Source organism: Leucopleurus acutus (assembly GCF_964270905.1).
Source record: "Leucopleurus acutus genome assembly, chromosome: 7".
Taxonomy (NCBI): Eukaryota; Metazoa; Chordata; class Mammalia; order Artiodactyla; family Delphinidae; genus Leucopleurus; species Leucopleurus acutus.
The window spans coordinates 652009-784271 of record NC_139150.1 but is presented as its reverse complement, the minus strand read 5'-3'; the positions used below and the strand labels follow the sequence as shown (position 1 = coordinate 784271).

The 132263-nt window shown below is 63.3% G+C and overlaps 17 protein-coding genes across 31 annotated transcripts; 10 read left to right on the top strand and 7 right to left on the bottom strand.

The window, feature by feature from the left end:
- Window positions 1-11543: 11543 nt before the first annotated feature.
- GRIN1 (glutamate ionotropic receptor NMDA type subunit 1) lies at window positions 11544-33643 on the top strand (the record flags this gene model as incomplete). 8 transcript variants are annotated; one of them, XM_082842898.1, is made up of 21 exons in its annotated part: window positions 11544-11801; window positions 13924-14058; window positions 16580-16756; window positions 18826-18888; window positions 19652-19752; window positions 22701-22822; window positions 22893-23067; window positions 24142-24286; window positions 24384-24467; window positions 27121-27262; window positions 27351-27478; window positions 27721-27885; window positions 27961-28079; window positions 28214-28326; window positions 28410-28558; window positions 28665-28822; window positions 29174-29335; window positions 29492-29601; window positions 29706-29851; window positions 31063-31173; window positions 33575-33643. In XM_082842898.1, the coding sequence occupies 21 exons, from the start codon at window positions 11544-11546 to the stop codon at window positions 33641-33643; spliced, it is 2832 nt and encodes a 943-aa protein (XP_082699024.1). The 8 variants fall into 8 exon arrangements, with proteins under 8 accessions (XP_082699024.1, XP_082699022.1, XP_082699026.1 ...); XM_082842896.1 differs by lacking the exon at window positions 33575-33643 and adding an exon at window positions 33208-33324; XM_082842900.1 differs by lacking the exon at window positions 18826-18888.
- Window positions 33644-34551: 908 nt separating this feature from the next.
- On the bottom strand, window positions 34552-35608 carry LRRC26 (leucine rich repeat containing 26; the record flags this gene model as incomplete). Its single annotated transcript, XM_082843716.1, has 2 exons — window positions 34552-34853; window positions 34936-35608. 2 exons carry the CDS (start codon window positions 35606-35608, stop codon window positions 34552-34554), a joined length of 975 nt encoding a protein of 324 aa, XP_082699842.1.
- Window positions 35609-36593: 985 nt separating this feature from the next.
- On the bottom strand, window positions 36594-37584 carry TMEM210 (transmembrane protein 210; the record flags this gene model as incomplete). Its single annotated transcript, XM_082843715.1, has 4 exons — window positions 36594-36780; window positions 36952-36981; window positions 37199-37334; window positions 37497-37584. 4 exons carry the CDS (start codon window positions 37582-37584, stop codon window positions 36594-36596), a joined length of 441 nt encoding a protein of 146 aa, XP_082699841.1.
- Window positions 37585-40446: 2862 nt separating this feature from the next.
- ANAPC2 (anaphase promoting complex subunit 2) lies at window positions 40447-50804 on the bottom strand. Of its 2 annotated transcripts, none has more exons than XM_082842895.1 (13): window positions 50676-50804; window positions 49764-50386; window positions 48675-48807; window positions 47508-47682; window positions 47245-47364; window positions 46795-46912; window positions 45958-46139; window positions 45464-45605; window positions 45047-45122; window positions 44760-44963; window positions 41170-41299; window positions 40788-41023; window positions 40447-40700 (listed from the first exon to the last, which is right to left on the bottom strand). In XM_082842895.1, the coding sequence occupies exons 1-13, from the start codon at window positions 50787-50789 to the stop codon at window positions 40488-40490; spliced, it is 2466 nt and encodes an 821-aa protein (XP_082699021.1). In that variant the 5' UTR covers window positions 50790-50804; the 3' UTR covers window positions 40447-40487. The 2 variants fall into 2 exon arrangements, with proteins under 2 accessions (XP_082699021.1, XP_082699020.1); XM_082842894.1 differs by having other exon boundaries at window positions 49764-50401; window positions 50676-50801.
- A 97-nt stretch (window positions 50805-50901) lies between these two features.
- Window positions 50902-52564, top strand: SSNA1 (SS nuclear autoantigen 1). Its single transcript, XM_082842953.1, has 3 exons — window positions 50902-51009; window positions 51486-51685; window positions 52025-52564. The coding sequence occupies exons 1-3, from the start codon at window positions 50958-50960 to the stop codon at window positions 52130-52132; spliced, it is 360 nt and encodes a 119-aa protein (XP_082699079.1). The 5' UTR covers window positions 50902-50957; the 3' UTR covers window positions 52133-52564.
- A 1330-nt stretch (window positions 52565-53894) lies between these two features.
- On the bottom strand, window positions 53895-62243 carry TPRN (taperin). The gene is made up of 4 exons (XM_082842907.1): window positions 60402-62243; window positions 54640-54907; window positions 54437-54543; window positions 53895-54318 (listed from the first exon to the last, which is right to left on the bottom strand). The coding sequence occupies exons 1-4, from the start codon at window positions 62214-62216 to the stop codon at window positions 54256-54258; spliced, it is 2253 nt and encodes a 750-aa protein (XP_082699033.1). The 5' UTR covers window positions 62217-62243; the 3' UTR covers window positions 53895-54255.
- Window positions 62244-64570: 2327 nt separating this feature from the next.
- On the bottom strand, window positions 64571-66063 carry TMEM203 (transmembrane protein 203). The gene has a single exon (XM_082842950.1). The coding sequence runs from the start codon at window positions 65852-65854 to the stop codon at window positions 65444-65446; it is 411 nt and encodes a 136-aa protein (XP_082699076.1). The 5' UTR covers window positions 65855-66063; the 3' UTR covers window positions 64571-65443.
- Window positions 66064-66155: 92 nt separating this feature from the next.
- On the top strand, window positions 66156-74406 carry NDOR1 (NADPH dependent diflavin oxidoreductase 1). 2 transcript variants are annotated; one of them, XM_082842912.1, is made up of 14 exons: window positions 66156-66362; window positions 66700-66777; window positions 70359-70456; window positions 71498-71596; window positions 71677-71778; window positions 71870-72079; window positions 72293-72414; window positions 72531-72751; window positions 72833-72940; window positions 73109-73223; window positions 73349-73495; window positions 73581-73699; window positions 73767-73861; window positions 74001-74406. In XM_082842912.1, the coding sequence occupies exons 1-14, from the start codon at window positions 66201-66203 to the stop codon at window positions 74122-74124; spliced, it is 1800 nt and encodes a 599-aa protein (XP_082699038.1). In that variant the 5' UTR covers window positions 66156-66200; the 3' UTR covers window positions 74125-74406. The 2 variants fall into 2 exon arrangements, with proteins under 2 accessions (XP_082699038.1, XP_082699037.1); XM_082842911.1 differs by having other exon boundaries at window positions 73946-74406.
- Window positions 74268-75781, top strand: LOC309964606 (ring finger protein-like; the record flags this gene model as incomplete). Its single annotated transcript, XM_082843714.1, has 3 exons — window positions 74268-74327; window positions 74686-74870; window positions 75040-75781. 3 exons carry the CDS (start codon window positions 74268-74270, stop codon window positions 75779-75781), a joined length of 987 nt encoding a protein of 328 aa, XP_082699840.1.
- Window positions 75782-77623: 1842 nt separating this feature from the next.
- RNF208 (ring finger protein 208) lies at window positions 77624-78421 on the bottom strand (the record flags this gene model as incomplete). The annotated part of the gene is made up of 1 exon (XM_082842947.1): window positions 77624-78421. The coding sequence occupies one exon, from the start codon at window positions 78419-78421 to the stop codon at window positions 77624-77626; it is 798 nt and encodes a 265-aa protein (XP_082699073.1).
- Window positions 78422-85387: 6966 nt separating this feature from the next.
- RNF224 (ring finger protein 224) lies at window positions 85388-85858 on the top strand (the record flags this gene model as incomplete). Its single annotated transcript, XM_082842949.1, has 1 exon — window positions 85388-85858. One exon carries the CDS (start codon window positions 85388-85390, stop codon window positions 85856-85858), a length of 471 nt encoding a protein of 156 aa, XP_082699075.1.
- A 2378-nt stretch (window positions 85859-88236) lies between these two features.
- SLC34A3 (solute carrier family 34 member 3) lies at window positions 88237-92818 on the top strand (the record flags this gene model as incomplete). Of its 2 annotated transcripts, XM_082842910.1 has the most annotated exons (12): window positions 88237-88321; window positions 88598-88687; window positions 89073-89201; window positions 89282-89425; window positions 89502-89613; window positions 89685-89880; window positions 90083-90172; window positions 90269-90356; window positions 90476-90643; window positions 90716-90832; window positions 90906-91030; window positions 92308-92818. In XM_082842910.1, 12 exons carry the CDS (start codon window positions 88237-88239, stop codon window positions 92770-92772), a joined length of 1809 nt encoding a protein of 602 aa, XP_082699036.1. In that variant the 3' UTR covers window positions 92773-92818. The 2 variants fall into 2 exon arrangements, with proteins under 2 accessions (XP_082699036.1, XP_082699035.1); XM_082842909.1 differs by having other exon boundaries at window positions 90476-90832.
- A 4243-nt stretch (window positions 92819-97061) lies between these two features.
- On the top strand, window positions 97062-99465 carry TUBB4B (tubulin beta 4B class IVb). The gene is made up of 4 exons (XM_082842928.1): window positions 97062-97138; window positions 97425-97533; window positions 97610-97720; window positions 98250-99465. The coding sequence occupies exons 1-4, from the start codon at window positions 97082-97084 to the stop codon at window positions 99308-99310; spliced, it is 1338 nt and encodes a 445-aa protein (XP_082699054.1). The 5' UTR covers window positions 97062-97081; the 3' UTR covers window positions 99311-99465.
- Window positions 99456-102959, bottom strand: CIMIP2A (ciliary microtubule inner protein 2A; the record flags this gene model as incomplete). 2 transcript variants are annotated; one of them, XM_082842945.1, is made up of 7 exons in its annotated part: window positions 99456-99544; window positions 99966-100083; window positions 100376-100470; window positions 100723-100849; window positions 100946-101208; window positions 101294-101508; window positions 102904-102959. In XM_082842945.1, the coding sequence occupies 7 exons, from the start codon at window positions 102957-102959 to the stop codon at window positions 99456-99458; spliced, it is 963 nt and encodes a 320-aa protein (XP_082699071.1). The 2 variants fall into 2 exon arrangements, with proteins under 2 accessions (XP_082699071.1, XP_082699072.1); XM_082842946.1 differs by having other exon boundaries at window positions 100723-100804.
- A 2032-nt stretch (window positions 102960-104991) lies between these two features.
- Window positions 104992-107285, top strand: STPG3 (sperm-tail PG-rich repeat containing 3; the record flags this gene model as incomplete). Its single annotated transcript, XM_082843713.1, is given in 6 exon segments — window positions 104992-105098; window positions 105319-105513; window positions 105606-106048; window positions 106137-106201; window positions 106203-106277; window positions 107199-107285. Coding segments are annotated over 6 exon segments (972 nt in total).
- Window positions 107286-108978: 1693 nt separating this feature from the next.
- Window positions 108979-118213, top strand: NELFB (negative elongation factor complex member B). 4 transcript variants are annotated; one of them, XM_082842913.1, is made up of 13 exons: window positions 109067-109277; window positions 109611-109774; window positions 109957-110056; window positions 110407-110637; window positions 112552-112737; window positions 113465-113577; window positions 114164-114266; window positions 114433-114528; window positions 114691-114833; window positions 114907-115013; window positions 117153-117294; window positions 117403-117511; window positions 117691-118213. In XM_082842913.1, exons 1-13 carry the CDS (start codon window positions 109176-109178, stop codon window positions 117835-117837), a joined length of 1743 nt encoding a protein of 580 aa, XP_082699039.1. In that variant the 5' UTR covers window positions 109067-109175; the 3' UTR covers window positions 117838-118213. The 4 variants fall into 4 exon arrangements, with proteins under 4 accessions (XP_082699042.1, XP_082699039.1, XP_082699041.1 ...); XM_082842915.1 differs by having other exon boundaries at window positions 114433-114536; window positions 117691-117806; XM_082842916.1 differs by having other exon boundaries at window positions 108979-109277; window positions 117153-117511.
- Window positions 118214-122323: 4110 nt separating this feature from the next.
- On the top strand, window positions 122324-123568 carry TOR4A (torsin family 4 member A; the record flags this gene model as incomplete). Its single annotated transcript, XM_082842936.1, has 1 exon — window positions 122324-123568. One exon carries the CDS (start codon window positions 122324-122326, stop codon window positions 123566-123568), a length of 1245 nt encoding a protein of 414 aa, XP_082699062.1.
- Window positions 123569-132263: the final 8695 nt, after the last annotated feature.

Sequence of the window (132263 nt, the reverse complement as noted above, 5' to 3'; positions counted from 1 at the left end):
CCAGAGTTCAGCGTGAACTTACTTCCCATTCAAGGACAGGTGGCTCCTCGGACAGACAGGCACAGGGGCCTCAGATGGGCCCACCGTTACCGAGCCCAGGGTCCCAGTCCAGGGTCCTTGTGCCAAAGCCCACCACAGACAACTGGTTAACAAGGTGGGGTCACTACTCCAGGCACCGCGGGGACTTGGGGGCGGGGCGTCTCGGGAGGAGGATGCCGGGAAGAAACCGTTCGGGGAGCGGAGCTCGGGTCGGGGGTCTGGGGAGGGGCTTGCTCTAGACCAGACGCCGGCGGAGGGTGGCGGCGAGCCCGACTGGGGTCCTGCGCTCAGCGGGAGTGGGAGCGCCCCGCCTCGTCTCACGGTCTCAGATGCCCGTGTCCGAGGCTGGGTCCCGGGCGTCCCGTCCCGGGGAGGCTGTCGCGGCCCGGCTGTCCCACGCCAAGACTCGGGCCCGGCGCCGCCGGACGCTCACCCGCCAGCACAAGCAGTGCCGCCAGCAGCCGCCGTCCGGGCTCCGGCCCGGGCTCAGAGTCAGCGCCCAGGCGCCCCCGGCGGGGCGGGCCGCGGACCCGTGAAAGCGAGCGGGCGCTGGCGGCGTCAGGAGGCCGGGCTCCCGGAGATGCAGAGCGCTCGGCGGGCCTGACGCCCCCACGCGTCTTCCGCGCGGCCGTCAACGACCAGCCTTCGCGGCGCAGCGCGCGGGCGCACAAACGGGACCTGCGGCGGTTGGCGGCGGCGCCATTCTGCGCATGCGCCGACCGCTTCCTAGCTGGGCGGTGGCCAAGGCAACAGGAGGAGCTGGCTTCCGGTCGAGCAGGTCTCGCCGGGATCCGCGGCTTTGCGTCCAGTTGCGCCCCGGTCCGGCTCCCCCAAGGCCTGTGAGCCAGCAGTGGGGATCGGCCAGGCCTTCTCGGTTGGCTCTAACCCTGAGCAGGTGTCCCACCGTTCCGCCACGTCGGCGGGGAGCTCCTGTGCCCCGAACCCCAGGTCTCGACCCAGGGGCCTGCCCGGGGGCCTGGAGGGGCTGGGGCCTGGGAGGCCCGCCGTAGGGTCAGCGGCAGGCGGGCTCTTGGGGTCTTCATCCATTGGACCGGTGAAAAGTAATAAAGGGAACCCTCACTAAACTGCAGCCAGGAGGCCAGAAGGGGGAGCTCTCACACCCTACCGCGCAGCCTTAATTGCAGGCCCGACAGGAAGGTTACTGCTTACTACCCAGCAGGAGGAAGGAAGATTCTGCTCCCAGCAACAGCCCAGCCAATGAGACACCATCACAGTGCAGCCAATGAAAAGCCACCACACTTCCAACTCCCAGTTTCTTCCAATGGATTCTTTGATTAGAACAGCCCCTCGCAACTCCCACTTCTCCTCTATAAAAGAGTCTCCTCTCCTTTGTTCTCTGCACTCCTTTGTTCTCTGCCCTTCACCTTAGATTGCTTGTTCTGTTTTCCAATTCTTTACTGTTCCTGAATAAACCCATGTTGCTGCTAAAATAATTGGCTGTTATCTTGCTTCAGGTCAACAGTCAATTACGAACTACAGCAGAAGAATCGTAACAGGGAAGAATCTTCTATCACAGGCCCCAACAGGAAAAGATGTACATTGCATCTTGTACAAGAAATCAACTACCTCAGCAACTTAGCCAATGAGAAACCATCCTCACCCTGAACTCTCACTTTTTTCCGAAGGGCTTTCATAAAAAACAAACAAACCAAAAAACAACAACAGCAACAAAAAGGAAACCCACACAAACCTCTCAACTTCCTCATTTTTCTCTGTAAAATAACCATTCCTCTCCTTTGTTTGTTGGACTTACCTATGGCTTTTGCTATAGCTTGCTTGTCCCAAATCGCAATTTCTCTGATGTTCCCAAATAAATCCACTTTTGCTCATTCTTAAGGTCAACAGACTCGATAGTCTTCAGGATGTACTAGAGATCACTGCACTGGGACTTCCCTGGGGGTCCAGTGGTTAAGACTCCTCGCTCCCAACGCAGGGCACCGGGTTCAATCCCTGGTCAGGGAACTAGATCCTCCATGCATGCTGCAACTAACAGCCTGCATGCCACAACTAAAAGATCCTGCAAGCTGCTAAGAGGATCCCACGTGCAGCAACTAAGAGCTGGCGCAGCCAAATAAATAAATAAGAAGAAAAGACTTAAAAAAAATAAAGATCACTGCACTTTGCTGCGAGCATATTTCCCCTCAATAAACAAGGCAAAGCAGTTCTGTACTGCCCAGGATTGCTCAGCTCACGGCCCTACCCAGTGTTCTCTGCTGGTGAACCTCAAACTTGGCCCCTCTCTAGGGCTTTCCAGGCCCCAACTGCCCACTCCCTCCGTGGGGAGCCCACTGCTTCCTGCCTTCTCAGCTCTGACATTTCTGGGCCTCAGGAGGGCTCCCCAGCACGTGCACCTACTGCTCAGCAGCTAGGCTTGTCTGAACCCGTTCCAGAAAGATCTTCCTCCCCTCCTGCCCCTTCCCTTCTAGGGGTCGTCCCTGGGGTCTCCTCAGGTCTTCTCCCACACACAGCTCTGCTGGCAGTTCCAGCGATGTCCTCACGCACCCCTCCCTGCAGTGAGTTACCAGGGAAACGCTGGCATCTGGAGGATGCATGTGCAGGAGGGCGAGTCACAGGCTGTCAAACCTGAGGGCGCAGGAGCCCCCGCCCCCCCCGAGACCTGGTTCAAAGGGCATGTTCTGGGCCCGCCCCCAGGGTGCCAGCCCCACTAGGTCACCTCGGGCTCCCCTGAGACCCTGGGAAAGAGCTAGACGGAGCATGGGGCAGATCCCTGGGTGGTCCAGAGCGGGATCAGCACAGCCTGTGGGCTCTTGTCCCCTCAGGGCCCAGCCGGCTGCAGCCCCTGGATGGACGCGGCCCTGGGAACAGTCGGTGTTGCTCCCACACGTGTTGGTCAGAAACTGCAGTCAGCAGGCCGGGCGGCATCACAGCGCCTCGTGTTTATTGGGAATCCCCACATTCTGTGGAAAATCGAGGGTCTGCCGTCTTTCAACTCAATTGCTTCACTAGCGGCCGTCTGGGTTAGAGATGGTGGGGGCGTGTGGCCCTCAAGGGAGCAGGAGGGAGGCCCTTGTGGCGAAGGGACCCACCGACCGTGCTGCCCCCGAGTGCAAGGTGGGCACAGGGGAGCCTCACCTGTGAGAAAGGGCTCAGCACAAGCAGGGTCTCCTGGTCACAGCGTCCTAGCATCACGGAAGATGCAAACATTGCAGGAAACCCAGCGCAGGGTAGCCCGGACCCCTCTGTGCTACGTGTGAAACTTCACGTGGAAATAGAAAGCGTTTTCAAAAGCGAGCTGCTTCAACAGTTTACCCCACTAACTGTACTTGTGTAGGAAAAAGGTCGCCGGGTGCCCCGGTGCGGCAGTCAGGAGCCCCTGGGCCGCGGTGGGAGCCTCAACCTCGACCTCCCCCTTGGCGACGCTCCGCTGCCCCAGGCCCTCTGCTCGCCTGTGGAGCAGCGGGGAGAAGGAAACTAAGGCACAAGGTTCGATTCTGAGGCTTGAAAAACGTGGCAGCGCCTGGAGGGATGCAAGTCGTCCTGTGGGCCTTGGGCGTGGCCCTGACCCCGCCGGCGCACCCAGGTCGGGAGGCGTGGACGCAGCCACCGTCCACTCCAAGTCGCTAGAGGGATCACCGCCTCTGAACCCACCGCCGGACAGCATCCTTCCCGGGGGAAAGCACTGCTGCGCGTGGACTGTGGAGCGGCGAGGGGGCGGGCGGCCTCGGCTGGGCAGGCTGCGTTTTATGATGCGCTTCACGTCTGCAGGAAGAGGCCGGTGCCGCCTGCTGCTCTCCAGATGGGACATCGGGCACTGGCACCCAGAGCAGCCACGCCAGGGGCAAGAGACCAGAGCCAGCTGGTTTCTCCCTGCCTCGGCCAGGCTGCCGGGGTGCAGCAAGGGGGCCACGGCCCCAGAGAGCAGGGGCGGAGTGTGAGCCCCGGGATCCGTCAGCAGCTGCCGGCAGGCTGGGCGGGGACGGCGCTCCCCTCCTGGTGAAACTCCAGACTAATCAGCCACCACGGGAGCCCCCGGCACCGGCATCAGTCCCACTGGTTCCTGGGGGCTGAGGCCTCGGGCGGAACTCGAGAGAACTCAGCGCCAGGCGTGCAGGCCAAGCTTCCGGAGAGCCATCCCGACCTGCTGTCGGTCTCAGCCGGGCGGGGAAGGGGGCTGGGCCGCAGCCCCCAGGTTCAGCTGCCAGGGAGGGAGGGGCAGCCGCTTCCAACTTGTCGCCCTGTGAGGGGAGGACACTGTCCTCATCTCTGCAGAGAAGCGCGGGGCAGTTGCTGCTTCTCACCGTGCGGCTTCGCCTGGGGCCGGGGAGCCACCATGCCGTCCTGCCCCGTCCTGTCCCGTCAGGCCTCAGCTCAGGCCGGAGCGGCTACACTCCCTCGGGCCCCATCGGCCTCCTCTGAGCCCCACTGCGCAAGGTCCTGAGTCCCTCTGCCTGCGGCCTGGACCCCACAGCAGAAGCAAAGCCAGAGAGGCCGAGTGGGCCCACAGCGGGCCTGGGGTCACTTGGGCCCAGGGGAGCGGGTGGCGGGACAGTTCCCACCCTCTGTGGTCCATGTTCTCAGTCAGAAACTCAGAGCAGCCTGCTTTCCTCCTTGGAGCCCAGGCCGGGGCTGCTTCCTCAGCCTTGGGGACCCCGGGGCCGCAGGTCTAGGAGCGAGTCAGGCCTGCAGTGTCCTGGCCGTGTCCACGTCCAGGATGAGCGGGGACCTGAACCCTTGCCGTCTGGTGGCAGCCACACCAGTGTCCATGGAGTAGTGTGACCTGGTGGACAGTCATTGTTACTATGCGGCTTGCCGCAGTGACAGTCCTGGGACAGTGTGAGGGCCTCCGGAAGGCTTCCCAAATGGTTAGCCTTCCCCACTCCACCCTAGCCTGGCCTGGGACCTTGGGTTTCCGGTCTGCAGCCAGAGTCCTGGATGCCCGCCCAGCCTGGCCATCCCGGCACCAGACATGCCAGGCCTGGGCAGACCCTGGGGGTCTTGCTCACAAGGGACAGTCTTTTTCTTTTTTTAAAGCCAGGACTAGGTTTTGTTTTTTTGTTTTTTTTAAATAAATTTGTTTATTTATTTTTTTTCTGTGTTGGGTCGTCGTTACTGTGTGCAGGCTTTCTCTAGGTGCAGAGCGGGGGCTACTCTTCACTGCGGTGCGCAGGCTTCTCATTGCGGTGGCTTCTCTTGTTGTAGAGCACGGGCTCTAGGTGCGCGGGCTCATTAGCTGTGGCTCGTGGGCTCAGTAGTTGTGGCGCACGGGCTTAGTTGCTCTGCGGCATGTGGGATCTCCCCAGACCAGAGATCAAACCTGCGTCCCCTGTGTTGAAAGGCGGATTCTTAGCCACTGCACCACCAGGACAGTCCCAAGACTGCAGTTGTCTTAATAATTGATCTATGAATTCATTGCAATCTCTATCAAATCTTAGCAGAAATTGACAAGTTGATCCTAAAATGTATATGTAATTACAAAGGACCCAGAAGAGCCAAAACAATACTGAAAAAGGACGAAGTTGGAGGAGTCACACTAGTTGATTTCAAAACTTAATGCAAAGCTACAGTAACCAGGACAGTGTGGTCCTGGCATAACAACAGACATACAGATCAATGGAACAGAATCCAGATTCTATAAACAAACCCTTACGCTTCTGGTCAACTGATGTTCTACAAAGGTAGCAAGAAAATTCAATGGGAAAGGAAAGCTCTTTTTCAACAAATGGTGCTGGGTCAATTGGATACCTAGATACAAACGAATGAATTTACACCTTGCCTCATACCATATAAAAAATTAACTCAAAATGGATCATAGACCTAAATGCAAGAACCAAAACTACAAAACTCTTGGAAGAAAACATAAAATAAAATCTTTGCGGCTTTGGGTCAGGCAAAGATGTTTTAGATATACCAGAGCACGATCAACAACAAAAAATCTGATAATTGGACTTCATCAAAATTTAAAACTCTTGCACTTTAAAGACAACATTAAGAAAATGAAAAAACATGTCACAGACTTGGAGAAAATATTTACAAAACATATATCTGATAATATGGTTACAGATTTGAATAGACATTTCTCCAAAGAAAGTATACAAAAGGCCAATAAGCACATGAAAGGATGTTAAACCTAATCAGTCGTTCAGGGAAATGCTCATTAAAACCACAATGAGAGGGGCTTCTCTGGTGGCTCAGTGGTTAAGTATCTGCAGGGGACACAGTTTCCAGCCCTGGTCCGGGAAGATCCCACATACCGCGAAGCAACTAAGCCTGTGCGCCGCAACTACTGAGCCTGCGCTCTAGAGCCCACGAGTCACAACTACCGAAGCCTACACACCTAGAGCCCGTGCTTGGCAACAAGAGAAGCCACAGCAATGAGAAGCCCGTGCACCACAACGAAGAGTAGCCCCCGCTCGCCACAACTAGAGAAAGCCCGCGCGCAGCAACGAAGACCCAACACAGCCAAAAATATATAAAATAATTAATTAATTTTAAAAAACCACAATGAGAAACATTTACATTTATTAAAACACTACATCCAAAACAGAAAAATACACAATTTCCTCTAGTGCTCATAGAATATTCACCAAGAAAAACCATATTATGGACCATAAAATAAGTCTCAGTGTATTTAAGATCATACAACATATGTTCTCTGGCCATATTGAAGATAAAGTAAAAATCGATAGCAGAAATACGTGCAGAAAATCTCCAAATATTTGAAAATTAAACAACAGGCTTCTAAATAACCCATAAATCAGAGAAGAAATTACAGGAAAATTAGAAAAAATATGTAACTGAACAAAAACAAAAACACAACGTATCAAAATTTGCAGGATTAAAAGCTTAGTGGGAACTTTATAAGATAATAAAAGTTTTGATTCCTTGACTCCTCCTGGACCCCACCTTTCCATCCTCAGTGGTAGTACTGCCATTCTCTCAGTTGCTCTGGGTTATTCGTGACCCCTCACTTTCTCGTCCCAAGTCTTGTCACCTCTACACCTCCTGCCTGGCACACGAATTATCCCAGTAACCTCCTGGCTGCTCACACCGCTCCTCCCTTGTTACCCACATAGCAGTTGGGTGGTCCTTCCTAAAAGGTCAATTGAACAGTGTCACTCTCCTGGTCTCATCCCTCCAATCTGATTAGAATAAAGCTGGGGCCCTCTACCAGCCAGCCCCGTCCCACAGGACCTGGCCCACGGCCCGCTGGCCTCCTTCCTGTCTCCCCCTCCCTCCCTCTGCTCCATGCCCCTGCGCCCCCCTCCCTGGAACACCCTTTCCTCAGATATGTGCAGGGCTTGCTCTCTCATTTCATTCAGAAAGAAAGCAACCTGAATTGATTACTTAGTCATCTACTGATTCCCACAGCCGTAAACATTCATTATCTCCCACAGCCTGACAGAGTGGCTCCGGCTTGGGTCTCTCATGAGGTGACAGTCAGGACATCGGCCAGGGCTGTCATCCCTTGAAGGCTCGAAGGGGGCCGGAGGGCCCCTGGAGTCTCCAAGGCGGTTCACTCCCATAGCTGGCAAGTTGAGGCTGGCCACCGGCAGGGGGCCATCGACAGAGAGTTCCTGTCCACACTGGCCTCTCCCAGAGCAGGTGACTCAGGAAGGACAGTGCCAGAGGGACGCCGTTCCTTCTAGACCTCACCTCAGAAGTCACACACTGCCACTTCCACCACGTTCCATTCAGTAGGAGAGTCATTCGGTCCATCCACATTCGAGGAGAGAGGAACTGGGCTCCCGTTTGAAGGGATGCGCGTCAAAGAGCGTGCAGACGGGTTGAAGCTACCACACGGCCCCATCGAGCTCTATCCCTGTATTCTGCTTTCCTTTCCCTTGGGGTACATAACACGGCATGGAACGGTCTAAGGTGCTTATCTGTCTTCCACATGTTCAGTCGGCGATCTAACTTTTCCACTGCTGTACCCCAATAATTTAGAGGAGTGCCTGCCACACAGTGGGAGCTCAGTAAATGTCTATGAGTGAATTAAATGTCAAAGTCCAGCCTTGCATATGGTGGGATCTGTGGGGAGTTTGTGATGTTGCGAAGATGGGCTTCCAGGAAAGGTGGGATTTGGAAAGCCAGAGAACGTGGGGACAGGGAGAGGAGGGATCGTGTGGAGAGGCAGGTAGTAGAACCATGTGGATGAAGGTGTGCGAGTGCAAATCAACCTGAGGGCAAGCCAGACGGCACCACAGGTGTCCGCAGCTGTGGTCTGTGAGGGTCCTTGGGCTCCCCCAGATCAAGGATAGAGTCCTGGTGGCCAGGCCTGCTGACAGCCAGCCCCATCTCCCCAGTCCTGGTCTGGAGGTGGGCCCTTGCAGTGGGTGGACACCAGGCCAAGGCCCATCCTCTGCCCACTTGGCCGGCCACAGGCAAGATGTCTGCACAGAGAGCTTGCATAATGGCTCCACCCTGCCTGTCAGCTTCCTCCTGAGAGAAATGTGTCCACAGGTGGTTCAGTTCTCAGAGATTCACCTCCAGAGAAGATGCAGAGATGGGTTCTTGTCACAGTTTCTGATCTAGCCAAAATCTTAGGGAAAAACCCTGAGTGGTCTGCTTGGGTCATGTGACTACCTCTCGGCCAATAGACCAAGGCCAAGGAGGGACTGTATCTATGATTGACAGCCCTTGCTAGAGCCCCTGGGTTGGAGTCGGGGAGGAGGTGAAGCCGTTCGCTCCACATGGGGCTGCAGTTCCCAGAGGAAGGAGCGGGTTGGGAAGAACGAGTGAGCACTGAAGCAGCCCCCTCCCCCTGGGGCAGGCAGGGCCTCGCTCCCACCGAGGCCAGACGCAGCAACCCAGGTCTCCTTGGTCCTCACCACAGAGTGTGATGCACCAGGATTCAGAGGGGTCCAAGTCCCGGTGATATCTTTGTGTGTGTGTGTGTGTCTCACAGGTACGTTTATTCATGCATGCATTTATTCACTGCTGCAGGTCAACACGATGTCCCACGTTCCCACAACACAGCCAGACGGACGTCCCATCTGGTTAATGAAAACCATGAGAAGGTGCAGGACTGGAAGCTTTCAAGGCTTTACTTCTTTGATCGGCACTCCTGATTTTATAAACGATGAAGCCCATCACCCCCGTTCCTACCCAAATCTCCTGGTATTCTCGGCTTAGGCCTCCACGGGGATCCAAACGTTCTTAACAAGGTTTCAAGAATCTCAGCGCAGGACCGGAGCCTCAGGCAGCCGCGACCCACAGCAAGACAAAGCAAGGTCGAGGCCTTCTGCAACCGCACCCCCCTTGCTGGGGGCGTGGAGGAAGCCTACAAGGTGAAAGGGAGTGCAGGGCCCAGGAGAGATTCAAGCACGGGAGGGGCTGAGGCCTGGGACACGCAAGGGCCTCAGGACAGAAGCTTGAGCACCTCCAGCCTGGGGGAGGCGGTGGTGTGCTGGTAAACAGGCCTCTAAAGGGAGAAAAGAGGCCTGATTCGCAGGGCTTCGCAATTTCCGCGGCCTAAGTACCCCGACCGTGACCGAGTTCAAGCTCCCAGCTGTGGAACAGCCAGCCCTCAGGTTTCTGGCTATTTCGAAGTTCTTTTTCCAGGACCAGTAGGAGCTTCTCCAGCACCCCCGACTGGGGGATTGGGGTGGGTGGAAGGGGCCTGAACCTCTGGCGGCAGCCCCCTGCTGAATCCCTCCCTCCCCGCAATGTGCTGGAGCTGTCTGGGCCACACCAGAGCCAGCAGCTGGCGGCTGCCCATTCCCAGGCACGCAGGCAGACTCCAAGCTCTGAGCTACCAGAGGCCGCAGACCCTGTGGAGATAGGGCCCACTCTGGGCCGCTGAGCACACCCCACATGCTCTCCTGAGACTCCACAGGAGGAGTTGTGTCCCCAGGGCTGGTGTTGCTTCCACTATAGACCTCAATCCCACAACAGAGAGAGTTGTGGGGCTGCAGCCGGATGCAGGGAGACTCGCCTCCAAGCAATGATGTTCTTGCACCGGGAGAGAAGGGGACAAGAAAGGGAGCAGGCCAAGCACTGCAGCCCCTGCCTCAGAGCCAGGGAGTCCCGCGGGGTCTGCTTTGGGCTGGGTGTGGGGAGGTAAGCCTAGTGGTGAGAGCTGCAGGGGGTGTGACCCTGTTGGGAGGGACATGGCTCCTCCCCTCTCCACTGCTTCGGACATCACTTAGGTGTGGAGGCGACCCTGCTTTGTCCCCATTGGGGGCTTTTGCTGTTGGGTCTGCAGAATCCTCAGTTGCTATTGGAAACGGTGATGTCACTGGCAGCAGGCGGAGCTTCAGCCATCCTTCGAATTAGGGAGAAGGAAGCACACTGGGTGGGGGGGACGGTGAGGACAAAGAATTGGGATCACAAGCACCAGAGGACAGGGAGCTTCTGGAAAGGGGCAAGAGGGGGTGCTGGGAGTGAGTTAGGAGAGGGGCTGCCAAGGGGAGGAGCGTGGAAACGGGGGATATGTATGGGATGTCTATCCCGGCATCAGCAAGTGCTTCCTGATGTCTAACCTTAGTCCCATCTGCTGCAGAGACGACTCCCTCTGGCCGTGGTCTCTCCACAGCTGGTTTGGTTCAGACCCTCAGACTCTCCTGGAAGATCCAGCTCAACAAGGGGCGGCCACTGTCACCCCTTCTATTCTTTTTAACCCCCTGGGGGGAGTCCAAGTCACATGGCCAGGCAGATGAGGTCTCTCCCCCATTTTTGAGCCTTCTGGAGAAGAGGTCGCCGCCGTCCCTCTCCCAGAGGCACGGTTTAGGGCCTCTCCACACGCCTTGGTTTCCAGCCAGCAGAGTCAGGCCCCGAAGTATCACTGACTGTGGGTGAGGACTCGTGCACGCGCGTGTGCGCACACACACAAACTGGCACGACACATTCAGTCATGTTAAAGGACACGCAAGGCTGCACGCAGTGACGCGAACCCCTCTAACCTCTCCAGACTCGGTTCCTTGCAGGTTCGAGACAGCCCAGGTCACTGTCTCAGCGACCCCTGCACACACGCACGCACACACGCCCGCACACACGCGCACACAGGCGTCCCCCGCTCGCGCGCGCTCTGAAAAATGCTGGCACGAACGCAGGCGCACACTCTGGCGCGGGAGGCGCCCCCGCTCCGGCTCCGTGTTGGGAAGCGGGGGCGGCGGGAGGGGTAGGAGACGTTGGTCCCGCTCTGCGCTCCGCAGTCGCCGCAGCCGCCAGCCGCCGCAGCGTCGGGACCGGGACAAGCGAAGCCCGCAGAGGAGCTGCCGCCGCCGGGTCCTTTCGGCGCGGGGCACCCGGAGCGGCGCCGAGACCCGCTTCAGCACCGCGGACAGCGCCAGCCGCCTGGAACAGAGCGCCCGGAACCCACGCGCACCCGGGTCCGCGCGGCCGGCCGAAGGCTCGGTGCCACCTGCTCGGTGCAGACGTCCCAGGACTAAGGCTCCCGGGGAGGACGTGGCGCCCTCAGCCCGCGGGATCGGGCGCGCGCAGGACGGCCGGGGCGTCCCTCTGGGGATGCGCCGAGGGCCCCGCGTTCGCGCTGCCCAGAGCCAGGGCGCCGCCCGGAGCCCATGAGCACCATGCGCCTGCTGACACTCGCCCTGCTTTTCTCCTGCTCCTTCGCCCGTGCCGCCTGCGACCCCAAGATCGTCAACATCGGCGCGGTACTGAGCACGCGGAAGCACGAGCAGATGTTCCGCGAGGCTGTGAACCAGGCCAACAAGCGGCACGGCTCCTGGAAGATCCAGCTCAACGCCACCTCCGTCACCCACAAGCCCAACGCCATCCAGATGGCCTTGTCGGTGTGCGAAGACCTCATCTCCAGCCAGGTGCCAGCACCCCCAGGGCTCACGCTGTGCCAGCTCCTGCCCCTCCCCCACCGCCTCGCCACCCGTCCTCCCTCCTTCACCCGCCGTCCCTCCCCCGTCCCAGTTTCATTCCATCCTTTCCTAGCCCTCTCCCTCCCCTTGAGAGAGGACCCAGGGGGCTGGTCTCACTAGCAGCTAAACACCAGTGTTGGCCGGTTCCCCATCTTAGCCCCAGATCAGTCACCGGCCAGCGGGGCTTGTCCTCACAGGGTTTCCAGGTGTCGAGGTCCAGACTGGTGTGTGCAGACATGTGGCCGTTTGCTTGGTCACTGTGTGTCAGGGTCGGGGCGGGCATTCCGGGCCTGCCTGAGAGGTGCCTGTCCCAGCCACATGCGGGACTGCAGGGCTTTAAACTGGATGGGGTCTGGGGCCATCTTTGTTCCTGCTTGGAGCTCTCCTTCCCTTCCTCCCTCCCCTTCCCCCATCCACAGGTCTGCCTGAGATGGGAAATGGCCCAGGTGTTGAAGCCGGGTGTTCTCCAGGGTGGGAACGGGGAGAGGTATCAGGGCAGAGCGTGGCAGCCACTGGCAGCCAGCGCTGCGGGGGAGGACACGACTCAAGGATTTTGCCTGTCAGAGCTGTCCGCCCCCGGGCTGCGCTGCCTGCTGAATCCCAATGAGGCCTCGGGATCACTGCAATGCAGCCTTTTATGTAACAGGCGGGACCGACACCGGTCCAAGTGCTGCTTACACACTCACCGGACAGGCACGCCACATCCATGGACACACACGCTCACATGCGCGCACACATTCATCCATGTTTGTGCACAGAGATGCGTAGACTTAAACTAGCACCCCTTCGTGCACATCAGAATTGCACACGCTTATTCACACACAGACCGACCCCCCAGGCATATCCATGAGCACACACATTCCTGTGCCACACATGCAAACACGCGTGCTCACACAAGCTCAATCATACATACACATGCACATACACATATGTTGGAGCATGCGGTATACGCACACATACCCAGCACACACTTGTGAGCACCTGCGTGGTCACACGCATGCACACACACGCTCAGGCCAACACTGGCCAGGCCCCTCTGGGTGCAGACTGTGCGGGGCAAAGGAGGGAGAACAAGTGTGGCCCTTTCTGGGAATCCCTCCTCCAACTTAGCTTTGCTGTCTGTGGGCACTGTTCTCCCAGGGAATAGCCAGTGCTAGGAGCAAAGGTGACAGCAGCAGCTGTCACATGCTGTGAGCCAGGTGCCGGCTCGGCAGCCATCGCCCCCACCACGTGGGCCAGCGCACACCCCACCCCGTTTGCAAAAGCAGGTGGTCCTGTAGCTCAGAGATGGGAAGGCAGAACTGGGACTGACAGGTCCTTCTAATGTGAGGGCAGCACGGAACTGCCAAGCCATCTGCCCCATCTCCCTGCCTCGGGGGCTGAGCCACTGGTCCAGGCAGGAAGGCCAGGTTTCCTTGAGGATGTGGTCAGTGCCCAAGTCAGCACTGGGTCTTGTTCAAACCGAGCGGGTCTCAGCCTGCCCCTGGAAGACACCAGCAGGAGGGCTCGGGCCTCTAGGCGGCCCCTTGCCCAGCTTCTCCCGCTAATAGTCTGCGATGTTCGACGCACCTTCCGGAGCTGCCCTCCATCTCTGGAGTGCTGGCCTCCGTCCACCTCTGACCCAGGATGAGGGTCAGCGTGGGGCTTGGTGTGGTTCTCCCAGCCCACGCTGGGGCGGCATGTGCGGCCCCATGCCAAGGACTGGCCTTCGTCCTCCCGCTCAGGGTCTCACCACACAGCTCAGGGCAGCCCCCAGGGTGAGGGGCGAGAGGGGAGGCCCTGGACAGGGGTGGGGGAGGGGCCTGTCATCTCCCTGTGTGTCTTCTTGGTCCCAGGAGTCTTGTCTGCCTCTGCCTCACCCCTATGATTCACTTCCACGCAGAAGGTGGGACTGGGTCTGGTCCCCTGCTGGGTGGCCTGCACTCCTGGGGCTGTGTGAGCACAGGTGGTGTCCCCCCGCCACCACCCACCCCCCGCTTCTGTGTTCAGCCTCTGCTGTTGCTGGACAGCCAGCTCCAGGGCAGTGTCCCCCGCTCCCCACTAGAGCTGACCCTGTCCCCTGTGTCCACAGGTCTACGCCATCCTAGTTAGCCACCCACCTACCCCCAACGACCACTTCACTCCCACCCCCGTCTCCTACACAGCTGGCTTCTACCGCATCCCTGTCCTGGGGCTGACCACCCGCATGTCCATCTACTCAGACAAGGTGAGCCTGACCGCTGCACGGGGACCCAGCTCTGCTCCCGTGTTCAGACCCGGTGGCTCGCTCCTGCAGCCCGGAGCCGCCAGCAGCTGCTGGGGGAGGGGGGGGGCAGGTGCTTTGCCAGGATGGGGGGCACAGGCAGAGGGGCTCAAACCATGGGCTCTGGGCTCCAGGTGCAACAGGGTGATACACTGAGGCACGCTCACAACTCACACCGGTCCACACTCACGGTCTCACAGAGACACGCAAACTCACCCACACACAGGCACACCAGTACACACTCACAGCACACAAACTCACAGTCACACAGACTCACAGATACTAACAAATCCATACACTCACACCTGCACACACACAGTCACACACATTCACAGGGACACTCACGTGCTCTTACGCACACACTGACGTTCACACGCATACTCACACCATCACCCACTCAAACACTCACGCTCATGTGCACACTCCCATAACTAACGTGTTCACGCCCCCACACTCACGCTCCATCATACACTCAGGCCCACACTCACACGCTGACACACATGCCCACGCACACTCGGGCACACGGCCAACTGACAGGTGACAGGCGCCAATAGCAAGCCCTGGGAAGCAGCAGAGGCCGTCGTGGGCCAGAAGAAGGGACAGACAGGGCAGCTTCCTGGACAGCGGGACGGGGCACTTTGGAGGAAGGGGCGCCAGGAGGAGGAAAAGCCTAGAAGTGGCTGGGACACCAGGTGGCAGTGAGGGTGTAGTTACCGGCACCTCCCGCTAGAGGGCACAGCTGGAAGAGGATTCCAGGTGAACAGGGGAGGCAGCTCGTGGCTGGGGGCGCTGGCCTGGGGGTTTCGGGCCTCGGGGCTGTATCATGGCCCATGGGCTGGGGGTCTGGCTGGAGTCGCCCAGTCGTGGAGCAGCAGCTGGGAGAGTCTAGAGGTCACCAAGTCGGTTTGGCAGGAAACTCACCCCCATAGCAGCCGGCACCTTGCACTAGTTTGCCCAGCCCTCCCGCAGTGTCTGCCCACGGCTCTGGGAGGACTGGTCAGCTGGGGAGGCAAACTGGCCACTGAGAGGCTGGGGGGGGGGGCAGCCTCCTCCACATCTCCCTCCAGGCCTGGTGTCACCTGCAGACAGGCCCGGAGGGGCTGCTCGGCAGGGACTCCAGCTTGGTGGCTTAGCTGAGGGGCCAGAGGGCTGGGCTGCTGGGGGCTTCCCCGCTCTCCCCATCTTCTCCAAATCCATGCTGCCGGGAGCCCAGGGTCCTGGATAACGCTGCCTAAGGCACGGAGGTCATCTCAGCCGGGCCCAGGATGTCTGGGGAGGTCAGGGAGGGGTCCTCCTGGAGGCGATAGGAAAGCAAGGCCAGAGTGAGGGGTCCTCTGGGACAGCCCACAAGGGAGGAGGCCAGTGGAGGCCAGGACGACCACCCGTTCCTGAGGCTCTGGAAACCCCAGCACACAGCAGAGGCACCCAAGCTGCTCAGAGGCACTTAACCCTCAACTGTGAGAAGTGGGGGCTCCCCCTAGGCCTGCCAGCCTCCTTCACCTCTCTGGGCACCAGGCCCCTCACATGCAAATGGGAGAACAATGGCTCTACAGAGGAGAGCAGGTGGTGGGGCACAGGAGAGGCTGGGGTGGGGGGAGCACTGTCCCAGAACAGGACACCAGCCCACCACGTGCCCCCGCCCCAGATCCAGACTGAGGCCCAGCATGAGGGCAAACCTGCGACCAAATCTTAGAGCTCCACCTTGACCCCACTCCTGGTACAACCCACAGACCATCTGTGCCCAACACGTGGACCAGAAGGGCCTGGGTCAGAGCCAGTCCAGGACCCCACCCACAGCCCCCTTGCAGACATGTCACCTGCTGGATGACACACAGAAGCAAAAGGGCATTCTCGCACCCTGATTCCAAGGCACAAAGAGGGCGCAGGTGAAAGAAGGATCTGGAGGGCTCAGAGGGCCCCAGGATCAGTGTGGGTCCCCAGGAACACTGCTCCCTGGGCAGACTCAAAGGCCCTGTGCTGAGGCGGGAGGGTCCTGCTCCGTCCCCTCCCTGGCAGCCAGTGCACTCAGAGAAGCAAGGTGGGGTCAGCAGGCAGCAACCCCTGGGCTCGGTGAAGGGATGAAGTATTTCGCCCCAAGAGTGAAGACTTGCTCTAAATACCAGTTACGTGAATTTGGGAAGGACCCGGGGGGATCTTTGAGATGCTGCACGCCAGCAAGAAGTTTCTGATCTCAAGTAGCTCAGCAGCGGGTGACTGCAGGGGAGGAGGGGAACGACCCCAGGAACAATTCCACAGACCGCCCCCTCTACCCGTCTCAGTCAGGGTGCTGCTGGGCAAACTGAGCCTCCGGTTCTCAGATTAGATGATGTGGGGTGGGGAGAGAAGCCAGCGGTGGGAAGGGAGGAGTGAGGGAAGCGGGGGTCCCCGGGCTCCGGGGTCCGGAAGCAGCGAGGGGGAGCGTCTGGCCCGCGCGCGCACGCGTGCGCGCCCTGGCCCGCGTCCTCAGCCGCCCCGTGTCCCGCAGAGCATCCACCTTAGCTTCCTGCGCACCGTGCCGCCCTACTCCCACCAGTCGAGCGTCTGGTTCGAGATGATGCGCGTCTACAGCTGGAACCACATCATCCTCCTGGTCAGCGACGACCACGAGGGCCGGGCGGCGCAGAAGCGCCTGGAGACCCTGCTGGAGGAGCGCGAGTCCAAGGTGAGGCCCGGGCGGGTGTCCCGAGCAGGAGTCGGAGCCGGCGAGCCGCCGCTGTGTCTGTGGCCCGTGTGAACACCCTTCTCTTTCCATCGTGCATGGTCAGCACCACTGCGTCTGGCGAGCGCCCGCCCCAGCCTGTCCTCGGCTCATTTCACTCGCTTTTGCCATTAGTCGAAATCTCCTTCGTGTCAGTCCCTGCGGGGCGAGGGCAGGACCACCTGGAGCTCCGCAAACACCCCGCCCCGCCCCGCTCCCCGCCCCCGTCCCCTCCCCCACCTCCCCGCAGCGCGCTTCCCAGCCCACACAGGCCCTAGGCTCAAAATTCCCTAGGGGCGCCGCCTCTGCCCCCCACACCGCTCCCTCCCAGCGGCCTCCCCTCGGGAGCCCCCTCAGTGTGGTGGCACCGCTCACCGTGCCCCCTCCACAAAGGACCCGGTTCCTTCTCTGCTGTGCCCCGTGCCCTGTCCTCGCGCCGGCCTCACCTCCGCCGCAGCCCCTCACCTCACAGCTGCCCATCACCCTCCCCAAAGCCCCACTCACGGACATCTGCCACCCCCAAGCCCGGCCTGGGCCCTGCCCCACTTCGTCCCCCCCCCCGCTCTCCCCACGGAACCCCACGCCCTTCCTCTCCTCACCTCCCCACCGTGGGGACTGGGGCTCTGGACTCCTGGGAATCCGGTAGACACCTGGCTCCACCTGCCCGTTCTACCCCAGCCCGGCGCCCACGTGTGGGCTGTGGAGAGACCGGAGTGGCGTTTCTGGGGGTCCAGGCGACCCCCACCCCACCCATCCCCACTGCCAGACTGAGGAGAAGCTGGTGCTCACCAGAGGAGGCCCGGGGTCCCGCCTTCACCCAGCCTGGAGCCCTGGGCGCTCAGCACCTGGGCCAAGGTCCCCCGGGGTTGGGTGGAGGCCAAGCTGGGCAGAGAGGGAGGGACGCCCAGGCTGGGGAGGGCCCCGGGAGGCCAGACCAAGGGGCGGCGGGGAGCATGTGCTGTCTGCGAAGTCAGAGTTGGCTTCAGTAAGCTGAGTGCCAACCCGGGTCCCCCAGGGTGCCGTAGGCCCCGAAGGGAAGAGAGGGCACCAGCTGGGGGTGAACCAGAGGGCAGACCCAGAGGGTCCTGGGGTCCTGCTGGGGGGGACTGGCTGAGTCTGGGAGGGAGGGCTGGTTAACGGGACTGCAGGCCCCACCCCCCTGAGACAGCACCCAGCACCAGGCAAGCAGGTCAGCTCCTGGCGTGCCCACCTGTGGCTGCACGCAGGCCCAGTGCGCACTCACGCACCCCCGCACGCCCAGCCACACGTGTTCCCTCTCACAGGCACACGCGGCCTTTCCCAAGACAATCCACTCACACTCTACTACGCCTGCCACAGGCTCGCAGGCGCCCTCCACACCTCCACGGCCCGGGGGCTCGCACACGCACACGCGCACACACGTATGCTCAGACGGCACTGGCCCTCACTCCCACCCACCACAGACTAACGTAGGCTGATGCTGCCACGCAGACGCCCACAGACGCACACGTGCTCACGAACTCCTGTCACAGCTGCTCTCCAGCGCACACGTGGGCTGACAGGCACGCCCATCACACACCAGTCAGTGAGGGCAGAGCAGCTGGACCTCTAAGAGAGGCAGAAGGGGGTGCTGGGAGGGGTGGGGAATAGGGGCCGGGGCTGGGGGAGGGGACATCGCCCATTCAGGACTGACGGGGCTGGGGTGGGCGCTGCTGGCATCACATAGCAGGTGCCTGGCGGGGGGCGGGCGGATGGGACCCCAAAGGGAGGCGTTTGGCTTGGGCGCAGACAGGGCCTCCCTTTCTCCTGAACGTGAGCGTTTCCAAGAGCGCAGCTCCGTGGCAGGGAGCCTCGGTGGCCCCCACGCCCCCTCATCCCCCAGCACCTCCCTGGCCCCCAGCCCCACCCCGGGCCTAGGTGTTTGCGAGCTCCAGGTACGTGCCCCTCTGCAGACGTGCCGAGGAGGTGGTGTGATTGCTTTAGCGCCGTCATTTTCAACCGTTTATAATCTTCTTCTGTGTCTGCATATTTTCTCTGTGCACATTATTCATCAGAGTAAAAAAAGGAACTATGAAAACCTCGACCAACTGTCCTATGACAACAAGCGCGGACCCAAGGTATATATGCATGGACGTGCACGCCACCCACCGACTAGGGAGCCCCGGCCTCCGGCGCCTCGGCTGCTAGGGCTACCGTGGGCCCAGCCGCGCCGCAGGCCCGAGCAATGAGGAGAGAGCGAGGTCGAGAGCAGGCAGCGTAGGCAGGAGAGGGCAGGTGCTGGCCGCCCAGGGCCCCGCAGCCCGCCGGCCGGGCCAAGGGGCAGGCACGGCCGCAGGAGGAGCTGCTCTCTGGGAAGTGCATGCGAATCTCCAGGCACCCCAGGGTTTCCTCGTGGAGCCCAGGAGGGAGCCCGCCTGTCCGCCTGACCTGCCTGTGGTCCGGGCTGCTCCTGCGGGGCCTGTGGACCAGGCCCCAGACGACCTCCCGTGGTTTTGGAAAAGGCGGCCTAGCCTCCGCTCCCGATTGCACTCCAAAGCTCTTTTCTGTTTCCTGTCCGCTGCACGCCTCTTTCTGAGTCTCGGTCCACTTCAGCTTGCATGCTCAGTGCAAAAGTGAGGCCAGGAGTGACAGGTGGAGAGACGCGCAGAGCAGAGAGCGAGGACAGGAGAGCCAGCAGGCTGAAGAAAGGACGAGCGAGGCCAGCCCGGCCGGCCGGCCGAGGAGCCTGGAAGGCAGGTGGCAGTGCAGGTGGCCGGCGCAGGCCGAGGCGGCCCTAGCGGAGCTGCCTCGGGGTTCCTAGCGGCCGCGGCTCGACTCTGGCCCCTGAGGCGCTGCATCCCCCGCCCCGGCCACCTGCTAACGCACCCGCTCACACCGCAGGCTGAGAAGGTGCTGCAGTTCGACCCGGGGACCAAGAACGTGACGGCCCTGCTGATGGAGGCGCGGGAGCTGGAGGCTCGGGTCATCGTCCTCTCCGCCAGGTGCGGCCAGGCTGGACTCAGGCTTTGGCGTCCTTGCCAAGGACGGTCCCCTTGCACGTGTACCCTGGGCCTCGGGGATGGGGGTGGGATAAGGCCCTGCCCTTAGGAAGGCAAACGCGGCCCAGGTGATAGACGGGAGGACACGGGGCTCTGGGAGCTGGGTCAGGGAGGGGGCCTGGGGCAGTGACGTGGGGTCTGCATGTGAGCCTGCGGGGGGAGGCCCACAGCAGGGACAGGGCTGAAGGGGTGGGGCAGTCGGACTAGGCAGTGTGAGAGGGGAACCGCGTAGGGGGAACCCAAAGCCAGGCTCTGCCGGACGGGCCTGGTCCCCACCGTAACCTCGCGGCTGAGCCCCCCGTAAAAATCTCCCTTTTTGCAAATGGCTGTGTCCTCCTGGGGAGGGAAAGGCAAGGCCACCAGGAATAGGAAAAGGAAGAGCCCTGCCTCATGGGACATACGTGGGAGAGCCTGGGGAGACCCGGCCCACTGTCTGCCTGTCCCAGAAGCTCTGCAGCCTCCAGCAGAGTGGGGAAAAACAGCAGGGGTCGCCCTGCAGGCAGCCAGCGGGAGCCTGCAGTGCCCTGAGTAGCAGGGCAGGTGTCCGTTTGCACGTTCAGGCCACAAACCTTTGGCACAGAGCCAGGTGCACCCCGTCCTTGGGCAGAGGGCAGGATGGGACCAGCAGGGGCCCCTCAGGCTGGAAGGCAGTTAGCGGGCACTAACGCCCACCGCCCTCCGCTCACGCACACCAGCACAGGCACTCACACGCATACACACGAACACGCATCACCCGCATACTGTCTACACGTGCACACGCCGTACACACACATGTGCACACAACATGCTTCCACGCCCTCCTGTACGCATGCCTGTGCCGTATACACACGTGCGCACAGGACATACCTATGCGCACACGGGCACGCTGCTACATGTAACACACGCAGGCATATTCTCACCTAGATACATGTGCAGACACACCACACACGTACACGCTCCGCACCGACACACACAGGGCACGGTGCTCTCGTGCATAGGTGCATACGCCACAGACACACCACGTGCTACGTACATGCACGAACCCCACACATGTGGCGATACTTGCTGTTCACAAAGGCACAGCACTTGGCAACCACATGCCCACCTCTTGAATCCACGCAAGGCCTGTGTATTGTCAGGCGGGAAGAGACCCCTCCCCTCACAGCCGGGGCTCCTCGGACAAGAGAGGCCAGAGTCCCACCACAGAGGGGGACCCGCCTGCCCAGCGCGCCCAGCTCCCAGAGCCTGGGGAAGCCGGTGGTCCCCTGGGCAGGGCAGACGCAGGTCTTCTTCGCCCTGGCGCCCCAGCCTGACACATTCTGGCTCCCCTCACGAGGGCTGTTGAGAGCGTTTTGCGGAGAGACCCCATTAAGCCAATCTTAACTTTTGACCAGTTTTCTACAGAGTGCTTCAGAGTTTCTAATTGATTTCCAAAACTTTTGTTTTTTAAATAATCCTCCTGAAGTTATCGTTACTGGGATCAGTTATTTCCATAAAACAGTTTGGTGGGTCGATCAGGCTTTTGTCTGCTTTACTGAAGATATCAGTTTACATGGACACAAGCACAGGTGTGTGCTCACCCCACCAAGTCCAACGTCACAGGCCTGGATGGTGTCCAGCAGACAGGCCTCTCCGCCAGGCTTTGTGGGCGCCGCTGACAGGGGCACACCGTGCCCTGACATGCACGAATGGGTGCTGCCAGTGATTCGGGCTGGATGTTGCCTGGAGCGCCTCTATTTTGTGTTGCTTTCATCCAACAGTAGCGTTCTCATTTAGAGCAAACACTGAAGATTTGCATTTCTTCCTTGAGAAAATTGGGGGCAGACCCCTTAGGGAACCTAGGGCCATCTTAGCTTCCAGGCTCAGCCATTGGGAAAATAACCCAACACTTGGACAATCTCCCCAGCCTCTTTGTACCCCGATGCCCATGCATTGGAGAAGCAAAGTGCCTGTTGTGGTCCAGGCCCATCTGGGACCAAATTCGGCCCAATAGGGGACAGAAGGTGGGAGCCCCACCAGGCCCAGGGTCCTTGCCCTGACCAGAGAGAGCCCAGCCCTAGGAGACCAGGTCCACAGAGGCTCACTTGTAAGGACACGCCAAAAACTCAGGACCACGTGTGCCTGCAAGGCGAGGCCTGTGCTGTGTCCTACCAGTGGCCCCAGCCCTGGATGGCAGAGAGAACACAGCTGCTTGGGCAGACTCCAAAAGGGAGAGCAGGTACCCTCATCTCTCTCCGGTGGCTTCCGCTGTGATGCTCAGGGCAGCTCCCTGGCTCTCGGTCCCAGAAGCATCTGACCAACCAGAAAGCCCCCAGCCCCTCAGTTCACAAGTTGAGGCATGCAGCACCAGAGGGGTATGGCTTGTCCAGGAAGCTGCAGGAGCACGGGATCAGGGGTGGACAGTCCAGGCACAGACCCGACTCTGTCACTTACCACTTGTGTGCCCTGCGTGCCACAGTTTCCCCTCCTGACACAGGGGTAGTACTTCTGCCCGTCTCACAGGGAGGTTGTGAGAATTAAATAAGATGGTCCATGAAAAGCATTCAGAATACTGCTTGGTACCTGGTGAGCGAGTTATCAACCAGTAAGGAGCCATCGCCATCCCATGTCACCCAAACCCTGCCCACCGAGGGCAGCGGGCCAGCAAGAGATGTCTGGGAAGCTCAGGGGGTCTGGGCCCACCCGCTCGCTTCTGTGGGGGTCTCCTGGCCCAGGTGCGGTGTAGGCTTGGGGTGGCGGCCGCACCCCATCTCTGCAGTGTCTCCAGACCTCCCTTGTGGGGGGCAGGGCTGGGGAAGAGGCCACGTGGGTAGGCCACGCTGCGGAGGAGACCCTGGGAATGTGGAGCGGCCGCCCCCGGCCCCGGGTGGGAAGGGCTGGAATCCCGGCCCCTCACCCGCTCTGCCCCACAGCGAGGACGACGCTGCCACCGTGTACCGCGCAGCCGCGATGCTGAACATGACCGGCTCGGGGTACGTGTGGCTGGTGGGGGAGCGCGAGATCTCGGGGAACGCCCTGCGCTACGCCCCGGACGGTGAGTGCTGGGCTCCAGGGTCCCGGTGGGCAGGGGTCCCCCACGGGCTCTAAGCCAACGCTTGCCCCAGGCATCATCGGGCTGCAGCTCATCAACGGCAAGAACGAGTCGGCCCACATCAGCGATGCCGTGGGGGTGGTGGCCCAGGCCGTGCACGAGCTTCTCGAGAAGGAGAACATCACCGATCCGCCGCGGGGCTGCGTGGGCAACACCAACATCTGGAAGACCGGGCCGCTCTTCAAGAGGTGGGCGGGGCCGCTCGTCTGAGGTGGGCGGGGCCGCTCGTCTGAGGTGGGCGGGCTGATCTCCTAAAGTGGGCGGGCCACCGTTCCGGCGCTGGGAACAGTCGCTCTTCCCAGGGCGGTCCAGCCCAGCCTGCTGCATCCTATAGATACCGCCACCTTCCCCAGTTTTCTCCTCTATCCCCCCCCGCGCTCCACCCTCACCTCCATCTCCACCACGATAATCACCTGCCCCATTTCCAACACTCGGATGTCACTGAAATCACAGCTGCTTCCGTTTCTCCTGCCCCCACCTTTTCCCACTGCTGCCCACCCTGAGGACCCACCCCACTCCCCAGGGCGGCTAACAGCCCTGGGGAGGAGGGTCTTGCTTCCGGTCGGGACTGGGAGAGCCCACGGGCCCAGGAGGTCAGACAAGGAATCCAGGTATGGCATCCAAGCCTGTAGAGAGCCAGGGTTGGCCAGAGACCCAAGTGGATGGCCACAGCAGGGCAGGAGTTAACTCAGAGAACCCTGGACACCACGGCACTAGTGTGGGGAGGCCCAGCCCAACACCAACACCGCCAGCCCCAAGTGGCACGTGCAGAGCCATGGTCCATGGGGCCCACGACAGGAGCACACGCACAACTGCAGATACAGGCAGCATATGTGCACACATGCACATGCGTGTGTGCACAGACAGGCTCAGAGAGGCACATCACACATGTGCCACAAGTACATGCACAGGGCTGCACCCCACGCAAGGATCCTGTGTGCACACATATATGGCCCAGTAGACACACCGCCCCCCCCCCACACACACACACAGGCGTGCACACTCAGGAAGACGAGACCCCAGCCCTTCCTCCCCACTGGCTGGTGAACAGCCCGCTGCTCCTGCCTGGGCTTCCGCCTCCTCATCTGTGAAGCTAGGACAGCTGCCATGAGAATCGAATATCCCAACCCACAGAAAGCCCTCAAAACAGGGTCTAGAGGCCGGGAGTTGCCTGGCTGCCATAGCTGCGCTGTGCACCTGACTCACAGTGGGCGGGGCTCACTGCATCCCTGATCATTCTAACCCACACTGCCCCCCTCCAGAGTGCTCATGTCTTCCAAGTACGCAGACGGCGTGACCGGCCGCGTGGAATTCAACGAGGATGGGGACCGGAAGTTTGCCAACTACAGCATCATGAACCTGCAGAACCGCAAGCTGGTACAAGTGGGCATCTACAACGGCACCCATGTAGGTGGGGGTCATGAGGGGGTGGGGGCTGGGGCCTTAGGGTCCTGGGGCCAAGACCCCTGCGTGGCCACCCTCCATCTCATACTCCCACCCCCAGGTTATTCCCAACGACAGGAAAATCATCTGGCCAGGCGGAGAGACAGAGAAGCCCCGAGGTTACCAGATGTCCACCAGGCTGAAGGTGGGGGACACGCCACCCTGCCCTAGCCTCCACACCCAGTATACTCCATCCCGCCCCTCGGGTGCAGAGGAGGGGACAGTGAGGTCAACGAAAGTGACTAAAGGAAGTGGGGGCGGGGCCAGCGCCCGCTGCCATTGCACACACCTGGCACTGCAGAGGCAGCAGGGAGAGCGGGTGGAGGGAGGAGAGGAAGCCGCCGGCCCCCCGTTTCATGGGCTCTGACCCAACTCCACTTAAATCTGGGGAAGTCACGTGGGCCAAGACTCCCCTGGGGATGAGCCAATCGGGGACAGGGGAGCAGATGGGCGTACTTCAGCTTCAGTGCTCTCTGCCCTGAGTCCTGGAGATGATGCCCCCATGCTCTTCATCACACCTCCAAGTGGTCCTAGCTAACCCCCCACGTTTAGCCTTCCTGGCCTCCTGCCGTGACTCGGTCTCACTGCCCTCTGAGCCCGGTCTCCCTACAGCATTCCCTATGGCTGGCCATCCCCTCCATGATTCCCTGGGCCTCTGGGAGCTCCCTTCCCCGGTTGGCCTCATCCCTCACAGCTTCTCTTCCTTGGCCTGACTCTTCCATGCTCCTCTGGACTCATCCCAGGGTGCCCTCCCCAGCGTCCCTCCCACACTGACCCACACCAGCACCGGGCTGGTACCTGAGCTCACAAAAGGCAAGGACCCTCAAGCACTGTGCTTCTCCCAGTGTCCCCGCCCCCAGGTCCTCAAATTTCTCTCAGCCTTGTCTGCTTTCTGAGCTAGCTCCCCCTTGGCCTCTCACCTGGACCCCTTTGCCAGCACCTGCCCACAGGTCACCACCCCTCTCAAGGGGCAGAGTGGACTTTCCCAAAGCCAACGCTCAGGAAAGACACCTGGTATTGAAAAGTCCGAGTGTAAAACAGACGACAGTCAGCCCGATGGTCCCACGCAGGCTTCGAGAGCCAGATGGCTTTTTACAACTTTTTTTTGTCTCACTGACTTTTTTTTTTTTTTTTTCGGTACGCGGGCCTCTCACTGCTGTGGCCTCTCCCGTTGCGGAGCACAGGCTCCGGACGCGCAGGTTCAGCGGCCATGGCTCACCGGCCCAGCCGCTCCGCGGCATGTGGGATCTACCCGGACCGGGGCACGAACCTGCGTCCCCTGCATCGGCAGGCGGACTCCCAACCACTGCGCCACCAGGGAAGCCCTGTCTCACTGATTTTTTTGACACTAAATTGTTTACTTTTTAATTAATTTATATTGGAGGATAGTTGATTTACAATGTTGTGTTAGTTTCTTCTGTACAGCAAAGTGAATCAGTTATACATACACATATATCCACTCTTTTTTAGATTCTATTCCCATATACAGGTCACTACAGGTTATTGAGTAGATTTCCCTGTGCTATACAGTAGGTTCTTATTAGTTATCTATTTTATATAGAGTAGTGTGTATATGTCAATCCCAGTCTCCCGATTTATCCCTCCTATCTCACTGAATTTTAAAAAAATATTTATTTATTTATTTGGCTGCACTGGGTCTTAGTTGCGGCACGAGGGATCTTCACTGCAGCATGTGGGATCTTCTAGTTGCAGCATGCGGAATCTTTAGTTGCAGCATGTGGGATTTTTTTTTTTTTTAGTTGCAGCATGCAGGATCTTCGTTGTGGTGTGCGGGATCTTTAGTTGTGGCATGCGAACTCTTAGTTGCAGCATGTGGGATCTAGTTCCCTGACCAGGGATCAAACCCGGGCCCCCTGCATTGGGAGTGTGGACTCTTAGCCACTGGACCACCAGGGAAGTCCCCTCACTGATTTTTTAAAAGCACGAGCATGTTACTCGCACAATAGAAAACGATGAGGAAAGTTTTAAGGACAAATAAGCTCCTTCAGGGGCTCCCCATCTCCTGCCCTGCAGGCTGAGGCCGGGGGCTACCCGCCCTGGAGGAGAAGGGGCCTCTCACACCGACCCCACGTCCCCTGGGACCCCTCCTCACATGCCGTGCTCGGTTCAGCCCCCTTTGCCTGTATCTGTCCTCCGCACCCCCAGGCTTCAGGCCCCTGAAGGACAGGGAGGAGAGAGCTCTCCAGCGTGAGCCCCAAGGAGCCCCTGGATTGAAGAGGCCTCGGCAGAGAGGGCGGCATCAGCGGGGAAGAGGAAGGGAGGAAGGATAGATGATCAGACAAAGACCCGCTGCAGGGGAGGCTGAGGTCAGGAGAGGCCGGAGCACCAGACAAGGGCAATCCCTGCGGGTCCCCGGACCTGTGCAGGCTCTGAGTGCACATGCCTCTGTCCTCATGGCAGGGGTGGGGCAGGGGGCAGGCTCTGGGCTGGGACAGGTGGTTTCTCAGCCCTGAGACGTCAGAGAAGGGGCCCAGGGCCGACTTTAGTGATGTGCAAGCCAAGACCCAAAGGAAAGTGGCCAAGAGCAGGCGCGGTGTTTCAGGAGGCCGGGCGCCTTCTGAATGCTGAGGTGGTCTGGGCACGACGGGGGAGTCTGGGGCCCCTCCGGCAGGCAGCAGGCCGACCAACTTTCTGAAGCTCCAGAGGGGGAAGTGTGGGGCATTTGCAGGGGGCGGGGCGGGGGGGCGGTCCAGGGGAGTCTGCATGCTGAGAAGAGGACAGCACCCCAGGGCAGCCCAGGGCTGGTGGTCCAGGCTGGGTGTCCCCCTCCCCTCCAGATCGTGACGATCCACCAGGAGCCCTTCGTGTATGTCAAGCCCACGCTGAGCGACGGCACGTGCAAGGAGGAGTTCACCGTGAACGGGGATCCGGTGAAGAAGGTGATCTGCACCGGGCCCAACGACACGTCGCCGGGCAGCCGTGAGTGCGGGGCTGGGGCGTGGGCCGCGGAGCGGGCGGGACGGCGCACCTGCGAGCCCCTCACTTAGCGCCCCTCCCCTCCGCCCAGCACGCCACACCGTGCCTCAGTGCTGCTACGGCTTCTGCATCGACCTACTCATCAAACTGGCGCGGACCATGAACTTCACTTATGAGGTGCACCTAGTGGCGGACGGCAAGTTCGGCACGCAGGAGCGGGTACGCGTGGGTCTCTGGAAGCCGGCGCGGGACCCAGTCCAGGTGGACCCTGTCTGGCTAGGGTCAGGGTCTCGGGTGGGCGGGGTCTGCAGGCTGGGTGGAGCCTGGGTGGGCGGGGCCTTCGAGCCAGACGGGGTCTGGAGTGGGAGATCCCGAGATGGGTCAGGGAGGGAGACTGTCCGGTCCGGGGAGCAAGGCCCGCCCGCGATGGCCGTGTCACCACCGGCTGTGTCTCCCCACAGGTGAACAACAGCAATAAGAAGGAGTGGAACGGGATGATGGGCGAGCTGCTCAGCGGGCAGGCAGACATGATCGTGGCGCCGCTGACCATCAACAACGAGCGCGCACAGTACATCGAGTTCTCCAAGCCCTTCAAGTACCAGGGCCTGACCATTCTGGTCAAGAAGGTGGGCAGGGGCCCAGCAGGGCGGGGTGGGGTCCTGGGAGGGCCTTGGCGGCGCTGACGGCCCGGCCTCCCACAGGAGATCCCCCGGAGCACGCTGGACTCGTTCATGCAGCCCTTCCAGAGTACGCTCTGGCTGCTGGTGGGGCTGTCAGTGCATGTGGTGGCCGTGATGCTGTACCTGCTGGACCGCTTCAGGTGAGCGCGGCCCGGGGGCCGGACTCCTCCCCCTGCGGGGCGGGCGGGGCGGGCGCGGCGGGACGGGGCGGGCGAGGGGGCGGGGCAGGGCTGCCTCTCCCGCCCTCTCCCGCCCGCCCTCTGCGCCCCCGCAGCCCCTTTGGCCGGTTCAAAGTGAACAGCGAGGAGGAGGAGGAGGATGCGCTGACCCTGTCCTCGGCCATGTGGTTCTCCTGGGGCGTCCTGCTCAACTCGGGCATCGGGGAAGGTGAGGCCACGCCCGGCCCGGGCCCCACGCTGCTCCGCAACCCTCACGCCCCACGCCGGGAGCTGACCGTCCTCTGCCCGCAGGCGCCCCCAGAAGCTTCTCGGCGCGCATCCTGGGCATGGTGTGGGCCGGCTTCGCCATGATCATCGTGGCCTCCTACACTGCCAACCTGGCGGCCTTCCTGGTGCTGGACCGGCCCGAGGAGCGCATCACCGGCATCAACGATCCCCGGGTGAGGCCTGGCCCGGCGGGGGGAGCGGGGCGTGAGGTCAGCGGCTGCCTGGGGTGGGGCCGGAGAGCAGCCGCGAGCCGGGCCCTCCGACCCTCTGACCCTGCAGCTGAGGAATCCTTCGGACAAGTTCATCTACGCGACGGTGAAGCAGAGCTCCGTGGACATCTACTTCCGGCGGCAGGTGGAGCTGAGCACCATGTACCGGCACATGGAGAAGCACAACTACGAGAGCGCGGCCGAGGCCATCCAGGCCGTGCGGGACAAGTGAGGGGGCGGGGCGGGGCGCTGGCCTGGGCGGGAGCAGTGGGGGCGTCCATCTTTCCAGTCAAAGTCAGAGTGTCCAGGCTGGATGCGAACCACGGGAAGGGGATAGACAGGGGGTTTCCAGGCTGGCGGGCGGGACTGCAAGGGCGCCAGGGCGGCCCGAACGTGTGGGCCCTGTGACCCTGCCCCAGTGACCCTGCCCCTGTGACCCCGCCCCTGTGACCCCGCCCCTGTGACCCTGCCCCATGACCCTGCCCCTGTGCCCCTGCCCCTGTGCCCCTGCCCCTGTGACCCTGCCCCTGTGCCCCTGCCCCTGTGACCCCGCCCCTGTGACCCTGCCCCTGCTCACAGCAAGCTGCATGCCTTCATCTGGGACTCGGCGGTGCTGGAGTTCGAGGCCTCGCAGAAGTGCGACCTGGTGACCACCGGCGAGCTGTTCTTCCGCTCAGGCTTTGGCATCGGCATGCGCAAAGACAGTCCTTGGAAGCAGAACGTCTCCCTGTCCATCCTCAAGTGAGTCGGCCCCACCCCGCCCCCCTCCAAGAGCCCCACCCAAGGCACACCGCCTCCCCCACCAACTGTAGCCCCCAGATGCACGCCATCTGCCCCGCCCCGCCCCGCCAGTGCCGGCCCAGCCTCCTCCTCAGCTCACATGCCCCGCCTGCCCAGGTCCCACGAGAACGGCTTCATGGAAGACCTGGACAAGACGTGGGTGCGGTACCAGGAGTGTGATTCGCGTAGCAACGCCCCTGCTACCCTCACGTTCGAGAACATGGCAGGTGGGCCCCCCACGCCCCCGACACCAGTGCTGACGCCGGGTGGACTCCCCGGGGGCTGGCTGCCTGGCCCGCCCGCAGCTGAGGCGCTGGGTCTTGGCCCGCAGGGGTCTTCATGCTGGTGGCCGGGGGCATCGTGGCCGGGATCTTCCTGATCTTCATCGAGATTGCCTACAAGCGGCACAAGGATGCTCGCCGGAAGCAGATGCAGCTGGCCTTTGCAGCAGTGAACGTGTGGAGAAAGAACCTGCAGGTAGGGCAGGCCACCCTCCGAGGCCTGGTGCCCACGGCTCGGCCTGGCCCCGGCCCTCCTCCATCCCCGCAGGCCGAAGCGTGGCTCTGGCTCCCAGGAGCCCCTGTGGCGAGGACTGGAGCTGGGAGCCACGGCCAAGGCCGCGCTGCTGGGGGCCGCCCGCAGGTGGCCGCCTCCGCAAAGCCGGGCTTCAAGCGTCCGCCTGGCCCCTCTGTCTCCAGAGTCGCCCACCGGCACCCATTCCATAGGAAGGCAAACTGAGGCAGGGTAAGACAGGGACCCACCTGGGTGTAGCATGTGAGTCCAAGACGCACTCTGCCCTCGCCGCCCCGCGCCCCTCCTTGGCACCCTCTGGGGACCCCCTTCCCCGCGGCCCTGGTGTGTCCTGTGCTCCATATAACTCCAGTCTTAACTGGCCGGCCGCTCCTGCCTGCAACCCCAGGCTGTGTCTGTGGGAAGTTGCCGCCAGCAGAGGACAGGCTGCACGTGGGGTGGCCACAGCCCACCTGGGACGGGCTCGTGCCCCATAGTCCAGCCCCAGTCTGCCCCATCTCTTCTCTTTCTCTGGGTACCTCCCCGGAGCCTGTGCCCTGGGAGGAAGCTGGTGCTGCAGGGAGGGAGGGCCGGGGCGACGGGGCTGCTGGAAGCCCACGCCTCTCATCTGCCCTCTCTTGCTCTTGGGACCTGGCCGCTGCTCTCACTGGCAGGCACAGGGCCCGTCCTGACCATCAGACCCGAGGCCAGGGTCCCAGGAGCTGCCTCCGTCTCTCTGTCACTCCAGCGCATCTCGCCACCTGCCTTCGGCCCCTCAGCCCCTTCCTGAATCTTGGTGCGCCTCCTCGGGGGTCAGAGTGGCCGGTGGGGCCGGTGGGGCAACTCCTCCCGTGCTCGGAGGGCTCCTCCTCCTCGGGACGCCCCTAAACCAGGGGCACCTCGGAGCCAGGGAGCCAGGCGGACCTCCCAGGAAGAGAGCCAGATGGGACCCCCCCGAGCCCAGCCCCAGCATGAGCGAGGTCAGGCCCGAGAGCCGGGCAGGAGCAGAGGCCGCCTGCAAGTGTCCGACCATCGGTCGGTCCATCCAGCACAGGGAGGCAGGCCGGAGTGAGGGCCCGAGTGGCCAGCCAGGCCGGGCAGCAGCCCCCAAGGAGCAGGCGAGGGCAGGTGTGGCCGCCACCCTTAGCCGTCTAATCACTTATACATATTCATTTTAGGATAGAAAGAGTGGTAGAGCAGAGCCTGACCCTAAAAAGAAAGCCACATTTAGGGCTATCACCTCCACCCTGGCTTCCAGCTTCAAGAGACGTAGGTCCTCCAAAGACACGGTAAGGGGAAGAGCGCCCAGTTCCACGTCTCCGACTCTGATCTCGCCCCTCCGTGTCTGTGTCCCGTGCATCAGGCCCCTCCCTCGCCATCCCACCCGCTCCCACCTCTGACTGCCGTGGCCTTTCTGCCCTCACCTCTACTCGCCCAGCACACTAGGTCTTCTCTCTCTGACTCTCTAGATCTTTCTCTCGTGGTCCTTTCTCCCGCTGGCCCTCACCGGGTCCTCTTCCCCGTGTGTCTCTGCGTTAGTCTGCCCCCCACCCATGCCATGACGCCATGCGCCATCTTGAAGCCGTGTCATGTTGTTGGTCAGCCAGCCGGCCTCACCGCGTCGGGGCTGTGCCCGGGGCCCCGGGAGCCTGGACCACCCTGTCCCAGGCTCCTCACCTGTCAGGAGGCCGCACCACCTCTCTGTTACGTCCGCTTCTCCAGCCTCTCCCAGAGAGGCCCACCGCCCTCCCTCCCTCCCTGCGACGTCCACGGAGGGATGGCTGTGATGTCCCATCTGCCCATCTGTCTGGCCGCCAGCCCTGCCACCCAGACACCTGTCTCACGTGTCTCACCAGAGCCATGCCTGTTGCATTCCCTCCATGTGGTCTCTGTGTGGGCCGGGGCTGGGGGCCGGGCCTGGCTCCATCTGGGTGGACGGCTGGGGCCTGGAGTTGGTACAGGCCCCTGGCCACAGGGGACGTCAGGTGGGGAATGGGTGGGACCAAAGGAGGCGGCTCCCACCCCAGGCCGAGCAGGGGCCCTGCAGGAGGCGTGCCGGCAGCACCCAGGGATCTGAGAACGGATGGAGGTGGGCCTGAAAGCCGTGGCCTCCAAGCCGTGGGCGCTGAGGCTCCTAGACAGAGGCTCGGGAAGGGGAGGCCTCTACGGAGATCAGTGCCTCAGCGCCTGGCCCCCCGCCCCTCCAGAGCCAGGCCTTCCACCTGAGCCAAGAATTCCCTGCCTCTCTGCCTTGGGCAGCCTGTCACTGGCCCAGATGTGCGCGCTCGAACCAAAGGCCCCCCAGACTGACCCAGCCTTGCTAGGAGCATCCCCAGGTGGGGAGGGGGCCGCCCAGAGCCAGCACAGCCCTCAGTCCAGCGGCCTCCCTGCAGTCAGGGGTGGTCTGGCCTCCAGTCCGCAGGAAGCCCCAAATTCGTGGGCAGCATCACCCATCTGCTCCAAGGTGGAAGGAAGCAGGATTTGCAGCCACCACCCCCAGTGCATGGGAAGAGGGGCAGACACAGGACACAGACAGGGCTCAGCACAGAGCCATCTGAGTCCCAGGGGAAGCCACCAGCGCGCCCCATGAGGGGCCTGTAAGGCCTGGGGGCTCCACTTCCCAGAGCTCAGCACAGACAGGGTGGGGGGACAGGGAGGATCTGTGGGGCTGGGAGCACAGGCCTGGGGCTGTCCAGGCCCGGGAAGTGGGTGGAGCCTGAGCCAGGGGACCCAGCAGGGGGTGCAGGAAGAGGAGGATCCGACAGGAGCAGGGGTGGGGCAGTCGGGGGGAGGGGCGAGAAGGTACCCAGCAGACAGCGCTTTGGGGGCCCGCAGAGTCTCGCAGGCAGTAGGCCATTTTCTGAGGGCATCACTGAGTCCTTACCCCGCATTCCGCCCTGGAGCAGAAATGCAGGCCCCTTAGCTGGGCCAGGTGCAGCTCAGAGACCCTCATGGTGCCTTTCCAGGGACACGCTCCCAGCAGACTCCTTGCCCGAGCCTCCCCAGGGGCCATCCTCCAGGCCAGCTTTGGTGCCACGTGGCATCTGGGGCTGGCCTGCCCTGCAGGGGTGACTGGGGACACTGCAAGCTGGGGGCTGGGCGGGGGAGGGCAGCCTAGCTCCCACCATTTCAGGCTGGGCGCCTGCTCGGAGGGAGGCCTGGGTGGGGGGCTCTGTCGGGAGGGGTGGGGTCAGTCCGGCTGCTGAGATCCTCTGCCCCTGTCCCGTGGCTGGTCTGGGCCAGGGCGGCACTGGGCGCTCAGGGCTGGGGTCCCTGGCGGCCGGCGGGGCCAGCGGGTATTGATTGTTGGTTCTTATTTATAGAGCACCGGGGGTGGACGCGGCGCTTTGCAAAACCAAAAAGACACAGTGCTGCCGCGACGCGCTATTGAGAGGGAGGAGGGCCAGCTGCAGATGTGTGCCCGTCATAGGGAGAGCTGAGACGCCCTGCCCGCCCTCCTCTGCCCCCCTCCCCCGCAGACAGACAGACAGACGGACGGGACAGCGGCCCGGCCCACGCAGAGTCCCGGAGCACGACGGGGTCAGGGGGAGGAGCACCCCCCAGCCTCCCCCAGGCCGCGCCCGCCTGCCTGCCGGTCGGCCGGCTGGCCGGTCCACCCGTCCCGGCCCCGCGCATGCCCCCTGAGCGTCGGGCTAACGGGCGCCTTGTCTGTGTATTTCTATTTTGCAGCAGTACCATCCCACTGATATCACGGGCCCGCTCAACCTCTCAGATCCCTCGGTCAGCACCGTGGTGTGAGGCCCCCGGAGGCGCCCACCTGCCCAGTTAGCCCTGCTGCTCGGGAAGGCCTGAGGGAAGCCCACCTGCCAGAGACTGCCCACCCTGGGCCTCCCGTCCGTCCGTCTGCCCTGCTGCCTGGCGGGCAGCCCCTGCTGGACTGAGGCTCGGGCCAGAGCTGCTGAGGACGGGTCAGAGCTGAGCTGGCTGGGCAGGGCCGCAGGGCGCTCCGGCAGAGGCAGGGCCCTGGGGTCTCTGAGCAGTGGGGAGAGGGGCTGACTTGGCCCCGGGCAGAGGGCCTTGGAGCAGAGACTGAAGCCCCATCCTTCCCCAGCCACCACCAGAGCCATCATGGGGGCCCTTGGCCCCGGCTGGCTGGGTCCCCCGCTCCCGCAGCGCCGGCACCCCACAGCCTTGTCCCCACCTCTCCCTTCTTGCCCACACCCCTTCTCCGCTTGACCCCATCCTCTGAGCTGGCCCTGCCCTTCCCGGACTGCAGACCCTGACCCCCCAGCTGGCAGCCGCCTCCCAGGGGCGCGCTCGGGCTCCCCACTGCCTCCCCCTTCTCCGGACTCCGTGAGGGCTGAGCCTTCTCTTCGCCTCCTCTGGCCCGCAGCCCAGGATGCGCTTCCCCGGACGCCGGCTCGGGACTGTCTTCAGCCCCGCGCGCCACCTTGTACAGGCCCAGCCCTTCCCGCGTCCAGGCGTGTGCCTTCCCCCGTTGCGGTCCGAGCGCCGCCGCGCACTGCCCCTCCGCCCCAGGGGCCCGGCGTGCACCGCCTTCCACCCCCCCCCCCACCCGGTGTGTGTAGTGGTGATGCCGAAAGGAATGTCAAGAAAACTTCTATCTGTGTCGCTTGTTGACGCCTGCAGGGAGTGCGAAGGAGGGCAGGGGATAGGGCGAAGGTTCGAGGGCGGCCGCGGCCCGCTCAGGCTTCGGCGGCGGCGACTGCCGTAGGCGAGGCCATGCCGGCACCGGGATCCGGCAGACTCCTCGGCGGGCGGCGGGCGGCGGCGCGGCGGCGGCGCGCGCGGCAGGCGGTAAGCATGGAGCCCAGCGCCAGGCAGGCGGCCAGGCTAGCGAGGAAGGAGACGGGCCCGAGCGCGTAGACCACGGCCAGTTCCCGCGCGGCAAGGGGCCGCGCGCAGTGGTTGAAGGCGGCGTCGGGGAAGGCGGTCAAGGGGCTGAGCGTCAGGCGTCCCGGCGACACGCAGATCAGCGTCTCGGCCTCTGCGGGACAAGGGAGCGGCGTCAGGCGACGGCGGCGGCGGCAGTGGCCCGCCCCGCCCCGCCCGCGCCCCCGAGGGCTCACCTGGCGCGGGCAGCGGGTGCCTGCGCAGCCAGGTGCAGAGTGGGCGCAGCGCGCAGCCGCAGGCCCAGGGGTTGCCGCGCAGTCGCAGCGTGCTGAGAGCGGGCAGGCCCGCCAGGAGCGCGGGCGCGAGGGCAGGCAGCTCGTTGTCCTGCAGGCTGAGCGTGCTCAGCAGCGGGAGCGTGCCCAGCGCCGCGGGCTCTAGACGCGCCAGCCGGTTCCCGGCCAGAGAGAGGACGCAAAGCGCGCGCAGCGGAGCGAAGGTGCCGGGCACCAGCGCCTCCAGCTGGTTGGCGCTGAGGTCGAGCTGCTTCAGCGCGCCCAAGCCCCAGAAGGCTCGCGCGTGCACCCAGCGCAGTCCGTTCTCGCGCAGATCCAGGTGTAGCAGCGCGCCAGCGCCCACGAAGGCGCCGGGCGGCAGCGCACGCACGCGGTTGTGGTCCAGCAGCAGCGCGCGCACGCGCTGGCTCAGGCCCCCTGGCACGGCGGGCAGCGCGCGCCCGGAGCAGTTGGCCTGGCCCTCTGGCGCGCACGCGCACGCCTCGGGGCAGTCCGGGGCGCCCGGGGTTGCCGCGGGGGCGGCTGCGGGGGGCGCCTGGATCCACACTGGCCACGGCGACAGCAGCAGTAGGAACAGCGGCGGCGGCCGTCGCGAGAGAAAGGAGGGGCTCCGCATGGGGGCAACGGTAGGAGGCCAGCTGCCCAGGCGTCCCGGGAGCCCGTCCGTCCCACGGCTGGTCCCGTGCCTAGGGCGGAGGCTGGGCACATAGCCAGCGCCCGGCACTGCCAGCCACCTGTCCTGAAGCTCTGAGCTCCTCTTGGCTCCGCGCCAGCAGCAGCACTGACAAGGCGCCACCCCCTCCTCACCTGCGTGGTCCACCGCCCCGCACCCGGCTGAGGCCTGGGCAACTGGACCACACCGCCGCCCCCGCAGCCTCACCGCCACTGAACTCATGGCTGCGACACGCGGAACAGGACCCAGTGCTACCCGCTCCTCCCCCGAGTCTCTGCCGCCTCCTCTCAGCCGGGATTCTAGTGCGCATATCCAGTAGCCCCCCAGGGATGCTCCCATCCTCATGGGGCACAAGCACAGGATGGGGGCCTGAGCCCAGGGGACAGGCAGTGAGGTAGAGGGAGGGCTGCACGCCTGAGGAAGGCGAGGCCATCACATCTGCCCCACCCTGCCCACCAGGGACTCTGCCGGAACTTCGAGGAGGCAGTGTGGTGGAGCAGGGGCACCAGCCCAAGTCCTCCTGCCACATGCTGCTCCCTCTGGACTCACCAGAGTTGCAGGTCCTGTCCCGGCATTTTCCTGGGGTGGGGGTGGGGGTGGGGGTGGGGGTGGGATGGGCAGGGGCTCACGGGGGGCGGGGGGGGCTGTCTGCTTCATGGGACAAAGCGGCAGGAAGATGCAGGGAGGAGCTGGGCTGACGCCACGATGGCAGGAAGTGGAAACCCCAGGGGTGTGCTCCCTGCCCTGCAGGGTGGACAGCGGGAGCCCAGCATGGGCACTGGGCACCCCACTGAAGAGACAGGAGGCGACACAGACCCCTCCCTCACCCCAATAGCATCTGCAGAAGGGCTCGAGGGGGGCCAGCAGGGAGGACAACGCAGACCTGCTAACTACTGTTTAATTCCCCTTCCCCCAGCTGCCCAAAGCCCTACTGAGGCGGCAGGGGTTGTGGGGGCAGCTCCTCTAGGGTCGAGTCCACGGTGATGGTCGTGAGGCCGTGATCTTCCAGGGGCGGCATCATGGAGACCTCCATTTCAGGGGCCATGAGGTGGGACCCCATGTGCACCGCGTGCAGGTCCATGTGATCTTCCTGAGCCCCGCAGTGCCCCACCAACCTGCACAGCGTGGTCCAGGTCAGGCTAGCTGCAGGCGGCCATCAGCATGGGCTCATGAGGCCTCAACCACCCGGGGCTCCTGCCGTGTCTGTGAACCACACCTCCCGGGGGTGGGGGGTCAGGGAGCAGGGGCACAGCTCGCCCTGGGGGTCCTCCCCCGGGGTCACTCACCTGCTCTCCATGTGTCCGGGGCATCTTTCACTGAGGGGCGGGGGGGAACAAAGGTAAGGCGTGAGTCTGGGAACAGTGGGGTTGGCCTCCAGGAGCCCAGCGGTGCTCCCCACACCTCTCCCCATCCCATTCTGGGAGACTCCATTCCCAAGCCCCTGGTGACCTCGCCCATTGAGACCAAGGGCCCAGGGGGACAGCCCGGCCCCACAGCCCTCACACGCCCGCCCTGGCCCTGGGGCTCACGCACCCCTTGGCTCGAATGACGCCAACCGCCACGATGATGAGAGCGCAGAAGCAGCTGGCGCTGATACCCGCCAGCACCACCAGCAGGGCAATGAGGGCCTTGCGGCTGAGGCCAAGGCTACACTCACAGTAGGTCCCAGCTGCAGAGACAGGGCCAGGGGCTCTTATCACCTCCCAGTGGGTCACCCCCAAGCCTACCCTCCCACCCCCGGCAGCCACCAGAAGGACACGGGTGAGCCTGGCCTGCCTGAACCAGGGAGGGGCCCTGGCTGGGGACAGGGTTGGGGAACAGGAGGAGACACCTGCAGCAGGGATGAGCAAAAGGGACAAACATATCAGGCCGAGGGGGCGGCCAACCAGGCAGGAGTCAGGCTGGAGACAGGGGGCCATCTCCAAGCCTCTGGACAGAACTCATCGGAAGGCGCTGACCTCACAATGGAGCTGTGAGGCAGGGAAGGTGGGGGCAGGGCCTCGCCTTGGGCACCGCCCTCGGGTGCTAGGCTCCGAGAAGCCCTGGGCAGGCAGCCCCAGGGTAGGGCAGGTAGGGCGGCCGGGGCCTGGGAGTCGCTCCAGAGTGCCCTGGCCAGATCTGAGGCAGGGGCAGTGGTGGGGCTGCCGTGGTCTTGGAAGGAGAGCGCTTCACGGCAAAGGGGCAGCGGCTGCACTTGGGACCCTGGGGTCGCAGAGGCAGCGGCCTGGAAACCCAGAGAGGTCCACAGTGGGCAAGCCTGGGCCTCAGTTTCCCTGTCAGGATAAGGGCTGCGGCAGCTTAGTTGGGGGGGCCTGGGATCCAGCTGACTGATGTCACCACCCTCCCCCCAAGACTGGAACAAGCAGGGACCAAGTGAGGCCCGGGGGGTGGACACGCACCCACCGCCCCATACGGGCCCCAGCAGTGTTTCGCAGAACACCCTCAAGGAGCAGGTGGCTGGGGCTCTGGCTTAAGTGTGTCATTACAGTTAGAGCTCACGACCACCGCCGCAGTCTGTCCCCTGTGCAGCCTCTCGCAGACCAGGCAAGCGCTGTCCACAGGAGGCTGGCACGGCTGGGCTTAACCTCAGCCTCCTCCCCTAAGGACCTGCCGAGCAAACGCAGGCAGCAGAAGCAAATACCTGCCCCCCCCCACGGCTAACCCCACAGGGCACTGGGGGGTGGGGGGTGCCCCGCTGGGCCGCAGCCAACCCCTGGTCACTGGGGGCCTCCCTGACCCTCACACAGGTGCCCCTCCTGGTGGCAGCTCCTGGCACACCTCTACACCTGTTGAGTGATCCTATGACCTGAGACGCTGGGTTTTACCACACTCATCCACAAACAGTCCAAAGGGACTCAGGGCAGGTGTGTCCCGGCCCAGCGGCTGGCACTGCCACCCTGCCAGGCCAGTCCAGCAGGTCTGCATCCTGGTTAGGATGACGAAGGCCTGCCCAGCCCAGTGCCAGGCAGGAAGTCCCTCTTCTTTTTTTTCTTTACGTGTCTTTATTACTTTTTTACTTTATTTTATTTTTGGCCGCGTCGGGTCTTCGCCGCTGCGCGCAGGCTTTCTCTAGTTCCAGTGAGCCGAGGCCACTCTTCGTCACGGTGCAGGGCCTTCTCATTGCAGCGGCTTCTCCTGTTGAGGAACACAGGCTCCAGGCGTGAGGGCCTCAGCAGTTGTGGCTCGCAGGCTCTAGAGCACAGGCTCAGTAGTTGTGGTGCACAGGCTTCAGTAGTTGTGGCTCGCGGGCTCTAGAGCGCAGACTCAGTAGTTGCGGTGCACAGGCCCAGATGCTTCACGGCATGTGGGATCTTCCCGGACCAGGGCTCAAACCCATGTCCCCTGCATTGGCAGGCGGATTCCTAACCACTGCGCCACCAGGGAAGTCCCAAGCCCCTCTTGTGACCACAGTGCAGCCCGCCTTGGAGGGGCCAAGCAGGTAGAGCCCAAGGCAGCGACCCACTGGCCTGTCAGAGTCCTCAAACTGCTAAGGCTATGCAGCTAATCTCTCCAAATCCCACAGCAAACACCACCCTGTGGAGCAAGAAGGAAAAGCCCTAGAGGGAGCTCCCTGGCAGTTTAGGGGTTCGGATTGCGGGCTTCCACTACTGTGGCCTGGCTTCAATCCCTGGGTGGGGAACCGAGGTCCCAGAAACTGCACGGCACAGCCAAGAAGCAGAAGAAAGAAAAGCCCCAGAGCAGGACTGACACTAGGGCCCTCGAGCAGAACAGGCCAACGAGCGGAGTGGGGGCACCGGGGCACAGACTGGTGGGGAGCCGCAGCGTGTCTGGGGGGCGGCGGGCATGGCTCCAGGCCTGGGAATGCACCGCAGGGAGGAGCAGGGCAGTGGAGACATTCATTCCAAAGGGCCTTTGTTGCCATGGGGACAGCGCCACTGGGCTCGAGCAGTTCCTGCTGGACAAGTGAAGGTCTGGGCCGCGGAGGCTGTGGCACCGAGCACGGCTTTGAAGGCCTTGGGCTGGCAGAGCTCACAGCCTCCCCGCCTCCTGGGACCTGGGAGCAAGGGCAGTGCGGGGCCCCCAGTGCCGGCCTTGGACAGGACCCTGTGCTCCGGACACAACAGCCCTGTGCTGCAGCTCTGGGGATGGCTGGACTCACTGGGCCCGGCATCTTGTGCTAGGAACATCGAGGCCCCCAGGCGCTCCTGACCACACGCCTCCGGGCACAGAAAGAACTGGCCTTTCTGAAAGCAATCTTCCTTGGAAGCCCCCAGCACTGCAGCTGCCCAAGCCTAGGCATATCCCAGGCAGCACGTCATGCTGGAGACGCAAGAAGTTCTTGGCTTCACACGGGCTGCCTGGCCACCCGCCCACCTCATGCATGCTGATGGAGCCCCCCACCCCGGGCCGCAGCAGCAGCCCTGGGGCTCTCAGCCCAGCACTTGGGCGCCAGACTCTCGTGCCAGGCAGAGAGAGGGGGACCCGAGGGCTTCTTTCAAAGGCCAGAGGGGTGAGGCTGGAGCTGGATGTCCCTCAGGAGGGCGGCCCAGGAGGGCCCATCTCCCAGACAGCCCACCCCCCGTGAGCTCCTGCCCAAGCCATGAGAGTGACGGGGGCCCCTGTCAGCCACGGTGGTCCAGAGATACCACGTGCCAGGACTCCCAGCCTGGAGCCCAAACACAGGTGTGCAGCTCCCCACTGACTCCTGGGGCCCGGGCTCTGGCAGGCTCTGCCAGAGGCTGGTCTGGAGGGAGAACCTGACCGCATGCCCACGAAGCCCACAGAGCCAGCAGGACAGGGAGGGAGGAAGAACCGTCTGCTTTACTCTCATCCTGGGGGCTGGGCGGGGACGGGCAACGGCTCAGCCGCAGCTCTTGGGCAGGCGGTAGACGCCGGCGGAGTAGACGAGCTGCTGGTCGCGCACCTTCCTCTGCAGGAAGCCCTGGAGCTCCTGAAGGTCGATCTCGGCCAGCGCGGGGCCGGTGACCACGAACATGCGCAGCATGCTGTAGATGCGCTCCAGCGACAGGCTCTCCAGGTTGGTCAGCATGGCCTGGATGTACGTCCAGAAGAGCTGCGGGCACGGTGGCCGGGGCCGGCGGTCAGGCCGCGCTGGGCGGCGCCCCCACCCGCCCCCGCCCGGCCCGGGCCCCGCGCGCACCAGCAGCTCCTCCTCCCTCTGGTCGGCCTGCGAGGCCATGCCCGAGTCGCTCTCATCGTCGCTGTCGACGAGCACCATGCTGTCCCGGTCCTGGGGCCGTTCCTCCTCCACCACCGAGAAGGTGCCAGCCGGCTCCTCTCGCAGCACGCCCTGCTGCAGCCACACCGACACGCGCCGCCGCAGCAGCGCCACGGGCATCTTCACCACCTTGCTCAGCTCCTCCAGCGTCCAGCTGGCTGTGGGCGGGGCGGGGCCGACAGGACCCTCAGGGCACAGCCAGGCCCCGCATGGCTCAGCCGCCTGGGTCCCACCCACCCTCCACTGGACACAGAACGGTGCCCTCCCGGGAGGCGCGGCCAGAGCAGGGCGGTTGGGGGCTCACCTTGGTCCTGGAAGTACAGCAGGACCACCGCCTGCACAGGGGTCACCGCCACGGACAGGGTACGGTCAGCCAACTCCACATCCATGGTCACTAGGCCCAAGGTGTGCTTCCAGCTGAGCGTCCGCATGGCCTGGGGAGGGCTGGGGTCAGCACGGGCCGCCCAGCGGGTCCAGCTGGACAAGGCTTTGCTACCTGGGACCGGGTGAGGAAGGGCTCCCTGACCTGCCCCCACCCTGGCGGGCAGCGACGGGACCAGCACACGGCAGGACTCCAGTCCCCTCCCCCTCCCCCGGCACCCCCTAACAGCGAGGGCCCCTGCACCTCTGAGAGAAACGTCCACGTCCTGGCCCCAGGACCCCAGAAAATGGCCTGACTTGGACACTAGCCTTTGCAGATGTCGTTAGGGAAGAAGAGGTCGTGCTGGAGTACCGCGAACCCTAATCTAACTCGGTAAGTGTCCTCGCGGGAGGGCAGACGGCGTGCGAGGCTGGAGCGACACAGGCGCCCCTGGAGGCCGGAAGAGGCAGGGAGGACTCGCCTGCAGCCTCCAGAAGGCCCTCACCTCCATCTCACACCCCGGCCTCCAGAGCCGAGAGAAGTTCCTGTTTTAGCACCTGGTGTGCGGTACTTTGTTACAGCCACCACAGGACAGCGATACAGACTTCAGCCGGAGGGGAAGGTGCTGCTGTAGCAAATACCTTTTTAGAACACGTGGACGTGGCTGTGTTGGGGGATGGGGAGGGCTGGGAAAGTTCTGAGCTGCAGGCTCATAAAATCCTGGGTTGCCCTGGAGAGGCTACTGGTAGAAACACAGACAGGAAAGGCCATTCCAGTGAGGCCTGCTGAAGCAAGGAGCACATCACCGGAGATGGGAGGAAAGGCGACCCGTCACGCGGCGGCAGAAACGTGCTCTGCTGGGTGGAAAGCAGAACTCGCGAGGGAGGAACCTGGACGTTAGGCTGAGATTTCCAAGTGAAGTATGGAAGGTGCAGCCTGCCTTCTCCTCACCGCTTGTAGTGAATTGAGAGGGAGAACCGAGGGAGGACGTGGTGAGCAGAAAGGAGCCAGGAGCACTGGGTGGTTTGCACATCTTGCCGTGTGCTGTGCAGACAGAGCCTCTATGGCCCTAGAGGTGACCTGTGTCAAGGCGGCACCAACCAGCAGTGCCCAGCAGCCAGGATAGACGGGCCAGTAGAGGTGTGAGAGCCCCCAGGCCCATGGACTGGACGCCGAGAACTGCACGGAGGCCAGCAAGGCTCCTGAGAATTTAATAGCAGTGGAAACGATGCCAGCCTGGGTGGAAAGGGAGGGACGGCCAGAGGGAGAGCATGACTCCGAGGGCAGGGCCGTGCTGCAGAGGCCTGGCCTGGCAGGGTGGGGCTGCCCCCGAGGGCAGAGAAGACTGGCACCCAGCCAGATGGAGTGGAATTTCCTCCAGTGGAATTCAGACTTGCTTAGGGCCTGGGAACCCTCCCTTCCTTCCAGTATCTCCCTTTTGGAGGGCAGGTGTCTGCCCAACACCTGTCCCACCACTGGACTTCGGAAGCAGAGAAAGATTTATTCATAGGTTTACAGCTGAAGGAGAATCGTGCCCCAGCTCTCACCCTGACCTGACTTAGAGATCTGGGACTTTGAGCTGGTGCCAGAATGGTTAAAATCTGGGGACGCTGGACGTGGCTAAATGTAACTTGCATGTGAGAAGAACGTGAATTTGGGGGGCCAGAGGGTAGACTCTCACAGGCTGAACTGTGACCTCCACAAATGATGTTAAAGTCCTCACCCCCAGTGCCTCAGAACATAACCCCATCTGCCAGTCGGGTCACTACAGATGCAGCTAGTTAAGGTGAGGTCACACTGGCGTGGGGGGCCCTTAATCCAGTACGACTGGTGTCCCCATAAGAACAGGAGAACGTGGACACAGAGACACCAGGAGAGGCCGTGGGGCACGATGCAGGGGTGAGTGACGCCTCTACAAGTCGACAACACCTGGAGCCCCAGCAGCTGAAAGCGGCAAGAGGACCCTCCCCTGGAGCCTTTGGAGGGGGCGCGGCCCTGCCCACACCTTGGCTTTGAACTGCTGGCTGCCAGAACTGGAACAATAAATTCCCGGGGCACCAACGGCGCCTGTCTGGGGCACTTCGTCAGGGCCAGCCTGGGGGACACTGGCTGCTCTGAGCCCTTCTTTACGCCCCCAGCTCTGAAGGGGGGCGACAGCTAACCTCTCTACAGCTGGCAGCTGGCCAAGCTCGTAACCACGCCCTCTGGCTCCAAGGCCATGACCTTTACAACCACTCCGGCCTGCAGCGGGCACACGCGAGGCCCAGCGGCAGACGGCACAGGCACGGCCACCCGCACGTGTCCAGTGCAGTCCTCGGACCAGGAGCCCGGCTGGCGGGAAGCAGAGGCACCGTGGCCACAGGCTTGACCTCCTGGCACAGCGTGGGGGCCTGCCCGGCCGCTCCAGCGCTGGCATGCCGGGTCCACGGCCTGAGATGGAGGGCACGCCTGAGCCACCCCCAGGCCCCAGGGGGAACTGCGGAGGAAGCCGGCGGGGCCTCTCCAGGCAGGCGAGCTGCGGCGCAGAGGCCAGCAGGGCAGCCAGAGCAGCGGGGGAGGGTGCCGAGCACACGGGCGGGCGGGCCACATGGACGTCCTCGACTGGCGTGTGGGGGCGGGGGCGGGGCAGCGCCGAGGCCCCACGGGGCAAGCACCACCCCCACGCAGGGGCAGGAAGGGTCCCAGCCCAGCCCCACCTGCCGCCCTCCTGGGGCTCTGTCCTGAGGGCTCCCAGTCCCTCGAGGGCTCAGGGTCTGCACCCTGGACACCGGCGGCCCTGTCCTCTGCTTGGGTGCCTGGCGTCTCCTCCGGCCGGTGGCCTCTCAGGGCCCCACACCCCACACATCAGACTGAACGCCCCAGAACCCACTTCTCCACCTGTACCCTGAAACCTGGGACAGGTGTCCCAAACTCCCTCCTCTCTCCCAACACGGCTCCTCTGAACCATCACCTGGAAGAAGGGTCCTCCATGCCACGGACCCCTGCCCACACCAGGATCCACCTGTCCACACCTCTCACCTGGACTCCCAACGCCAGGACAGGAGGGAACGAGCGATAAACTCTGCCAATCGGCCACTCCTGGCCCCCGGCCTCCTGACCAGCCCACACACCCCCTTCTCCTTGCCGAGCCCTGTGGCCCCAGGGACCTAACAGCAGACAGCACGGTCTGAGTGCCCAAGCGCCCTGGCACTCCAGGAAGCAGCTGCCAGGGAGGGGCAGGAGGGGCAGGAGGGCAGAGGGGCAGAGGTCAAACACCTCAAAAGCAACCTGGAGACTCCCTGGAGACGCCCATGGGACAGACAGAGCCCCCGACTGCCCCTGGGGCGATCCCTGCAGGCCAAGAGGGTGGACGGTGGAAGAGGCGGCCCAGGGACACGCCCACTCCCAGCGCCTTGGGGGCACAGGACGGCATGCAGAGAGTGTGCACACCTGCACAGACAGGCTCCCAGGAGGGGAGGGGAGGGTGCCGAGCGCAGGGCGCAGACGCAGAGGGACTCGTCCGAGGTGCCGGTGCCCCAGCGGCGCGGCCATACCTTCAGCTTCTCGTACTTCCTGCAATAGACCTCCAGGGCCTCCCTGATGTCCTCGGGAACCTCCAGCTTCTCATCCTTGAAGGGCGGCCAGAACTCGCTGGAGAGGATGACGGCGTAGACCCCGAACGGCGGCTGCTCCTCTGCGGGCCGCTTCTCATCCTCCTCACGGATGTTGGCATTGATGCGGCGCGAGTCTGCCATATCCTGTGGGGGAGACGGGGCCTCCTGAAGGCCCGGGACCGACAGGGGTAGGGGCCAGGCGGTGGCGGGGAGCCCCAGGCACCTACCTTGAGCATGACCTCGCAGAAATGCATTGGGGCCTCGCCAAAGCGCAGCTTCAGCAGCTCCACGTTGCGGATCTCCCTGGAAGGACGCAACTCTGAGGGCTGCAGTGTGCCCCCACCCCACTGGCACCTACAGAGCGACACTGCCCCCCCATCCCCCCAGCCCAGGAGGAGAGGCGGGAGCCCTGTGCCCACTCCACCCCAGGAGGGCCGGAAGCCCTGGGACCTACCGCCCCAGGCTCCTTGGCTGCCCCCAGGCCCCCCCTCCCCCGGGGGGCAGAGGCCAAGCACAGGTCAGTCCCCGCCCAGCCTCGGGGACCCAGCGCATCCCCGATGCGCACCAGGGCTCACAGAGAGCAGCCACTGCGAGTGAAGGCCGCCCCTCCCTGGGGACCTGGAGTGGCACCTCACAGGCCTCACCGCTCGGGGCTGAAACTGAACTGGTGCAGCAGGCGGTCGGCCAGCAGCGAGCGGTACTCATTGATGAAGAGGTCCTTGCTGCCGTAGATGCTGACCAGCAGGCTGATGATGTCCGAGGAGCGCCGCTTAGAGCTGGACTTCCCTGCACGGCACAGGCACCACTGGCGCCTCTCAGACACAGAGGCGGCACAGATGGCGCCAGGCAGCTCGTGCCCGGCCAAGCCCATGAGGTGGGGATGCCGAAAACCCACTCCTTCTCCAGCTGAAGCGGCAGAAGCAGGTGAGGCAGGCAGGGCACCCCCCCAACGGGTCTGGGCGGGGACACCACCCAAGCCAGGTGAAGAACCCTGGGGAACCAGGCGGGGTTACACTCTGACCATGGATCCCCTGGAGCTCCAGAGCCCACGTGGCAACAAACTGGAGACCAGAGCGCCTGCCCGACTGGACCACCCCCCGAAATCCAGAGCCTGGCAGCAGGGCCGGCAGGTGCTGACCTGGATCCGCGTCCACAGGGTCGGGAACCCAGTCCTCTGGCTCGCCGGAGTCATCCTCGCTGTCCTGGCCGGTCTCCAGGCTGGCCGGGTCCGTCTTGGACAGCTCAACAGCCAAGTCCCCCGTCCCATCCGAGTCCCCGGTCAGCCCTGCCACGATCTGCCGTACCGTGTCCTCCCGCGTCCTGTCAGGCACGAGCCCCTCACTGCCTGTCCCACCTGAACACGGGACCCCGCCTGACCCCTGCAGCCAGGGCCGTCAGTCACGTGCTAAAGGCAAGCCCGTGAGACTCCCTCCCCCGCCCCGCCACCCCTAAAGCTAAATCAATTTCTAGGAGAAGGAGCTGAGACGACAAGACAGGCACAAGACCAGGCCATGCCCGGCCAGGAGGCAGCAGGCCTGAGTCAGAGCAGCTCCAGACGCTGCCCGGCCCCATCCCCGAGACTCCACTGTGCGATTAGGGGTTTCTGGGTGGCTGTGCGTGGCCCCTGCTCCAACACATCCCCCGGCAGACAGCCCGAGAGGCTCTGCTCCTCTTGGTAGAAGGCCAGCAACGCAAGGCCCCACCCTTCCCGTCAGCCCTGGGGCCAAGCTGGCGCGAGGCAAAGCGAGCAGGGCCACCTGTCTGTGCTGGTGTGAGCCCCGCGACCTGCACACGGGCCTGGTGACCCTGGGCCACAGGCGTGGGAACCAGCACTGGCAGGAGGAAGGAGCCCAGCCTGAGCTGCCCGGCCCAGGAGGGGACATGGAGCGTCCCTGGCTCCCCAAGAACCACACCCCTCTGGCTGCAGCAAGACCCACGGGGAGTGCAGCTGCACGAGTGGGGCCCTGGAGCTCACCTCAGGTAGCGGCGAATGGGCTCACAGGCCACCTCCAGGACAACCATGGAGGGATCCAGCACGCGCAGCGCCTTGATGGCGGAGATGTACAGGGTGATGATGTCACACGTATTCACGCCTGCGGCCGGGACGGGAGAGCTCCGTCACAGAAGGGCCCAGGCAACACAGGGACACAGAGGCAGCCACCCTGGCCAGGTGACCTGCAAGTCCCACCTCACCCCCAGGAGACCCGCATGATCTGCAGGGAGCTGTCCCCGCCGCTCCCCTTGCACTCACTTGCTTTCTCCCCTTACAAAGTGGGGTCTGTTCTGAAGGGACAGGGCACTGCCCCTGCCCCCGAAGGACCACACAAAACTGCCTCTAAACCCACTCCCTCCACAGGCCCCAGGCCTGGGCTTCCAGATCCGGGCCCTGAGGGTGAATGGCGGGTGGGCCTCGCCCCGGCGGCACCTGGGTGGAGGAGTCGCGTCTCCAGGGCAGCCTTGAGGGACACAAGAAGCTGCGGCCTCTGGTCGGTCCTCTCCAGGCAGTACTTGAGGTCTTCCACGGCCGGCCGGGAGTCCGGGAAGTCTGCGGGGAGAGGCTGGTCCTGGCACGTGCACATGTGGCGAGCACGCACTGCGCGCGAAGGGCCCAGATGTGCCCGCCGCCCCACCCTCGACGAGCTGAAGGGCAGAGGCACGGAAGGCGGCTCCCTGGCGGGCGGGGCCGACCTCGGATGATGCTGAAGAGCTCCTCGATGCGCAGGCTGGCGTAGATGCGATAGAAGAACCTCTGCACGTGGCAGCGCCACCGGCGCAGGGAGCTCCCAGCCTCCGGGGACGCGGGCCTGCTGGGGCCGTCCTGCAGGAACACCTTGCCCAGCCAGCCGACCACCCTCTCAATCCACTGTCGGGAGAACACAAGTGTGGGACTCTGGGGGCCAAGCCCAGAACAGAGACGAGGAGAAGCCACACAGCTACCCGCGCCTCTGGCTGGGCCCTGGGAGCCCCCAAGGCCACCTACTCTGAAGACCAGGAGCACGTTAAAATCAGCAGGACAAGGGGCCCAAAGGAGGCCTCCCAGGGCCTCCACCAACACACACCCAGGCCCCTTCCACACATACCAGCACCCGTGCTCATCCCCAGCAACAGCGGCTCTGACACAGGGCGCTACATCTGAGCGGACGGACACACCCTGGGGGTCCCATGCACAACGAGACCCCCCCACGCACAACCCACAGCACCTAGCGGGAACGCTTCTGAGCCCGTGCACATGAAATCTGCAGGACACCCTACCACACGGACCCGAGCGTGTCCATGTCTTCCCACGGCCGCCCAGCCACCGGAAAGAGCACCCGGACGATGTGCCGCCTCGGGACGGCACAGCTACCCGCCAGACCTCCAGCTTCACACACCGCCCCCCGCCCCGTGGCAGGGACACTTGCTCTGAACACCACCCCGCATCCCCACAGCTTACCTGCATCCTCAGGAAACAGATAGCAAGAGCAGGGGAGGGGAGCAGCTGGGAAGTGTGAGCGGGCTGAGCCCCCCCCGTGGTTGGGTGCAGCTCTTCCTCAACTCTGTGCAGCCCAGAGCAGATCCCAGACCATGTCCCAACAGCGTGGATGCCCCCGAGGCCCCCCACTGGGATACCCCAGACCTTGGCACGGCCTCCAGCCACGTGGCCCCGCGAAGACCTCACTAAGCACGTCACAGGCTCTTCCTTCCACCAGGACGGGCCCAGAATGACTGGCCTCCACCCAGCACCAAGACGACTTCCAGCACCAGCAACATCCTGACGCACCCGGCTCTCCACGCTCTGGCCATTTCTAAAACTGAGGTGTCAGTTTTGCCAGAAACCTCTAATCCACAAGGACACAGCCCGCAGGGGGTCCTCACCTTGTGGAACTCACGCAGGAAGGAGCGCTCATACTCGCCCCGGCAGCGGTCCTCCATCCTCTCTCGGGTCACTTGGTGCAGGGTGGTAGTCACGGCCTCGGCACTGACCCGCTCCAGCAGACTAAGCCTGTGTCTGGAGAAGAGCCCTGCCCATGAAGAACGCAGAGCACACGCACATGCGCCCAACCCCACCCCAGCACATACCGCCCACAGCTCTCCCGTCGGGGGCACAGCTGCACCAGAGGCTTCGAGGAAAAGCTGCTGTGAAGACGAGCACTGGCCAGCGACTGCCCGCCCCCCCAGCCGGCCTCCCTGCTCAGGCCGGGACACTAGCCTTCCCCACGTGGTCAGCACGTCTGGCTACTGGGGCCAAGCCTCACCTCCCAGAAACAGCCCTGAGACAACAGCTAAATACATCACTACCCTGGCCCCACAGACACAGATGCAGCTGTCTGTGCCCTCTGGTGCAGAGGCCGATCTGTGAGGACAAAGGCTCCTGAGAGAACGAAGCTTCTGTGGATCCGATCACGCCCTCGGTCCAGCCAAGAGACTCTCTAACAGCTGCACTGCTGCCACTTTACTCAAAGTGACAAAATCATCATAAGTGACCACAGAGGGTGGAAAGACCACATAACAGGACCTGGCTCTGACAACAAAATCTTTCCCTCCTCGAGAGGCCAGAAGGGCAATCAGTTTGCCCAGCACGTTGGTTTAATCTCTGACTTGTTCTAGAAAGAAAAATCAACAGTCACACCTTTTGCAACCATAGGATAAACATCATTCCTCCTCTAAGAGGCTACAAACAGCACAGCAAAACTCTGCACAGCCCAAGAAATTCGGAATCACGTGGAATCTTAGCATAAGCAAAGTGTGAAACCCTGAACTAGGGCGAGTGACAGGTGCACCTGTGTCCAGGGTGAAAGGTAAAAACTCACAACACACGGATCCTGGGGACCCTCTCTTTGGCTACCAGGACAGGTGGCAGAGACCCCCAGCCAGCTCAGCAGCTCTCTGCAGGGGCCAGCTGGACCCAGAGGGGCAAGCAGGAGCCAGGAGGAACGGGGCACGGCCACGCAGGCAAGTACTCACAGGACTTGGCTGAGCTGGTGGAACTGCTCCAGCGCCTGGCGGCACCAGCACTGCTGCTTGTCACTGCCACATCCCGCACAGAGTGGGCTCTGCAGAAGGCGGTAGTACCGGCGGCGGGCGTATCTGCTGTCCAATTCCCCCTCCAGTTCGGGGTCGGTTCCTCCTTCTCCTCTTCTCTTACTCTGCATGTAAACTCTCAAGAAGCGCCCATAGAGGCGCTGGATCATCTCCTGAAAAGGTCTGGGAGTGGAAAAGAACAAGACGCCCCGCAACGTGGTATGAACCTTTTCCCGAAGCCCCTGAGCACCGGTGCCCATAAGCAAGCCCAGGCGAGTCCATTTCTCCAGGAGCTCTAGACTACGCAGGTAGGGATCCAAGCGGCTCTCCAGCAGCCCAAAAGCATCGAGGAGCAGCAGAAGACACTGGGGCTCGTCTGCACAGTTCTCACGTTGGGAGATGGCATTCCAGAACTCGAGAGATATGTTAGCCTGCAGGTCGTTCTGCAGCACCTCTGCGAACCACTCCTCCAGGACCGAGTGCAGACCGTGGCCCCTGAGAACCTCCACCGCCGCCCGGAGCTCCTCCTCCTTTGGAGGGACCGCACCGCTGGTCCGGGAGGATGCCTGGAGTACAGAAAACTGTAAGAAGAGAACACAGCGCAGAGCTGAAAAAAGCAGTGACAGATAAAGATAGACAGGAAAGGGACAAAGCACAGGGCAGGTTACGGAAACCCCGCTGCCCTTCGTCGCACGATGCAGGGCCCACGCTTAGGGACAGGCTGTGGAACAACAAAGGACTCTGGGGGAAACAAGCTGGACAGAAGCGGGCGGAGGGATCCGAATGAACCCGAGAGTGGACGCGCAGGGTCCCGGGAACCCCGCACGGGCCCGCCGCCCTCTTCTCGGGCCTCACCAGTCCCAGAGCGGCCGGCGGCACCAGTCCGGTGCTCACGGTATTCCAGGCCACCAGCAGCTCTTGGGCAGGTCCGGGGTCATTGTGCGCCGCCGCTTCCGCCGCCGCCGCCATCTGCTCCCACCAGCTCCTAGAGCCGCCGGCGCGGCGCGCGGCGATGACGCAAACGAGAGGCGCGCGGCAGTGACGTGTACCGTGGACTCGCCGTCTGTAGGCAGTGCGCAGGCGCGGACCCGGATGCGGTAACGGCGGTTGGAGCGGCCGGGACCCCGGGCGGCGACCATGACCCAGCAGGGCGCGGCGCTGCAGAACTACAACAACGAGCTGGTCAAGTGTGAGCGGCCGAGCGGTGGGGCCCGCCGGGCAGGCTGGGAGGGCGTGGGGCTCGCCGGCCTGCGGTCCCGGGCAGTAGCTGGCCCGCAGCGCGCGGCCGAGCGTGTTGTACGGTCCGTGCGCGGCTTTGCGGGCCGGGGCTGCGCGGACGCCGTGCGGACCTGCCCAGCGCACAGCCGCGTTGTGGCCCGCCCCGAGGGCTAGGTATCTGTGGAGTGAGCAGAGGACGATGGGCTTGAGTACGCACGGCCTCCCGGCCTCGCGCCTCGAGCCTCGCGCGGTGCTTTCCTTAACTCTGAGACTCCTCGGACGCAGGACATTGGCTTGGCTCGGGCGAAAGGTGGCCCATCCGGCACCCGGGTCCTCCACTATCCACTAGCCTTCTCTTCTCCAGAGCAGGGGGCTCCAGAGCTGGAGGGGCGGTGCTCTCCATTCTGCTCTGGGCCCACCGCGCCTGTCTCTCTCGGCCCACTCTAGGCATCGAAGAGCTGTGTCAGAAGCGGGAGGAGTTGTGCCGGCAGATCCAGCAGGAAGAGGAGGAGAAGCAGCGGCTGCAGAATGAGGTGAGGCAGCTGACAGAGAAGCTGGCCCGAGTCAACGAGAACCTGGCTCGCAAGATAGCCTCTCGGAATGAGTTCGATCGGACCATCGCGGAGACGGAGGCTGCCTACCTCAAGGTGGGGCTCGGGGGCCCGCGTGCTGGACCGAGCCCGTCAAGGGTTTCTGGCCCAGGGGTGCCTAGACAGGCTGTAGGCCCCCCGTGGTGACAATACCGTGCTCAGAGTGACCTGGGTCTTGTTGTCGGCACCATACTCATCACCGCGTAGCGGGTTCCGCACTGTGAGCCGCAGAGCAGCAGCAGGAGCCATGACCTCAGCCTGGCTTCCCAGGGTGTGAGGAAGGGGCTTTGGGCCAGACTCAGAGGGGAGACAGGCCCTGGCCCGGGAGGGGGGCCGGGCCGCGGGAGCTTTCCAACAGGAGGAGCAGTGCTAACCGGCTGGTGTCTCTGTTCGCAGATCCTGGAGAGCTCGCAGACTCTGCTTAGTGTCCTGAAGAGGGAAGCGGGGAACCTGACCAAGGCCGCAGCCCCCGAGCAGAGGAGCAGCGGAGGCAAGGACAGCTGATGAGGCCAGAGGCGGAGGGCCTGCCTCCACTGCGCCCCCTCTACGGCTCAGCCCCCGGCAAGTCTGTCTTCAAAGCATCTTTGTCCTTCACGGCAGCAGCGTTTTCCTCTTGGTGTCTGGGGTGCCAAGAGGCAACTGCCAACCTTCACCGGCTCTGGGTGACAGGAAAGACCTGAGCACAGCCCACCAGGTGGGGATCCTGGCTCTGAGCTCACACAGGCGCTGGGGAGGGCAGCTCTACTCAGGGTCCCACTGAGGCCTCCACACCAGCCTGGGGCCGCGGGGAAGGCCCGCTTCTGGTCTCAGCACCTTGGGAGTCCTGTCACCCCTCCCTCGGCCCGCAGGTGCCCAGGCAAGTGTGGGAGGGGCTGGGGCCCTCCTTCACCTCAGAGCTTGCCTGGGGCCTGTGACTGTCAGTAAAGATTGTCTTTGTAGAGATCCACGTCAGCCTGCTGCCTGTGTCAGGAGTGTGGGGCTGCCGGGCCCCCCTAGAGTCAATATACGAATCCTTGTCCAGTTGTAATACGGCTCCTCCGTGAAGGGATGGCTTCCTCTGTGACCGGCCTTGCGTTCAGAGCTAAGGGTGCCCCTAAGCGTTTCATGTGACCCCCGTCACCCACCTCTCCCATCAGGGCCACTGGTCCTGGTTTCTAGCATAAGGCCTGGCCCAAGGAGACGCTCTTCCTGCGCTCAGGTCCCCTGGGAGTGGCTGCACCCCAGCTCAGTAATTCCAGATTCTGCCGGACAGCAGCACCCCTGCTCCCACTCTCTGGTCACAGGCCAGTCTCCCATGCAGCCCAGGGCCCTGCCTTCCATCCCGAGTCCTCCATGGGTCCACCTGCCTTGGCCTGTCAGCCCCCATGGGGTCCCTGCAGTTGCTGTCCGTGGGGGATAGGGGGGTTGGGAAGCATGTGTTGGTTGAGAAGGTCTGCAGAAACTTGGGCCCACCATTCCCAAGAAAACGCCTTCCTCCCTTCCAAGGCTGGCCAGGTGGCATTTCCCGTGGGCTTGGTGCTCCAAGAGGAAAAGACTTGCGTCTGATGCCAGGACTGTGAACGGCCGGTCTCGGCACAGCCAGTCAGCCCAGCCGGGAGCCGCTCCCTAGTGGGCAGCTCTGTCTTCTGTCACTTTTCCAGATCTATCAGACCTCCCTGCTGACGTTACCCCAGGGGAGTGGTCTGCCTGCCACAGCATTCCTGCAGGCCCTTGTGGGTCAGGGAACCTTCCAATCCAAACAGGAGGCAAGATCCCTGAGGCTCTGCCCACCACCTGCCCTGCACTTCATCCACCCCCAGGCTCTGGCCCTTCAGGGAAACCACTTCGGACCCGACAGCTGCAGCAACCACCCGGGCCCACAGAGAGTTCCAGACCCCAGAGAGCTTACCTGGCGTCCCACCTCCCACCATAGCTCCCACTGAGCCACTTCTGGGAGGCAAGGGGAGCCCCAGAGACTGGGGGTGCTCACAGGGTAGGCACAGGGAAGTCCCTCTCCCAGCCAAGGGGATGGCTGGGAGGAGAAGCAGGGCAACTAGGGCCACAGGGGTGGGGAAAGAGCCTGGGGCACCAGGGTTGTGCAGTGTGGGGTGTCACCCGGGACTGCCTCCCCCGGGCACAGAAACCCAAGCTGGGCCTGCATCACACCCTGCGTGGGTGGCTGCCTCCCAGCTGCCAGTGCCTCAGCATAGCCCTGCAGACCTGAGCCCCGCTCCCCCTTTTTCCAGCCGAGGACCACGCAAGGAAGGTAGAGGCGGCCTCATCCAGGGCTGTTTATTGGGTCTGTCATCAGAGGCAGGAAAAGACTTGCCGTTCCATCAGAAACGGAGTGGCTGACATGGGGTGTGGGCTGGGGGTGGTGTCAGGGTCCCGTCAGCCCCCACCCCAGACGCACCCGACAGCCGCTGGGCATGGCGTACAGCAGGACACCATCCCTCCCCCACAGGCAGTGCCCCCAAGCCGGGGTCGAGTGAGTCCCGGGTGCCCCAGGCTCAGGCCTCGAGTACCGGCCTACTTGGGAGGCCCCGGGGAGGGAGAGCGGGATGTAGGAGGGCACGCCTGGTGGGGCAGAAGGGGTGCAGCTCCCGGGCACCTGGGGCTCAGCCTTCGTCATCCTGGTAGGGCGGGGCTCAGAAGTAGAGGGCTGGCTCGCTTCGGAAGTCCGCGAGGTCATTCTGACCGGCAGGGGTGAGCTGAGAGAGGGACACAGAGGCGGTCGATAGGGCTTGTCCAGGCGTTGGAGCACCACGCCCACACCCCCGCCACGCCCCGCTTCCCTGGGCGTCCGCCCTCCTGCCCCACCCTGCTCACCATGACCTCCTTGGACGGGGGCTCCTCCGTGCTCGGCACATGCTCCAGCGCCCGCTCCTGCCACTTGCTGAAGGCCACGGAGTGCTTCGGAGTGTAGCTGGACAGGCCTGCGGGCCGACAGGCACACCGGTGGATGTGCGGCTGCATGATCATGTGGCCCGGGCCACCCCCTGGGCTGCCCATCCCCACAGGCGGGCACTCACCGGAGCTGCCGTCCGGTAGCCGAGGGCTCTCGGGGCCCACGCTGTTCACGAACGTGGCTCGGGGCAGGAAGAGCGCGAAGGGCTTCTCCGCCGCAGCCGCTGCCGCTGCCGGGTCTGAGCCGGACGGCTCCCCCTCCCCCTCCCCCTCCTCGCTCTCCTCCTCTTCGTCTCTCCCCTTCTCAGCCTCTGCCTCTTCCTCCTGCAGGGAGCTCTCGGGGGGGTACTCAAACGTAGTCTGCAGACTCTTGTCGTTGAAGGAGATCTTCATCTAGGGCAGGAGGCACGCCAGTGAAAGTGCTGTGCCCAGCCACAGGGCTCCTCCAGCGGGACCGAGCGGGTACAGCGCGGGTGTCAGACCAGCGCAAGAGCCGAACACTCCGTTGGCCCTTCAAAGGTTCTGAGAAGTGGGGGGCTGCCCCTCATCAGAGAAGTCCCCTCCACCTGGACCCTGCAGGCTCAGGATGTCCAAACACCTGCAGCCCAGGCCTCACCCATCCCCTCCCCACCCCAGGATCACCGCATCCCAAGTGACCCACCCCTCCCAAGGGCCAGACCCCAGCCAGCCCCAGGAGCCCAAAGCCTCAGGGTCTCCAGAAGCCTCTAAGGTGTTCCCAGGGTTGCAGGTCTGCCTTCTCAGGGGGGCAGGGCACCACCAGCCACATCTCCCAGCCAGAGGCTCCCCGGCAGGAGCAAGGTCCAGGTGAGGCTGCACTTGGGGAGCTCACATCTACACCTCCAGCAGCCCCTCCTGTTGGCCGGTGCCTCTCTCCAGGGCTGAGTTCACGTCCCAGCTTGCCAGGCACCCGGATGCTCCTGCCCACCCAGCTCGGCACGGACCACCACTGTTGGGCAAGGGCCCGGCACACCCAAAGCCAGGCCCCCAAGGTCCCGCATGGAAGCCGGGCGGCTGCCACGTGCCAGCCCCGGGAAAGTGGCCCCAAGTGCTATCACCCACTTTGCAGACTGAGTCAGAGGTAGGTAGCTCGAGGCTGCACCGCGTGGGGGTCAGCGACTGCCCACATGGCCCACGTCCACCCTGCCCCCTCTGCAGGCTCCAGAATTCCATGCGCGGCAAATCTTTCCCAAAGGCCTCAGAGGCCAGACTAGGCTGCCGGTTCTGAGGGGCTATGGGGACAGGCGCTGGTAGAAGGACTTGGGCACTGGGGGTCAGGATTCTCACCCTCCGAGACCCGGGACTAGGCTCCCCACAAGAGTCGCACGTCCCCCAAGGCCTGCTCGGCAGGGCTCGGCCGGGCCTGGCAGGGCGGTAATGAATACGAGAGCTGCCCGCCTGCAGCAGATGGGAGCAGCCCTGCTGGAGCTCGAAATATTAAACTCCAGGGCACAGGACACCGCAGCCAGCTCAAGTTCCTCCTCTTCCCCTGGAAAGAGCCAGGGGCGGGAGTCGGGCCCCCAGGCAGAGAACCTTGGGGCCTGGGGACAGCAGGACGGGGAGGGGCCTCGCAGAAGGGCCGGGCTTGCAGCCCTGGGCAGCAGAGGGACCCCAGCCTCAGGGTAACATGTGCAGGGCCGGCCAGGAGTAGAAGGCATTGCCCTGCCGAGCCAGTGTCCAGAGAGGAGCGCAACGCGCTCCTCCCACCACCCCACGGGCACACACAGCCCCGCACAGCCGTGGGCATCCCCGCCCGCCCCCCGAGCTTCTGGACTTGCGCGTCTCAGCACGGCCCACACAGGCACTTGCTGGGCAGGTCGCGAGCCCTGTCGCTGCTGACCTCGCCCCGGTCGTCCACACAGACAAGCAGTCAGGGACGCAAGCAGACGGGCAGACGGCCACCAAAGATGGATTAAACCAGGATGGAGATGTTCGTGACTGTCCCCGCATGGGCCCCACCCGGACCTCCAGCTGCCCCCGCCTCCCCCCCCACCCCGAGGCCAAACAGAGCAGAGGCCTGGCACGGGGTAATCACCAGAGCCCACAGATGCCCACCCACTGCCCAGGGACGACTGGAGCAGGCCTGGACCCTCCTCCACTCAGCTTCCCCACTGACAGGGGGCCTGCCCTGGGCTGGGGGCTGCCCTTGACTCAGCGCGTCCCACCTGGGCAGCTGTGTGGGGTGATCCTGTGGCCCCTATGGGGATGGAGTCACCTGGGCCCCCCAAGACTGGCTCCCTGAGACCTGGGGACAGAGACCCCAGGAGGAGCCCAAGGCAGAATGGGGCTGCCAGCACCGGGGCCCAATGCTGGGCCCCGCAGCGAACAGTGCTCCTGGGTACGTGGCATTGTCCCTGATGACCCTGAGCCCTCTGGGCCCATCCCCCACCACTGAAGACAGGGAAGGGCCAGTTGCCAGGGCCCAGCCGATCAGCACGCCCTCATTAGTCCGCATGACCAGCTCTGAGCAGGGAGACCGAGGGGGCTGGGTGCAAGCAGGCCCGGAGCCTGGCACAGCCGGGCCAGGCAGGGGCGGGGCTCACAGGCCTGTCGGCGCCCAGCTGGGGCCCGAGGCTCCGGTCACGTCCCACCTCGCCTTCAGTCTCCAGGCTCCTCGTGAGTGCGGGTCTGTGGGTCACAGGACCCCACGTGACTCCTAATGCCCGGGCGGCGGGGGCAGCCTCCAGACCCCGGGCAGACGGAACCGGCGGGGGGCACAGCCAGGGGCTGGCACTAGCACACACCTGCTCACCGGGCTCAGGGACTTTGCCCGCTGCACTGTGCAGCCAGCAGGTGGGTCCTGGCTCGGCCCACTTCCCGCTGCTCACGGGGAGAGAGCCCTTTGTTCCCCTCACCCCACCCTGCCCGGCACGCCCAGCTCGGATTACTGAAGGGTGTCCACCCTGCAGTCTGGGCTGGGAGCTGGGCTCCAGCCGCCCCGGTCTGGGGTGAGCACCCGCCCCACGCCACACTCCCCAGCACGTGCCATCCCCCACTCAGCCCGAGCTCCGGGGGCCACACACGGCCCCCCAGAAGTTCCCACAGCAGCCCAGGTGGGACGCCTGCTGGGCATCAAGGGTGGCCTTCCCCCGCCCCCACCAGTGGGGAAGCTGAGTGGAGGAGGGTCCAGGCCTGTTCCAGTGGTCCCCGGGGTCCAAAAAGACCACTGGGGGCGGCGCCTGCGGGGAGAGCGGATGAAAGGAGAGGCCGCGCCCGCCAGCGTAGGAGCGGGTGGAGAAGCCCCCAGGGCAGCGGCGCCTCGGATCTGAGGACCCGAGCGGTCGGGGTGAGGGTGACTGCTACACCGCAGGCGAGGGTGAGGGCGTGGGGACGTGGCACGCTCAGGCTGGGCAGGGGATCAGCGGGTTAGAAAGTGAGGAGGGCAAAGGGGAGGGGAAGGAGCTGCCAGACAGGCAGGAGCCCAGCCAGCTGGCACCTCACAAAGGGGAGAGGCCCACAGCGCCGACCCCCTGGGAGGCAGGTGTGCCGGAGCTGCAGGCCGGCCCCACCCACCGGGACAGCCTGGGGGCGGGGGCGAGAGGGGGTGTGGCCGCGACGGCCTGCAGCGGTCGGCTGGGCCAGCAAGGGACGGAGAGAGAGGGCATCTGTGATTCCACCAAGAGGTAACTAAGTGGGGATGCGTGCCCGGCCGGCTGCGCGCCCACTACCCAGGGCAGGGCTGCCGCCCTCCAAGGCCAGGTGAGAGCACAACACCCTGCACCGGAGAGGTGGCAACCCGGGGGCAGGCTCCACGCCATCAAGAGCTGCACCTCACCTGCCCCCTGGAAAAGGGACCAGGACCCCTGCCCGGGGAGGTCGCCAAGGTCCTGCTGGCCTCCAGGCCACCACGTCCCTGGAACGCGGGGTGGGCGGAGCAGGACAGTGATAGAAACCACAGGCCCGGCTGGAGTGGGCTGGGCAAGGACAAGGCCCAGGGGCAGCAGGCAAGTGGGACGAGGGGTGGATAAAGCCAGGGGTAGCCCAAGGTCATTCTGAAGGGCTGGGCAGCCCCATGCCTTCGTCCCACCCGTAGGCGTCCTAGCTCTTCCTGGACAGGGCAGCTACTGCATGCTCAGGCAGAAGATCCCCCCAGCAGGTCGTGCTGCTCCGGCACGGCCCCAGCCAGGCCACGCGGCTATGCCAGGAACCATCCATCTGGACCCCCAACCCCTCAGGCTGGCACAGAGACAGGGGCCAGGCTGGCCCGAGCGCCAGGCTGGACCGGGGCCTGCTTCCCTCCCATCACTTGTTCCTGCCTCGAGAGGCCCTCAGGCCCCCACCATGCCCTTCTCACTCCAACCAAGCCCCAAGTGACCCCCACGGCTCTGCCCCCAGCTGGGGACAGAATGACCAGGCTCCGGGATGCGGCCAGGCTCCCAGTATAAGGGCAGCCGGGTTAGGACAGGGGCTCACACTTGGGTCCCACCCCACGAGCTCCCCGATCTCCACCGGCCTCAGTATCCTTGGTCTACAAAGCAGGAGGCTTCCGTCACCTCCACCGCCCCAGGCTAGCATGGGAAAGGACGCCTCCCAGAGCAGCTGGGATCAAGGGTCAGGAAGCAGGAGGAGGAGCAGACAAGGTGGGGAGGGCAAGCATGGGGGTTGGGCTGGTGACCACGGCTACCGGATGACCGCAGCACCGAGCAGAGGGTGAGGCAAGGTCAGACGAGCAGGACAGGCGGGGGTTCGGGGCGCACCAGAAGCGCTGCGGGGGACGGGTGTGGATGCCTGGCCCGGCAGATGGAGCTGGCAGGAGGGCCGATGCCCTCACTGGAGAAGGAGAGGATGATGCAGGGAGGAAGGGCAGTGCCAAGGCCAACCCCAAGGCAGGAAATCAAAGGAAGCCAACAGAGAGGAGACGCCGCATCTAGTTAGACAGCGCCAGCGGGACAGTGGGTAAGGGGGCTCCAGTGACGCACGGCGCATCACCGTCCCCCAGGGCCCCCAGGAAACTGAGGCTGGGGCAGAGGTGGCCTCAGGGAGGAGCCGAGACACCAGCAGCCAGAAGAGAAGCGGTTCCGGGGGAGGGTGCATCCGCCCAGCGAGCCTGCTGATTGGAGTCATGTGGGGATGGCCTTGGAATTTGCCCCAGGGCCTGACACAGGTGCTAGGTGCTAGAATGACCAGGAAGAATCTGAGGAACGTCTCCTTGGGCCCAGAGGGTTCCAGGCCACCAAGCAGCCCTGCCAGGAGAGTGAGGCTCCAAGAGGCTCCTGGCCCTGCACCTGGGTCTCTCTCCATCCTCAGTCTCTCCTCCCCAGTGAGGGGAGCCTCTTCATCGCTCCCCAGCATCACACCCCAGGCTCAGACCAGGCCTGCCACACACTAGGAGCTCAACAGACACTCGCACAAAGCCAAGTCCTGCTAAGCTCCAGGCCAGAATGCCTTCTGGAGAGCTGACAGTAGGTGTCCGACTCCACCCAAATCAAAGGTCTCCTGTCCCTTTCCACTTCCATCCTGGCACCTCCTACGTGCATAGACTCCAGAAAAACATGCCAGGCCACCCTTCAAAGCCAGGCCGGGGTGGAGCCAACAGCGGGACCTACAAAGGGACAGTCCTGCCCAGCCAATTCCAGACAGGGCCCCGAGAACCAACAAGCAGACGAAGCCCTGGCTGAACTGACCCTCCCCACCAGCCTTTCAAGGTACAGAGCAGGCAAGCCGTCCCCGCAGCCCCAGGGTCATTAGGGTTCCGCTGGAACCCAGGCCAGGGATTCCCCCACAGCTTGACCTCTCCTGGAGCTTACACAGCCACCCAGCTCCAGCTCTCCTCTGGTCCACGTAGAAGCCATCCCACACCCAGGCCAGGAGGTGTCCTGGGAACAAGGCACATGCTATACCCACAGCTCTGTGACTCGCCACCACTGACCTTCTTTCTTGAAGAGCCGGCCTTGATGAGACAGGACTTCTGCAGGGCCAGGTAGCCGCCAATCACCTCAATCTCATGCACAGTGGGGTAGCGCTTCTTCACTGAGGTCCCCAAGGCAGCAGGGGGCTCCGAAAGGCTGCCCGGCCCCTCTTCCTCAGCTTCCCTCGGCCTAGCCTCCCCGTTGGCCTGCAGGGCCCCTGGCTTCCTCTTGGGCACCACCGTGAAGGTGTTGCCACCTCGGTGCTGAAGCTCTGACAGGTGCCCAGGCCCGGTGGGATGCGGGTGGTACTGGGGAGGCACACCAGCCCCGGGGCAGGGCAGTTTGGCTTCTTGGGGAACCTCGTCCTCAGAGTCCACCTCATCAATGAAGGTGACGGGCAGCCCTGGCCTCCCAGGCTCTCTGCCATTCTTGGTCAAGCCAAAGCCCTGGGCAGGCTCAGCTTCAGTGGCGACCAGTGGGGACAGGGGTGGTGAAGACAGCCTCTGCCACCTAACGGTCCAGTCCACGAGAGTAGTGCCTGGCACGGGGCAGCCTCCCTCCTCGACCCCCGAGGGGCTCCTCCCACCGGCAAACACACCATCTGCTCCAGGCACCTGCTGGGCTTCACGCTCCTGGTGCTGGGAGGCCCAGCCAACTTCTCCCTCTGGAGGCCCCACGGACTGCCTCCCTTCCGCAGGAGGGGCCCCGGAGGTCTTGCGCTTGGGGATGAACACGAAAGAGTTTCGAGAGTTCATGCGAAGGCTGGCCAGAGCCCGGGCCTGGAGGTCCCCGGCAGGGATCGTGTCCATGTCTGGCTTGGAGGCCGGCAGTATCTCGAAGGAGTCGTTGGCGCTGGTGGCCGCGGAGACCCACTGGCGCTGGTTGGGAGTGGCACTAGCAGGGCTGAGCGTGGGCAATGCCGGGGGCGCGGCTAGAGTGGCACTGGGGGTTCCGGGGCTGGGGAGAGGGTGGGCGGGGGCCTCCCCCAACTCCACCTTTGGCTTCCACTCGCCCGGCCCAGGCGCGGAGCCCGTGAGGCCGTTGGCAGCGCCGGCCCGGCGCTCGGGGGCCGCGGGCCCGTTGGGGAGTGGGCGAGTGCCCGCGCTGCGGCGCAGGCCCCGTGGATGTACAGTGAAGGAGTTGCTGCCGGTCTTGTGCAGGAAGTCGCTGCGCCGGGGCCCGGGGCCGGGGCCTGCGCCGCAGCGCTCGGGCTCGGGCTGGAAGCAGGCGGCGCGCTCGCCCACGCGCGGGACCAGGGCCGGACCCGGGGAGGGCGGCGGCACCGGGCGGCCGCGTTCCGGGCTCCCACGGCGGCGCGGCGCGGCCGGCGGGTCGAACTTCTGGAGCAGGCGGCTAACGCGGCCGGGAGGTGGCGGCGCCTCGTACACGAGCACCTCGGCGGCGCGGATGCGGGCAGCCGGGCCCGGCCCGGGGCCGGGGACGGGAGAGGGAGGGAAGCCGGGCGCCGACTCGATAATGAGGATGTTGTCGGCACGGATGGTGCGCACGCCGGGCACGCAGCGGTACAGCTCCAGCAGATGTTGCGCGGGCCGCGTCCCCGGCCCCGCCGCGCCGGCGGCCCCGCCGCGCCGCGCCCCGTGCCGTCGCTCCGACTCGAGCCGCATGAACGGGTTCTCGCGCAGCGGGCCCAGGCTCTCGGCCAGCACCAGCGGCTCGGCCGCCGGCCCCGCGGGTTCCTCCGCGCCCGCCCCAGCGCCCGGCGCCGCGCCCCCGCCCAAAGCCGCCAGCTTGGCCCGCTTCCGCTCCAGGATCTCTCGCTTCCAGGCGGGCATCGTGGCGCGGGGCGCCGGGCTCGGCCGCCCCAGGCCTGCCATGCTGCGGAGCGGCCGCCGGAGCCAGCGCGCGCCGGGAACTGCGGCCGCCGCCCGCCGCCCGCCGCCGGCCTTCGCGCCGCGGCCACGCCCCCTGGCCGCCGCCCATTGGGGGAGGCCTGTTCAGACCCGCCCCGCGCCCGGCAGCCTCACCTATGGGAGGGAGGATGGCCAGCCGTGCTGATTGGAGAACGCTCTCCCCGACCCCGCCTTCCCGCGGGCCTCAGTGGAGCAGCGCCCATCGCTGGAGCCGGTCCCCATTGGGGAGGCCCCCTTGGACACGCCCGCGACGCCTCACGCCGCTCCGTGGAGGCCCCCACTTCCGCCTCTGCTCCCTTGGCCCGCCGCGCCCGCGGGGCGGAGCCCGGAGGGAGTGCATCCTGGCCGGTGGGCGGGTCGGACCCCTGGGCCCCAGGTCGCGTATGACCTTGGCCGGGTTTGGTCCCTCCTCGTCGTGCCAGCACCCTGCACGCCTGTTACCCCCGCGGAAAGCACGGTGGAGGAAGGGCCAACCCGGGACCGGAAGACTGTCCCGCTCCCGTGGGCGGTGTGCCGGCTGCACGCCAGCCTCTTGCCTCCCGGTCCAGGACCCTCCGGGTCCAGGGACTGCCCACCTGCGGTCCTCGGTCCCCTACAGGCCTTAACGGACATGCCAATGCTGGAGCCCCAACCAGTGCTGAGGAACCGGTTTCTCAGAAATCCCTAGCTTTTGCCGGCCCCCAGAATCCACTCTGTGGCTCAGACAGGTGGTGGAAACTCTCTACCCGCACTTTGTCATCCAGGGCCCAGCAAACACGGACGGGAGTGCGGAAGCTGTGAGCAGGCACAGAGGCAGGGGACTCTCTCCTCGCACACAAGCAGGCCCACAACTCTCCAACGCTGAGCCACAAAAGCCCGGGCGTGTATTCCATTCAGCCGCTGAACCGGCCCCATCCCAAGGCTAACCCTGTGGGCACAGCTTCTCTGCCTACTTGCCGTGAGGAAGTTCACTCTCCGTGGAGGGCTGCACAGTGCCCACCACAATCTTTCAGGCCTGTGGGAGCCAAGGAGAGAAGGGGAAATTGGTGGGCACAGGCAAGGACAAATGTTACCTGCCTTTCCATCACCTGCCCTACAGTCAGCAGATGTTCAAAAATGACACTACTGAGTCCCACACCACTAACCTGTCAGGGACCAGGCTCCAAGAGCGCCCGGGGCTCTGCAGAGACCAGGGGCAGGTTTCAACCCAGGGCCCTTCGCAGCTTCTGGATCCCATGGCAGTCTGCAGCTACCACTACGTTAACGGTACTTTAACAGCCCTGTTTATTCAGCTGGAGAAGAGAAACTGGATTACGGCCTTCCAGAGGTCAAGTGTTCCTTCAGGACTCTGCTCAAACCACCTTTCCGAAGGAAGCTAAGCCTTCTTATGCCCATCACATCTATGCCGACAGGATTACCTAATCCTGAACTACCAGAACACAACAGGGGGCAACAAAACAAACTAAGAATAACATGAAAAGGAAACCCGCTCCCAACGGTCAGCTTGTACCTGGCTTTGACACAAGTTATGCCAATCCTGGGTAGGAGACAGTTTTGTAGCTGCGGCACAAACTACACCAGCCTCCAACTCAAGCATATCAATGGTTCAGGCCGTGCAGCATCCATCCCAGGACAGGCGTCATGAAGCTGCTTCACTAGAACAAGGCTCCAAAGACATGTTCTGTAAAGGGCCATACGGTAAATATTTTAGCCCAGTGGTTCTTACCAGGGACAGTTTTGTCCTCCAGGAGACACTTGTGGTTGTCCCAAGTGAGGGTTGCTATTGGCATCTAGTGAGTGGAGGCCAGGGATGCCGCTAAACACTCTACGATGCTCAGAACGGCTCCTCCCTCTGCACACACAGCAGTGATCCGACCCAAAAGGCCAACTGTGCCAAGACTGAGAGACCCTGGACACTGCAGGCCACATTCGCTTTCTGTCACATTCTTCTTTGTTTTTACAACCCTTTGAAAATGGAAAAGTTATTCTTAGCTGATGGGCAGCACAGAAACAGACCCCAGGCCACAGACTGCTGACCCCTGCTCTGCAGATCAGCAAGGCCCACAAAGACTCTGATGTCACACAAACTGCTTGGTAGGTCCTCAACACTGGTCCACCTGGGTTGTCTTCACCCTGGCTCCCTAGGCAGGAAGCAGGGATTCTCCAAGGGAACTGGCCCCCATCCACCCAGTACGCTCTAGCCAAGTTCCAGCACCCCCCCTCACAACCTCAGCTCTGTAACCAGCTACACCACACAGCAGGGAGCGTCTCAGCGTTCATCTCATTTCACCCTCAAAAGGTCAGGCAACCACTGTGCATTTCAGCAAAACATTCTCTTATTTTATTTTTATCTCAGCAAATGTTCTCATTTGGCACCTGACTGGCATCAAACCAAAGCCCTTAGGCCAACAGGCGTGGCCTGAGACCATCTGCAAACTTCCCACGTGTAGGTCTCAATGGCTATGCGCGTCAGAGCACCTGTTCCTCTCTCTGGTCCCTTAGGGCGGCCTAAAGGTCTCAGGTGCACTAACAGTGCCGGCCATGAGGTGGTGGAAAAGTCGTGACACTGCAATCTGCTGGGATAGGTAGACAAGCAGCGCGTTGAAAGCAAGTTCTTTTCTCAGGCGACAGATATCCAGATAGGGTCCCGATCATGCTTATTCAACATACTCCTGTCTGCCTGGGCTGGAATGAAGAAAGAGCCATCCTCCCCAGCGCAACTGGGGAGGAGACACAAGCTGGTTTACACTTTTTAGAGCTCAAGCATCTAAGGAAGTCTTGTCTGGGGGGATGGGGCAGTAAGCTCTCAGGTCAGCACTGCTGGCCAGGGGAGATCCGAGTCCAGCTTTGCAGCCTTTGCACAGTGGGTACTTTCCCAGGAGCCATGAAAATACTCAGAGCTCATCAGGACATTTTACTTATATGCCGTTTCCAACTGTCAGAGGAGTTCAGGACTGTCTGGCCTTCTCAGGATCCTTCTTAGGATCTCAATTCAAGATTAGCTATTCAAAGGATGAAACAAGAGGGAATACGTTTTAAGAATCAAGGCTGCTCTTTTTAGCCCTGCTGAGGGAACCATTTCAGAGATGACTGATAGAAAGCTGGGCACCCAGCAGGGCACAAGCTGGCTTTCAGACCCAGACTTCTCCTCCGGTGCGGCGGAAGTGGGACCTCAGCCTGGGGTCCCGCATTCTAGCTTATCTTCTGCGAGGCTAGTTGACCCGGCAGGCACGGATCATGAGCAGCTGCAGGAGAATGAAGACCGGAGACGTGATCAGGCCAAACCAGAGCTCCCGAGTCTGCTCCACCAGCTTCTGGCACAACAACATCTCGAAGACGAACTTCAGGCCAAGAACCGTGAGGACCCAGAAAAGGCGGAGCACAGCCAGCCGCTTCTCTCCATCCTGGAAGAGGCGCACGGAGACGATAGTGGTGAAGTAGGTGCTGAGCCCGTCAGCGGCGAAGAAGGGCACGAACACGTTCCACCAGGAGAGGCCGGGAGCCAGGCCGTCCACACGCAGGGCCAGCAGCACGGAGAACACCAGCAGGGCCAACAGGTGCACGAAGATCTCGAACGTAGCGAAGCCCAGCCACTGCACCAGCTCCCGGAGCGAGAAAAGCATCGCGCCGGTTGAGCGCGGGCCAGGGCCCGGCCGACGGTGCCACCCGCCAGGCTGCGCCGCCACTCCCCACGGGCCTCGCTGGCGCCTGCCGCCGTCGCCGCCGCGGCCAGCGAGAGGCAGAAAGCGACCCCGCCTGCCCCGGCCCTCGGCCCCGGTATGCAGCCAATCCCCCGGCCCCCGCCCGGGACCCAGCACTGGCCGCCAGCCGACGACCGCCTTGTTCGGACGCCATGCCCCGCCGGGCGCGGCCCAAGGGCGTCACTTCCGGCCGACGCCGGAAGTCGGAAGTCCGAGCCGATCCCGGCCGCCCGGGCCAGCGGGAGCTGCCTGCCGGTCCAGTTTCTGAATGCAGGGGACCCCGGGGCGCACCCCGATGCCGAACACGCGGCTTCTGGTGCTCTTCGGCAGCCAGACAGGCACAGCCGAAGATGTGTCGGAGAGGCTGAGGCGCGAGGCCCGGCGCAGGGAGCTTGGCTGCCGGGTGCAGGCCCTGGACTCCTACCCCGTGGTGAGGGCTCCCTGGGCCTCGGCGGGGAGACCCAGCAGGCTTGGGGTTCCGGCCCCCAGAGCCCTTGACCCTAGGGCGCCGCGTTTTGTCTAAGAGCGGGCCCTTCCGTTACGGCAGATTTAGGGGCCGAGAAAGCTTGGGAACAGCGGCCAGCTTAGCACATGGAGGAGGGGGTGAGGTAGGAGGGTGGACCCTGAAAGAGAGAAGGCAGGCCAGCCGTTCGCGGGTGTTAAGTACATTTACCCCATCTTTCTGAGTGAAGGAGACGGAGCCAGGCTGCTGGGAGGATGCCTGGTCATTACAGCCCGAGGCCTTACATATGTGTCTTTTTGTTGAGGTGAATCTGATAAATGAGCCCCTGGTGATATTTGTTTGTGCAACTACAGGCCAAGGAGAGCCCCCGGACAACATGAAGGTAAGGCTGACCTGAAGTGGCTTACTGTGCCTAGGAGCTCAGATCCCTGCCTTCGGCCCTCACCCCATTTTCATTGCCTGGAAAGTCTTGAGAAGCACAATACATAGTTGCCCTACTATATCTGCTGCACGTCAGCCATGGATTTGGGAGGAGAGCTTTCGGTGGAGCTGGGGGCTCTGGTTGTCCATCTTAATAAACTCTTCACAGGCGACCACTTTAGCTTTTCATGTTTTTCCAGGACTATATATAAATCTCTTATGGGTCTTGTGTGTATTTCAAAACTGACCTTCAGGGAACATTCTTCGATTCTTTGACCGTCTTTTGAGCACACACTGTATTCCGAACATAATCTAGTGCTGGGAATCTGGCTATGAACCCAGTAGTCACGTTTCTACCCTTTCGGAGCTCAAAATACAGCAAAAGTGAAAGAGTTGAATGGGTAGTTACTATGCCAGGAAGTGCATGCTTCCAGGGAAAATGCCAGATGTTATGGGAGCATTAATAAGGGCTATCTAGCTCATTCTGGGAGTTCAGGGAGAGCTTTCTAGAAGAAAGGTGTATAGGCTAAGTCCTGAAGGATAAGTGGGGGCTAGCCAGGCACCAGGAAAGAGGGAGCAGCCTCTGCAGAGGAGAAAAACAGCCCAGCCTCTGGGATGAGCAGAAAGCAGTTCAGGATGGTTGGGGTTGGAGAGGAGAAGGGGCCAGGCAGCCAGGTCAGATCCCAAGAAGCCCAGCAGTCACAGGGAGGCAGATGGACTTGAAACAAAGGGCCAGGGAACCCATGGGATGACGTGGTCACGTTCGTATTCTAGCAAAACTAGCACTTGTCTGCAGGGGGAACAGGCTGCAGGAGAGCAGGGACAATGCGGGGGGGGGGGGGGCACAGCACAGCCAAGAGCCTGGTGGCTTGAGCCAGGATGGTGGCAGAGTAGAGGAACGTGGACCCACTCCAGAGATGTTAAGGTAGAGTGGATCGAATGTGTAATCATATCTCAAAGATGAGAAAGAAGGTGGAATCAAGACAGGAAATTGGGCTCAGGTAGTAGGATGGATGGTGGTTCCAGGCACAGAAGCAAGAGAATAGGGAGGGTGAGGTGCCTGGACATCACCCGGGTGGAGACGCGCAGCTGGTCTGGAGCCCCGGTGAGGATCCGGGGTGGAGGTGGATGTCACAGTGACCAGAATGTGGAGGCGAGAGAGAGGGGGCGCCTCCCTCCCCCAGGGCAGCTGCCCTAAGCACGAAGGGCGTGGAAGGTTGAGAAAAGCCTGTGAGGGGCGGGAAAGCGGCCCCATGGGCAAGAAGAGGGAGCACACCATCTCCAAGGTCAAGGGCAGAGAGCTGGCTGTTTCCAGAGGATGGTCTCCGGCACTCAGAGCTGCAGGGAGAGGCCCGAGAGGCATTGCTGGGCTTTATCAGCAAAGGGACTGCTGGTGATCTCGGGGAGAGAAGCCTTGAGGAACATCTGTACACGAAACAATTCAAAAAGGCTTATTGCTCTGAGTGGGGCTAAGGGGTTAAAAAGAGGATACTCGTGAGACGGAGAAACGCAGGCCTGTTTAAATGTTGGTGGGGGAAAGGAGGCAGAAGGTTGAAGAACTGGGTTGGAGTGGGGATGCTGTGGGAGAGCCCACACAGGAGCGCGCACAGGAGAGGAGGCAAGTCTGGAAGACCAAAGGCAGGAGGATGGTGGATGCCAGAGACACAGGGTGGGGCGAGGGAGGCGATGAAGACCTCCGTCAGGTCAGCTGGCAGAGGTACAGACTTCACGTCGGAATCCAACAGCATGAAGGTGGTGACAGTGACACTGGGACGAGGGTGGATAAAGGAGGGCAGAGTGCCGGGATGGACACCCTACGGAAGTGGTCAGGATGGGGCCCTCCCAACATAGCACGGACTGGAGGCTCCTTTGAGAGGCTCAGACCAGGGGCCCCTGGACCGGCTGCACACTAAACAGGGAGAGCCCAGCCTCCTTGTCACGGTCCTCTGAGGACACTGGCCAGGTGTGCCCTCCCAGGCAGCCAGGGCCTTGCCCCACTGGTGACAGGCGCGAACTTGGGGTTTTCTATCAGTGCTTTTTTTTTTTAATAAATTTATTTATTTATTTTTTGGCCGCATTGGGTCTCCGTTGCTGCGTGCGGGCTTTCTCTAGTTGTGTCGAGCAGGGGCTATTTGTCGCGGTGGCTTCTCTTGTTGCGGAGCATGGGCTCTAGGCACACGGGCTTCAGTAGTTGTGGCACGCGGGCTCTAGAGCACAGGTTCAGTAGTTGTGGCGCACGGGCTTCATCGCTCCGCGGCATGTGGGATCTTCCCAGACCAGGGCTTGACCCGTGTCCCCTGCATTGGCAGGCGGATTCTCAACCACTGCGCCACCAGGGAAGCCCTGGCAGGTGGATTCTTAGCCATTGCGCCACCAGAGAATCCCCCTCTATCAGATTCTTAAGTACACATAGAGCAGAAAGAATGACTACGCTCTCAAGGAAAGACCCCCGTGAAGGACAGTGACCAGGAGAAGCACAAGCGGAACCCGGCGGAGCGGGGGCGGAGCAGCCAGGGTTCCATCTGCGACAAGGGAGAGCTTGGCACCCTTGGGACAGAAACGCAAAACCTGGGCAGAGCTACGGACGAGGAAACACTGCTTAAAATGATACCAGATCAGAAGATAACATCGAGAAATCCTCCGAGAGAATATAACGAGATAGGAAACGAAAGATAATATCAGAATTCCGAGATTATTCCAGTAGCCTCGAAACGGGAAGAGTGGTGAGGGAATTACCAAGGGAAGCAACAAGACTGAAGGACGAGTCTCCAGCCCGCGAGCCCACCATGTGCCCAGGAAGGGCCCGTGGGGTGTGAACAGGGCTCCCGCTGACACACGTCTCCTGTGGGTTTCAGCTGCTGGGCGCAGAGAGTGCCCAGGTGTCTAGCGAGGGACAGAGCAGGGCACAGAGCGACGCTGGCTTCTCGGCAGCGATCACGCGGTTGGACCAGCTCAGAGCAAAGCTTCAGGCTCTCGGGGAAGACGATTTCCTGTAAAGTGTGCCCTGCTGTCTACCAGGCAGCGTGAGGGGAGGCCCGGCGTTTTCAGACATAAGCCGTGGGAATTGCATCTTCTCTGGACCCTTTCTCAGGAAGCACCCTGGGGTGCTCCACAGCCTGCCTGAGACAAGGTCTAAGCAGGAATGAGCAGGGGGTCTCAGGAGGCAGAGCAGGCGTGGTCCCCAGCGGTGGCCCATGCAGGAAAGTCTTGAGAACTCCAGGGAGCAGTCCAGGGCCAGTAGGCAGAATTGTGCCCCGACAGGCCCAGGACCCCTCCACCCCAGGGGGCCTCTGTCTGGCCAGGTACAAAGCAGAAGGGAGGTGGGCTGTGAGGCGAAACCTGGACCGTACCCAGAGGGCAGTGTCTCAGGGCTCAGGTCACCAGTGGCCAAAGGTGAAGGGGAGCTTTGTGTAAAGCACCTCTGTCGGCCTGCAGGGAGGCCAGGGCAGGGAGTGGAACGGGATGTGCTGCTGCACGGGCTGCCCAGCGGGTGGCCCTGCAGTCGGAAGGAGAGGGACTCGGGCTCGATCTCTCCTGCTGTAGAGCTTCTGGAGGTTCATCTTCCGGAGGAACCTGCCATCAACCTCCCTCTGTCAGATGGACTTTGCTGTCCTGGGCCTTGGGGACTCATCTTACGCCAAGTGAGTAAGGGTGGGCAGGCTGCTGGCCTGCAGAGACTGTCTTTGGGGTCAAGCACAGGGTGTCCCGGCAGAGGGCTGGGTGGCCCAGCCCCCAGGGCTCCCACTTCGGGATGTGGCCCTGGCCATGCGTCCTCGTCCCACAGATACTCTCTGGCGGGCACCTCCTCCATGGCCAGAGGCCCCAGGGCTCGGAGGGCAGGCCAGATCCATGCAGGAAGTGGGCAGGGCGGCAAGGTGGGCGCCAGGCTGGGGCCACGCCCAAGGCACCTTCCAGGGCAGGAGGTGATGTTTGGAGCCGGACGTCCGAGGTCTGAGCCAGCGTCACCTGTCACCGTGTGACGTAGGGCAGCAAAGGCCTACCTGCTCTTCCCCCACTTTTATAAACAGCCTTTCATGAGACATTTGGGCTTGCGAAGAGCACATAGAACAGTGAGCTGCGAACAGGCGGCAGGCACAGAAGACCCCAGCCCCTGGGAGCCGCCCTGAAGCCAGCACTTCCCTGGACGTGGCCATGGGACTGCCTGCTCCGGCTTTTTTTCTTTCAACGTTTTCACAACGTAGCCATGTCCTAAGCAGAGAATGCTATCGCTATGCGTTATTTCTTGGGGAAGTACAGAGGGCTTTGTGTTCAAGGGTATGCATGGCGTTAGGTTCCCAAGATATTAAAACCGTAACTGTGCAGCACAGGAGCTGAGGGAGGGGTCGCTGGGTACAGACACTTCCAGAGCCGGACGCAGCACGAGGCCTGCAGTCGTCCAGGTGAAAAGGACAGAAAATGGGTGGCATAGTTATCCTTGCCTACGGGGGCTTAGGGGTTCTGTTCAGTGCGTAACGTAGACATCCATTCCTGCTGGTGGGCGCGCCCACAGGAGGGGTGAGAGACCTATCCGTTGACAGTGGCTCCGCGAGGAGCTGCCCTTCAGGGAGCAGCGAAGTGACCCCAGGAAGACTTGGGACCCTCCACCCTGCGCAGCCAGCTGGGTGCTTCCCTCCTGCCCCCGCCTGGGGCCCGGATCAGCGCCAGCCTGCGTCTCTCTGTAGGTTCAACTTTGTGGCCAAGAAGCTGCACCGACGGCTGCTGCAGCTCGGGGGCAGCGCCCTCCTGCCCGTGTGCCTGGGCGATGACCAGCACGAGCTGGGGTGAGTGGGGGGCGGAGCACCCTCCTGCAGGCCCAGCCGGGAGCGGGGTCCCCAGACCAGGGTGCACGTGCTCTCTGCAGGCCCGACGCCACCATCGACCCCTGGCTGCACGACCTGTGGGAGAAGGTGCTGGGGCCGCACCCTTTGCCCCTTGACCTCGGCCTGAGCCCGCCCGGAATCCCGTAAGTGTGGCCTTGGGGCGGCGCCTGCAGGCGCAGCAGGCTGCTCGTCCAGGCTGGCCAGTGGTCCGACAAGTGTCTTCCCCCTTCACAGCTGGCCCTCCAAGTTCACCCTGAAGTTCCTCCAGGAGGTCCCCAGCACGTGCTCTGAGGAGCTGTGTGTGGCCGGGGCAGACCCTCAGGGACCCCCTTCAGAGTTACAGCCCTTCCTGGCACCCATGGTCACCAATCAGAGGGTCACCGGCCCCTCACACTTCCAGGATGTTCGGCTGATTGAGTTCGACATCACGGGCTCTGGGGTCAGGTGAGGGCTGGTCCTGGGGGCCCGTGGGGGGCATGGCCGCAGCAGGGGGGACCGTGGTCTGGGGTTCAGCAGGTCCTCTTCCAAAGCGGGCACTCAGCGGGGAAGAGAAGAGAGACGGCGGCCAGGGAGGGGGGACCAAGGACCGCCCCCGGCCTCCCTGGCCGCTTGTTTCCTTCCTCTGAAGTCCCCCAGAGCCCTGGGTGTCCCCCACAGCTTTGTGGCCGGCGACGTGGTGCTGATACAGCCCGAGAACACGTCCAGCCACGTCCAGCAGTTCTGTCAGGCACTGGGCCTGGACCCTGACCAGCACTTCACGCTGCAGCCCCGGGAGCCGGGTGAGCCCCAGCCGCCGCTGCTGCCACCGTGCACTGCGCCCTCTTCCGTGTCCCCAGCCCCCGGGCTGCCCCCACCCGCGTCCCCAGCCCCCACAGCCTCCCGTTCCCCACTGCAGGTGTCCCCTGCCCCGCGCGGCTGCCCCAGCCCTGCTCCATTCAGCGCCTCGTGTCCCAGTACCTGGACATCGCCAGCGTCCCCCGCCGCTCCTTCTTTGAGCTCTTGGCCTGCCTCTCCTGCCATGAGCTCGAGCGGGAGAAGCTGCTGGAGTTCAGCTCAGCCCAGGGCCAGGAGGAGCTGTGCGAGTACTGCACCCGGCCCCGCAGGACGGTCCTGGAGGTGCAGGCAGGGGCAGGCGGGCGGGCGGGCGGGCGTGTGTGGCCGTTCCAGCCGCAGCCCTCCTGAGGCTGTCTCCGCCAGGTGCTGTGCGACTTCCCACACACGGCTGGCGCCATCCCCCCGGACTACCTGTTGGACCTCATCCCCCTGATCCGGCCGCGGGCCTTTTCCATTGCCTCCTCTCTGCTGGTGAGGGGCCGGCCTCGGGGCAGCCAGGGCCGGGGCCACCAGGGTGGGCAGCGGGGCCCTGCGTGAGGGCTTCGGGCCTTTCCCAACCCTCACCGGCCACTGGGACCCAGCCGGGTGAAGGGGCTGGAGCCTGAAGCAGGGCAGGGTACCCACTGTCCCCTCCCCCAGGCCCACCCCTCGAGGCTGCAGATTCTCGTGGCAGTGGTGCAGTACCAGACGCGCCTCAAGGAGCCCCGCCGGGGCCTCTGTTCCAACTGGCTGGCGTCTCTGGACCCTGGGCAAGGTGACCCTGGCTCTCTGGGGCGGGGGGCCGTGCGCAGGCCCCGTTCCCCCGCGTGCACCACAGCCAGTCCCGGGCTAGGGCCCTGGGCCTCCGAGCTTCTTCACGCCGCCTCCCTCCCGCGATAGGACCTGTTCGGGTGCCCCTGTGGGTGCGGTCCGGGGGCCTGACGTTCCCAAAGACACCAGACACGCCTGTGATCATGGTGGGGCCAGGCACTGGCGTGGCCCCCTTCCGAGCGGCCATCCAGGAGCGAGTGGCCCAGGGTGAGACCGGTGAGCACAGAGTCTCAGGTGGGGTGGCGGCCGGGCTGAACCTCGAGGGCCCAAGTCCTGGCTCAAGGCCCCCGCGCTTCCCCAGGAAACGTCTTGTTCTTCGGTTGCCGCCAGCGGGACCAGGACTTCTACTGGGAGGCCGAGTGGAAGGAGCTGCAGACGCGGGGCTGCCTGACTCTCGTCACGGCCTTCTCCCGGGAGCAGGTGGGTGTGTGGGGGGCGGGGAGGGACGCTGGGGGGCGCAGACTCACCCCGTCCCCCCGCCCTGCAGGAGCAGAAGGTGTACGTGCAGCACCGGCTCCGGGAGCTCGGGCCGCTGGTGTGGGGGCTGCTGGATCTCCGGGGCGCTCACTTCTACCTGGCGGGGTGAGCCCGGACGCAGGTCGTGGCAGGGGACCAGTCCCCTGGGGACTCCGACCGTGCTGAGCCCTAGCCTGCCTTTCCCTCCAGCAACGCCAAGTACATGCCAGCTGATGTGTCGGACGCCCTGACGTCCATCTTCCAGGAGGAGGGCGGGCTCTCCGGCCCCGCCGCGGCCGCCTACCTCGCCAGGCTCCAGCGGACCCTGCGTTTCCAGACCGAGACGTGGGCCTGAGGAGCCGTCCTGCTGTTGGCCACGGCCACTCTGACTTCTGCTCTCTGGAGACCATTGTTACCTCTCTCCCTGTCCAGTCCCAGCTGGGAGGACAGTCAGCTCTCCCTCCTGCACAGACCCCGAGCAGCGGGAGGAGACCCCCAGGCGGCCCACACCGTACAGCCTGAGCAATAAAGGATGGGCTCTGGGCGGCCGCTTCTTACCTGCTCTTCCTTGTGCCATAGTGCTTCTCAGGTGGTGGGTGGGCCCACAGCTCACCCGCCCTGCTGGCCGCGAGGGCGCCGTTGCTCAGCCCCCCACCTCGGTGCCCGATTCTCACGCGGTGGGTGCCAGCTGTTTGCCCTCCTTGTACAAGCTCTGCCCTGGCCCTGACGGCCCAGTAGGGGGAGGCCTGGAGAGGCACCAGGCAAGGCTGGCGTCGACCGTCCCCTCCCAGCCCAGGGCAGAGCAGCCCAGGGCCCTGGGAGGGAGAGGGCGGGGCCTCGGGTGGGAGGGGCGGGGCGGGGCCCAGGCTGGTGGGGGAGGGACGTGTGCTCGGTGTCCCCACCCCGGGAGTGGAATTCCTGCTGGAGGAGTTAGGCTGGCCTGCCCACAGCGCCGCCGCCTAGAATACAGCTGGCTGACACAGGGATCGCTGCGGCTGGGCCTGGCAGAGCCTCTTGGGGACGGGACGGCACGCTGGGCCCAGGAGCCGCCCGCAGCTGGCACGGCTGTTGGGGCCCGAGTGAAGTTTATTCTGAGTGGGGCCTGGAGCCAGGAGGAGGAGGCAGTCGCTGCAAGGTCAGTGCCAGGCCGTGCCCCAGCCCCGGAGGGCCACACTGACCTTCACAGCCCCGGCCTGCCCCGTCGCCGCCCTGGGGTCCCCACCCACCCATCCCGACCCCTGCCCTGGAGGCACCGCCCCTGAACTGTGCCCTGGGGCCCCCACTCATGGCCCTGCTGACCTCAGCTCTGGGCTCACCAGTCTGCCTTTGGCCTCCCTGGGCCCTGAGCACCTGGACCCTCTGCGCCAAGTGCTGGTAGATAATGGGTCGGACAGCGGGGCCCTTGGGAGCCCCCAGGGTACCAGGACTCCAGACAGTGAGCCCCTGCTGGGGGCCGCAGCCTCGGCCCGCCCCTGGGCCCGGCCCACAGAGAACGAGGACGAGGACGAGGACGAGGAGTGCCCCATCTGCACTGAGGCCTACGGGCCCGGGGAGCACTGCCTCACCCTGCTGAACTGCGGCCACGGCCTGTGTGTGGGCTGCCTGCACCGGCTGTTGGGTGCAGCCCCCAGTGCTGACCTGGGCCGGGTGTGCTGCCCGCTGTGTCGCCAGAAAACACCCACGCTCGAGTGGGCGATCTGCCGGCTGCAGGAGGAGCTGCTCCAAGCCGATGGGCCCCAGCGCCCTGCGCCCAACGCCCTCCCCATGCCGCCCCGCCGGGGCCCCGGGCCCTGGGCCTCCCTAGAGCACCGCTACCAGCTGCGCTTCCTGCCGGGGCCTGTGGGCAGCCGAGGCTGCCTGCCCTTTCTGCCCTGCCCGCCCTGCCTGGGCTCCCGGCTCTGGGCCCTGCGGGAACGGGGGCCCTGCGCCCGCCGCCTGGCGCTGCTGGGGCTGCTGGCCCTCGAGCTGCTGGGGCTGCTGCTCATCTTCGCCCCACTCGCGCTGCTGGGGCTGCTCTTCGTGCTGCTGGACAGCTCCCGCCGCTAAGCAGAGCCCGTCACGGCCGCCACCAGCACGGCCTGGGTCTGGGACAGCCATGGCCGCCAGCGGACAGGAGGCCCTGAGGCCCGATGACCAGGCTGAAGGACCCAAGGGTGACCGGGGCACTAGCCTTCAACCGAGACCCAGCACCCGGGCAGGGCCACCCAGGAGCCTGTGTTCAGCATCTGACCCAGCCAGGGACTCCAGACTGCCCTGCTGCCCGGACATGAGCCACTGACGCCCAGGACAGCACTGGAGGAGCTCTGTGACACGGGCCTCAAGTGCCCCTCGATGGACAGGCCCCACACTGCTGCCGGGCTGTCGCCGCCCTGCCACCTGGCCTGCCTGCAGGAGCGGGACGGGACGGGTGCAATGGCAGGGAGTCGAGTCCTTGGAGTGGGCGGAGCCCTGGGCCGGGGCTGCAGGCCCCCCACCTGCCCGCGTTCCAGATAAGGGCCAGCGTGTGTTCCCTGAAGGTCAGGGTAGCCGAGGGGAGGGCTCCTGCCGCACAGGCCCAGCCCACAGAGGGCCTGCTCACCTGGCCAGTCAGGATCCAAGTGGCGACCCTGAACAGCCGGAGGGTCAGCACACGCCCCTCAGCTTCAAGGGACGTGGGCCCAGCCAGGCCCTGGAGACGCAGAGCACCAAGCTGGGCCCCAGTTCTGCCCCTGCCTCCTCTGTGACCTCCCTTCGGGGAGCCGGGGCCTTTATCTGAAGGACAGGCGCCGTCACAGCACCACCTCCTGGGCTCGTTGGTGACATGCTGAGCCCTGTGCCCAGCGCGCGAGATGGCCCTCGGTAATAAACGGTAGCTGCTACTGACACTGTTGTGGCTACGTCGCCGTCATCTTTACCCTGCCTTCACCAACCAGGCGACAAAGTTTCTTCTCCAAATCCAGGTGGTTCTAGTGCCAGACAGGAGACCCTCCTCCGGTCCTCATACCTGATCGTGACTGCGGCCAGCCTTTGTCCCAACCCCAGTCCAGGCTGGCCCCTAGGCCATTCTCACATAACCTCAGAGGATCAGGTAGGCACCAGGGGCCAGCTGGACTGACTTGTTCCCCCGTTGGCTGCACTCACATCCAGCGGCCAGTGCAGAGGAAGCGTCCTCCCTTTGCCCAGCTGGGCCTGCTTTGCACACCTGCCCCCACAGTCCCGCCTGGCACATACAGGAGGCTGGCTCTGCATAGAGGTGTGGGGCGTTCTCTCTCTCTCTCACACACACACACACACACACACACACACACACACACACACACACACACACACACAGAGGCTGGCTCTGCATAGAAATGTGGGGCGTTCTCTCACACACACACACACACACACACACAGAGGCTGGCTCTGCATAGAGGTGTGGGGCATTCTCTCTCTCACACACACACACACACACACACACACATAGAGGCTGGCTCCGCATAGAGGTGTGGGGCATTCTCTCTCACACACATACACACATACACACACACACACACACACACATGAGTGTCAGGCCCAGCCCTCCTGGGCAGCGTGCCTGGACCAGACTGGCCCCCAGTGAGCAGACCAGGTTGACCCCAAACAGCACTGGGCCTTCCTCTGGCTGCTCCAGCCTGGACCCTGTCAGGGCTGCAGCCCTGCGTGCCCACCCTGGCCCAGGCCTGTGCGCAGGCCTAGGCTTCAGTCCAGGGAACGAGGTGCAAACTTTGGCAGAGTTTTAATGGCAAGGTTGGCTGCAGCGACAGTGCCACGCGGGTGGGGACCAGAAGCTGTGGTGGGCAAGGGGTCAGTGGGCAACAGGGCAGGGCCAGATCCCTGAAGAAGCAGCGAGCGAGGACCGGTGGGCGGTGGCGGGCGGGCGGGCGGGCGCTACATGATGGAGCAGGCAGACAGCGGGTTCCGCACGTGGCAGGTGCACGCGGCCCCGCAGTACTGCCGGAAGGTCTGGTAGCAGCTGCCCTCAGGCTCGCCCCCCCACTGGCCACCGGACGGAGCGGTCAGTGCCTCAGGTGGCAGGCGGCTCAAGATGGACGTGTTGACGGCCAGCGCAGCCAGGCCGTAGTCAGTGAAGAGCACAGTCTCGCGGCGGCAGGTGGGACAGGAGATGAACTTGTACTTGGGGCAGGACTCGTAGAGAATCTGCAAGCACTGCTCACACACAGAGTGCAGGCAGGACAGCACGCGGGGCCTCCGCTGCGTGACGTTGTACGTGTGCCCGCAGGTGGGGCACTCCAGAGGCTCTCCTGCAGCCGCTGCCGCTGCCGCGGAGGCCCCTGAGGCCGCAGGGCCAGGCCGAATCACGTACTGATTCACGATGACCTCGTCCGCCGGCGCCACTCGGGGGAAGCCCAGCTCCGCGCTGCCCTTGCGGGGCCGACGTGGCAGTGGCGGGGTGCAGGGCGCCCCTTCCAAGGCAGGCATGTCCCCCCCACAGGCCTGGTTGACGATGATCTCTGTGTCTGAGGGCCAGGCTCTCTTGGGTGCCAGAGCGGGGGTGGGCCGGGGTGCAGGTGGGAAGCAGGGGGCGGCCGCCTGCAGCTCGGGGAACTTCTCAGGGTGGACCATCTTCATGGCCTCCATCTTGAGGATGACATGGGGGCCCTTCAGGCAGGACATGAGGAAGCTCGGCCAGCCACTGCCCGCCTCGGGCCCAGGGTCAGCCGGCATCCGGCTGTCTCCAGTCAGACTGGGTGTTCGGGTGGGTGGGGGAGTTGGGTGCGGCCGGGGGGGAGGAGAGGGGGCAGCATCCTGGTCCCGCCAGGCCTGGTGGGGACCCTGGACGCCCTGTGGACTCCTGGGGGAGGCTGGCAAGAGCTTGGGGGGAAGGGCCCCCCCCAGTGGCCACAGTGGCTTCTCAGGTCCAGTCCGAGGAGGAGGAGGAAGGAGCGGGGGAGGAGGAGAGGAACAGGGGCAGGGGGGTGTGGGAGACTGCCCTGGGCTGGAGGTCGGGCCCAGGGGCTCACCCAGGGTCTCTGGCTGCTGAGGCTGGCGAGGGGGCGTTGGGGGGTGTCCCCCCGCAGCCGAGATCAGCCGTCCCGGGGCCGGGACATCCGGGCAGGCAGGGGCTAGGTGGGCCCCATGGCTCCAGGACAGGGCGCCCAGGGAAGGCAGCTAGCCTGAGCCCTGGCTGCGGAAGGACCCGGGCTGCAAGCTCGGCGGCGGCGGCGGCGGCCGCGGCGGCCGCGGCGGGAGCAGAGGAGAGGCCTTCACCGGGCCCGAGCTGCAGGTGAGAGACAGCGTGAGGGCAGCGCCCGGGCCCACCCTCACCCTCACCCTCACCCTCACCCTCACCCTGCACAAAAGGGTGCCCGACCTCTGACCCTTACCCTCGCCAGACTCGGAACCCAGCCCCCTCCCCTGTCCCCGTTCCCGAGGCCCGACCTCTGCCTAGGAGTGGAGGCCGGCGAGCGGCGACCCCGCGCTGTCCCGCCCCGCCCGCGCTCACCTGCCCCAGCCTGGCGTCCCCGGCCGGGCCGCGCGCCGCCGCCGCAGAGGTTGTCTCAAAGGCAGGCCTGGATGCGGCGCCCGCGCCTTGGCCCGGTGGCTCCGGCGGCTCTGGCGGCGACCTCGGGCGATGGCCGGGCCGCGGCGGCTCCCGGGGGCGTGGGGCGCGGGGCTCGGCTCGGCGCGGCGGCGGCGGCGGCGGCGGCAGGTGCGTGCCGAGCGTGGCGCGCTCTGCGGCGGAGGCGCGGGGACCGCAGTGCGCGCGGCGCCCGCCCGCGCCCGCAGCGCCACCCCCCCCCCCCCCCGTCTGGGGACCCGCGCGGGGTCCGCGGGGCGGGGCCAGTCTCTCTGCCGCCCCTCGATCCGCCGCGGGCCTGGCGCCCGCTCTCGGGGTCGCCCTCCTCCTCCCCGCGCGGGCCGCGTGGGGGTCAGGATCTCCGCGGCGTCCCCCCTCCTGCCTCCCCTTCCCCCGTCCCCGCCTGGCTGAGCCTGGGTCCTAGTCAAGCCCCCCGCCTCAATTCTGGAAGGGAAAGCCTGCTTTGAGCTCTCACAATGCCAGAGGGAGGAAGGGGAGGAGAGAGCCCAGGGGTGGTCCCATGAAAGCTGGTTCCCAGGACCCCACCATGGGACTGCCTTGTGTCCCCGCCAGAGTCAGGGTCTCTGCTTGCCCTTCCACTCGGCCCCCAGTGGGGATGCCTCCAGGGTTTTCTGGCTCACAGGTGCAGCAGGCTGTTTCAAAGACCGCGATGTGACAGAAGAGGGTGATCAGGGGCGGGCAAGCCACATCAGAGGAGTGAATGGAGGGAGGAACGGCAGTTGGGAGAATGCTCCAGGGACAGGACAGTTGGACAGATGGGTGGTGTGAGGGGTAGGTGGAAGGTCAAACAGACAGCTGGACAGGCTGCCATGGGGCAGCTCAGGGAGGACACGCACCTACACAGGGTGGGGTGGCCCTTTCCAGCATCCCAGCAGGTCAGCACGTGTCCCGTTGTCACAGAGTTGTGTGCTAACCTGACCGCACCCAGCACAGAGGCTCCATTCCTTTCTGCTTCTTCCTCAGGCCAGGCTTCCTTGCCCACCCCCCCACCCCCCGGGATACGCCCTCTGCCTGTGAGGAGCTCTCAGGTGAGAGGGAAGACAGAGGACACGCTGACAAATACAGGGCAAGGGACCAGGGCTGCATGGGCCTCCAGAGAGCCTTTCCCTAACCTGCCAGGGCCACCACATGGCATGCTGGCACTCCTTTGATCAGCACTGGGCCATGCACCTAACCCTGGACAGTCCCAGCCCCTTCTGGCCACAGCTCCTCTGCTCTGTACAGGCCAGACTGCACCTGGCTATACACCTAGCCCCAAGTCCTGCAGGCAAAAGAGCCCGGAAAGGTCGGCGCTCCTGATAAAGGGCCCCACGCGGGCAAAACAGGCTGCAGAGGCACCCCTGGCCCATAGGCCTTGACTTTGCCGCTCTTTGCCATCTCAGGCTAGTGCCTGCGCCTCTGTGCCCTCCCCCATTCAGCGAGAGCATGTGTGCTAGTGTGCTGGTGCCCCGTGGGAGGGGCAGCGGGGTGCTTATGGGGCCCTGGCGCGAAGGCAGAGAACCTGCGGCAGCCCCGACCAGGGGAGGACTGGGGGTCCAGTCTAGGCAAGGGCTTTGCTCATCTCCCCACCAACTCCCTAGGCGCGCACCCAAGGTGGTACCGGCCACTAGGCCCCACCCCTTACCCGAGGCCCCGCCCCTGGAGATAAAGTCCACCCAGTGCAAGGCTCCCGCCCAGAGCCCGCCCAAACCCACGCCTCCCGAGCCGGGCGGCTCAGAGATGGTGCAGCCCAAGCCGGGTCCTGGACAGATGAGGCCAGCTGACCCCGAACCTGGTGTTTAGGAAAACCCTTGAGCGCAGAGGCTTCTGGGGAATATAGTTCCCACCGGTCGCACCTCCACCCCAACCCTGTCAGTCCTGTTTTGCGCATGCGCCAGCCTCCTCTCAGCAAGGGGCAGAATCTGTAGGGGCTGTGGGCGGGGCTTCTGGCGCCTGCGCACTGGACCTCTGTTGTCCGCCTCCGAACTTCCCGGTCTTTGGGCCTAATTGCCGCCCCTACGTCTGGTGCCGCATCGGTACTACTCATGTCCGGACCGGTCTGACCGGCCCCATGCAGGCCACTCTGGTCAGCTGGCCTCTGGGCCGTGTCTGATTTGATCCCGCCCTTCCTGGGGGTGCCCCCCGAGCGCCAAGGACTAGGGGTGCGTGTCCAGGCCGCACCCTACTGTCCCGGTTGCCCCAAGCGGAGCTCACCGTGCCAGGCCCAAACCCAAGACCCCAGTGCTCACATCCACCCCCCCACATACAGCGACCCTGTATGGCAGGTGCTATGTGCCCCCTCACGGAGGGGATGCAAGGGCCAAGGATGGGGACGCTGAGCGATCGGGGGCTTGTGGCCCACGAGGCCACCAACCAGAGGGAAACTAGTTTCAGAAATGAGCTAGAAACGTCACTTGTGTATGAAGCCCATGTCGCCAATTGTAAGATAAGTAAGTTTTATCGGCAAAGGTGTGTAAACCGAGCATTTCTTATCGGTTAAAAAAACCAGCAAACCTCCAAGCCGTGTGTTCGCAAGCATCTTGGTCTCTGCCTGCGGGGTAGAGGCTGGGTCACAGTGAGGACCTCTGCTCTCTGCTTCGAAGCAGAGGCTCTGAGACGTGTGAGTAATGGCTGGGCCCCCAGACCACCTGCAGGCCTGACCCCAGACTCGCCTCCTGTCCTGCCTTCTGGTGAGCTGCAGGTCCCTGGAGGGCCAGGACATGCCCCAGATGCGTTGAGGCTGAATCACCCAGGCTGGCAATGTCCCGGGGAGGCCAGGCTGCAGTCAACGCCCATTCAAAAAAGGAACGGTGGGTGGCCGCTGTGCTCCAGGATCCTGGGAACCCCATCTTTGAGCCCCGCCCACAGCCCCGCCCCTCCCCAGGAGGGAAAGGGCAGCTGCCAGTCGCTCAGCTCACAGGCACCGGGCCCCGGCCCAGAGAGCTCACGGGCGCCGGGCCCCGGCCCAGAGAGCTCACGGGCGCCGGGCCCGGCCCAGAGAACAAGACAGCTTGCTGCCGCCACCACTTCAGGTGGGTCCTGGGCTGGGGGGCTTCCGCACCCCCTGTAGGACCAGCTTAGCTGCATATCCCAGCCCCCACCCCACTCCCAGCTCCGTCACAGGGCCCTGTCTCTCAGGGAGGGCAGGGGACACCTGGGGGCAGCCAGGAGGCGCTGGCCCTCACTCTCCTTACTCTCCGCTGCCTTGCACGCGCACTGACACATAGGCCTCGCACATGCGCTCAGGCGCTTCCACAGCCTGGCTTTTCTTGGGCTCCCCTCCACTGAGCTGATTTTGTCTCCTCTGCCCACCCCTGCCAGGGCAAGCCATGGGCCCCCTGAGATGCTCGTCAAGGACCCGTATGCCCATGCCAGCATCCCGAGGGCTCACCTGCGGCCCGAGCTGGGGCAGCAGCTGGACGCGGCTCCATCCTCCTTGGAGTCTCAGCCTCTGCCCGTGGGGTCCTGCACCCTGGAGCCTACCGAGGAGGCCCCAGGGCCCAAGGGTGCCAAGGGGCCTGCCTCCATCCAAGGCCAGCAGGCCTGGCAGCAGCCCTGCACCCCCTATGGCTGTGGGTAGGGCCAGGCAGGACTGACCTACGCTGGCCTGCCGCCGATGGGGTGTGGCGGCAACACTGCCCACCACTGCTGGTGCTGTGTCATTTCCTAGCCTGGCCCCTGGGCCGCAGGGCCTGCTGCGCGGCGCCCCCACACGGCAAGCCGGGCCTCTGCTCAGGTGGCCACAGCAGTGCCTGGACAGTTGGAACAGCCACTGGCCTGTTGTCGTGGGTGTTGGCTGCTCCCCACCCTGGACAGCGGCACCTACCCACCGAGAAGGCTGACAGCTCAGCCCCCACCCCTGAAACAGAGCCCTGGGCGTTAGCCATAATGGCAGCCCCGGGGACACCCCTGACCACCTCTTCAAGGCCCAGGGCCAGGCAATAAAGCAGGGCGAGCTTCGTCCCGGCCCCTCTTCCTTGCTGCTACCCGCTTTGGGAGGGTCCCAGGCTGGAGGCCACCACAGGCTGCCAGCCGCTATGGGACATTCCGGGGTGGGGCAGCCTCATGACAACCTAACCTGCTCTGCACTCTCAGGTTGGCCCAGAGGCTGGACAGGAAGGCTGGTCGGGCCTGGGTTTGAGCTGCCCTGCATTCCCTGGGGCCGAGGGTGAGCATGGGAGACAAGAGAGTCTGCGGGTCACACAGCAGGAGCATGCTGGGCCTGGAACCAGGAGTAGAGCCCGAGAGAAGCCTCCAGGAGGAGGACTGTGCTGGCAGCACAGTGGTGGGCGGCACCAGCGCGGGCAGGTTTCCAGGAGTGGAAGCCCAGGTGGCCAGCACCGAGCCTGCCCACCCGTGACTCACTGCCCTGCCTCAGCCGGGGTGTTTTCCTGGTTTCCCACAGAACATCCAATTCCTGAACATCTGCCGTGTGCTTCTCCCCGCTGTCCTGCCTCTGGGGCCTGGGCTTTGTGGAGGTGGGCAGAGAGGGCGCTGGGCCAGACCCATCCCCCACCTGTCCAAGCAGCACAGCGCACCTGCGTCAGGGGCATGTGGGGAGCTGAGCCGTTTGGCACGGGGGTGAGGCCGGGATGCCGGTGTGAAGACTGAGCAGCGAGGCCGGTACCGGGCACACTGATGTTTCCGGGACCAGGCAGAGAGAGCCGGAGGAGGCCAAGCTGGCCCCGCAGGATGGACGTGTCCTGGTGCCAGCCTTCCCCCGACCCCTGGTGACTGGCCACACGGCAGGACTGGTCCCTGGGCATGGGCAGGTGTGTCACTGGCCTGACTCCACGGGGCTCAGGCTCCCGGCCCTGCCCCATGACTGGCCCGCACAGGAAGATGACCCCACCTGGGCCACCCACCAAAAACCCATCTGACCAGCCCAGGAGGCGGGGGCCTGCCGGGATGGCAGGAGTAAGGAGGGGACCCTCTGGGCCTGGCTTCCTCTAGCGGGACAGAGAGGGTTCTGGGGTCCTGACCTCAACCCACCCTTCCCAACACACCCCATTCTGCTATGTCACTGGGCTGGCCCCAGAGCTTTGGCCAGGCAGAGGCCAGGGGGAGGTGGCCTCTGACGAGGGCATCTGGAGCTGCCCGCGGTGCCCTGCACCTCAGAGAGTTTCTGGGTGGTCTCTGTATGAGTGGGGATCTCCACTCCTGTGCTGGAGGGCCTCCTTGCCTCCTTACGGGGCTGGCTTGTGATGGGAACATGACAGGCCTAGCCCAGACAGGGACAAAGGCAATGGGACAAATCAACATGGACACACACACTGTGACTGTCCTTGAGCCACAGAGCAGAAGGATCCCTCAGAGCTCTGAGCTGGTGGGGGTCCTGGCAGGCTTCCTGGAGGAGGTGACGCTTGAACTAAGAGCTGAAGAACAGGCATCACCCAGGTCAAAGCCAAAAAGCTTTCCCATCGTGAGGTGGGGGTGGAGTATGAGTGCGGGTGGGGTGGGCACAGGTCTGGGTGGACGAAGCGGGAAGATGGGCAAAGTTGAGTGGCAAAGCCAGGCCTGGGTGAGGGGTTAGTGGAGCTGGGTCTGCGCATGAAGGGGGCGGGGCAGGCAGAGTGGGGGGGGCCCTTATCTCCTGATGAGTTGGTGGTGCCGGTGGATCCAGTTGCAAGCTCTTTGTGGCTGAAAGGGGAGCCCACGCCTGCCCACAGCCACCACCTGCCTCCCTGCTGACTGGTCCGTGGTAGGCCAGTAACGCGAGCCCCAAGGAGGGAGCCGCAGGGCGCCCTGGGTCCCCCCTACGCCCAGCCACCCTCTGGCTGGACATAGCCACCCAGCAGAGCAGATACAGGTAAGAGAGACCTGCGGCTCAGGCAGGCTGGGGTGGGTTCGGGCCTGGGATGGCACACGAGAGCCACAGAGGGAGACCAGACAGCAGGGCAGGGTGCTGCCCAGCAGCTGTCACAGGGACCCAGGCTGTGCCCAGAGCCTGGTGTCCACCAGGCCCACTGGCCACCACCCACCCTCCCGTGTCCGCAGAGGCCTGGGCTCCTGTCCTCCGGTGGGGCTTCTGGTGCTGAGGCCCCAACCACGCAGGACAAGCATGGGCAGCCTGGGATGGGTAGGCTGCAACCCCCCTGCATGCCTCCCCCAGGATGCTGCCGCCAGAGGGTCCCCAGGCCTCCGAAGAGGGCACAGCCGCTGGGCCCCAGCGAGGTGACTGCGTCATCTGCTACTCAGCCTATGACCTCACTGGGCACCTACCCCGCCGCCTCTACTGCGGTCACACCTTCTGCCAGGCGTGCATGCGGCGGCTGGACACGCCAGCCCACGAGCAGCGCTGGATCCCCTGCCCGCAGTGCCGCCAGAGCACACCCACGCCCCGTGGAGGGGTGGCCATGCTGGACCTCGACCTGGCTGCCTTCCTGGCCGTCAGGGCCGAGCGGGAGCCGCCTCGCACAGAACCCCAGCCCCCCACGCCCCTCAAAGGCAGCACCGCCATCACTCAGCAGCCGGCCAGGCTTTGGCCTGCCTTGGGCCCCCAGCCCCACTTCCCCCAGCCCAGATGCTGCTTCTGGGGCTGCAGCGGCCTCTGCTGGGACCCCCCAGGCAGCCCCGAGGCCTGAGCTCCGGCCGGTCTGCAGCATGCCTGCCCAGAACCTCTGGCACGTCTGCCCAGAACAGCCTGGCGGCAGAGTGTCCCGGGTGCCACTCTGCGTGTTCACCCCGGGGCCACAACCTAAGGTCGGGAGCTGTGCCCACAGTACCGTAAGCCCCTGCAGGAGCTGGAATCCCAGCCAGGATTCCCAGGCCCCGCGCTGGTCTGTGTGCAGGGGAGCGGTGCTGCTGTCAGAGTCGCCTGCAAGGCCAGCCCGGGTCCAGACCCAGCTCACAGGGTGGCTCCTGAAAGGGTCTGGGCTGCAGGCCGGAGCGGCAGGGCCCGGCAGAGGCTGTTCCCGGTCCTGCTGGAGCAGGTCTCCCCTCCTCTACAGAACGGCCCAGAGGCATGAGCCCGGAGGGAGGGAGGGCCTCTCCCTTCACCCCTGGCCCGTGAGGCAGCCCTGCGATGTTCGTCTGCTCACTGAGCTCCTGCTGTGTCGGGAGCTGTTTGGGGAGGGTCCCCCGCAGGCACAGTCACTGCTGCCACAGGTGTCCAAGGAGGTCCAGGCCCAGGGTGGGGGACCTGCCTGAAGGGCTGCTCAGGACAGCCACTCCCATGCCAGGCCCTCAGCTTCCTTCTGCCTCCCCGTGGCCACCAGACAGGCCCTTCAGAGGGACCAGAGCATGTGCTGGAGACAGTGGACGCAGACCCCACCAATTGGGCTGCAGCATCCCCACCCCCGCACAGGAAGGAGGCCCTGGGAGGGCCCACGGGGCCCGCGCCGGGCAGCGGGTGGCAGGGACGGACAAGAGAATGTGCTGAGAGGACACTCAGAAACCTCCGCCCTCCTGGGGCCAAAGTCCCCCTGCACCAGCGACCGGTGGGCAGCAAGCAGGGGGCCAGGAAGACCAGGCCTGACAGGGAGGGGCCGGCCCCAGCCGGACAGCTCTTCCTCCCCACATCCCAGGAGCAGGAAGGGGACTGACCCCAATAAGAGGCACTCCACGAGCAAGGGGGCCGGTCAGGGCTCAGCTGGAGAGAGAACAGGATGGGCCGAGTCTCCTGGTCCAGGTGAGCTTGGGCAGTGGGCTGGGCAGCAACGTGGCCTGGGGGAGGGGCCTGGCCCGCCCTCCCCCTTGCAGATGACGGCATGACACCCGTGACCGTGACCATTGCTGCCCAGCACTGGGGCTGAGCCCGCAGGGAGCTCTGCCAGGCCCAGCCCTGCCCCAAGCCCAGACCTGAACTGGATGACCTCAGGGGCTGTTGCCCTCCCCGCCTACCTGGTGCAAAGGGCTTCCCTCTGGCTATCGGACCTGGGCAGGAAAACCACAGTGAGGTCCGTAGAGCTTCCCGAGGGGTCCCCAGGCTGGCCAGTCAGAGCCCCAGCACCCTGCCCTGCCTTGGGCAGGCAGCAGGCAGCACCTGGCGTGTCACCAAGTCATCCATTCGTGGAAGTCCAGCACTCAGGACCCCCTGCCCAGCCCCGCAACAGCCCCGCGTGACAGTGGGGCCTGGACGAGGCGGGTGCCGGGGCTGCGGTGGTGCCCCTCAGGGGCCTCGGCTCCTGGGTAAACATTAATGGGGCTCAGCGCACGGCAGGTCATGTGCGCGCCCAGCACATCTTCCACCTGCAGCTGCTCCTGGCCTGTCTCCTCCCCGAAGGTGCCCCTCACTACCACACAGGTAGGAGCTTCCAGGACCAGGTGGGGACCCAGGACACTGGGCTCAGGGCTGGGTGACCTCCAGGGCTTAGGCGCCCCCCCACTCTCTAGGAGCTGAGGGAGAGAGAGACGCTTGGGGGCAGCAGCCTCCCCAGCTCCCGGGCCTTGGGCACTGGGAGCTGAGGTAGGCGGCTCGATGGGAGCTCCAGACCCAGCAGGCTGAGGAGGGAGCCTTGAGGTGGGGTGGGGGCGACCAAGCCCCCTGTCCTGCCCCCCATCACTGGAGGTGCGGCCCTTATCAAGCGGAGATGTTGCCGTTTGGTACCAAATACCAGAGTCTAAGCCGCGACCGGCTGCAGTGGTCTCTGTGACACCTGATAGGAGAGGTCCCCGAGTCCCCGGCTCCCGACCACTTCCGGCCACACCCCAGCACCCTAGGCCACCCACCAGGCCTTCTTCCAGCCAGGACCAGCAATGGAGCCAGGGTTCCCTCAACTCGGTCCCCCCAAACTGGACTGGGCTCACCTGACAGCCACTTGAGGTCACTATAGCCATCTCCCTGCAGACAGAGGAAGGGGACAGTCACCAAGGCCAACGGCGGGTGGGAAGGGAGGACAGCGGTGAGGTCTCAGGCCAGGGGACCCCAAGACCTGGCGGGCAGGGGGAGGAGCTGTGTCTGAACTGCCCTTCCCCCCAGCAGATCTAGATTTGGGCCTGGGCCTGTCCCTGCCCAAAATCCATGCCGAGTTCCCTCACCTGCGTCCAGGACCCTCCTGCCACTCTGGACACAGTTGGCCTGGTGGACCAGAGGCTGGGAAATGCAGGTACCAGCAGCCCCAGGGTCCCGGAGCCTCGGCCTGCCTCCCTGCCCACCCACCTGGCCCCTGACCCATTGCTCTGGGGAAGCTGGGAGAGGGGCTCCAGCCCATCCGTCCCCAGGAGAGCCCAGGGGCCGGAACAGTTAGGGGCCCCCCTCCTTCCCACTCTTGTCCCTCACCCCAAGCCCCTGTGCCACAGTCCCCCCAACCCCTTTGGGCGCCACCTAAAGGTGTCCAGGAAACAGCTAGGTTCCTGGCCCTACCTGACCCTGATCCCTGCAGGGACCTCCGGTTCTGCCCCCATCTTGGAAGACGGGGATGTGGACCCCTGGGCCCTCCCTCAGCTAAAGGACACTGGCCAGTCCTGGAAAGGTAGGTCTGGAGATGCTGGGTAACTGGACAAACGAGGCTCGGACTTGCCAGGGTGTGAGCGTGAGAGGGTTCTTGGGGAGAGAGAGCAAGGAGGGGGTTTGCCTCAACGGGCCCCATGGAAACCCGCCACGCAGACCACCACCAGGGCACCCTGGTCCCTCAGCTCAACGGCCTGCCTGCCCACCTGCCCTCCCTCCCTCCTGTGGGCAGTGAGGCTCCCTGGAGGCCCTAAGGGGCTGTCTGCTTGGCCACTCTGCAAAGGAACAGAGGAGAGGGACCCTGGCCCTGTGCTGGGAGGGGGGAGAAGAGGAAGGGGCCTGGAAGGGGAGCCGGGGTGGGGGCAGGGTGGGGACTGGCTGAGGACAGCCCTGCCCTCTGTCCTCAGAGCTCAGCATGGCCGGCAGGGTGCTCCAGGGGGCTGCTGGCTTCCTCAAGGCCTGTGGGCTCCTGGGCAGCCTCTACCTCTTCATCTGCTCCCTGGACATCCTCAGCTCTGCCTTCCAGCTGCTAGGCAGTGAGTGACTGGCTAGGTGGCTGGGGGTGGGGCAGCCAGCCAACCGTCCCCAGCCTCAGGGCACCGTCTCCCGGGCGTAGGCAAGGTAGCTGGAGACATCTTCAAGGACAACGTGGTGCTGTCCAACCCTGTGGCTGGACTGGTCATCGGCGTGCTGGGCACGGTCCTCGTGCAGAGCTCCAGCACGTCCTCCTCCATCGTGGTCAGCATGGTGGCCTCCAAGCGTGAGTGCCCCCCTCCCCTCCCCCAGGATGGTGGTGGCGGGGTGAGGGCCGAGAGGCTGATGCAGCGCCCCTACAGTGCTGACCGTGCGGGCATCTGTGCCCGTCATCATGGGCGTCAACGTGGGCACATCCGTCACCAGCACCCTGGTCTCGATGGCACAGTCGGGGGACCGGGACGCGTTTCGGAGGTGAGTGAGGTGCGAGGGAGGGCAGGGGCTGCGGCTGGGGCTTCCGACCACCCAACTCCGTGTGGCCTCAGGGCCTTTGGCGGCTCAGCCGTGCACGGCGTCTTCAACTGGCTCACGGCGCTGACCCTGCTGCCGCTGGAGAGCGCTGCGGCCCCCCTGGAGAGGCTCAGCGCACTGGCCCTGGGCGCTGCCAGCCTGCAGCCCGGGGGGCGCGCGCCTGACATCCTCAAGGTGCTGACACGGCCGCTCACACGCCTCATCGTGCAGGTGAGGCCAGCCGCTGCTTCCGGCAGGACCCACACGCCAGGCGTGGCGGGGAGGGGTTTCTTGGGGAGGTGGCGACAGACAGTCGAGGCAGATGTGGGCAGGGCGTCGTCGGCTGGGGGAAGAGAGAGCACACTGGGCCGGGCTGTGGTCCTCTGAGCCCCCGGGGAGTCCAACACCAGACCCAGACTCCTCTGTCCCCCAGCTGGACGCTGATGTCATTACGGGCCGCGGCACAGGCAACGCTACCAACAGTAGCCTCATTAAGCGATGGTGTGGCACCGAGGTGCAGACGGTGAGGTGCCTTGGACCCCTGAACTCCGACCCACTGAATTAGCCGGTGCTGGCTACTCTGAGCCTGTCCTGAGCCCAACCCGCCTTGCCTCCCCAGACTGCAGGGAACAGCAGCACCTGTGCGGCGGCCACTGGGGGCCCCTGCCCTGCGAGGAACAGCTCTGCCGCCGAGGAGCAGCTTCCCTGTGAGGCCCGGCGCCCGCCCCAGCCCCGCCCACCCCGCGCGCGGGCCGCAGCTCACCCGCCCCAGCCCCGCCCACCCCGCGCGCGGGCCGCAGCTCACCCACCCCTGCCCCGCCACCAGGCCGCCACCTGTTCGAGGGCACAGCGCTCGCGGACCTGGCCGTGGGCTTCATCCTGCTGGCTGCCTCCCTGCTCGTGCTCTGTGCCTGCCTCGCCCTCATCGTCAAGCTGCTCAGCTCCACTCTGCGGGGCCGCGTGGGCCAGGCCGTGAGCACCGTCGTCAACGCTGGTGGGCCTTGGGGAGGCGGTGAGGGTGGCGGCGAGGAGGCCCGACTGCGGGTGACCGGCTCCCCCTCCGCAGACTTCCCCTCCCCATTCGGCTGGCTCAGCGGCTATCTGGCCATCCTCGTGGGGGCCGGCCTGACCTTCGCGCTCCAGAGCAGCAGCGTCTTCACTGCAGCCGTCGTGCCGCTCATGGGTGAGCACAACAGGTGGCACCTGACCGAGGGGGCAGGGGGTGAGGGGCCCGTGATGACCCCTGGCTCCCCCAGGGGTCCGGGTGATCAGCCTGGAGCGGGCGTACCCCCTCTTCTTGGGCTCCAACATCGGCACCACCACCACGGCCCTGCTGGCTGCCCTGGCCAGCCCTTCGGATATGCTGATCAGCGCCGTCCAGGTACCACCCTCCCGCACCCCTCCCCTGCCCCCAAGCCCCTCCCACTCCCAACACAGGCCTGGGGCTTGCGCTCAGGCTCAGCCCCCTCCTGTCCAGCCCTCTGGGCTGGAGGCGGCAGGCCTGCCCTGGGGCCTCAGGCTCGAGCTCTCCTGGGCCCCACCTCTGGCTGCCTGCTCAAACCTGCAGCCTCCTCATCGTCCGGGACCCCAGGGGCCCTGTGGGCATTTCTCAGGGTCCCAGGCCTTCTTCTCTTCCCCTGCAACCTTATCATTTCTAGGATCCTGTAGTCCCAGGGTGCCTTCTCCTCCTTTCCAGCTGGCAGCTCCCCCCAACCTCTCCTGAGGGACCACTGCATACTGCTGGCTGTGTCCCTTTGAGGCCTCCCGGCCCTCGGGGGCCTCAAGCCCCTCTATGCCAACACCTCTAGGATGTCCCCCACCCCCAGGCACCTAAACCCCACAGGCCCCTACGTGGACGACTCACCGTCCTCCTCCGTGCACCCTTGGCCGGTCACAATTCTGCCTCCGGGACGCCTACCCCAGCTGCGCACCCCACGCCCAGTCCCATTCAATCCTGCGGATTCTCTCCAGATCACCCCGTGCTCCACTGCTTCTGTCCCAGCACCCTAACAGGTGTAGCTCCTGAAAGCCTGGATCTTGCTGGGCTGCTGCCCACAAGAAGAGATGAACCCCAGCCCTCCCCGACTCCCACCTGCTCTCTTGCCTTGGCTCTTTGTCCATTTGGAACCTCCCAGTGCAGGGCCCTGATCCACCCCCTCCAAGAAGCCCTCCGGACTGCACCCACCACACCGACTCCTCGACTTCTTCAGCAATCCCTGGAGGGAGTTGTGTTCTCTCCACGTGTGGCCCTGCAACTCCTCCTCACAGGAGCCAGGCCAGAGCCCAGGGCTGGGTGGCCAAACCCGCTCAGGGATGGCATGAGCGGGGTCACCATGAACGACGCGTTGGCAAGCTAAGCCAGCTCAGGGGAAGGTCGAATCCACGGGGCCATCACAGATGCAGTTACCACACGGGGATGCCGTACTAGGGCCCCGACCCTCAAAGTGTTGGGGGGTGCAGGAAGAGCGGGCCCAACACAGCTGGCCAGAATTTGCCCTCCCAGGCTGCCGTCTCGGCTAACGAGCGGGACCGCAAACTGCCTTTGGGCTTAGTGCCCTTTCTGCCAAGAAAGGGAGGGGCAGGCGTCCCGGGGAGCCCAGGGGACCCCGTACCACAGAGCCCAGGCTCCTGAACCCTGCCTGCCCTCCCTCCCTCCAGGTCGCCCTCATCCACTTCTTCTTCAACCTGGCTGGCATCCTGTTGTGGTACGTGGTGCCCGTCCTCCGGCTGCCCATCCCACTGGCCAAGCGCTTTGGGGACCTGACTGCCCGCTACCGCTGGGTGGCCGTCGCCTACCTGCTGCTCAGCTTCTTGCTGCTGCCGCTGGCCGCCTGCGGGCTCTCCCTGGCGGGGAGTACAGTGCTGGCTGCAGTTGGGGGGCCCCTGCTTGTGCTGGTACTCCTCATCATCCTGGTCGCCATCCTGCAGCGGCACCGGCCAGCCTGGCTGCCCCGCCGCCTGCGCTCCTGGGCCTGGCTGCCCCTGTGGCTCCGTTCTCTGGAGCCCTGGGACCGCCTGGTGAGCCGCTGCTGCCCCTGCAAGGCCTGCAGCCCCCCTCAGGCTGCGGCCAAGGAGGCCCACTGCTATGAGAACCCCGAGGTCCTGGCCTCCCAGCAGTTGTGAAGAGCGGGCGCCCCCACCCCCGTTGACCTCTGGGTGCCCTGAGGGATCCTAGTGGCTGCGGACATCTGCATCACCTGCATCACCTTCTTTGCAAATAAACAAGCCTGTACCCAGGTGTGGGTGGTCTTCTCTCCCCAACCCCAGGCTGCGTGGGCAGGGCCCCACCTGCCTCCATAGGGAGCTGGGAGTGGGGCAGCGCCGTTGCTGCCCCCAGCGGACACCCGGGGTCCGCACTAAGCCCTCGTGGGAGCTGGCCTTCCCCGGAGGTGCGGCTACACAGCTGATCCCCGAGGCCCAAGCTGTGACTCTGTTTCTCTCCGCGGCCACTGGGGACAGAAGGCCCTAAGTAGTGGCCAATCCAGAGCGTAGAGACTTCCCGCAGCAAGAAGCTCAGGGTTCAGGGAGGCTGGAAGCGGCCGGGGCCTTCCCTGTGGGTACAGGAGGGAAAGGGCGACCGGCTCCCACGCACCGCCGCCGCGGAGGACGCGCGCGGGCAGCTCCTGCGCCGTCCAGCCCCCTGTCGGCGGTCGGGCTGGAGGACGTCACGTGGCCGCGGCAGGGCCCCGAGTTCCGCAGGTGCGTCGGGGAGTGGGGAGGGGACAAGCGGAACCGGGTGGCCCCAAGGCGCCCTACTCCTTTCCGTCCCCGTTCTGCCGCTATCTCTTTTTCCGCAGAGCGTGGCGCAGGCGCTGCAGAGCACGGGGCTGCGGGGTGGTGCGTGGCCGGAGCGGGGAGGGGCGGGGGGGAGGCCCTGCGGGGAGGGGAGTGGGCGGGCGCGGGGCTGCGGGCTGCGGCTGGGGGGTGGGGGGCGGAGCGCGGGGCAGGCGAGCCAGTGCGCGGTTTCCCGGGTCCGCCAGCCTACAGTTGGCCGGCCGCCAGGGGCGCCACCCTGCCGGCCTGGGCAAAGGGCGTGCTCAGTGCCCCCCACCCCAGGAAGTGGGTCCTGCCCGCGACGCCCGGCGCCGCTCGCATCTGGAGGCCCCCACCTACGCGAAACACCTCGGCCGCGAGGCGGTCGAAGGTCTCCGGGCCAGGTGCCCACCTGGGGGTGGAGCGTGCGGGAGGTGGCCGCCCCCGCCCGCCCCCTGCTCCTCCCCGCAGCGCAGCGGGTTTCCACACAGGACCGCTTTTGTCTGGCGGCCGGGCGGTAACCGGACACCCCTCCAGCCCGGGGCTGCCCACAACCCCAGCCCGACCTCACGCCTCCGCCCTGAGAGGAGGGCATTGGCGGATCACGTGTCCCGGCACAAGTCGCGCACGGAGAGGGGCGCGCACGCGCAGACCTGCGGGCCGCTCGGGGTCTGGTTTGCCCCGTTAGCTGCTGCGGCCAGTCACCGCCTCCCGGTCCGTGGATGCTACCCTGATGGGAGCACCTTCCTTCCCTGGCCCCCACGTTTGCCTAACCAAACCCGGGGGGACAGGTGTGAATCGTCAGGAAGATGAGACCAGGGGACCTCAGAACCAATTATTGTCCAGGATCATGTCCTTTCACTTCTCAGGTCTCTCCGCCCCACTCCGTGTCCCCTAGTCCCTCTCAGCCCCTCCAGGTCTCCTGTCACCCCCAACACGCTCCTGGGTCTCCTGAGCCTGGGGCTCACCCTGGCCTCGGAAGGAGCTAGTCACACGTTCTGAGAGCCACAGGGGCCTCATGGGAACAAGACCCCTGGGGCAGGCTCATTACCCCCTTTTGGCTTCCCCCCACTTTTGTAACCTCAGGACACACTTGTGGTTCTGACATCAACCTCACTCCCATGGAAGTCCCCTGAGGAGGGACTGGGCCTGGCTGCTTCCCTGGGGACATGGAGGGGGCAGCTCCCCCTCCCCATGGTGGGAAGGCAGTGAGAGGGGAAGAAAGTACCCCATGCACCTCTCCTTCCGGGGGCGGGTGAGGCCGCCCACAAAGGCTGACTGCTGGGTCCTTTGAGGCCGTGAACGACTGTCTGCCTGCTGCTCCTGCCTGGCGGTAACGCACCCTCCCGCTGGGACCATGGCCACCGGTAAACAGAGCCGTCGTTGTGGATGCCTCCGACAGCTGCAGGCTGGGGCAGGAGGGCCAGGCGCCTAGCACTCCCACAGCCCCTGCCCACTCTGCCCTGCGTCCCGCTGGGCCACAGAGCTGCACTGGGCCCAGACCGGCCCCCCAGCCCAACCTCTCCACCCTGCAGCAGGAACACCCTTGGCTAAGGGTGGGGACCCGCAGGGCTTACCCCCACCAGCCCTGGGCAGCAGTGGCAACTGTGGTCCTTGGCCGAGGGACACGGGGAGCTTCCTGCTGTCTTGTTCCCAGTGTTCACTTTGGGAGGGCAAGGTGGACAACCTGGTGCCACGGGGGGCTCTGGGGCTCACACCTGGGTGGGAGACACAACCTCTATTTTGTTACCTGTAAAGTAGGGGGGCCATGCCGAACTCCCAGCCCTGTGTGCACTGGTCACAGGAAACAGGGACCTTTGCCAGTGGGGATCTCAGGCAAGTGTGGGGGGCAAGGAGAGAAGGCTTTGACAAACATCTCAAAGAGCACTGCTCACTGGCTCGCTTGGAGGAAAATCTGAGCTGCTCCCTTGCTCACCAGTTTGTGGGTTTGGGACAACTCAATGCTACCAGGCCCCAGAGCCTCCCTGCTGCAGGGCCAGGGCCGTGCAGACTGCTGCTTGGGCAGCTAAACCACTTTGCAGGGCACCGTGAGAACCCCGGATGCCAGGCAGTGACCCTGCACACCCCACATGCCACTGCCTGTGGCCAGCAGAAGCCGGGCCCACCTTCCTGGACTGGCATGGAGGGGGGACTGACCAGCACTCTGACATGCTGACTCACCCTCCAGGTCAGGACTGCAGCTGCAGACCACTCTCAGGGGATGCAAAGGCTAATCTCCATGCCGGCATGCTGCTTGCCCCAACAATTCCATCCCCAGATTAAGTATAGAATAACATGTCCTAACGCTGCAGTATACCGTGATACCGTAGTGTCATGTATTACACGGTGAAGAGAAGAGCGCATTCTCTTTAGGTAGAAATAAACAGGTATTGCCCCCAACACCCTTGGGTTCGTGAGCAAAGGAGGGTAAGAACCGCACTGAGAAAACCAGAATCTACAGAGGACCCAGTGGCCACGGCAATGGAGGCTGTCCAGGGCAGACCCAAGGTCGTAATTCCTGGTTTCTTAAATGTTATGCAAATATAATGCAAGTGTACTGTTTGTAAAAGGAGAGATTAAAGGTGTGACCACGTGTAATTTAACTGTTTTTCCTTCATAAATTTTTTTTTCCCCCAAACAAAAATCAAGGACGAGTAAAAACATTTGTCCACCCAGGTGTACTGGTCCGTGGTTGCCCAGAGGCCTGGGCGCTGCCCTCGTCTCCACGCAGTTCTGTTCTCTCCTGGGGCCAAAGTCTCAAGGCAACGGGCGCAGGGCCAGCGCGGTCTCCACAACAAGCCGCTGCTAGGCAGGGCCCCTTCCCGCCCTGCCCTGCCCTCCTCTCCCCTCCCCGCCCCACCGGGCCCACTTCTCCCCTCCTCTGCCCCCTCTCCACGGGCCCGGCGCAGCGGGCCCACGTGCTCCCCCACCTGCCCGCGACGGGTGCGGACCAAGGAGGGGAGCAGGGAGCCACAAGGTCTCCGCCGCTCTGGGGGGAGGGCCCGACTCCACCGACACACCCGCCCCGCCGCCCCTTGGCTCCTGAGCCCCGTATGTCTCTGCTATGAATGGCTCCGCGCCCCTCCTCGGCTCGGAGACCCAGCAACCCGCGCTCGACCGCCCTCGACAGGGCGCAAGGCGGGCCCGGGCTTAAGCGCTCGCCCACGGGGCGCGCCCCGCCTACCTTCCCCGGGCCTCGGGCCGGCCCTCCCCCGCCCTCCCCGCTTGGCCCCTCCCGAGCCCGCGCCCCCGCCCGCGTGGGTCCCCGCGGCACTGCGGCGGTTACCAGGACGCTGGCCCAGCGTAGCCAATAGCGCCGGCCTGTCGGCGTGCTCTCCGGAGCCAACCAATGAAAGAACAAATCAATCATTTGAAACACCCAATGGACAGAGCACCGCAGAGCGAAGGGGGGTATTTTGATAGGGAGAGCAGAGGCCGCGGCGGACCAATAAAGGGCCAAAGGCGTTGGGAAGGCGGGCGTTAGGCGGAAAGATTGACGGAGCTGCAGCCAATCAAATGAGGACGCTTGCTAGCCTCGCTCTGGAAACTTAATACGAGGCTGGCGGGGGCGGGCGCGGCGGCTATATAAGCACTGGCGGCGAGTCAGTTGTAGCACTCTGCGCGCCAGCTCTTCGGCTCTCGCTCCTCATCTACCACTGCTGCCGCCGCCGCCGCCGCCATGAGGGAGATAGTGCACCTGCAGGCCGGCCAGTGCGGCAACCAAATCGGCGCAAAGGTGAGCGGGGGCGTCGGGGCCGGCGCAGGTCTTCCGGGCGGGGCGAGCGGGCGGCGGGAAAAATGGCGGCAGCGGGCGGGCGGCGGCGGCCCCGCATTGCGGCCCCGCGCGGCGCCCGAACCGGAGTCGGGGCGGGGGCGGCAGCGAGGGCCCTTGGGGACGGCCCGGCGGCGGCGGCGGCGGCGGCGGCGGCGGCGAGGGGAGGGCCGCGCCGTCCGGGGCGGGGCCGGCCCGGGCACCTCAGGCGTGACTCAGCCCCAGCCCGGCCCGCTCGCGTCTCCCGCAGTTTTGGGAGGTGATCAGCGATGAGCATGGCATCGACCCTACCGGCACCTACCACGGGGACAGCGACCTGCAGCTGGAGCGGATCAACGTGTACTACAACGAGGCCACGGGTGAGACCCCCGCGCCCTTTCCCCACGCCCCTGCCGCCCCGCGGCCCTCCCGTCGCTGACGCCTCCCGCCCCACAGGTGGCAAGTACGTGCCCCGCGCCGTGCTCGTGGATCTGGAGCCGGGCACCATGGACTCCGTGCGCTCGGGGCCCTTCGGGCAGATATTCAGGCCGGACAACTTCGTCTTCGGTGAGCTGCAAGTCGGGCTGGGGGGTGGCTTGATAGCCAGGGCGCCTTATAGGTCAAGGGGTGCCCAAGGTCGTCAGTTTTAGGACCGCAGAGCCGAGGTCCTGATTCACTCTGCACTGCCCGTAGAAGCGGGGTTCAAGGACACTCTCCTTCCTCCTCGAGTCACTCAATCCCCTCTCCTAAAGCGGCTTTGGGGGGAAGGCCCAGCTGTCCGCACGCACGGAAGGAGCAGGCAGATGTAATCTGCCAGCCGTGCAGGCTGAGTCAGAGGCGGTGGCGGTTCCTCTGCCCTTGGGAATTGGCGGAGGCTGCCCGTGGGAGCAGCTGGCTTGTCGTTCAACTACTTTAGCTTGAACTCTTTATTTCTAATGGGGTACGTCGTTACGTTATGCGTCTGGGGGTCCACCTGCTGTACCTGCGGTGGGGGGGTTGTGTGTGGCCTCACGCCCTGTCATCTGGCCTTTTGGCACGGGTGACCAGTGGTGACCACGTGCCTGGCCGAAGAGCGACTGGCTGCTCTCCTTTGCAGGTCAGAGTGGTGCTGGGAACAACTGGGCCAAGGGGCACTACACAGAAGGTGCGGAGCTGGTGGACTCGGTGCTGGATGTTGTGAGGAAGGAGGCGGAGAGCTGCGACTGCCTGCAGGGCTTCCAGCTGACCCACTCGCTGGGGGGCGGCACCGGGTCCGGGATGGGCACCCTCCTCATCAGCAAGATCCGCGAGGAGTACCCCGACCGCATCATGAACACCTTCAGCGTGGTGCCCTCACCCAAGGTGTCGGACACAGTGGTGGAGCCCTACAACGCCACGCTGTCCGTGCACCAGCTGGTGGAGAACACGGACGAGACCTACTGCATCGACAATGAGGCGCTGTACGACATCTGCTTCCGCACCCTGAAGCTGACCACGCCCACCTACGGTGACCTCAACCACCTGGTGTCGGCCACCATGAGCGGGGTCACCACCTGCCTGCGCTTCCCGGGCCAGCTCAATGCTGACCTGCGAAAGCTGGCTGTCAATATGGTCCCCTTCCCCCGTCTGCACTTCTTCATGCCCGGCTTCGCCCCACTGACCAGCCGGGGCAGCCAGCAGTACCGCGCGCTGACGGTGCCCGAGCTCACCCAGCAGATGTTTGATGCCAAGAACATGATGGCGGCCTGTGACCCCCGCCATGGCCGCTACCTGACCGTGGCCGCCGTGTTCCGGGGCCGCATGTCCATGAAGGAGGTGGACGAGCAGATGCTTAACGTCCAAAACAAGAACAGCAGCTACTTCGTCGAGTGGATCCCCAACAACGTGAAGACGGCCGTGTGCGACATCCCGCCCCGCGGGCTCAAGATGTCGGCCACCTTCATCGGCAACAGCACGGCCATCCAGGAGCTGTTCAAGCGCATCTCAGAGCAGTTCACGGCCATGTTCCGCCGCAAGGCCTTCCTGCACTGGTACACGGGCGAGGGCATGGACGAGATGGAGTTCACCGAGGCCGAGAGCAACATGAACGACCTGGTGTCCGAGTACCAGCAGTACCAGGACGCCACGGCTGAGGAGGAGGGGGAGTTTGAGGAGGAGGCCGAGGAGGAGGTGGCCTAGGGCTGCGGTACCGGGTGAGGCATGGGAGCCGTGGGAACTCTTTATTCACTCAGCCTGTTCTCTGATAGCCCTGTCTTTCTGTGTGTGTATTTGTTCTTCTTGTCTTGACATCACATGCTGTACAGGTACCACCATTAAAGCGTTTTCATAGTGTCTGGCTGCGCCTCTCCAGTTCCTTCTGACAGGCCTTGCGGGTGCTGTTGCCAAACGTCAGTGCGTAGTTGTCCTGCATGGCTACGAGGGGCACCACTGCAGCTGAGCGGGCTCACCATGTGCGCAGGGTGAGCACGCGAGTGGCTGCTGGAGGGGTCGGCTCGGCCTGCGAACACGCCGACTCCTGGGAGCTTGGGGCTGCCCTGGGCCCCTGCCTCCTGAAGGCAGGTCTGGCCTGTGCACAGGAAACCTCTAGAAGGCCAGCATGGTCTGCAGGCAGCTGGCCTCTGTCTGACTTTTAGTGTCAGGGCTGTGAAACCCTTCTACACTGGGGAAGAGGGGACGTTGGGTAGTCCTGCCCCAAGGGAATCGTGTGGTCACACAGCTGGCCTTCTGCCTGAGGTTCAGCACGGGTAAGGGGGCCCAGGCCCGGACGCCTCCCCACAGTGACCTGTCACCGTGACCTTGTCTGGGATGGGGGCGGGGAGCCTACTGCACTCACCTGGTATGAACCCCATGTAGAAAGGTATCAGACCTTGGCTTCTGTAGATGGTGGTGTTAGGCCACTGCGTTCTGGGCAGCCTCTCGCCCGGGGCACGGAAGGGATTTCTGAGCAGGAACTGCGGAAACAGGCAGGCGTTGGCATGTGCTGCCGCCCCCAACTGGTAACCAGTGAGCAGAATGTCCCGGTGGGTGCAAGGCTGACATTCTCCTGGGAATGAGTGGCTCAGGGTCTTTTCCCATCTGTCCGCAACACTCCGAGGCAGAGAGCCAAGACCTAGTCAGAAAGACGTTTGGGGGGCAGGGGCGGGCGGAGGGGAGCAGCCTCTTTGGGCCAGGCAGAGCCCCCTCCCTCCAGGGAAGCCAGAGCGTGGAGACCTCTGTGCTCGCCCAGGGATGGTGTCCACATACCTGGCTCTTGTCAAATTCATCTGTGGCCTGTGCGACCCCATCGCGAAAATTCATCCCTATCACCCAGGCAAAGCGAGGGACAAAGCCAGCATAACCTGGGGAAGGAGGAGCCAGGGCCCCGCTCTCAATCATGCCCATCTTCCCCCGCCCGGGCATTCGCACCTGCTCCCGGGGGGTTAGGGAAGTCTGTCTGGGCTCCTCTCTCCCCCTAAACAGACAGGAATGGGTCAGCAGGAGCTCCCAGTCTCGGGGAGGGCCCTTGGGCAGCCTCACTTGCTCTCCCCAGGTCCTGCCTGGGCCCTTGGAGCCTTGCGGGTGCGTGTCGTGCCCAGGCCCCAGGCACCCACCTGAGATGGCCTTGCGCTGGATCAGGTCGGGGTGGTCCATCTGGGGCGGCCTGTGGAAGCAGCCCACACGTAGTGTCTCCCGCTGGTGGGCTGGGGCCAGGCACCCTTCCCTCATGCAGGGGCACAGCTGGAATGGGGAGGGGCAAGTCAGCGCCCCAGCCCCCACCGGGCTCTGGCTGTGGCGAGGCTTGATCCCAGTGCTCCCAGTGTGTCTCTCAGTTACCTGGTACTGCGTGGGGGCCTCACGGGCAGAGGTGGCGCTCATCCAGGCCTCTTCCCCTAATGCCAACCGCAGGCCCGGGTGTCCAAGGTCCCTGGAGTCCCCCTTCCTGCCCGGTGGGCAGGGAGGGTAGAGGGGGTAGGGCACGAAGCCTGCAGGCAGTGGGACTTGCCTGGATACATTCTCTCCTCCCGGCGGCCCCTGGGCATCCACCTCCTGGGGTGGGAACCGGCCCAGGATCTCACAGTTCTTGTAGGGCTTCAGACCTGTATGGATAGGGCAGCCTTGAGCCACAGCGGGCATGGGGGCGTCCCCGGGGCTGCAGGGCCGGTGGGTGGGCAGCGGCTTAACTGGTGTACTGGGAGACGTAGGGCTCTGTCAGTTCACGGCAGGGCGTAAAAGGTGGCTGGGACTTGCTGAAGTCCTCGATGGACTTGGGCTTGGCTATGGGGGACAGCACGGAGCATGGGCTCTTCGGCACGCTGGCGTCCGCGAGCAGCTGCGCCGTGGTGCGCCCATAGGTGTTCCCCACCTGGTAGCGCAGCTGCGGGTAGAAGCCGGCATAGCTGTGGAGGAGAGAGGAGCCGGTGTGGACCCAGCCTACTGGCCACAGGCAAGATCTGCGACCCGCCTACAGAATGGGGTCACGGCAGCACCTGCTGTCCGGCGCTCTTGGGGCTTGAATGGGCAGCACAGGCCAAGCACTGAGAACAGGGCTGGCCCACGGGAGGGGAGCTCTGTCATCACCACCATCGGGGTCCCATCCACCCAGCCATCTTCCAACAACAAGGGTCTTAAAGATGAGGCAACGGGGAGCTCTGCCCCCCCGAAAGCATTGCAGGGGTGGTCTGAGACACAGGGCAGCCCATTGTACACGAGTCGGTCCCGCCAGGAAGGTATGGTGGGCATTGGGCCCAGATGGCGGCCACCCGGGAGGCTGGCGGGAGGTGGCACTTGAGCTGAGCGTCATTGAGGCCCGTGGGGAAGTGGTGTGGGCGCCATGGCTAAGCCCTGAGGGCGTCCACTGCTGCCCGGGGCCTGTGTAACGTCCAAGGGGGGTGCGTTGCTTTCCTCTTAAGATCTGCTCAAGAGAATGCAGGTTTGTCAGTCAGCTGCGCGCGGCTGGGGCTGAAGGTGAGAGCCTCTGCAGTGTCACCAGAGTTGGGTCTGGTGCTTCCCAGCCTTTTCCTTGTGCGTGGTCTGAGTGTGTGTTGGTGTGCACACACACTCTGGAGGCCTGTTTCTATTCTTATTTATTAGGTTGTGCCACACAGCACGCTGGATCTTAGTTCCCTGACCAGGATCCCACCCGTGGCCCTTGCAGTGGAAGCTCAGAGTCTTAAACGCTGGACGGCCAGGGAAGTCCCTCGTTTCTGTTGTTGGCATGCGGGACACCTAGCAAGGTGGCCTGGCACCGGTGTCCATCACTTTACTCCACATGCTCCTCTTCTCTTTATGTTTTTATTTATTTTTTTCGGCCGCGCAGCATGCAGGAACTTAGTTCCCCAACCAGGAATCGAACCCGTGCCCCCTGCGGTGGAAGTGCAGAGTCCTAACCACTGGACCGCCAGGGAATCCCCAGTTCATCTCCTCTTTAAAGCGCGGAGTGCTCTATGGAAGGAGAAGCCAGCCTCCCCAGCTGTCGCGCTGTCCCCAGTTTCTGCTCTCGACACACGTGCTGGCCACCTGAGACGGCTGCTCCAGCAGGGCAGGTCGGCCGGGCCCTCTCGAGCCCACCCCAGCCCTCCCTCCTGGCCCCTCCAGCCCTCGGCCTCACCCCCATTTCCCTGGCCTTCCGTGTCCCCAGGTTCCTGCTCAAGGGCCTCACCCTCTGGCCTCAGCTTCCTGGAGACCCAGCTCTGGGGCCCCCCTCACAGCTGAGCAACCTTCAGCCCTTAGGCCCCGGCCTTGCTCCCCCATCCTCGGGGACCCCAGCCTCCCCGCAGGGCTCCGGCGCTTACCCAGGGATGTAGTGAGGTTCCGGCGGGAAGAGGTTGTGCTTCTGAGTAGCTGTCATCGCGCCTCAGCTCTGCCTGGGCTGCCTTCAGCCCCTCTCGTGCCTGCACCTGGCTCCTTCCAGAGAGGAGTCCTTGTTGCCTGGCAACCATTGTGAAGAGGCCCGGCATTGTTGGGCAGCACCTGGGCCGGGCCCCTTCCCATACCCTGTGAGCACTCCCGTTTTACGGGAGGCCCGGGGAGGCGTCTCACTGAGGACAGACCTAGAGCTTGGGAAACGGGGACTGTAATTGCAGCCCAGTCGGTCCTGCTAGGTAGTGAGAGGCAGGGTTGGGTTTGAACGCTTGCTACCCGCAGGGGGCCAGTAGCCAACTGAAGGGCAGCCTCCCAGGGTGAGGCTAAGGGAGCCCCACCCCAAGCCCCCTCCTCAGATGCAAGGCCCTGGACGCTTTGGAGGCATTGCCACAAGGTTCCTGAGCCGGGGAGCTGCTGGGACTCTGTCCTGGAGGGTCTTTCCCCTGGAGCTGGGCACTATTTTCCATTTTAAAGAAATCCTGATCTGTGTGTGTGTGTGTGTGTGTGTGTGTGTAGGGAGGACTTTCTAACCATAAAAACGAAGAAAAATGTCATAAAGGCAACGATTAGCGGGTTCAAATACGTGTCAAAAAACAGTATAAACAATACTAAAAGGCAGATGAGCAACTGGGGAAAACGTTTGCAGCAAGTGTTATGTGCAGACGTGATATCAGTGGAAACAACCTTACAAAACAAACCTATGAAAAACTAACACCCCACCAGAAAAATACATGTGAAATGTGCCTATAGTCAACGAGGGCAGAGCCTCTGTCAAACGAATGCTGATGAAACGCCGATGCTGCACTTTCTGACGCTCCTTTGCCAGCATGAGGACCGCCTCTAATTTGGGAGCACAAAGGCTGCACAGGCTTTGACCCACCGCTTCCACTCGGTGCGTCTATCCTGAGGAAATGATCCATGTTTAGCTGAAGACAGGCGTGCACGTCATCCACCATGGCGGATGGCAGTATTTGTTATAGGGAGAACTCCCAGCTGCTCACGCCCAGTGACAAGGGCTCTGACAAGCTATACCTGCATCTGTGGGTGATTATGCCCTCAGAGAACACCATGCACCACGGGAAGGGCCCTGGAGCACAGACTGGGAGCCCCCTGCCCTGATCAAAGGTGTGTTTCCTCAAGGAAGTCTTTATCTGTCTGCCTGTCCATCTGGAGCCCCTCCCGAGGCCAGGCAGGGTCAGCGTCAGATGGGAGGGCTCTGGAGAGGAAGAGACGGGGGTGCGGAGGAGGAGACATTCTTGGCCGGGCCCCGCCTGGATGAGGCCAAGGCCAGGGCTGAGCTGGTTGGCTGGTCAGCTCTGGAGCGCGCCGCAGGGCCCGGTGTGCAGATGGACTCTCGCTCAGCCGGCCTCGTCATTGTCATTCCTTTGCGTTTCAGCCTCAGCAGCCCCAGCTGTTTGTGATACCCTCCAGCCTCTGTGCCCGCAAGAAGACAGGCCTCCCCACCTCAGCCCCACCTGGGCCGCCAGGCCTGCCTCTGGGGTGGGCACGGTCCACTCAGAGCCAACCACTGTTGCTCCACTTTTCCGAGGGCTGGGTTTTCCGCAGGGGCTCCTCCTGCGCTAGGGAGTCTCCCTGGACCCTACACCCTACCCCCACGCCTCCTTCAGCTGGCCCTGCACAGCTAGGTGCCCCCTGGCCCCTGCCCCCTTCTCCACCCTCTGCCAGGGCCTCAGTCCTCCCCAAAGCCCTACTAGAGTGGACCCCAGCCCCCCAAGAGACCCCGAAGTCCAGGAGAGCGGAAGGGTTGGGGCAAGAAAGTGGGGGAGGGAGGAAAGGTGGCCGAGCCAGGAGTCACGGGCGTGGGGCGGCTGAGGGCCTCCTGGCCATGGCTGATCCCAGGGCAACCCACCTGGCAGGTCAGGGGAAGGGCACCTCCAGGGCTGCTTCCCCAGGGAGTTCCCGGCAACGGGGGGGGGGGGGGGGAGGGGGGCATGACCAGCCAGCGAGGTCACAGAGCCCCGAGATGTCCTTGGGGGAGGGAGCCAGAGACCCTGACAATGAATTTTGACCAAAAGGCGGTGAAATTCCTGGCAAATTTTCACATCAATGGAGGCGAACACTGGACCCATGGCCCCCTGAAACAGAAGCCACTTGTGACTTCCCAGTAACTTCCCAGGGCGCTGGGCGGGCTGGGGGGCGGGCAGCTGGCGTAGGGTGGCTATTGGCTGGGGGCATGGTGGCCCCCAGGGGTGCAAGAGCTCCAGGCGGGCCTCAGGATGCTAACGGGCCCCTCCAGGAAGCCCGCCCACCTGCGCCCACAACCTGAGGGAACTGTGTGAGTGAGGGCTCTGGACCCCCAGCCCTGGGCCGGTCTGGGGAGGCAGGCCGGTTGGTGGCGGCCCGCCTGGAGGACCCAGGCCCAGAGCTTGCTTCCCGCCAGGGCTGGAGCGACGCCCCCCCGTCGTGACCAACCTGGGCGTCCCGGGCCCCACCAGGTACCGGGTGCCAGATGCTTCGGCGCAAGAGTGCTCCCCACTGCCCCACTCTTCACCATCGCTCGCATGCACCCTACCCGTGACGTGCGCCCTCCCCGAAAGCCCCCACTGTCCGCCCTCACCCCCGGAGTGGGACCCCGGCCACCAGCGCCCCCATGACGCTGCCCCCACCGCAGAGGGTGGCGGCTGCAGGGCGTGGCAGACCGTGTGGTTCCCGAGGGAAAGCCCTGTCACCCAGAACGACTTCAACTGGGAGCAGGTTTGCCCGGCGGGTCCTGGGGTGGGGGCGGGGGCGGGTCCCCCGAGGGAGGAGCCTGCGGTGACTTTGACCTGCAGTGGCCCTCGCCCGCCGACTACCAGCCGCCCAGCCTGCCCGCCTGCCCGGCCTTCAGCTTCGGGGGTCGCCTTACTCTAGCCCCCCCCCGAGGCCGGAGCCCACTTGGGGATGCTGCAGGCCTGGGGTGCAGGGCCGCGGGCCCAGCCCCTCCTGCAGGTCCCTCTGCCGACGGGGTTAGCTCCATCGCCTACAACATCCTTCCCGGGTGCCGCCTGCCGGGCCCCTGCCCGCCCGCTTTCTGCATGAGCTGCTCGCCCCTGCTGGCCTCCTGGGTGGGCTCCTGTAAGGAGGTGGGCGGGGGCGGGGGGGGGGAGGTGGGCACCGGGCAGAGGGGGCGGGCACGGTAACTGCACCCACCTTCCCTCTGCAGCCTGCACCCTGGGCCCGGCTGCCTATGGCGTGGAGGACTGCTACAACTCGCACTTCCGCTCCGCACATGGGGGTGGTCATCCAAGGCTTGCAGAGACCCAAGTGCCACGACACTGGCCCCTTCTGCGCACTCTCGAGCCCAGTGGGTGCAGCTGGCCCACCCAGTTAGCACATGAAACCCTGGCCTTCCGGGCCTGGGGGCCTTCCCGGGCCTCCCTCTGGAACTCAGTGCCCCCAGCCTGGCCTTCTGACCCTCTGGGCACCCGTGATCCACCCTCCGGGCCGGCCGACCCCTCTGACCTGTGGACCCAGCCTGGAGCCCAGCCTGGAGCCCTAGCCCGGAGCCCCACCTGCCCACCCCCCTTGTTATATAGAGATGCTGTTGGTTCTTCCGAATTCTGTGCTGGGCTTGGTGGTCTTGCCTGGTGAGCTGTGCTGCAGATGTGGCCTGCAGCTAACCTGTCATGTCCGGCTTTCTCTGGCCAGGGATCCCCCTTCACTTCCCCTTCAGAGTGTCTCCTCTAGGGTGGGGTGGCCTGGGACAGGGTGGGAGGGAGCCCTGTGGGCAGTGTGGGACACCCCCATCTAGCCGTGCCATCCCGGAGAGGGTCCGGCTGCCAGTCTACCCAAGGATCAGGCTGCTTGCCGAGCCGAGGAACTGACCGTTGCAGTGGAGGCGGGGGGCAGTCTTGAGGTAAGGTCAGACTGCCCGGCCACCAGGTAGGGCCCAGAGGACCAGGTCGTTAGGGCCCGGCCCCCCTTCTTCCCGCACCTGCCCAAAGACCCTGTGAACTCACACGGGGCCGTGCAGGCCAAGCTGTAGCCGATAGACTCCCCAGGCTTCACTGTGCGGCCCGGCCCCTGCCCACAGCAGCAGCCTGGCCACTGGACTCCTCGTCACCATGGACCCGCCCTCCTACCCAGGGGTCGGCCCCAAGGCTGCCTCCCTGCAGGGGCCTCACCTGCAGCTTGTGGTGGCTCCTGTCTCTGCACCAATTTCCCCAGGGGTCCTCCCTGTGTCACCCAAGCCCTGGGCCAGGCCCCCTTCTCTGTCTCCTCTAAGCTCAACCCCTTCAAACAGTCACTGCACAAGAGCTGCTCCCATGGTGTTGGCATCATCCCTTTCCGCAGGGAAGCCAAGGACAAGTGAGTCTGAGCGTCGTGCACCTGTGACCTCCTCCAGGGCTGAACCAGCTGGGGGTCAAGCCCCAGCACCCTCGGGAATCAGAGCAGTGGGACTGCAGACTGTTGGCACTGAGCCCTGGGCTGACCAGCTCAGGCAGCGGGCAGCGGAGATAGACCTGGGGCACTCTGGCCTTGGGAGTCTGGCCCAGCGTGGGAGGACCAGGAGCCCTCCTCTCAGCTGCACCACAAGCAATCCCTAGGTCTCAAAGCCAGGAGTGGGACCAGCAGGAAGGTTGCAGCAATCCCTCAAGCTGGGCTGAGGAGGGAGGGTTTTCCGGAGGGGGCTTTCAAGGATGAGTTTGCTGGGCAGCAGGAAGGGAATTTATGGCAGAGCAAACCTCAGAAGCCAAGGCACATGAAAAGGGAGAGGGTGTGATGTTTGGTGTGGCCAAGCTTGGGAAGACCCCGAGCTGGTGGGACAGAAGGAGGTGAGCTGGAGGGATGGAAAAGCTGCAGAGGGCTGCATGCTGGGTCCGGGGGCTTGCATGCTTGGCAATGGGGAGCCCGCGGAGGGTGCAGGGCAGGCAGTGACTGCTGCAGGCACTGTATGGGCATCTTGCACTGCAAGAGATGAGGGACCCCATGGAATCCAGGGCTCACATGTGCAGCGAGTTGGGCTGGACCTCAGCCTGAGGGCCTAACACTTTTGGTTAGCAAGGGGGATAGATGCTCAAGGTGACAAGAGGACAGCCATCCTTTGTCACCCTGTCACTGCATGTCCAGGTCTCTGCTAGGCACTCCCTATTTGAGGCAAACTGTTTTTTTTTTTTTTTAAATAAATTTATTTATTTACTTTTGGTTGCATTGGGTCTTCGTTGCTGCGCACGGGCTTTCTCTAGTTGCGGTGAGCGTGGCGGAGAGGGGCGGCTACTCTTTGTTGCCGTGCGCGGGCTTCTCATTGCCGTGGCTTCTCTTGTTGCGGAGCACGGGCTCTAGGCGTGCGGGCTTCAGTAGTTGTGGCACCGAGGGCTCAGTAGTTATGGCGCATGGGCTTCGTTGCTCCGCAGCATGTGGGATCTACCCGGACCAGGGCTTGAACCCGTGTCCCCTGCATTGGTAGGCGGATTCTTAACCGCAGCGCCACCAAGGAAGTTCCCACACTTAGATTTTGGTCTTTGTGACAACACTACGGTGTGAGCTTCGCCGTGTGAGCTTCGCCGGGTTGGACAAGGAAGAAACCAAGTTCCAGGATGAGAGAGGGTCGTGCACCTGGTGGGCGCTGTGAGGTCAGCAACAATATTTTTCATGATTACTAAAACGCTCTTGGCTAAAATAGCAGCTATGAATCTCCTGAAGCAGGCCGCGGCACCCCGCCCCCTGTGCTCCATCCCCCTCCTCCGGTGCCCCCTCCCCCAGGCGCCCCGCAGCACTCCGCCCTCCCTCCGCGCCAACCCTGTTCTCCTTTGCCGGTAAACGGCTGCAAGCGCCGCGAGGCTGGGCGGGGTCGCGCAGGAGGGCGGGGCCCGGGTGGGTGGGGCGGGGTCCGGGTGGGCGGGGCGGGGTTTTCTCGACGCCCTGTGCGTCGTCCTGGCACCGCCTTCGCGCTCCGTCTCCGCCAGGCGAGGGCCGCGGCGCAGTTGCCGGGAACCTCTCCGGGGCGGCGGCGGCGTTTCCGGGGAGCCGGTTGGCGGGCGGACCCGGCTCCTGTGCGGGGCGGAAGTGGGCGGCTGCGGTCCGAGGGGATCCGCGCTGCGGGCGGAATCTGGCCGAGCTGGAGGGCGCCGGGGAGCGGAGCTCGGGCGGCCCCCGAGGCCCGGGCGAGCGGACAGCTGCGGGGCCTGCGGCGAGCGCGGCGGTGCCCGGGGAGCGCGGAGGAGATGGGGCGCCGAGCCGGATTGGGGCCGGGGCGTCGGCCATGTTCGCGGGGCTGCAGGACCTGGGCGTGGCCAACGGCGAGGACCTGAAGGAGACGCTGACCAACTGCACCGAGCCGCTCAAAGCCATCGAGCAGTTCCAGGTGGAGCCGGGTGGAGGGGCCGGGTGGAGAGGCCGAGCGTCTGGGTGTGAGTCCGGCGTGGGGCGAGGTCGCGTGGGAAAGCGGGCAGATTTCTCTCCCTCCCGATCGCTGCGTCTTTTCCCCGGGCTGGAGGAACCAAGTGTCCTGAGTTGAGACTACGTCGACGGACATCTGAGTGGTTTCCAATTTTTGCAGTTACAGCCAGCGCGGCTGGGAACATCCTTGTCCCTGCCTCCGTGTGTGCTCAGGGCATCCGGAGCGCCTGGCCAGACGGGGCTGTGGCTGAGGTTTCTCTTGTCGCCCGAAGAGTCAAATCGAGCTCCGCTTCTTTAGACAGAAAATGGCGTGCTGCTGCCCTCCCTGCAGTCGGCCTTGCCCTTCTTGGACCTGCATGGGACGCCCCGACTGGAATTCCACCAGTCAGTGTTTGATGAGCTTCGGGACAAGCTGCTGGAGCGCGTGTCAGCCATTGCCACAGAGGGGAAGGCGGAGGAGAGGTAAGTGGGCGGTGAGATGGGCAGCCCCCTCCCCAGATCGGGCACTGAATGTGCCCCGGTGGCTACACATCCCTACTGAAAAAGGGGCCGCCTGTGCACATCACCCACCGGTCTGGGGACAGGCAGGGAGCTGCTTCCGACTTGGTCCTGGGCGGCTCCCTCAGTGCTGAGAGTCCTTCCAGGTACAAGAAACTCGAGGACCTTCTGGAGAAGAGCTTTTCTCTGGTGAAGATGCCATCTCTGCAGCCAGTGGTGATGTGCGTCATGAAACACTTGCCCAAGGTAACAGCCGCAGGACCAGCTTGCCCTGGGGAGGTTTCCTGAGCTGCCTGCCTCAGGAATAGAAGCTCCGGAGCACGTTCCCCACGCTGGCTTCTCCCTGAGCCGAGCCGCGCATTGACTGAACCTTGGCACAAGCTCTGGAGCGTGGCGCCCTTTCTGGGAAAAAGCTGTTTGTGGGCAGCACAGCTCCTGCCCCGTCAGAGCCTGGGGGGCCAGTCACGGGTGCCGCTGTCAGTTGGGGCTGGGCTGGCTGTGGCCTCTGCTGTGGGGGGCTGAGGCCTGCCGGCTTGTCTTGAGGGAGACCCCTGGGGCACAGGTGCTGCTCACAGGTGGGCTCCGGGGTCACGTAGGTTCCTGAGAAGAAACTGAAGCTGGTGATGGCCGACAAGGAGCTGTACCGGGCCTGCGCCGTGGAGGTGAAGCGGCAGATCTGGCAGGACAACCAGGCGCTCTTTGGCGATGAGGTCTCCCCGCTGCTGAAACAGTACATCGTGGAAAAGGAGAGCGCGCTCTTCAGCACGGAGCTCTCCGTCCTGCACAACTTCTTCAGCCCTTCCCCCAAGACCAGACGCCAGGGCGAGGTGAGGCGGGGCGGGGATGTGTGCAGGGCCTCCCCCGTGAAGCCCGGCTTGTCTGCTTCCAGAAGGCTGGGCTCGGATGTGGGGCTGGCAAGGGGCGTTGCAGCACTGCACCTGGGTGTGGGTCTCTGGTCTTTCCTGCGTACTTGGAGCTCGGCAGCTTAGCCGGCCTCTTCAGCTAAACTCTCTGTGTCTTCTTTCAGCTCTGGGAGCTTTTCTCTGTTTCTGTGTTTGATTCATCCCTTGTTTCAACAAATGCTTTTTTTTTCTTTAAATAAATGCATTTATTTATTTATGGCTCCGTTAGGTTTTCGTCGCTGCGCGCGGGCTTTCTCTAGTTGTGATGAGCGGGGGCTACTTTTCGTCGCTGTGCGCGGGCTTCTCATTGTCGTGGCTTCTATTGTTGCGGAGCACGGGCTATAGGCGCACAGGCTTCAGTATTTGTGGTACACGGGCTCCGTAGTTGTGGCTCGTGGGCTCTAGGAGCGTAAGCTCAGTAGTTGTGGTGCACGGGCTTAGTTGCTCTGCGGCATGTGGGATCTTCCTGAACCAGGGCTCGAACCCGGGTCTCCTGCGTTGGCAGGCGGATTATTAACTGCTGCACCACCAGGGAAGCCCAACAAATGCTTTTAGGGTGCTGACTCACTGCCCTGGCCCCTGGGCCCTTCAGTGACCCCTGGGGTACTGGGGCACCTGCCTGGGGGTACTGCAGGCTCGTGTGGGGCGGACCCTATGCAGTAGGTGTCACATTTCGGTCCCTGAGCGCTCCAGGGGTAGAGGAAGGCTGTGGGGGGGGGGGCCTGGAGGCCACCGTGGACACTTTGACCTTTCCTGGTGAGGTTGGGGTCCCTGGCCCGGTTCCAGGAGGACCCCTCAACCTGGGAGGGAGGTGATGGTACGAGGCCAAACGTTGGCCGAGGAGCGTTCGATGTTTCGCCGTGTTCTTTCACCGCCAGCCTTCTCACCTGGGGTTTTGTGTGTGTGGCCTGAGGTAGGGCCTCACCTAATGTTTTCTCTCAGATGTTGGGCCGGTGCTCGCAGCACCACTTCCTGGACAGGCCGCTGAGTGTGTCAGAGCCCTGCCTGCATTGCGTCCCCTTTCGTTTGGGGGAGCCTGGCCTTGGGCCGTGGTCCTGCCCCTTCTTCCCTCTCCCCTCCAGGCCAAGGGTCCGCCTTGGAGTCCTGCCAGGGTAAAGGGAGAGCGCGGTGGCAGGTGACACGTTGCCCCACCGTCCTCGGGTGGGTTAGGCCTTGGGGCTGTGGTTCTGTGCCCAGCAGGCCAGGCCGTGGTCAGGCTGGAGTGCGCGCCTGTCTCCGTGTTAGAGGTGCCGGTACGTCGGTGCCGAGACTCGGGTGATGCTCTATGCCTGCCCCGCTTGTTGGGGTACCAAGGCCTGCTGGTGGGTCCTCGGCAGGGGCCCTAAGGTGGGCTGCCGTCCCTGCTGACCTCCCCACTCGCTGCATGCATGCAGCCTGTTGGGCTGCCTTGGTGTCTGTCACACCAGGTGGCCCTGTGCATCCTTACGGCCCCAAGCGGGGCCCCCTCCTGTTGGCTGCCGCCTTGGCAGGAGCCTCCCAAATAGGGTCAGGGTGCGGAGGGGGGTGGCGGCGGCCGCCGGGAGAAGGCGGGAGTGGGGTGGCTGCGGCAGGGCCTTGAGCAGACGCTGAGCGTGGCGGTGCCGCCCATCCTCATCTGGGCCCGAGTGCCCCACGCCACCACCGGCTGCCCCGCCCACCGACTCTGGTGGAGTCTGGGACCCGGGCTGACGGCCTCTCAGAGGAGCCGCAGGGCGTGATGGGTTCGCTTCCTTAAAGACAAGAAACGTCGCCACCCAGCACAAGTTGATGTTTTGTGAGAGAGGAAGCTTAGCGCCACAGGGCCGTGGCGTGTGCGAGGCCTGCCCGGTGTCCCGGCAGGTGGTGCAGAGGCTGACCCGGATGGTGGGCCGCAACGTGAAGCTGTACGACATGGTCCTGCAGTTCCTGCGCACGCTCTTCCTGCGCACCCGCAATGTGCACTACTGCACGCTGCGCGCCGAGCTGCTCATGTCCCTGCATGACCTGGACGTCGGCGACATCTGCTCCGTGGACCCCTGCCACAAGGTGGGCACCCGCCCCGCCGTTGCCGCTCTCCCCCTCGGCTTCTCTTTCCCCTCTCCTTGGATGTGGCGGTCCAGGCACGTGGGCTCCGCCCTAGCCCCTGTGCCACCTCTGCCCACCCGGCTGGGGGACCGTGATGTCCCCTGGACATCTGACCCAGAGCCAGCTGCGCCCCGCCCCCTCCGGTCTTTCCGGGGCCTCTGGCCCTCCCCTGCCCCAGAGCCCTCGGGGGCTGCTCACTGGCGAGCTCTGTGTTTAGGAACAGGGCTTTCTGCACTGCCCTTGTCCTGGCATAGGTGCCGTGCGGCCCCAGACGGCGTCCCTTCCCAGGGGCTTCGCAGCGTCACGCTCTGAGCCGGCGCTGCCCCCTGCACAGTGGGGGCCCTGGAGGGGCCTGTGCGGCCCCAGACGGCATCCCTTCCCAGGGGCTTCGCAGCGTCATGCTCTGAGCCGGCACTGCACCCACCCCCGCACAGTGGGGGCCCTGGAGGGGCCCATTTCAGAACAAAACGCCCATTTTGCTGTTTCTTGCAGCACCTGGCCTGTGGGGGTGTGGGCACTTGGGCCTGCTTCCTTCGTGCTGTCCCATTCCTGGGGGCAAGCCATGCCTCGGCGACTCGAGGTGGGGGTCCCGATGTTCGCCCAAGGCTCAAGAAATCTCAGGCAGCGGTGAGTGCTGCCTGGAGGCTGCGGTCTCTGGCCGAGTCCTGACCACGCCTCCTCCCCGCAGTTCACATGGTGCCTGGACGCTTGCATCCGAGAGCGCTTCGTGGACAGCAAGAGGGCCCGGGAGCTGCAGGGCTTCCTTGACGGAGTGAAGAAGGGGCAGGAGCAGGTCCTGGGGTGAGGGTCGGCCTTGTGCCGGGTCCTGTCCATGGGCGTCCGGACGAGCGTGCTGTGGCCGCAGTCGGGAGCGGCTGTTTCTTCCAGTACATTTTAGGAGGACTGGTTGGTGCCCGTGCCCACGGCTGAGAGGCTCGGCTGCTGGGGTGAGGCCGTCGCTGTCCCAGGCGAGCTGGGCGCCCGGGCTGGGGCTCTGGTGTCTGCAGCCACGTGGGGCCTGCCTGTGAGCTGAGAAGCCCGCCGCACCCGGAGGTGGGGGGGTCTGGCTCCCGGCAGGGCCCTCTCTGGGTGGGCTCCGCCTGGCCTCCTGTCTCAGCTCCTCGCTCCTGGAATTGTCTCTGTGGGAACCTGATTGAATTTATGGAGTCCGGGTCGGGTTCTCGACCAGGACTGGACCTTAATTCTTTAAAAACCACTTGATGCTTCAGGTTGTTAAGTAAGTTAAGGGCAAGTCACGAACCACAAGCTTGTGGAAGGCGGTCTTGGGCGGCGTGGCCGTTGTCCACGCCGAAGGGCCGTCTCCTCGGGTCAGTGGCTTGGTGGGCCGGGAGCGCCCCTCACTGATGCCGCGGGCACGTCCTCACAGGGACTTGTCCATGATCCTGTGTGATCCCTTCGCCATCAACACCTTGTCGCTGAGCACGGTCAGGCACCTGCAGGAGCTGGTGGGCCAGGAGCTGCTGCCCAGGGTGAGCGCACCCGGCTGGCCACATGCTGCTTTCTGGGGGACATGTGGGTGTGGGGAGAGCACACACACCAGCCAGGTGGAGGGCACGTGCAGCCAGAGCCCCTGGCTGAGTGCGGTCCGGGCGGGGAGCTCAGGTGAGCACGGCCAAGGCCTGCATCTCCCTGCAGGACAGCCCGGATCTCCTCCTGCTGCTCCGGCTTCTGGCGCTGGGCCAGGGGGCATGGGACATGATCGACAGCCAGGTCTTCAAGGAACCCAAGATGGTAACAGGGTCAGGCGGGCTCCTTCCCACTGCCTTCTCAAGGGGCTGTGGGGTGGGGTTTGGGGAGGAGGACGGGCCCCAGGCCCACGTCCGGGAGGATGAACGGAGGAAGGGGGCCGAGGGGCAGGGACGATGCAGGACAGCTCTCGGGCCTCTGCCCCAGGAGGTGGAGCTGGTCACCAGGTTCCTGCCCACGCTCATGTCCTTTGTGGTGGACGACCACGCCTTCAACGTGGATCAGAAGCTCCCGGCCGAGGAGAAGGCCCCGGTCTCGTACCCGAGCGCGCTGCCAGAGACTTTCACCAAGTACGGGCTGCAGGCACTGGGCGGGAGGGCCTTCCCCTCGGGCTCCCTCGGGGCTGACGGTGCTCGGGCGCAGGTTCCTGCAGGAGCAGCGCGTGGCCTGCGAGGTGGGGCTGTACTACGTGCTGCACATCACCAAGCAGAGGAACAAGAACGCGCTCCTGCGCCTGCTCCCGGGTCTCGGTGAGTCACGTGGGCGGCGGGGCCCAGCCGTGTCCTCTCACAGACGCCCTCGGCTCTCGCCGCAGCCCGCGTTTGCGAAGAGCCACCTTAATCTTTTCCTGAGGGGCGAGAGGCGTGGAGCCCCTCAAGTCCTCAGACCATTGAGAGAGCCCCGCTCCGCGGTGGTGAAGAGGCCGCTTCCCCCGGGAGCCTTGCTCTGCCTGGGGTGCGGGGTGCAAGGCAGGAAGACGAGGGAGGGATCTGAGTGGACCCCTTCAAGGGTAAGGGAGCGCCCGGCCGGCCCGCCGCGCACGACAGGCCCGGGGCCTCTGCTGGCCCGGTCCTGGTCCCGTCTGAGGCGTTGCGGCTTCCCGGGGAGGATCTCACGCTTCACTGTCTGACAGTGGTGCGTGCTGTTTCCCGACTTTTCCACGTGGGGGAAGCGGCCCATTGTGGGTATTAGTTTCTACCCAGCCACCACCTAACCGATCAACAGGAACTTATTCTTACGGTTCTGGGGGTCAGAAGTCTGCAGTGAGTCTCCCAGGGCTGGAGTCAGGTGTGGGCAGGGCTGGCTTCTCCTGGGGCTCCAGGGAGAAGCCCCTTCTTGTCTCCTCCAGCTTCCAGGAGCCGCGTCCTTGGCTCCTGGCCCCTTCAGTTCATCTGTCCAGCTTCTCCCGTCCTCCTGTCTCTGGCTTTGACTCCCGCCTTCCTCTTCCAAGGACCTGCGATCACCGTGGGCCCACCCGGGGCGTGCAGGACCATCTTCCGTCTCGGGCCCCGTGCCCCTCAGGTGGCGCGTTCATAGGCTTCTGGGTCAGCATGTGGCGATCTCAGGGGCGACAGCTTGTCTGTTTCGGGGGCTTCCAGGAGCACAGTCATAAGGAACTTGGATTTGCCTCATTCTTTCTGCTCACTTTTGAACTTCTGTATCTTTCTTGTTTAATCGTGTCTGTAGACACAGGATGTCCTGTGAGGTGGGAGCATCAGTGTCTCCCAGCCACGAGCTGCCACCTGGGGGGCTGGGGTGCAGGTCTTCAATCACGTTCAGGGAGAGCAATCTCGTTCTTTGGTGTAACTGATAGGTTCTAGTAAGAAAGAATGTTGGTTTTTAAAATTATTTTTAAACTTTTTTTTGGTGGGAGTTTTTGATGAAACCCAAGTAAAGAGCACAGGATTGTGAAGGCCAGTGCCCATCGCCCACCTGCACGGGGGTCCGCGTGTGGCTGCCGTCCCGTCCGCTCAGCGGTCTGTACGTAAACCCGGCAGACTGGCTTGGCACGGTGCAGCAGGTGTCTCTACAGAAGACAGACTCTTAAAAACCACGACCTTGGCACGTGGTTGGTTGGGGTCCAGGTCCCGACGGTGGCCGCGTTGCCCCAGTTGTCATATAACACTTTTGTGCGGATGGTCTGTGCAAGTCAGGAGTCAAACAAGGGCTTCCCTTCACCTGGCTTCTCCGGCTGACTCTCAGGTCTTGTGGTCTGTAGGGCTACGCGGGGTTTGCTGGGGGAACCAGGGCGTTTGTTCCCCGGTCGGGACTCTGCTGGCAGCGTCCCTTGGTGCAGTGACCGTGTGCTCGCTCGAGTGTCCTGTAACCGGCCACGAGGCCAGCCGAGTCGCCGGTCAGCTGTGCAGCGGGAGTGCACCCCGGGCGCGTCTGGCGGGGTCGTGTCTCCCGCCGCGTTAGGGGCTCGGTGGCTGGGGTCGCGTTGGCGTTGCTGTCCCAGCCGCTGTGCCCTGCTCGCGTGCACTCGGTGGTGTTGCCGGTGATCGCTGCGATCGGTTGGTAGTTACTCTTGCCATCTCTCTCTTCTGAGGTTTGATGGCCGTGGCTTCAAAAAAAGCAGGCTCGTTTGCTCCGCCCTCTCTCCTCTAGAGCCCGTGGTCCGGCAGGCCTGCCGGGCCAGCCCTCGGCACTTCTGTGTGTCCTCTCGCTACCGGCCCGTTCAGCTTTCCCTCTGCTGGAGTCCCCTTCATCCTAAGCCCCTTGGCCGCTGGGCAGAGCCACCCGTGACGGGCTCTCGTCCCTCCCCACCCCTGCTCTGGAGCCCCACCCCCACCGTCTGCTTCCCCTGTCCAGGCCCGGGTTCTGGCCCTCAGGCCCGGGTCGGGGAGGTGGGTGTTGGGCGAGCTGTGCGACGCCTGCTGTGCTTGCAGTGGAGACCTTCAGCGATCTGGCGTTCGGGGACATCTTCCTGCACCTGCTCACGGGCAACCTGGCGCTGTTGGCGGACGAGTTTGCCCTGGAGGACTTCTGCAGCAGCCTCTTCGACGGCTTTCTCCTCACCGCCTCCCCGAGGTGCCCGTCCTCTCGGTCCACATCTCGGTCGGGGGCGCCGGGCACAGCTGGGGAGGGGGTGGGAGGGCGGCTCTGCAGCCGCCTGCAGCCCAGCGCGGCCTCTTCCAGGAAGGAGAATGTGCAGCGGCACGTGCTGCGGCTCCTCCTCCACCTGCACCACCGGGTGGCCCCATCCAAGCTGGAGGCCCTGCAGAAGGCACTGGAGCCCACGGGCCAGGTGGGTGCCCTCCCCTGCCCCGCCCCGCCCCAGGCTGGCTGGCGTGCGTGTGCGTGCGCGTGCGTGCGTGCGTGCGTGTGTGTGTGTGAGAGAGAGAGGGACAGGAAGAGGGAGAGAGGAGAGAGATCTGTGTGCACACGCTCTGGGCCTGCCCCGAAGCCACGCGCTTCCCCCCACAGAGTGGAGAGGCGGTGAAGGAGCTGTATTCCCAGCTTGGTGAGAAGCTGGAGCAGCTGGACCGGAGGAAGCCCAGCCCGGCCCAGGCCACAGAGACCCCAGCCCTGGAGCTGCCCCTCCCCAGCGTGCCCGCCCCAGCTGTACTCTGAGGCTCCGCCTGGGGCTGCTCAGGGGGGGGCAGGGCCCCCGGTGGGGTCGTGGCCCTGGTCAGCCAGGGGAAGAGGCGTCTCTCCTGGAGGTGGACTCTGTTCCTGGGACTGGGGGTGGGCTGAGCGGAGACCCCGGGGACCGTCCTGTGGGCAGGGCACCGGTGCTCTGCACCTCAGCCTCCCCTGGAACTTGGTCCTGTGAGGTGTGTGCCTCCTGCGTGAACGGGACCCGGCCAGCTCCCTGGAGCACAGGCCTGCTGCAGGCCTGCTGCCCCCCGCCTGGCCTCTCGCACTCCCACGCCGTGGAAAGCTGCTTGTTCCTCCTCGCGTGTGGGTTTCCACTGCTGTCAGGCAGACAGGCAGTAGTTGGCATTAGGAAAAGGACACCCGTTTTCCAAGGGGTGGGGCGTGGGGGGTGGGGCAGGGTCCGAGGCCTGAGGGGAAGAGGGCGGGCCGGCAGGGTTGGCGCCCGATTGGCAGAACCGCGGAGTTTGCTGGGGGCGGGGGTCTGCAGGTGGAGCCCAGCTCTCCAAGGAGCTCCTCCCCTGTTGACAGTCCCGAGTAGCACAGGGGGGAGGAGAGCCCAGGGTCCCCGGCTGCCTCCATTTACCCTCCGAGCAGCGTCCTCGGCCAGGTGGGGGTCTGCTGCTGCTCATAGTGAGACTTTCACTTTTGTAAATAAACGGCGTTTTGCTAAATCCAGCAGAGGAGCTGTTCTGTGCGCGCCCAGGGCTGGTTGCAGTGCAGGCTGGCGAGCACTTTCCTGGCGCCTTTCTCCGTGGGCACAGCCTGGATGCCCAGCCCCGTCCGAGACAGCAGCTGTGGATGGTGAGGCCTGGGCCTGGCTGCGCCCGGGGCCAAAAGACTCGACACGGTCAGCCCTGGGTGGGCCTCAGTGCCCATCACCAGTGCTGACATGTTGCCGAGGGGCAGGCTGTGTGGAGGTCACTGTGACCTTGACAGGTGCGGCTCTGCAGGTGTCGGGGAGGCACTGGTAGAGATGGTGACTGAGGAAAGCAAAGACCCGGGGGTGTGGGCGTCAGCAGTCGGGAGGAGCCCGGTGTTCGTGCGCTGATGGGAGTGACAAGGAATGAAAAGTGGATGGGGCTTCGGGGGACGGCTGGGGTGTCACTGAGTGGGGGAGGGGGCAGCGCCAGGCCCAGGTGGGCCCCGCGGGAGCGGGCGCGTTCCCAGGGAGGAGGCGGGGACCCCCTTCCAGCTGCCGCTTTTCCTCCGGGAGCCAGGGGGTCCTGGGCTGGGAGGCAGGATGGGGCAGAGGTGAGGAGAGGATGAGGAAGGAGCTGGGCCGGGGGACGAGCAAGTGCCCGCACGGGGCCCGCGTGACGCCCCTGAGGCTCACGGTCAAGGGGGACAGAGACCAGTCGGAGGCCAAGCTCCTCCAGCCCGGACAAAGGGACCGGGGCCCAGAGGCCCCCGGTGGGCGGGGCTCGTCAGGGGGAGGGCGTGAGCTGCAAGGACGGACGGGGTGGGGGTGAGGGCTGCAGCGACGGCGAGCCCCAGGTGGGCCGGTGGGAGGGGGCAGCTGGGCTCAGGGACCCTCTGGGGCTGCGAGGGAGGCGGGAATCCTGAGGCTGGACCGGGCAGGGCTGCGGGGAGGCTGGGGGGTGGGAGGTCTGGTCAGAGGAAGGGAGCGTCCACAGGGGAATTCGGGGAGGAGGGAGCATGTGTGTGGTGCGGGCCCCGCCCACCTCCAGGCCAGCAGTTTGGGAACCTGAGCCCACACTGGGCTGGTGGAGGGGTCGTGGGTGGGCAGCGAGGTGAGGGGTCTGCAGAGACCAGGCTGAAGTTGTGGACCTGAATTCGGGGCTGGGGACAGGGCTGGACAGGGCACGGGCTGGAGGGAGGGGTGGGAGGGCATCATACGGGCGTGGTGGGCTCGGTCCTGAAGGGTAGGGACAGGTGGGGCCCCCTTCACCCCTGGGGATGGGGGAGAAAGTACAGAGGAGGCGGGCCTCAGTGCAGGGCTCAGGCTCACCCTTGACCCCGCTGGGGGCAGGCCCTCTGAGGCATGACTTTCTTGACTCCTGCCACACCCCACGTCCAGGCCCCCACCTCACCCAGTGCTGGGGCTCTGGACCCCAGCAGGTTTGGGACCAGCATCTGGCGGAAGCAGCCGCCAGCCAGCACCCCGCCCCCATCCCCACCCCTGGGCACCTTTTCCTGCGTCTGCCTGTCAGGGCCCCCTGGGGTTCTCTGTGTCAGAAGAAGCTGGGGGACTGTAGAAAGCCTGAAGACGTCAAAGGACCCCACCCTCACACCGGGCCGCGGGGCACCCGCAGAGGCCTGGGCAGGGGCCACATGGCGCGTGAGGCCCGAGGGGTCCCTAAGCACCTGGCCCAGCGCAGAGAGGGGCACGGGTCTCGGGGAGCCAGGCCCGCAGCTGGAGAGGAAGAAGCGGAGAAGCAATGGTTTCTCAGTGATCCTGCCAGAGGGCATCGGACACACGTGGACAGGCAGGAGCCCCATACTCTGGGGAGGACGGGAACCCCCAAGCCCATGAGTGGCTTCTCCCTGATGCAGGTTGGACAGGGAGGTGGAGGGAAGCTAGGAAGTGGGGAGGGATGGCACACTCGGCAGAGGGACCCGTGTGGGCAGAAGTGTGGAGGATGAGGGACAGGGAGGCTGGAGGATGGGGGGCTCGGGATTGCCAGCGCCCGCGGGACACAGTTGAGCTCGGGGCCAGGACTGGTCTGGGGGCATTACTGGTTAGTAGACCCGCTCCAGAGGGGAGGGTCATCCAGATAGGCCAGTCTCCACAGAGATGGGAACGGGGGTGGGGGCAGGGCCACTTGAAGCTGGTGGCGGGGAGGGGCCCAGAGCCTCCATCCGCCAACTCCGGGCCCAAGTTCTTTCTAAATTTGCCCTCCGACCAGGGCCCTGAGTCATGTGTGGGTTTTTTCCCCCCATTCTAGAACTTCCTGCCCTGTCCTGGGGGGGTGCTCTAGGCCGAGGTACAGGGGAAGACAAAGGGGGAGGCGGGGGGGGGGGCGGGGAGCGCCGTGGAGCCCGGGACCTGGTAGAAGAGGGGGAGGAAAAGGAAACGAGCCCTACTCTGTGAGCACCCAGATTGGGCTTGGGTGGGGTGAAGAGGGGAGAGGGTTGGAGGACCCCAGCTGGGGGAGGACCCTGCCCGCCCGCTCCGCCTCTGCTAACCGGCAGCCTGGACACGCCTATCCCCCTCGCTGTGGGCCCTGCGGGGGGCGGGGGGTGGTCAGGCGCAGATGTCCCTGGGGAGGTGGGGGTCCTGTGGAGGGCAGGCTGAGGAGCAAAGGCACGTGGGACCCCAGGGGAGGCATTGCCCTCGGCCTCACCGGGTGTCCTGGGCCTGGGCTGAGTCAGGAGAGCTGGGAGGGCTTTAAGGTAGGTGACCAACCGGCCGGGGTACCTGGGCGAGTCAGCCAGGCCTCCCCCTCTGGTGCCTCCGTCCAGCCTGAGTCCCGCCCGCGCCACACCCCTGACTCACTTCCTTTGCAAAGAAGCGGAAACCTCCCCAGAGCTTCCTCCGCTCCGGAGGAGGTGTCGCTGCCCCTCTGAGCCTAAGCTGACCCAGTGAGGCCCCTGACCCCACCCCGACCCCCGCCAGGAAGCCAGCACATTCAGCTTCCTGCGTCGCAGGCCCCAGCCTCTGGCGTGGGCTGGGGGCCCGCCCTGGGGGGCTGAGGGCGGGCCAGCGAGAGCCTGAGCTGACGCAGCTGCAGGTACTGGGGAGGGCCGGGGGCATCCACCCCACCTTTCTCCAGCTGTCTCAGTGGCTTCATCTGTCCTTCTCCGGGTCTTGTCTTTCTGTTCTTCTTTTCACCCCACCCCCACCCGCCTCTAGGGGGCTCCCTGCCCCCAACTCCATTAGTGTGCCCACTAGAGCAATGCTGGGAGGCCTGGGCTCAGCTTGGGGACAGGGGCCCATTCTGGAAAGCAGAAGTAACGGCCAGACCGCCCCACCACCACCACCAAGTGTTCGTGGGGGAGGGGCATCTCTGAACTCTGGGGATGCTTGGGCGTCTGCTTCCCACGCCCCCCTCTAGGGACCGGAGGGCCCCCGGCGCCCGGCAGTCGAGCTGCGTCAGGGGCGGGGTCCGGCCTTGACCCTGCTCCACCCCTAACTGGCGGCAGGTTGGCACCGACTCCGACTCCTCCTCCAGGAAGCCCGGGCGGCGGCCGCCTGATAAAATGCGCCCCCGCCCCCCACCCCCCCGCAGCCACTTCCTCAAGGCCGGAGGCTGTTTATGCGAGGATCCGAGAGATTTGCATTGGGGCCCGGCGGGGAGCCGCTTCCTGGTCAGAGGGGCGAGGCCCGTGCCAGGCCCTGCCCTCGGGGCAGCGGGCCGCACTCCGGGGGGCCTCGCGGGGGTGGGTGGGGCTGAGATCTCGGGGGAGGGTCCCAGTCGGCCGGGCGGAAGTCTGGAGACCCTCCCCGTCTTCCTGTTGCAGGGAGAGTGACCTGCATGCCAAGCGCCGCTCCTGCGCCATGGACCGCGGCCAGCCCAGTCCGGAGCCCGCGGCAGCGGACCACGTCGCCCCCGGCCCGAGCGTGATCGCGCCCGTGCGCGCCGTGGTCCGCCTGCGCCGCCGCGTGCGCCTCCTGCGCAAGCGGTGTTTCCCGCCTACGGCCGTGAGGCCGGACTCCGAGCCCCGGGCGCCGCGCGGGAACCCGGACCAGCCTCAGTTCTTCACCTTCGACGGTCCGGCGGAGCTGTCCTCGAGGCCGCCGCGAAAGAAGCGCCGGCGCAGCCGCTTGGTGCTCTACCCCGAGACGTCGCGCAAGTACCGGCCGCGCGTGGAGCGCCGGAGCCGCGCGCAGCGTTGCCTGTTGTTGCTCGTGGCCATCGTGGGCTTCCAGGTGCTCAACGCCATCGAGAACCTGGACGATAACGCGCAGCGCTATGACCTTGACGGGCTGGAGAAGGCGCTGCAGCGTGCCGTGTTCGGCCAGCCGGCGGCCGTGGAGCGCATCACGGCGCTGCTGCGGGACTACCTGGCCACGCACGTGCACAGCCGCCCGCTGCTCCTGGCGCTGCACGGGCCCAGCGGCGTGGGCAAGAGCCATGTGGGCCGCCTGCTGGCGCGCCACTTCCGCGCGGTGCTCGAGGACGGCGCGCTCGTGCTGCAGTACCACGCGCGGCACCACTGCCCCGAGCCGCGCGCCGCGGAGGACTGCCGCCAGGAGCTGGCGCGGCGCGTGGCCGACGTCGTGGCGCGGGCCGAGGCGGAGGAGAAGACCCCGCTCCTGCTTCTGGACGACGTGGAGCTCCTGCCGCCGGCGCTGCTGGACGAGCTGTACGGCTTCCTGCAGCCGCAGCGCTCGCACCACTTCCACAATGCCATCTACGTGCTCCTCAGCGGCAATGGCGGCGCGGAGGTCACGCGCTTCGTGCTGCAGAACGCGTCCCGCGCGCTGGCCCTGCGCGCAGACGGCGCCCACGGGGCCGCGGCGGTGGCGGCACAGGCTGAGGAGGAGCTGCGCGCCAGCCTGAGGGCGCTCCTGGTCCGCGAGCACCCGCTGTGGGAGGTCGCGACTATCGTGCCCTTCCTGCTGCTGGACAAGGGGGACGTGGTCAACTGCTTCCGGGACGAGATGGCCGGGGAGGGCTTCTTCCCAGAGCAGGCCCGCGCCGAGCTCCTGGCCGCGCAGCTCAGTTACTACCGCGTGGCTGGCCGGGAGTTCGCCGTCACTGGCTGCAAGCAGGTGGTGGCCACGGTGAACCTCTTGTAGCGCAGGTGCCACCGGACGCAGTGGACGCCCACTGGCACGACGGGGCGTTGGTTTGACAGGGGCATTTGGAGGGAGGGGACCCTGTGGATTTGCCCCAGGCCTCTACGCCTCGAATAAATCTGTCCATGGCCCTCCGCCGGTTCACACTGGGACCTGGGGGGACCGGTGGGGCTGGGTCAGCTCTGAGCTCCTCTGCCAATTCCAACCTCCCTCAGAGCCCCAGCCTGCCACCTGCTGGGTCCTTAATCCAGCCTGCATTCTTCAGCGCCAGTATGTCCCACAGGGCTGGCTCCCCGGGAGTGGGTAGGTCTGTCTCTGTGGGACAGGATAGATGACGGCAGACAGCGTGAGCAGACCCCAGGGACACACAACTGGTCCCCTGCAGAGTCGCATGTGACCACGAGTCTTTCGGGTGCCCGCAGCAGCCGAACACACACTCCCCCACACACATCTGCTCACCCCGGGGGCCTAAAATTCCGGATGCTTCACCACTGCAAGAATCCCGTGGGTCTGCCTGGACTTCTCATGGCCTCTTGGGCCCAGGAGCTCCCCGGCAGGCAAAGGGATGGGTGGGGGGCTCCACCCAATGAACTGGTCCAGTGGAATATTCCCTAAGTGGTCCAGAAGGGGGGCTCTCTCAGGGTGACAGCAGCAGGAGGTGGGTCCAAGTCGGGGGCCCTGACTTCCTGGATCCCCCTGCGCTGCCCACCAACCTGCTCCAGGGTGCTGAACTCGGGGGAGGCCTCGAGTAGGGATCCCTCAGACCTCAGAGGTCCACTGCTTCCCAGGCCTGGGCTGGGGCCTCACGCTTGCCATCCTGGCTTCTCCACAGCCCTGGCTCCGCAGGCTCGTGTCTCCCCGAGCGGGACTGCAGGAACTGCGCCGGCTGCCTGGGGTGGGTGAGCCTTGGGGCCCCTCCTGGGCTGGGCTCCCAAGGGGGGCGAGGCAGTTTCAGTGCTGTCTCGTGGTGGGCACGAGGGTCAGCACGGCCCCACCCACCCGGGAGGAGGGCGCGGCCTGGGAGGTGGGCGGGAGAGGAGCACAGCTAGGGGCCGAGGGGAGGGCTGGTCAGGGTGGAGGCGCCGCCAGCGTGGACTGTGCCAGGAGCTCCAGTCCCGCACCGCCGAGCTCAGCCCGACCCCTGCCCTCCCAGAACCTCAAGGACCACGGGGGCTGGTGTCTCTAGAGACCCTGTCAGACGCCCCATCCCTGGGGGTCGCGCATGGTCACAGCCGCCTCGCCGCCATCCATCCTCTTCGTGGTGGTCATGGTGGTCGGCTGCAGACCTGGATGCGCTGAGGTTTGTCAGGGAGAGGAGCCTGTTCCGCCACAGGGAAGCAGCTGACCTGCCAAGCTGGCACGCAGCCCCTGGGCCCCGACGGGAAGGGTGGGGAGGGGGCACGTCCTGCCGGGAAAGGCTGGATTCCTCCCAGCTCCAGGGCTCCCTGGGGGCTGCGAGGGATGGCCAGTTTGCACGGTGCTTCTAAAGCAGGAGCCAGACCTGCAGGTATCCAGCTGAATACACCGGAGAGACAGCGGGTTGTCCGTGACGTCGCTCTAGCCAACGTCCTTGCTCTTTAGCCTTATGTCATTGGGTCTGTGCTTCCCCAGGGGCATTTAACCACTTGCAGCAAGAGGGGTTTGCTGCTGCAGACACCTCCTTGCTCAGCAAGTAGGTAATTGCAGGCTCCTGGTTACCTGAAACCACCTTGGCTGGTGAGTTAAGTGACCATCACTGAGCTGAAACTGCTTTGGCTCCGGAGTGGCTAACTCTCCTCGTGTCAGGGAGAGATTCCTCATCATATGTCCATTGGTGCTCATTCCCATCCGTGGGAGGAAAGCTCTCCCTACAGAGGTAAAGGCAGAATCTCTTGCGCCTGCTGGAATTTCTTGCTTAAGGCAGTTATAGAGGTTTAATGGGACGGATCAACGTGAGGCTTCTGTTCAGTTATGTCAGGAGAACAGGACAGTGAATACAGCAGGGCACACCGTCCTGTGTTCTCCAGCCATCAAGACAATGGGCTGCCCAAGCATAAAGGCCATTCCCCAAACTTCCACATATGGAGGTGAAACCAGGGGGCGCACATGAAGCCTCCACACAAGTGATGGAATCTCTGGGTTCCTTCATTGGTGCAGAGGCACTGGCATTGCTTAGCCAAGGCTCGGAAATTTTGTTGTTACACAACAGGAAGTTACCTAGATGTACGGATATGTCAGCGAGTTTACAGATGACTCAACTTGCATTGCCAGCTCCGTTGAACTTTTATGCAGATATTCAAAGGATCTTGTTTTCCTATGCCAGGGGTGGGTCAAATTGAAGCAAGAAATACATTTAGGTGGGCTTAGCTCCCTAACTCTATAAAATGGGCCTGCAGGACAATTTGGACAGACAGCAGCATCTGGAACCCCAGTGAAATTACTTATAGGCTGAACCACGAGGCCGTTGCTATGCTGGGCCAGCTGAGGATTCCAATGGCAAATCGAGCAATCGGAGGGGTTTCCCGCTTTCTTCAGGGACTGGGAGATACGAATGAGGGTGTTGTCCTTCCATAGAAGGGAGGGAGGAACAGGGTGAGGGACTGTATTGAAGTAAAGGTATACAGGCCTGGTCCAGACGTTTTGGGAAAGCTGTTGGCCTCAGATGTCCTCTGCTTCGGGTCCTAATGGGCATTATCTTCAGGTCGCCAGAGAGTGTACAGGTCCAGTTGGGATTTGGTGCCTCCTTTAGAGGTGACACTGAACCCAGGAGTCCCCTCTCTGGAGTTTGGTGGCACAAGCGTTAGTCAACAGGATTTGATGGGGCCCTGCTGGCAAGCCTGGAGAGGATCCTTTTGGAGGTGCCTTTTCCAGTACCCAGAATCTCCAGGCTGTGGGCTGTGACATTCGGGGTCTTGGTCTTCCGGGAGTGCGCTGCAAAAGGAGTGCTCTGCCAGAGCTTGGTGATTTTCTTTCTTTTTTAGTTTTTCAAAATTTAATTGAAGGGGCTTCCCTGGTGGCGCAGTGGTTGAGAGTCCGCCTGCCAATGCAGGGGACATGGGTTCGTGCCCCGGTCTGGGAGGATCCCACATGCCGCAGAGCGGCTGGGCCCGTGAGCCATGGCCGCTGAGCCTGCGCGTCTGGAGCCTGTGCTCCACAACGGGAGAGGTCACAGCAGCGAGAGGCCCGTGTAACGCAAAAAAAAAAAAAAAAAAAATTTAATTGAAGTATAGTTGATTTACAATGTTACGTTAGTTTCAGGTGGACAGCAAAGTGATTCGTTACACACACACACGTATATGTTCTTTTTCAGATTCTTTTCCCTTATAGGTTATTATAAAATATTGAGTTGGTTATCTATTTTATGTATAGTAGTGGGTATATGTTAATCCTAACTATTTTCTTAAACTTTTTTTTTTTTTTTGACCACACCATGTGGCTTGCACGATCTTAGTTCCCCCACCAGGGATCAAACCTGGGCTCTCGGCAGTGAGAGCACGGAGTCCTAACCACTGGACCGCCAGGGAATTGCCCAACTGGTTATTTTCAGTAGAAGCAATGAGGCCTTTACAATGCAGAAGTATTTCTCCCTTTCTCAGCTCGGATCAAAGAACCACGTGCTTTGGGTGTCCTGTTCAGGGACAACAGACTCCATTGAACGTGTGCACATACGTCCACTGTCATGAAAAACAAAAATACTTAATAAGAGTTTCAGAACTCTTGAGGGACCAGGTAGGGAGAAAATGTAAATGCTTCAACCTTTGATGCCAACGTACACTTTACCAAATTGTTTTAAGTTATAGACAGCTTAAAGGAGAGGAGAAAAGGGGATCCGTTATGTCTGGAAAGCAAAACATTAAAGCAATTGGTTTTCCATTAGAGTTTTAGAAATTCTTACACAGTTCAGTCGTATGATCTTAGAGTTATAAGAAAGAAAACTGTTTCAGAGTACCCGTCAGAGTCTTTTCCGTGAATCTCTTTAAAGAGGAACACATTTGGAGAAGCATCAGAGTAACGTAGTAACTATAATGACAGAAAGACTTGAAAATGCCCATTATTAAAAATCTGATGAGAATTCATTATAATGGGAGTGGCAAGGGGATCAGCTTATCTTTTTGACACGTGTTTAAAATGGTGAGCGGTTGGAAATTCCCTGGTGGTCCAGTGGTTAGGGCTTGGCGCTTTCGCTGCTGGGGCCCGGGTAACTAAGGTCCTGCAAGCCATGCAGCACGACCAAAAAACCCAAAAAACAGAAACAAAACAAAAATCATGACCAATAACATTATATCAGGACATCTCAGAATTTAGCAATTTCATGATTTTGAGCGCATGTTAATATGTACCTATACAACTATAAGGTTAAAAGGTTCTGTATTCCTTCTTATTTAGAAGCCTATTACAAGCGTCCCATGTAATCTAGCTCATCAAATAAGCCTGATTAGTTCAGCATTTTACCAGGTGAGAGATAAATCCTTTGAGATTCTCCAGGGGCCCTCTGGAAGAGCCCAGTTAGTGTAAGGTCAGCAAGACTTCATTTATAACATGATTTGGGGTAAGTTTGTCAAAAGTAACAAAAGGTTTTGGACATTTGACCAAACAGGACCACAGATCATTATGAAATGATACTTAATTATCTGTCTGACCAAAGTAACAATAAAAGATTTCAAAGGCAAATACAAGAGGTTACATAGTTGTAAGCAAAACTTAGCTCTTTTATTTATTTTTAAATTTTTTTTAGCTCTTTTAATATTGAGAAGAGGACTTCCCTGGTGGCGCAGTGGTTAAGAATACGCCTGCCAACCCAGGGGACACGGCTTTGAGCTCTGGTCCGGGAAGATCCCACATGCCGCGGAGCAACTAAGCCCGTGCACCATAACTACTGAGCCTGCACTCTAGAGCCCGTGAGCCACAACCACTGAGCCTGCGCTCTAGACCCTGCGAGCCACAACTACTGAAGCCCGTGAGCCTAGAGTCCATGCTCCGCGACAAGAGAAGCCACTGCAATGAGAAGCCCGCGCACCACAACGAAGAGTAGCCCCCACTTGCCGCAACTAGAGAAAGCCCGCGTGCAGCAACAAAGACCCAATGCAGCCAAAAATAAATAAATAAAAAATATTGAGAAGACTCAGTTTTCTTTAGTAATGAAAGTCCTGAATAAGACAACATAAGCACAGGAAATAATTTCGTTAAAACACAAATCTTTGCTTTCTAAGCAGTTTACTTTAAAAAATGGTAAAGAAAAATTCATAATCTCCCACGAGAAGCAAACCAATATTCCAAGAAAACCTTGTCCTCTTAGCAAATGAAAGAAAATTGTTTTAGTTTTACCTAAGTACACTACTGATTTTTATTTTTTTATAAATTTATTTATTTCAGTTTATTTATTTTTGGATGCATTGGGTCTTCGTTGCAGTGCACAGGCTTCTCATTGTGGTGGCTTCTCGTTGCGGAGCATGGGCTCTAGGCACACGGGCTTCAGTAGTTGTGGCGCATGGGCTTAGTTGCTCCGTGGCATGTGGGATCTTCGCGGACCAGGGCTCAAACCTGTGTCCCCTGCATTGACAGGCGGATTCTTAGCCACTGTGCCACCAGGGGAGTCCTGCTCCAGTTAACTTAAAAACTATAATTAGGGGTTAAGCATTTGGACCCTAAGAGGGTTCAATTTTATTTTATTTTTATTTAATTTTTATTGAAGTTTTTTTTTGATGTGAAGCACTTCTGAAGTCTTTATTGAATTTGTTACAATACTGCTTCTGTTTTATGTTTTGGTTTTTTGGTCTCGAGGCATGTGGGATCTTAGCTACCTGCCCACGTATTGAACCTGCACCCCCTGCATTGGAAGGTGAAGCCTCAACCACTGGACCGCCAGAGAAGTCCCCCTGAGGGTCTGATTTTAAAGGGGCAGGTTTTCACAGGGGAGGGGAAAGGAAGAAACAAAGGGAGCGGAGTCTGAGACAAAGGGGGCGGAGAAGACACACAAGATGGTGCGAGAGACAAAGAAGTTAGGGGAGGGGAACTCAAGGAGCACAAGGCTTCAGAAACTGTTTTGCTCTTTTCAAGTTTTTTAGTTGTTTTGGCCAATTTGGAAATGGTATCTTGCAAAGAGGCAATTTTAGACTTTGGTGCACATTTGCAAGCTTCCAGGTACCAATGAAAATAAATATCCCATTCTTCTTATTTAATTTTAGAACCACATGGGACTTCCCTGGTGGCGCAGTGGTTAAAAATCCGCCTGCCGGGCTTCCCTGGTGACGCAGTGGTTGAGAGTCTGCCTGCTGATGCAGGAGACGTGGGTTCGTGCCCCGGTCCGGGAAGATGCCACATGCTGCGGAGCGGCTGGGCCCGTGAGCCATGGCCGCTGGGCCTGCGCGTCTGGAGCCTGTGCTCCGCAACGGGAGAGGGCGCAACAGTGAGAGACCCGCGTACCGCAAAAAAAAAAAAAAAAAAAAAAATCCGCCTGCCAATGCAGGGGACACGGGTTTGATCCCTGGTTCGGGAAGATCGCACATGCCGTGGAGCAACTAAGCCAGCGCGCCACAACTACTGAGCCTGCGTGCCACAACTGCTGAAGCCCGTGCGCCTAGAGCCCATGCTCTGCAACAAGAGAAGCCACTGCAATGAGAAGCCCGCGCACCGCAAGGAAGAGTAGCCCCCCTCGCCGTAACTAGAGAAAGCCCGCGCAGCAACGAAGACCCAACGCAGCCAAAAGTAAATAAACTAATTAAAAAAATAATAAATTAAATAAAATAAAATTTTAGAACCACAGTTCTCCAGTTGAATCTTAAGAAAAACAAGTTTGGGAAGATTGAAAGTTCCCTGTAATGGCCGTGATAATTCTGGATTACTTTTAGTTGGTTCAGCCCACTTAGTTAAAAATGAGCATGTCAGGGGAAAGAGAAACGAGCATGTCAGGGTCCATAGCTTTCAAACATGAACCTTCCAGAGTCCCTGAGGGAGGGCTGCCCTCAGAGTGCATAGATGACCAGGATCCCTTTTCCTTAAGTTCTCCTGGAAACCCAAGAAAGTTGCTGGAGTCCTAGCCCGGATTCCAAAAGGAATAAAGCAAATTATTTGATTCCAGTTAGCTCGATCCCCCCACCCTTGCACACTCCAGAAGACAACTGAGTATTCACCAAGGGCAAAACTTTGAACCTGAAAGGATGAAACCTCTCCCCTGAAAGGACAAAGCCTTTCCAGACCCCGGAAAAAGCCAGAGAACTCAAAACGCAAAGAAGCAGTTTGGAATACAAGAAGAGACTCAGGGAAGTGATGAGCATGAAGGGCTCACAGTGTGGGTACCTCGCTCCATTCCAGGGCCTGTCATCTCTTGGGGTTTGCCTCCTTCAGATCCCACTTCTGACACCATATAAATATATCAACTTTAGTAAACGGTAGCCAGTTATTTTACCAGCGAAAGCAAGCTCATTCAGGAATAGCAGAGGAATTGCAATTTGGGATGTGGAAACTATGGCAGACAAAAAAGCCAAATCCAGAGAACAAGGAGGGGGAACTTGCTTTTATAGGGAAAAGGAGGAGTAGGGAGGGGCTGTGATAACCAAAGATTCCACTGGAGGAGCTGGGGTTCAATGGAGTCTTCCCATTGACTGGGCCCCTGCAGTCTCTGATTGGCTGGGCTGTCGGGGGTGGAGGGAAGTTTCCTTCCTCCTGACTGATGGTAAGTAGAGGCACCTTCCTGTCCAAGATGTAGGCGGAAATCTCTTCCTGTTTGGGGTAATTGACGTGCATATTCGTGGAGAGAGCTCCCTACAGACCCGTCCTGACTCCAACTTTAACTGAGGGTTCTATAATTAATTCCACAACTTAAACTTCTTCTTTTGACTTTATTTTGTGCCTTTTAGTAGTCCAGTTTTTTCTATGCTTCTTTTTTCTTATTTCTCACTTCTTTTTGTACTGGTACCCTCCAGTGCCCAGTGTTCCATTTTTCTCCTTAATTGGTTGGCAGTTATACCAGGAACACCTAATCTAACACGTCTTATATCCTCACTGGAGCAGTGAAGGGACTTTCCATCACATGGGCTCCCGTTTAGCCCTCTCCAACCTAAGGACGATTCTTGTCCAAGTATTTTAACTCTGTCCCTTTGTTTCAACCCTGCATATGAGATATTATTATTGTATTTCATTTATATTGATTTTGATATTTTATTGATTTATTTATGAACTAGTTCCTTCAGATGCTCTATAATCAGTGTTCCAGGTTGTGTATGTGCCTGTGGACTGTTCTGGGCTCTCTATTGCCTTTTGTGGATCAGTTTGTTTTCCCTGGGCCAAGATCATGCTGTCCTGATAGTTACGGCTTTATAAGTCTGCAGAAGCCATAACAGCTAGCGGGATATCATTATTCTTGAAGAGTCACGTGGCTCTTCTTGGGCTTGTTTTTAATTTGATTTTGTTAAATTCTTTGAAAAACCTTTTAGGATTTGATCAGAGTTGCATTGACTCTACAAATCAATTTGGGGAATAATGACCCCTTTGCCCTGCCGTACACTTATTCAGGGCTGATTTACTGCTTTTCAGTGAAGTTTGTAATTTGCTGTAGACACGTCTTCCTCGTTTTTGTTAGATTTGTTCCCAGAAACAATACATTTTTTGGTTGGTATTGTAAAGGGTTACTATTGTGTAATATAACATATGTCAAGAAACATGTATAAAACAAAATATATATTTAAAGTTTTATGGGAATTCCCTGGCAGTCCAGCGG

Bases quoted from the DNA above. Each gene is read 5' to 3' on its own strand.
- ANAPC2 (XM_082842894.1), bottom strand. From the start codon at position 50,789: ATGGCGGCGGCGGCGGAAGCGGCGGCGCACAATGACCCCGGACCTGCC. The intron at 46,913-47,244 runs GTGCCGCCGGGG...TCCCGGCCGCAG, and splicing joins GACGCGACTCCTCCACCCAG to GCGTGAATACGTGTGACATC. The intron at 41,300-44,759 runs GTATGGCCGCGC...AGCCCTCCCCAG, and splicing joins GGAAGTACGAGAAGCTGAAG to GCCATGCGGACGCTCAGCTG.
- SSNA1 (XM_082842953.1), top strand. From the start codon at position 50,958: ATGACCCAGCAGGGCGCGGCGCTGCAGAACTACAACAACGAGCTGGTC. The intron at 51,010-51,485 runs GTGAGCGGCCGA...GGCCCACTCTAG, and splicing joins CAACAACGAGCTGGTCAAGT to GCATCGAAGAGCTGTGTCAG. The intron at 51,686-52,024 runs GTGGGGCTCGGG...CTCTGTTCGCAG, and splicing joins CGGAGGCTGCCTACCTCAAG to ATCCTGGAGAGCTCGCAGAC.
- TPRN (XM_082842907.1), bottom strand. From the start codon at position 62,216: ATGGCAGGCCTGGGGCGGCCGAGCCCGGCGCCCCGCGCCACGATGCCC. The intron at 54,544-54,639 runs GTGAGTGCCCGC...GTCGGCCCGCAG, and splicing joins GCTACCGGACGGCAGCTCCG to GCCTGTCCAGCTACACTCCG. The intron at 54,319-54,436 runs GTGAGCAGGGTG...TCCCTCTCTCAG, and splicing joins CCCCGTCCAAGGAGGTCATG to CTCACCCCTGCCGGTCAGAA.
- TMEM203 (XM_082842950.1), bottom strand. From the start codon at position 65,854: ATGCTTTTCTCGCTCCGGGAGCTGGTGCAGTGGCTGGGCTTCGCTACG.
- NDOR1 (XM_082842911.1), top strand. From the start codon at position 66,201: ATGCAGGGGACCCCGGGGCGCACCCCGATGCCGAACACGCGGCTTCTG. The intron at 66,778-70,358 runs GTAAGGCTGACC...CTCCTGCTGTAG, and splicing joins AGCCCCCGGACAACATGAAG to AGCTTCTGGAGGTTCATCTT. The intron at 73,224-73,348 runs GTGACCCTGGCT...CTCCCGCGATAG, and splicing joins GTCTCTGGACCCTGGGCAAG to GACCTGTTCGGGTGCCCCTG.
- TUBB4B (XM_082842928.1), top strand. From the start codon at position 97,082: ATGAGGGAGATAGTGCACCTGCAGGCCGGCCAGTGCGGCAACCAAATC. The intron at 97,534-97,609 runs GTGAGACCCCCG...CCCGCCCCACAG, and splicing joins GTACTACAACGAGGCCACGG to GTGGCAAGTACGTGCCCCGC. The intron at 97,721-98,249 runs GTGAGCTGCAAG...TCTCCTTTGCAG, and splicing joins GCCGGACAACTTCGTCTTCG to GTCAGAGTGGTGCTGGGAAC.
- NELFB (XM_082842916.1), top strand. From the start codon at position 109,176: ATGTTCGCGGGGCTGCAGGACCTGGGCGTGGCCAACGGCGAGGACCTG. The intron at 110,057-110,406 runs GTAACAGCCGCA...GGGGTCACGTAG, and splicing joins TCATGAAACACTTGCCCAAG to GTTCCTGAGAAGAAACTGAA. The intron at 110,638-112,551 runs GTGAGGCGGGGC...GTGTCCCGGCAG, and splicing joins AGACCAGACGCCAGGGCGAG to GTGGTGCAGAGGCTGACCCG.